Below are 139441 nucleotides of genomic sequence, written 5' to 3' on the forward strand. Positions count from 1 at the left end.
ATCAGATGCTGCATTGAATTGTATTCTGACGCATTCTAATTCTACTCAGCAATTAACAATTGCTCAATAATCACAAAACATTATAATTAATTAATAATAATTAATGAGTAAATAATGACCTTCGTCGGATGCTCATAATTAGTAATTATGACCATCTGACTTGCTAAGTGGTTAATCGTGAAAAAGGAAACAAATTGGGTGTATTACACCAGGTACCGTCAAGAACACTGAAAAATTAGAACATTGAAGGTGGCAAAGAACGGGCTAGAGGGTGTGAAGCTTGTGTGTTCCTCCGAGGATGCGTCGGGCAAAAACACAGCGTAAGGTAAGATCTAAGTATTTATTAAAGTAATAAAACAGGCTAGGAACAAAAACACCGGTGGTAACAGAAAAGGAAACAAAAAGCGCTAGCATTGAAAGCTAGGAAAAACGAACGGAAACACAAACACTTGGTAAAAGGCACAAAAAGGAAAAACAACACAATTAGCATGAGAGTTAGGAATCAACAAAACACAGCACGAGAGCTAGCGAGTAATAATATGGAAAACAAGTCATCAACAGTTGCATGAAAGCAAACTAAAGTCCTTCAATGACTGAACAGAAAGGGGTCCATTATATAAGGATGGTGATTACGAGAAACAGGTGTGCGGGAACGGAGAGTAGCAGGTGGAAATAATATGTTGCTATGGAAACAGACTAAAACAGGAACTAAGGAGTCAAACTACAAAATGTGATACAGAAAAGAATCAAAACTACAAAATGGGACGATCCGAGCAGCGGATCCCAACAGAGGGGCCCACTACAACACTCTTTCAGGGGGCCCATAATTCCTAGCAGCTGCCCTGGTTACGGTTTGAACATGATTCTAAAGTAGATAATGGGGCGGCGTAGCTCGATTGATAGAGCTGCCGTGCCAGCAAGTCGAGGGTTCCAGGTTTGATCCCTGCTTCTGCCATCCTAGTCACTGCTGTTGGGTTCTTGGGCAAGACACTACCTACCTCTTCCCAGTGTCACCCAATGTAGCTTAAATATGTAGATAATGGGTTTCACTCTGTAAAGCGCTTTGAGTCTCAAGCGCTATTGAAATATAATTCTATTCAATACTTTGTGTGGCTCAACCTCACCTACTTCCAGCACCCCCAGGTAAACTGAGTTTGAGACCCCTGTTCAAGATAATATATACTCCTCATCTAGTAATTATTTGACTTTTCATATTCTTTTAGGAATTAATATGTTAAATGATAATAAGACTTTATGCACACAACGCGCTATTCCATAAATGTAAACATTATGGTGTAATGAAATAGTTGACACTGCCCTCTAGTGGTCAGTCAGTACACAACGCCCTACTGCACTAATACAGTGGTTCTCAACCTTTTTTCAGTGACGTACCCCCTGTGAACATTTTTTTAATTCAAGTACCCTTAATCAGAGCAAAGCATTTTTGGTTGAAAAAAATAGATAAACAAGTAAAATACAGCACTGTGTCATCAGTTTCTGATTTATTAAATTGTATAACAGTGCAAAATATTGCTCATTTGTAGTGGTCTTTCTTGAACTATTTGGAAATAAATATATAAAAATAACTAAAAACTTTTTGAAAACTAAACAAGTGATTCAATTATAAATTAGGATTTCTGCACACAGAAGTAATCATCAACTTAAAGTGCCCTCTTTGGGAATTGTAATAGCGATCCACCTGGATTCATGAACTTAATTCTAAACATTTCTTCCCCAAAAAAGAAATCTTTAACATCAATATTTATGGAACATGTCCACAAAAAAATCTAGCGAAAAATACATCCGTCAACACTGAATATTGCATTGTTGCACTTCTTTTTCACAGTTTATGAACTTACATTCATATTTTGTTGAAGTATTATTCAATAAATATATTTATAAAGGATTTTTGAATTGTTGCTATTTTTAGAATATTTTTTAAAAATCTCACGTACCTCTTGGCATACTTTCAAGTACCCCCAGGGATACGCGTACCCCCATTTGAGAACCACTGCACTAGTATACTGGATTCTTGTAGGCCATGGGATTCAACACAATTGTTCTAAAAGCCACGTTTCCAGAAAGCAAAGGACCACCGGTCCATACTTCTCTCTTCCCTATTATTTTTAATTTGAGAAGCATCATTCTTTGTAGTCGATTTGTTTTGGGTCCATTACTTTTGTCAGTTACAAATGTCAGAAAGAAAGCTCTGTACTGCAAAATACAGGTTGTCCAGCTGCCCTTGAGAAGGTTAAAATGTCAACGCAAGAGTCTGTTACGATAGACTCTTAGTAGTAGGAGTAGGATCCCAACACAGACCAAAAAGAATACGAATAATAATAAAAAGCGCACTCAAAAAGGAGCGAGGAAAAATGACTAAGGTTGCACATTGGCGCCAAGTGAATGGACTAGAGAGTTTAAGTAGGAAGAAATGAGTATCAGGTGTGCACGCAGGTGGCTTTGTCCTGTGGCTCAGAAACAAGGCTTTGCAACAAAATGAAGATAGGTGGAAGATCATGACACTTTACCACTGATCCAAGTTCCTCTATACAACACAAGGGCTATTGTGTTTGTATTATGTCTAATAAGGGTGTAACGAATGATCAATTTATATTCCTAAATTTCAAGTATAAAGATGCAGGGGCAGTTAAATAATCCTGCTGTAGAGGACTTCACTATTAATTATTTAAGAAAAAAAAGAAAGCACTAATATTTTTTTAAAGTATTACTTTGATAGTTATAACATGTTTCAAGGACTACATCATGTTATGTTGTCCCTTAAATATTGTTTTCCTTTAACCGCCAAACTGTCTTCTTTTCCCCATCTCCATGCCTTTTTTACGCTTCCATCGTTCTTCCTTAACATGACACTTAATCCTCACGTTTAGAGTTACTGCACACACAAAAGGTGTGAGAGAAGGATCATGGGAGCTTGGCTTCACCTGAAGCTAACAGGTGCGCGGCGAGAGAACAGTGCAGGTTATTGTGTTTGTACAGTGCAAGGAGGTGTTTACGAGAGTCATCGCTGGTTAACAACCACTGCACCTGCTGTCATCAGGTAAAACTATTGTATATGGATTGGCTTGTATCACTTTTATGTATAGATTATACTGTCTGCTATAGGACATTAATATTGTAATGTTTGACAAACATTTGTAGTGTTAAAGGCATTTTGTGGAGTTTACAAGCAGTTTAGTGACTAATTTGCTGTTACTTTTTAAACAAAGTACTTGATTTAGGTTAGGTTTTATGACTACTGATTGACTCTAATGTATGGGAAATCAAATTAAGTCCGGAAGTATTTGAGCAATTACTTTGTGTTATCATTTTGCCTTCATAAGCCACCACAAAGTTTTTTTTTAGAATAAAACAACTACAATGTGAATAATGTGTTGATTTCCAGCTGTAATTTAAAGGTTTTTGCAAAAATATAGCATGTAAAATTTAGGAAATAGAGCATTTTTTGTTATATATGGCGGGGGAAGGAGATGACACCACAGCAGAAATCAGTTCAAAAGGTTTATTAAACTTGATGAATAGGTGGGATGTGTATGCTACTCTTGATGTCAGGTGCAAGACGATGTGTAGAATTAACCAAGTGAATGTTGCCAGAGGTTGTTGTATGTGCGTGTTGGATAAATTATTCGTCAGACCAAAGGGGTTAGGATAGAAAGCAGTCCGTGGGCAGGCAAGCGGGGGTCGAGGATTGAGGGAGGCATGTTATGGTTTAATTAAGGGGAGATGACGGCAGACTGACACCAGGGTTGAGTAATGTACAAAGTTTTATTATATATATATATATATATATATATATATATATATATATATATATATATATATATATATATATATATATACATATATATATATGTATATATATATATACATATATACATATATATATATATATATATATATATATAATAAAACTTTGTATATATATATATATATATATATATATATATATATATATATATATATATATATATATATATATATATATATATATATATAATAATAAACTATAAATTTGGTGTGTGACAAAATCCAACAGTGTATGTGTGTGGCTATGTGTGTAGATTAGCTGTTAAGTGTTACCGTAAATGTTAAATGAAGATGCAGACAAAAACCAAAGAGGGCAAAGCAAAAGGAGTCCAAAATCCACGAGGGGTCCGTGGGGCAGAGAGAGACGTCAGAGTCCGGGGGCAAACGAGGAGTCGGGAAACGAGGGAGGCAGTCCAAATCCAGGGCAACGGAAGGGAAACGGGTATCCGATTTGAGAACTAAGTTCCCGCGCCGATCCTTGGGTCCACTGGTCCTTTATCGAGCTTGCCCTCATCAGTACCAGGTGAGCAGATTGTTAATTGAGTGCAGGCTTGTCGCTGCATGGGCGTGCTGCGCTAAGCATGAGCGGGGGCGTGTCCGAGCGCGCTGTCAGCTGATCCTCCGGGTGGATCAGCAGAAGAGGTAAACGCAGACTGCGCGTGCGCCGCAACAAGGCAGTCCGGAATCCAGTGGGAAGTCGAAGCAAACAGGTCAATCCCGGGAGACAGGGGGAAGCGCTGCAGGAAACACAAAGAACATAAGACAAGGGAACAGGGAAGGCCCAGCGAGAGATCAAGTACGCGGGTGGGAAGTCAGAGACGGGATGCTTACTACGGGAGTGAACTACGTTCCGGCAGTGGATCTTTGGGTCCGCTGGTCTTTATGCCGTTTGTCTTCATTAATTCACAGGTGCGCTGATAGAGCATTGCCTGCAGCCTTGCAGGCGCGTGGCCGCGATGCGTGCAGAGCGAGCAAGGGTGTGTCCCGGAACGTCTTTAGCGGAGGTGCCGGCAAAGCTTGCTGCAGATGACATGCAGGATTGCGCATGCGCCTTGACATTTTTAAGGAGTAAAAGTACCTCTGTTTTCAGAGGGTCAAAAGTATTTAAATTGACTTGGAGTTTGACTGTGATTATTTTGCATTCCCTTTATTTTCATGCTAGATCCTACAAAATATTACTGAGAAAGGCCCTTTTCCTGCTAGCAGGCATCTCTAGGCACCAGCATGTCTCAGCAGCATCAGTGCATCATCAATCTCAGGCTGTGGTTCATTCTGTTTGCCGCCACATTTACTGCCTTTTAAACAAAGATTCTTTTGAACATAGCTGCGTGATAAGACGCCTGTTCCTCCAGAGATGTCTGAACACGGGAAAGCATGGCCGATGTTTGGCTGTCCAGATGGCAGTGTCGGGGTAATTCCCCTCAGGAGAACTCTAACCACTACTAATCCCCTCACGCCTCCCCTTAAGAGAATCTGTGCTGCCGTGATCTGCCGCCAGCATGACTTGAGTGCACTTCCCGGCCTTGAAGGAAGGACAGTTTGGTGTGGCACTCGCTGCACAAAACTGTGGGTTTACAGCTGAAAGTGTGGTTAGTGTTGACACCTATGGGTGTTGTTGTACAAGGAGGGGGGCCGAAAAGGGGCAGAGGGAGTGGAGATCCTTCCAGATCAGGGCAGGCTTATTAGTTGTATCTACTGTGCTAATCTCTGTGTGGGAACTATTCCTGCAATGAAGGACCTCTGACAAGCAGGTACTCTTGTATCTAACATTGTTTGTGTCTGTAGTAGACAAGTAGATATGCCCCAGAGATTATTTGCAGAGCTCTGTATGCCTTAGTTTTTAACGTCAGTGCATGTGTAAGTACTACAACTGTCACTTTTGTACTTCATTGTGCATTATCTGCCTGGCAATGTCACAATAAATGAAAAAGTAATGTGAATAAATAGGCCTATGTTAAATACAGTGGTTTTAAACAGACTTAAAGGCTACAAAGATGACAAGGGGGAAGTATTTTGTTTTCTCCTTTTGTATGCTCTTGAGTGTCTATAAGTAAACTTTAGTTACGTTTTCACACACCTTGAGATTGAGGTGGTTTGCTGTCACGCTAAGGAAAATGTGTTAGTCATGAATAAACTAGGTATTAGTCATGTATATCACCAAGAATAAGCCAAATTGCATGAAAACATAACAAAAATTGACTTTTGCCTTACTTTTACCCTATTGTTTTGCATGTAACAGTTTTTGCAATTTCAGCCAATGAAGCATATGAAATACTAATGTTTCTGATTGTCTCTCCTTGTCTGTACTTTTGTTTATGCCTGAACGCCTGTGCTCATCTGCCGAATGTACAATGCTCAACAAATGGTGAGTCCACTGCAAAAACAAAACAAAACAAAACATGCATTTAAGATAATTATATAATGCTTATCCTCAGACATTTGTTTTCTTATAATATTAAATGTAATTTGGGATTTTTACTTGATTACGTCTTGTCTTACAACGTGGATGTAAACACCAATTGGCCTTCCATTATAAACCAATTAAACTCCTGTAATCTGGATGTAAGTGACAGACAGCGAGTGGTGAAGTGGCAAGAAAAATCACTTTCCATATATCTTCATAACCATTGCTATTCTGTTTGAGGATTCTGTGGAAAATGTATTGTTTTATTATTAGCTCAATTCTGCCGTGTTTAATATCAAGTGGTACTCCGGCTTCCTCCCACTTCCAAAGACATGCACCTGGGGATAGGTTGATTGGCAACACTAAAATTGGCCCTAGTGTGTGAATGTGAGTATGAATGTTGTCTGTCTATCTGTGTTGGCCCTGCGATTAGGTGGCGACTTGTCCAGGGTGTACCCCCCGATTGTAGCTGAGATAGGCGCCAGCGCCCCCTGCGACCCCAAAAGGGAATAAGCGGTAGGAAATGGATGGATGGATCATCAAACAGGCTGCAGTGACTATCAGTGTTCCTTAGGAGGTGCCAGAGCGCCACACTAAGCAAAGCCACATCCGCATGGAACAACCCCCTCTCAGTTGACTGACCAATCATGTCACACCTTTTAATACAGTAATACCTGTCAGCCAATGGGAGAGTGATACAAGACATTTTTTTACTGTATGGGGCGGGTCATGGCGATGATTGACACGTCTTGCATTGCGCCTGAACCAGATTTTGGTTGAGGACGATTCTAGACTAGTGGGGATTTCCTTTTTTAAAGGAGACAACTGTAGAGGAATTATACATTTGGGAGCAAACCGAGAGGCAACGCTTGCAAGGCGCATGTGTGCCTGTGTGTATATATATACATATATATATATATATGTGCTTGAAAGTCTCCCATAAGGTAAGGACTCTTCCTTTTTGAATCATCTTTCTTTAGATCACGTGATGGTGGTCACCGTCGTGCTTTGCTCAATGAAATTAATGTTTTCGCTAAAGGTTAAGATACCTGTGTAACATTAGTCCAATTCCGATTCCATAAACTGATACTCTTAAGGTGATTGTGAGCCCTTATTTTCGTATGGCTTATATGCTTTCGCCCTGTGTGTGCGTTCTTTCGCGTCGACGGCTCCCCTGTGTAACGTTGCCCTCATATCGCCATTTTAACCATCACAATGACTGAAGATGCGGTATTTTAGTACTCGTTCTTTATTAAATAAATCCCTGCGGTGATTGTGGTTGTGTTTCCTGGTGTCGGTTTAACGTCTTCAAACATCCGCCTCCTCTCGGCTGGCAATCATTCATCCGTCCCGCTTCTTCCCTCCCCGAGCGAGCTGCAAATGAGATGTCGTCGTAGTCGCGACTTTAAAATAATTTTTTGTTTCGCCATGTTGTCACCAGTGAGCCGTCTAGCATGTTTACCTGCTCGAAGATATTTCCTATTATTGTTAGTTTACAAGTATTTGTCTTGCCTTATGTTTGTTTACAAGGAACTCTGGGAAATTCCGTCTCTTTTCCTCCAGTCACGTGACATGCCCTGCTATCAAACCATTTAAACTGTACTGTTGCCCAAATGCAGCTGGGATAGGCTCCAGCACCCCCGCCACCCTGAGAGGGACAAGCGGTGGAAAGACCCTGGGAGTGACAAGCGGTAGAATAAATGGATGGATGTTACAGTTCCTCCAGAAATTGCTTGTAAGTTATGGCCAAACTAAAACGTTGCACACACCCAGCAGGCACAAGACATTGATACAACATTGATTATACATTTATGTTTTTTAAAACTGACTTGTAAACAACATTGCAAAAATGTTTCATTCGTAGATTGAGACAACGTTGATGTCTAATATTGGGTCAACATTGTTGGTTGGGAAATTACCAAATTTGTTTCGCTACGTTGTCACCAGTGAGCTATCTGGCATGCTTACCTGCTCGAACATATTTCGTATTATTGTTAGCTGACTTGTTTTACAAGAAGTTGTCTTGCCTTATGTTTGTTTACAAGGAACTCTGGGAAATTCCGTCTTTTTTCCTTCAGTCACGTGACATGCCCTGCCTGCTATCAAACCATTTAAGCTGTACTGTTACCCAAATGTTGATTGGCAGCACTAAAGTGGCCCTAGTGCAGTGGTTCTTAACCTTGTTGGAGGTACCAAACCCCATTAGTTTCATATGCGCATTCACCGAACCCTTCTAAGTGAAAAAAAAAAAATAAAATTAAATAAATAAATAAATAAATAATATATATATATATATATATATATATATATATATATATATATATATATATATATATAATTTTTTTTTTCAATTCAAGACAAAGTTATGTGTTTTTGGTAACACTTTAGTATGCAGATAATATTCTTAGTACCACAGACTTAATTTAGAGGTTTTAGGACACTAGTGGAACATATTCTAAGTAACAAAGACTTAATTTAGAGTTATTTGGTTAGGGTTCGGGTTAGGGTTAGGGTTAGAGGGTTAGGGTTATAATGAGGCCATGCTGAATAAGGCATTATTAAGTACTTAATAATGTCTAAATAAGAGCCAATATGTTACTAATGTGCATTTTAATAAGCAACTAATTAATGGTGAATACTGTATGTTCCCCATACTAAAATGTTACCATGTTTTATTACTAGTGCACAAAATTAACCATGCATGAACACCACCTTGTTCAAAGAACAAAACCAACACAGTGCATAAACACGATGAGTCGGGTGTGTATTGACCTCCACCGAACCCCTGAGGCTGACTCATCGAACCCCTAGGGTTCGATAGAACCCAGGTTAAGAACCAGTGCCCTAGTGTGTGGCGACTTGTGCAGGGTGTACACCCCCTTCCGCCCATGTGCAGCTGAGATAGGCTGCAGCACACCCCCCGTGGCCCTAAAATGGCCTAGCGGTAGAGAATGAACGGATGAATGTTACCAGAATGCAGCTGGGATAGGCTCCAGCACCCCCTGCCACCCTAAGTGGGACAAGCGGTAGAAAGACCCTGAGAGGGACAAGCGGTAGAAAACAAATTGATGGATGAATGGATGTTACAGTTCCTCCAGAACGTTGCACACATTCAGTAGGCACAAGACATTGATACAATGTTGATTATACATATATGTTGTTTTTTTTAAACTGACTTCTAAACAACATTGGAAAACAATTGAATTTGTAAACTAATACAACGTTGATGTCTAACATTGGATCCACATTGTTGGTTGGGAAATGACCACATTTCAATGGTCAAAACAATGTCACAACATGACATTGATTGAATGTCATCAAAAGCATGTTGTTTCAACGTTGTATTTGTGTCGTAAAATATTGTCTAACGTTAGATGCACATTGTTGGTTGGGAAATGACCGAAATTCAACGGTCACATTAACGTCAGAACCCAACATTGATTAAACATTGTGAAAATGCAATTTGTTCCAACATTATGATTGCGTTGTTCGACGTCAGGACCTAGTTCAACGAGTTCTCAACCTTGTTTTAATGTCTTGTGCCTGCTGGGATAGAAATGACTATTAATTGTGAAAACATATCATATCTAACTAATCAAATAGGCTTAGAGAAGCAACGAATAAGCCATTTTGTTGCTAACGATAGTTAATATAGTAGCTAAACTTTGCTATATTCTATCATTATCTGACAATAAACATAACTGTGTTATGTGGGGAGTAGGTTACATGCTAAAAGCCGGACGTGGGCGGCATATAATGCTTATAACCCTTTCGAAAGTTAGCTCCCTCCAGGCAGTCGTTCAAAATTGCAAACAGTCACTTTAAAGTTGTCCTCCCCCTTCAAACCCTTATGGTGCGTATTATACACCCAAAAAAGGTTTAACCTTTTGTGGCAGCAACTTGGTCCGTTTAGTGGAATGTTTAGTCGGCTTTTGTACACCATTTTCTGTGTTTATGATTCAACACTTGCATAGTGTTTGTCTGACGATTGCGTATGTTGTTACGTGTTCACGCAACTGTAGTCCTTCAAGCCAATAACATGGAATGGGAGTCTCACATTATTAACTGTATTCACTCGGCATCTATTTAACTGGTCACGGTCACCCATGGGGTGATTCCCACATCTGCGGTCCTTTCCAAGGTTTCTTTTTGTTCCCATTGGATTGAGTTGTTTCTTGGCCTAATGTGGGATCTCAGTCGAGGATGTTGTTGTGGCTTGTGTAGCCCTTAGAGACATTTGTGTTTCCATTTTCTACCGCTTATTCCCTTTTGGGGTCACGGGGGGCGCTGGCGCCTATCTCAGCTACAATCGGGCGGAAGGCGGGGTACACCCTGGACAAGTCACCACCTCATCGCAGGGCCAACACAGATAGACAAACAACATTCACACTCACATTCACGCACTAGGGCCAATTTAGTGTTGCCAATCAACCTATCCCCAGGTGCATGTCTTTGGAAGTGGGAGGAAGCCGGAGTACCCGGAGGGAACCCACGCATTCACGGGGAGAACATGCAAACTCCACACAGAAAGATTCCGAGCCTGGATTTGAACCCAGGATTGCAGGACCTTCGTATTGTGAGGCAGACGCACTAACCCCTCTGCCACCTAAAAGTAAACTTAGATTGATTGATTGATCATTGCTTTTCTGGATATAAACTTATCTTTGATGTCCATGCGTAGAATTTAGCGCCCTGCAAAAATAGTAGGGGTGTGACGGTACCCAAAAATTTCGGTTCGGTACGTACCTCGGTCTCCTCTCTGAGCTGCAACCTTATCGTGGTAGAGGAGTTTGCGTGTCCCAATGATCCTAGGAGCTATGTTGTCCGGGGGCATAAAGCCCCCTGGTAGGGTCTCCCAAGGCAAACAGGTTCTAGGTGAGGGATCAGACAAAGAGCAGCTCGAAGACCTTTATGAAGAAGAAACATCATGGACCCAGATTTCCCTCGCCCGGACGCGGGTCACCAGGGCCCCCCTCTGGAGCCAGGCCCGGAGGTGGGGCACGATGGCGAGCGCCTGGTGGCCGGGCCTGTTCCCATGGGGCCCGGCTGGGCACAGCCCGAAGAGGCAACGTGGGTCACCCCTCCAATGGGCTCACCACCCATAGCAGGGGCCATAGAGGTCGGGTGCATTGTGAGCTGGGCGACAGCCGAAGGCAGGGCACTTGGCGGTCCGATCCTCGGCTACAGAAGCTAGCTCTTAGGACGTGGAACGTCACGTCACTGGGGGGGAAAGAGCCTGAGCTAGTGCGCGAAGTCGAGAAATTCCGGCTGGATATAGTCGGACTCACTTCGACGCACAGCAAGGGCTCTGGAACCACTTCTCTCGAGAGGGATTGGACCCTCTTCCACTCTGGCGTTGCCGGCAGTGAGAGGCGACGGGCTGGGGTGGCAATTCTTGTTTCCCCCCGGCTCAAAGCCTGTACGTTGGAGTTCAACCCGGTGGACGAAAGGGTAGCCTCCCTCCGCCTTCGGGTGGGGGGACGGGTCCTGACTGTTGTTTGTGCTTATGCACCAAACAGCAGTTCAGAGTACCCACCCTTTTTGGGAACGCTCGAGGGAGTACTGGAAAGTGCTCCCCCGGGTGATTCCCTTGTCCTACTGGGGGACTTCAACGCTCACGTTGGCAACGACAGTGAAACCTGGAGAGGCGTGATTGGGAAGAATGGCCGCCCGGATCTGAACCCGAGTGGTGTTTTGTTATTGGACTTTTGTGCTCGTCACAGTTTGTCCATAACAAACACCATGTTCAAACATAAGGGTGTCCATATGTGCACTTGGCACCAGGACACCCTAGGCCGCAGTTCCATGATCGACTTTGTAGTTGTGTCATCGGATTTGCGGCCTCATGTTATGGACACTCGGGTGAAGAGAGGGGCGGAGCTTTCCACCGATCACCACCTGGTGGTGAGTTGGCTGCGATGGTAGGGGAGGATGTCGGACAGACCTGGGAGGCCCAAACGCATTGTGAGGGTCTGCTGGGAACGTCTGGCAGAGTCTCCTGTCAGACAAAGTTTCAATTCCCACCTCCGGAAGAACTTTGAACATGTCACGAGGGAGGTGCTGGACATTGAGTCCGAGTGGACCATGTTCCGCACCTCTATTGTCGAGGCGGCAGATCGGAGCTGTGGCCGCAAGGTAGTTGGTGCCTGTCGGGGCGGCAATCCTAAAACCCCTTGGTGGACACCAGCGGTGAGGGATGCCGTCAAGCTGAAGAAGGAGTCCTATCGGGTCCTTTTGGCTCATAGGACTCCGGAGGCAGTGGACGGGTACCGACAGGCCAAGCGGTGTGCAGCTTCAGCGGTCGCGGAGGCAAAAACTCGGACATGGGAAGAGTTCGGGGAAGCCATGGAAAACGACTTCCGGACGGCTTCGAAGCGATTTTGGACCACCGTCCGCCGCCTCAGGAAGGGGAAGCAGTGCACTATCAACACCGTGTATGGTGCGGATGGTGTTCTGCTGACCTCGACTGCGGATGTTGTGGATAGGTGGAAGGAATACTTCGAAGACCTCCTCAATCCCACCAACACGTCTTCCTATGAGGAAGCAGTGCCTGGGGAATCTGTGGTGGACTCTCCTATTTCTGGGGCTGAGGTCGCTGAGGTAGTTAAAAAGCTCCTCGGTGGCAAGGCCCCAGGGGTGGACGAGATCCGCCCGGAGTTCCTTAAGGCTCTGGATGCTGTGGGGCTGTCTTGGTTGACAAGACTTTGCAGCATCGCATGGACATCGGGGGCGGTACCTCTGGATTGGCAGACCGGGGTGGTGGTTCCTCTCTTTAAGAAGGGGGACCGGAGGGTGTGTTCCAACTATCGTGGGATCACACTCCTCAGCCTTCCCGGTAAGGTTTATTCAGGTGTAGTGGAGAGGAGGCTACGTCGGATAGTCGAACCTCAGATTCAGGAGGAACAGTGTGGTTTTCGTCCTGGTCGTGGAACTGTGGACCAGCTCTATACTCTCGGCAGGGTTCTTGAGGGTGCATGGGAGTTTGCCCAACCAGTCTACATGTGCTTTGTGGACTTGGAGAAGGCATTCGACCGTGTCCCTCGGGAAGTCCTGTGGGGAGTGCTCAGAGAGTATGGGGTATCGGACTGTCTTATTGTGGCGGTCCGTTCCCTGTACGATCAGTGCCAGAGCTTGGTCCGCATTGCCGGCAGTAAGTCGAACACATTTCCAGTGAGGGTTGGACTCCGCCAAGGCTGTCCTTTGTCACCCATTCTGTTCATAACTTTTATGGACAGAATTTCTAGGCGCAGTCAAGGCGTTGAGGGGTTCCGGTTTGGTAACCGCAGGATTAGGTCTCTGCTTTTTGCAGATGATGTGGTCCTGATGGCTTCATCTGACCGGGATCTTCAGCTCTCGCTGGATCGGTTCGCAGCCGAGTGTGAAGCGACCGGAATGAGAATCAGCACCTCCAAGTCCGAGTCCATGGTTCTCGCCCGGAAAAGGGTGGAGTGCCATCTCCGGGTTGGGGAGGAGACTCTGCCCCAAGTGGAGGAGTTCAAGTACCTAGGAGTCTTGTTCACGAGTGAGGGAAGAGTGGATCGTGAGATCGACAGGCGGATCGGTGCGGCGTCTTCAGTAATGCGGACGTTGTACCGGTCCGTTGTGGTGAAGAAGGAGCTGAGCTCACCTATGGTCATGAGCTTTGGGTCATGACCGAAAGGATAAGATCACGGGTACAAGCGGCCGAAATGAGTTTCCTCCGCCGTATGGCGGGGCTCTCCCTTAGAGATAGGGTGAGAAGCTCTGCCATCCGGGAGGAACTCAAAGTAAAGCCGCTGCTCCTTCACATCGAGAGGAGCCAGATGAGGTGGTTCGGGCATCTGGTCAGGATGCCACCCGAACGCCTCCCTAGGGAGGTGTTTAGGGCACGTCCAACCGGTAGGAGGCCACGGGGAAGACCCAGGACACGTTGGGAAGACTATGTCTCCCGGCTGGCCTGGGAACGCCTCGGGATCCCCCGGGAAGAGCTAGACGAAGTGGCTTGGGAGAGGGAAGTCTGGGTTTCCCTGCTTAGGCTGTTGCCCCCGCGACCCGACCTCGGATAAGCGGAAGATGATGGATGGATGATGGACGTACCTCGGTTTAGAGGTCACGGTTCGGTTCATTTTCGGTACAGTAAGAAAACAACAAAATAAAAATGTTTTGGTTATTTATTTACCAAATTTGTAAACAATGGCTTTATCCTTTTAACACTGGGAACACTATAATAATTCTACCCACGTTAATCCACATTAAACTGCCTCAAGTTGTTGCATGTTCTCCCCGTGAATGCGTGAGTTCCCTCCGGGTACTCCGGCTTCCTCCCACATCCAAAGACATGCACCTGGGGATAGGTTGATTGGCAACACTAAATTGGCCCTAGTGTGTGAATGTGAGTGTGAATGTTGTCTGTCTATCTGTGTTGGCCCTGCGATGAGGTGGCGACTTGTCCAGTGTGTACCCTGCCTTCCGCCCGATTGTAGCTGAGATAGGCGCCAGCGCCCCCCGCGACCCCGAAAGGGAATAAGCGGTAGAAAATGGATGGATGGAAGTTGTTGCTTTGATTAAATAAAATGACAAAACCTTTCTTCTACATATAAAAAGTGCAACATTAAACAGTTTCAAGTCAACTCATCATGCTTAATTTATTACAGCATTTGGGAAGCCTGTAGTTGACTTTTATTATACACACACACATGCACACTCACACACACACACACACACACACACACACACACACACACACACACACACACACACACACACACACACACACACACACACACACACACACACACACACACACACACACACACACTCACGCACACACACACACAGCAAAATGAGCTAACGTAACGCTAAAAGCTAATTAGCCTTCACCTCAACTATGAGCGAGCTGAGCTGCAGTTTAAGTTTCTAGAAGGTCAACGGGCTCATAGTGATGTTTGTAATAGTTGTGACTGGGAAGTGTTTTTTATAATTTGGGGAGTGTACGATGTCAGCTGCACACCTGCTAAACACATTACTGCTCATCTCGACGCCGGAGCACTGACAACATGCGCTCTGAATACCCACTGCTGATTGGCTGTTACATCGCTCTGATTACGCACTGCTGATTGGCTTTGTATGTAATCAATCAGATGGTTGTGTGGGCGGGACAATGCCGGGTGCTCACTGCTCAGAGGCAGCTGCAGAGCAGCTTGTAAAGACTTAAGTTTACAAACTCGTTCGATACACCCTCGTACCGAACCGAAACGGTTCAATACAAATACACGTACCGTTACACCCCTAAAAAATAGTTTTTGTTGTTGGACTGACATCCAAGTTCAGCGACCGGGCACTCTAAGCATTCACATGCTTATGCTAGTCGAGTACTTGCAGACAGCGTTCCCTCTACGGCAGGTGCCGGATTCGTATCGGGCCGCACAAAAAAAAAAATAAAAATAAAAAAATTATATATATATATATATATATATATATATATATATATATATATATATATATATGTTTTTTTAAATGATCAAATCAACATAAAAAACACAATATATAAATTTTATATCAATATAGATCAATACAGTTTGCAGGGATACAGTCTGTAAGCACACATGATTGTATTTCTTTATGAAGAAAAAAACAAAAAACAACAACCCCCTCATCAGTCCGTGGGACACATTTTTAAGCGTTGACCGGTCCGCAGCTACAAAAAGGTTGGGGACCACTGCCCTAAGGTACGTGCCTGTGCAACTGCTCTCTGCACAAGCGTCCTCTGTGCACGGCAAATCTAGGCCGTGCACAAAATCGAATAAAAAAATAAGCGCATAAAAGTGTGCACGTCTGCTATCGCTCACATGTGTGCCACTGAATGCTCAAGGAGTTTTGGCGTTTACTCACACATATGAAAAATTGGAGGGAAAATTGCTTGCAGATACGTAGCGACATAACGTACCATGACAACATTATAACACAAGACCTCGTAATATAATATAGTAAGGACAGTACAATGCAAAACCAACAAACGTGTTTTCCATTACTCAATGTTATAATGTAATATGGCATTAGTCATGCTACCACCCGTGTATCAAAAGGCAATACGCAGGCTATTAACATGCTTTTTATAAGCTTTCATCTATTATTCTCATTAATATTGCCTGAGTCTGTTTGTTTCCTCATAAATTAAACATCATCACAGAAAATAGATGGTATTCATTAGATGCTGCGTTATTGTATACGCCTTGGTTTGTTAGTGTACTGTAGAGTAAGTAGTAGGAAGTATATAGAAACAGGAAAGACTGTAAATGCATGTCCTCTGTGTGTATAGTTCATCTATAACCGTCCATTCTTAGCCTCTCAGCATGCACACACGCAAACACACACACACACACACACACTGTCTGTTCCAACCCGCTAATGAGAAGACTTAATTGGTTTGCTCTGTCGAGTGATTCCTCTGTTCATTAAATGTAGCAGTCAGAATAAGTAGTGAATGTTGTTTTGATTTATAGAGTTGTTTTACAATGTTATGTACGACTAAATGTTCTCAATTCCTACTGTGATGGCTGTTAAACTGCCCTTGCACGATGTTACGTTGTTCTTCTTTTAATGTCAAACCAGTTAAAACTGACTCAACAGCGCCTTGTATTTTGACTAACTTGCTGCACCACAATGTTAATCACTATATCTACCAGAAACAAACAAATGTGTCCACATTAAGTCTATAGCAACGTGTTTTTGCATCAGCATCCGCGGTTCTCACTTTGTGACCAGCAGGATGAGGAGGGCTCGCTGGGAGACAAAAATAGGAAGCCGAGGATATGGATAGAGGGAACTTACAGGCAGGAAGTGAAAAAGAGGCTGAGCGAGAGTGACGGAGAGAGTGAGCGATATTGCTTAACCATTCGGAAAGGCTATGGGAACATCACTAATGTGTGTGTGTGGGAGTGTGTGTGAATGTGCGTGTCTGTGCGCGCTTGCGCGTTTGGGTTCATCCTGATCCCGTCGGTTCAACAGGAACACAACACATCAACTCATGCTGGCAGCCCCCACTGTCACTTTGATTCCATCCCATTAAAATGAATGCTTGTACTGCTTTGCCAAGTCTGCTACATATGCACACATACACATACACATACACACGCACATATATACACACACACACCTTGGTCATGTTTTTTTAAATGATTTAGTGTGTTTCCATGCACTAAATTAGTCTGATTTCTCAAATAATTAGGTTCAAAATCTTAAAAACATGAAAACACCAATTTTCTCCAGTCCTGATGTGTATGTCCAGTTTGGTGAGTTTTGAAGCATTTTAAGGGGGTCAAATTACAGCTCAAAGAGGCAAAAATGAAAATTTTTTGGAAACTCTTGTTTTGAAGGTGTGTTTGCCAACTTCCTGTTGATTTTTGCCGAAGGATGTTAGTTTATGAAATGTAGGTCTAAGTAACACCTACATAGAGGTTTTTGTTTCATGTCTCTACGACATTCCTAACGGAAGTTACAAGCAGTTTTGTCTCTGTTTTTTCTTAGGGGGCGCTAGAGCGCAATTTTGAGTTTAGATTTTCTTATTAGATGGCAATTTTCGCCAGTCCTGATGTGTGTGTAAAATTTGGTGAGTTTTGAAACATGTTAAGGGGGTCAAATTGCAGCTCAAAGAGTCGTCGGTATAATAATAATAAAACCTTAGAAATACAATAGAGTCCTCTGTCCCGTGAGTTTTGAACCATGTTAAGGGGGTCAAATTGCAGCTCAAAGAGGCGGTGGTATAATAATAATACAACTTTAGAAATACAACAGGGTCCTCTGTCCCAAATGGACATTCGGCCCCTAATAAAACGCTCGCTTACTGTACAATGTCTGGTCTCACTGCAAAGACGACTGATAGCATGTCCATATCTTCTCATTTAGAATATTACTTAATTTCATTCCACATGACAAAGGGTTAAAAAAGTTGCTGCTGGCACTGGCTTCTGTTGTCTGTTATCTCAGGGTATGACTTGAAAGTCATAAAGGAACAACTTCTAGATTCATGGCTAAATCATCTTATCATCCAGATGAGAGGCATGATTTATAATCTGTAATAATTTTAATGAGCCGAGACACGATGCAGCAGTAGCAGAAACGGCAGCAAAGAACACATGCTGCATAAGCTTCTTCTTCTACAGTTTTACGGCAGTTTGCTTCCATATTTGTTGCATGATTGCCATCTTCAGTTTCATTTTATAACTACATTAAAGTCTCCCATTCAGTCCATGGCAACATAAACTATGGTCGACTCTCGTTTATCAATGTGTTACAGTTTATAATAACAACATTACTACTCTTTGGTTAATATTCAGGTAACAAGATGTAAATACAATATTGTTGGCGGGTTTTGGATAATTACTTTGAGAGTTTTGTGAGCAAAATAGAGAGACCCCATTGACTCCATTGTTATGTTAGGAGACTTTTTATTTATTTATTTACGACTTAAAATGGGTAAAAAAATAAAAATGTATGTGATAATGTTTTATATAGGGATTGTGAATCGTAGACATCAAACCTCTTTCTACATGTCTTTGTAATGTTTGCGTATTTACGGTATGACTAATATGATAATATGGTCAGAGTGCAGAAGAGTTCCTCCCGTGACGTCAATCAAGATTTTCTGAGCGGAATATTCAAAATGACTGATTGAATCTGTGGCATTTTGTTTATGTTTAGACGGTATTTTCACATAATTTTCGGATTGTAAATTGGATATGGTTTAATTGATTCAATAAAACACAATTAAGCATATAAAGTCAACTTGTTTTTCTACTCCACTGGTACTTTAAAACCCAATAAGTCCCTGAAATGAAATATAAATAAATGACTGTAAATGACTGAAAGCCTATTGTCTATCATTGTTGCAACATTTATTCTTAGTAAGTATAATGTTTTGGATAATAATGTTTTATAATTTTTTTGTTTCTCGGTTTTGAATGAGCTTGCCCCTCCACCATTACAGGTTTTTGTACAGCAAAAAAACAACAACAATCGAGTCAATACTAGAGCGCTAACCAGGAGCAATATTAACATCCGGCGACATAGGTCAAGATTTTGTCAAATGGTTGTTTCTATTAAACACACACAGGCTTGGAACACAATTCAACCTTCAAAAAACAGTAACACAGTGATTAAAGACAGACCAGTCAGTCCTGTGCCCTGTATAATGTGCACACTTAGTTGATCACCTTATGTTTATTTGTTTTTATTGCCAATATTTATTCGAAGTTATCTTGTAATGTATGTAAAATGTTGTTTGTAAATGTATGTATATTTTTATGATGCCTGCCTTAGGACGACTATTGTAGCTAATTCTGGCATATTGACTGTGATGCTGTTGCTCGTATGTTGATCAATATGCATTGTCCTAATCAAATAGTTTATTATACTCAATTTGATATCTTAAAAAAACTTGACTATCATTTGTAAACAAGGTACCCCTGTTTTAGGCATATATTTATTTTACACACTTGTGTATATGTTGTGTAAATACTATAACAAATTTTCTAGTTGCTACAATACTGATAACTTGCAAATTTAAGTGTAGTTTGTGCACATCTGATGGGAAGAAAGAATCACAAAAAAGTGGATTCGACAAAGTGTACCTGTAGAGTTGTCCCGACAAAATACAGTATTTTTAGTGATTGTAAAGGGCTGGTTGTCCAGTGCCTTTATTTCTATGATGAAATCACAGTTCGGGCAAACTTTTTGCACTTTTTAAAATTTTGCGGCAATAAGAGCAAGGCCTAGACCTTTCGTTGCAGCTGGCTTTGAGGCAGTTTCTTTAGCAGCAGGCATATTTGTAGGCTTTTAATACACAGCTGTAGGGATGCTGGTGTTTCAGGTGACTGATAAGGTTTGATGTGTTGAAGCGAGGGATGTGCCTTTCAAAGCCGATCACCTCTTTAATTTATTTTTGGTCATTTGACTGACAGAGGTAGTGACCAGCTTAGTTAATATAATCACAATAAACTACATTTATTGATATTTTATTGTTATCATGTACCACGATCATTTGAGGATTCGGCTAAACATGTTACACCAGAGCAAACCAGGAATACACAGGCTAATAGATAGCTAGAAAACCCACACAAATAAGTGCTTCAAGAAGTCTAGATTTAAATTTCAATGTTACCAAATTTAGGAAATAATTTCCTGGAAACAGGACGAATTTGAGGACAAAAACCAAATTATTTAAATAGTAGTTTTTTTTAAACATTTGTTTAGGTATTGTGTACTATTGACTGTATTGTAATCAAACAATTGTAAGTAATACAATACAATGAGGAAGTACTTTAAATATTGTTACACTGTTAATGGCACTCACCATAAACACATTAAAACATTTACAGGTAATACATGCGATCGGTATTGGTATTAGCTGATTTCACTCATGGAAAATCGGTATTGGGATAGGCTGCATAAAAACCCTGATTGAAACATCTCCAATTGAAGCTCTGTTTTTTCCCTCCTTGCGGAATTTTTGCAGAATATTTGGCATGAGAAATCGACGCCATTTTTGTTTAAAATGAGCTCAGGTGAGGTTTATGACGAGCTTAAAGCAAGACACGTAGGAGAAAAGGAGCGCTTGACTTGGTCACCCGAACCTACCCACAGAACAGAGCATTTTTTTGTTATGGGATTTATTAGTGGGACTTCACAATACCTCAATGGTTATTAGTTTGACTATGCTGATGATCTATCGAGCAGCTGGCACAGAGCCACATTTACCAATTTCATACATCATGTCCACCTCTATTTACAGTTCTATGGCCATCATCATATTTTTATTATGCTGGCATCATTTTCCTTTAGGTGAAGTCTCACAAGAGTTGCTGCAATCTTGCATGATATTATCCATGATGGCGTGTCTAACTCACATTTTGATAATTTCTGATCAAAACTGCGACTCGGGTAAGTGGGAAAATTCCTTAAAACGTTCCTGCGATGGCAAAGGGCCTATTATAGGCGGTGTTAGTTAGTAACTGTTGTATTTTCACCAGATGACTACTGCTGGGATGAGATTGCCGGGGTTCAAAAACACAACGTTCATTTAGAGTTAATGCATGCTGTGTTCAAATGTTACAGCATTTATGTCCTCCTCTTGATTAAATAGCAACCTTGCAATTATTACAAGTAGTGCTGTTCCAATATGTTCTTGTAAAATGAGTGTTTCTTCCACTTGGGTGCCATTTTGCTCTCTGACATCACTGTGCACGTTGCCTAATGATAACATTCCCGCCTGCAGGAATCTTTCAGAGAATCGTTTAAAAAAATTGGCAAGCAAATCCAAGGAATTGACACACTGGAAAGCGGATCTAACAAGAACCGGTTCTCGATTCCCATCCATAGCTGGGATGACAAGTTGTCCACCTAATAGCGTTGTCCCGTGTGGTGATAAGCAAAATGTTGTTTTTAAATTGGAGTCCTAGTCCTTTTGAATCTGGAATTATAAGTAAACACAGGTATTGTAGAAATGTGGGGCTCAGAGTAATCACCAAGGTGGACACATTTTGGCAGTTTAGTCCTCAACCGTGACCACTCGCCATGGCTCTTAAAACGTCACAGTTCGACGGGCACAGCGGGAATCATCTAGGGGAAAATCAGAGAGCGGCGGAATGAAAGGACACTGTAATGCAATGTTCAGCTCATTGCCACATGGGGGACAAAAGTGGGGAACAAGGAAAAGGATGAAGGAGAGTGATGGAGATGTACGAAACACGTGGGATGGACAGTGCAAAGACGAAAGGCGACTCAGGCTGGATGAGAAAAGTTGAGTGTATAAAAGAGTTATTATGTGGTGTATTTATTCAAATATGGGGATTTAGCTGGGTGGAGTTGTTTGTTCAATAAAATAGCTTCATTAACACTAACAGCAAATATCTTAAGGAGAAAATGACTCTCAATCATTTCTCCAACTTAAAGGAAGGATGGGATAAAAAAAACAACAAAATTTGCTTTGGTACAGGTCCAAAAGTAGTTAAAAACAAATTAACCAGCATCGGTGCACAATCTCACAGAGAGGAACCGAACACTTGCCATTTAAAAAAATAAATATTGTTATTATTGTTTTTTTAACATTTGTCAATTGAATTTTTGTCATATACAGTCCAGAAATACAATTAAACATATATCAAATGGTTTTTTCCCCAAAAAAAGTAACCCACATAAATTAAATATAAAATGCAAAAATAAAGAATTAAATATTTGAATACAATAATAAACTCACAAAAAAAACATATATCAGTCAAATTACTACAGGCAAATATTGACATGAAGGTACAGAGAACCGCATTCCTGAGGGTCCCCAATACTGCAGCAATAAACAAAAGCAGACAAAAGGCTCATCAATTATCTCCCTTTCAATTACTTTTCAATCGGGGTTAAATTTAAGATCAGTCTCTTTTACATATTTTAGGAAACCACCTTATACTTTGTGAAACTTCACAGAACAACCGTTCAATGTCAGCCTAATTTAAGGAAATAGAGACTATCTACCAGCGGATGTGGCAGGGAGGCGCTGCAGCCTTCCAGTTTAGTACAATGAGCCTTCCAGCCAAGAGAGTAGTAAATGCTACAGTTATTTTTGCATTTGCTAAAAGAAGATGACAGAAGGGCCACCCCAAAAAATCTGCCTAGAGGTTTCGATTCAGTATTTTCGCCAATTATCAAAGACAAAGTATGAAACATTTCAGTCAAATAATTGCACAGGAATGGACAAAGCCAAAACATATGTGGTAAGTTAGCTAGAGACTGTTGACACTGATCACATAATACCGATATTCCGTCATACAATTTAGCCAGCTGGACCTTGGTATAATAAGTATGATGCTTGAGCTTGCATTGAATAAGGCTATGTTTCGCACAAATACAAGACTTATGAGGTCTACTTAAAATCTCTGTCCAGCTCTCCTTAGATAGGGTCACTCCTAAGTGACCCTCCCAAAGTGACTTAATTGATATCAGAGACTTAGTGCATCAATTAAAAATGTGATTGTAACTATGTGTAAGTTATCATTTTAAAGTCGGAAGTGGTGTAAAAAAGCATTCTGTGACTTCAATAGTAACCAAGTATTAGTGACATACCATGAACACAAGCTTGTGTGCTAATGTTGACATAATCCACTTAAACCTGGTGTATACTCTTGCGTCGCGTAGCTTGCGTAGGCGACACCGTCGTCCCCCTTCCCCTGCGTAGTCTCCCGCATGCAGCTCCCAAAAATCCTAGGTTTGCGTTGCCGGCGACGCAGAATGCAGAGCTGTGATTGGTCGTTTTTTGCCGAGGAGGGTTCATGAACACAGGCGAGCAGACTTTGTGCTTGAAATGCACAAATTATTGTATGAAATAAAGCAACAGTGATTAAACGATTGCATGACAACTGATATTGTGTACTTAATTTCTCCATGCGCTCTAAAATAATTACTGTATTTGTCGTTTTTCAGCGTATTGTGTTGTTGCACCCAGAAGAAGTCACAAAGTACGACACTGTTTTCAACTTTTATTGTCAATTTTGTGCTAGTTTAAGGTTTGATTCCGACACATATTCTTTCTCGTGCGCACACGTCTTTTTCTCTCACACACAACACTTCTCATTCTTCGTCAATAATCTTTTACGCACGGTATACTTAGAAGCCTTTGTGAACTTTGAACATGGCCATACGTATTAACACCAGCATGTGATTAATTTACGGTAGTTATTTAACAGTTTTGTTTATTTACAATTGCATGTTAGCTCTTTCTTGTCCCATGTCCCGAATGGCCAAATAGCGGGGGAAAAAAGCCAACGTCGTGATGCGTTTTTTAAAATGTGCCGCGTATGCTTAAAAGGATCCAAATACGTCAATATCATATGTTACTATGAATGTGCCTGTTATTACATGACATATATACTTACATCATGTATATAAAATTTTAATGGAGGTGTTTGAATATTTTTAAGGGCTTTATCAGCAGAATGGTGCGGCTCCCGTAGGCCCCATTGTAAGCGACTTTTGATGACATTTATTTACTATCTCGGATGCATTAAAACAAATTACATCTGTCCTCTTGTCTTTCCTAATGATTGTGGACGATCGCAACATTCCAAAAAAAAGTGCAGTTCCCCTTAAAAATATTGGTGAAATTGTCCACAAATGTATTGCCCCAATAAATGTGAGGATTTTTGCATTTTATTACATTTTAGCAATGTCACAAAATGCACACACTCTATGGTGGCAAAATAAGTAAACAAAAATAAGGTAAAAACTGAATTTAAAAGAATGAAAACAGAAAGATGTGTTACTAATTCATACCCGTTCTTTTAAATTCTATTTAAAGTTGAGTTTTGGTGGTACAATAAATACATCTGTTTTCAAATTATTTAATAATCGTGTTATTAATTGTGACTTCAATATCAATCAAAAATAATTGTGATTGTTATGCCATTATCGTCCAGCACTAACTTTGAGACAGACATCGTGTACATTCATCTTGACATCTGTATCTTGTTTCCTCACCCTCATTAAGCCAAGTCATTATGTGTGATACCTGTTGTCCTCACCCTCTACGGGATGGAGGTTTAGATAGCAACACCACACCCTTCGCTCCTGGCAAGAGAGACTTGAAAGTGGGTCGGCTGTAGTCACAAGTTTTGCTGTCTCTCTTCCACCACGTGGCTAATATTTGTTAATTTTCAATACCTCTCTGTAAAGTCTGTCTCCTTCTGGGACCCGCCCATCATCCTCACTCACAGTCGCTGGCACATTTTCACAATTTAAGAGACAACAATAGCAGATATGAGCTGAGCATTATTCTCAGTCACACAGCGAGAGAGAGCCTTCTAAAATAAGCGACGCAGGACTCTATAGAGCAGGGGTCTCAAACTCAATTTGCCTTGGGGTCACTGGATGCAGACACTGGGTGAGGTTGGGCCGCAAGAAAAGCTTACTTAAAAATTCTAACATGCACGTTTAATGGTTTCACCTTCTTCGAACGGCGTACCCACCCAATCAATATACTAGTCAAATCTCCCCATTTTTCCAGGAGACACTCCAATTTAAGTGCATCTCCCGACAATTTCCCGGGGTAAGCATTGTCAAATTATTAGTCCTGATTTACATCAGTTAACAATACCATAAGAGTTCCGTGCTAGCGCTGCCTTTACCGCATTTTCTACATGTCATCGCTATCGACTTAACATCATATTAACAGCGTGCCGGCCTGGTTATATACAGTAAAACACTTTGGTTGACACACGTGAGTGACTGCAAGACATACTCGATCCACAGCCATACAGGTCACACTGAGGGTGGCCGTATAACAAGTTTATCACTGTTACAAATATGCGCCACACTGTGAACACACACCAAACAAGAATGACAAACACATTTTGGGAGAACATCCGCAATGTACCACAACATAAACACAACAGAACAAATACCCAGAACACCTTAGAGCCCTAACTCTCCACCTCCACGGACGCAGGGGGGATGGTGGAGGGGAGCAGAGTTGAGAAGCGGGGTTTGGTGGTAGCCCGGAAGAGTCAAGGCTACATGGGATTCTGGGTATTTCTTCTGTTGTGTTTATGTTGTGTTGCAGTGCGGATGTTTTCCCGAAATGTGTTTGTCATTCTTGTTTGGTGTGGGTTCACAGTGTGGCGCATATTTGTAACAGTGATATACTTTTTTATACAGCCACCGTCAGTGTGACCTGTAAGTATGCTTGTAGTCACTGACACGTGTTTGCAGAAACCTTACAGAACATGTGGCTGAGACTTTATGCTGTATGTTTGATGAAAAGGTGGATGCTATGACTTGTGTTCATAAAAGCCAAATATAGAAATGTTTGAAATAGTACACTGTTAGTACAAGATGTACTAACTAAGGCAGTGTCAACACGGCACTCATTGAACATTGTTGTTCGGGTGAAAACTGACAGATGTTCACGGGAATGATTACCCTTGAATGATTGCCTTGAAATTCCGGAGTCTCCCGGAAAATTTGGGAGGGTTGGTAATTATAGCAAATAAGACGCTGTCAAGCGCCATTCATATAAAACTCGCAGGCCACGCTAACACTAAATTTACATACCAAGGTGCGGGCCGCAAAATAACATTTCGCGGGTCGCAATTGGCCCGCGGGCCGCGTGTCTGAGACCCCTGCTATAGAGTATCATTCCAGAGGAACACACAAGCGTTGAAGGATGCATTTTTATAGTGCATGTCTGTTCCTTTTTTGTGCTTTCGTTAAAAAACTAAATAGCCTCAATTATCTTATTTACAGTATGGCATGTAACTTCTGTTAATAAGCGCTTTACAATTCTCTTCTGTACGTATCGTCCATGGTGGGAGGAGCGATTGCAGTGATTAGATGACATGTCTTTTATTTAAGCGGGTTTGACTTTCTTGGTTTGTTCAGGAGTCTTTCTATGGATTTCCTTTGTTTCCTAAATGTGACATTATCATATGTTAATTACAAGGAGTGATCAGGGATGTAACGATAAACAATATCAAATGTAAAACTTCCTAAGGTTGGTATGAGGCACCACATATGCAGAAAATGATTAGGGTTTGTGCAGAGTTTTATTCTGCTGGTGACAAACAGATGGGTATGCAAGCAGCATTTTATGCCATATGCAGTAATACCACAACAAGTGAAGTAATGACTCAACACAAAAAAACAAAGGAAATGTCTGGCAAGAGATGTGGCACACAGTAAGGTTAAAGACAATCAGACACGCAGACAGACCGAAACACAGACACACACACACAGATTATCCTTTATGTAATCCTATAGTTTGCGGATCAGTGTGTAGTGTGACAGAACATGAGACATGTTTTCACACCATAAATGTGTGATAAGTTCAAATTCAACACAATAACACAAGATTTTATTTAAAACACATTAAACAGTTGATTAATTTGTTTCATTTTGTACGTTGTACACAAACATTTCTTTTTACATCAAAACTATTGTTTGGCAAGTGGGATGTAAAAGAGGGGGAAAGGAGCACCTCTTGCACATCCAGTCCAGTTTCAAATCTGCCGTGGTCCAAAACCATTTAGGCATGGCCGTAATCTCTTTTGTCACTTCTACGCTGACTCAATAATCTTTATTTTTGCGGCGGTAATCTCTTGTCTCCATGGGGATTTATTGTTGGTGTCCGTGAATGCTGTTGCCATGGAAGCATGACCGCCCCAGCCCACTCTTCTTTGCCCCAAACACTGTCCCTCCATATACTGAATAGGAGCGTGTGGATGGGTTAGTATACACGTGTCTTTAATAATATTAGGATTTGTCATTGTCAGAGGATGAACAAAACACCAATTAATATAATCCATGAACTGTCTTTATTATCTTGTTCAATAGCTGTCACGCTCACTAATGTCTCTCATAACAAAATATATATACGTGCAGGAAGTTTTTGCCATGATGACTCCTTAAACTGAGACAGGCGGCCATAAAGTAATACATATGTGAGTTGTAGTGTTTCACTTTCTTGTGATTTGTAATTTGGTGGAACTTTGGTGAAGATCATAAAACTGTTCAATCTAGCACTTTCAAGATCAAATGATATACAATGTTAATATATCCAAGTCAGTGTATATGGCAGGTTGTGTAACTGTGTGAGAGGGAGAATGTTATTTGTTGGCAAGACAGTTTTATTTGGGTTTAGTGCAAAATTACGGTGTCATGACGTCAACGTGAGCCAAAAACATGCTGCCTTATGTAATGCTCTCAAGTTTTTCTCTTATGTCCAATGCCAATCAAATGATACAGTTTAATTTGTGCGTAATTTGGTGAACACCTTTTAACAGTTCACTTTACTGGTGTCCCAATACAATTTTTTAACATTGATGCCGACATTCGCGCCTTGATAATGATAATGATTATCTACAATATCAGCAGGAATCACACGCACTTTTATCATTTTGTAATGTGGAATGTAAGAAAAGGTTTGATCAAGTAAAATTAGTTTAATAGAGAATGATGGTAGGTATAAAAAAAAAAAATCGAACCTATTTATTATTAACCGTCTGGAATTTATGCTGTCTTTAAAATTAAGTGGAGTGGTAACCTTTTTTTATGGGGACACCTAGTGATCACAATAATTCATGACGCAGTAAATTTTATAATAAGCACCAATAATCCAAGAAGTTAAGCTCATAAAGTACATTAAAGGACGCAGACTCGTTTGTTTGCAGATACTTTCTTCTAATATGTTTCTGCCTTGAATACTTTGTATGTGTAAGTAATATGCAACTATAAATATTTGATACTTGATTATATTCAAAAATGTGCTGTTTTAGACTGCAATATTTTTCAATCAAAGACACCTATTGCGTGTATGGCAAGCTTGTGTGCTAGTGTGTGCTTAGCTGTTGTGCAGCTGCTACCTACCATGTTTAACTTTTGTAAATGGCTTGACTAAAATACAGGAAAGACCAATCTTGTGTGCTTATTGCAGGACATTAAGATGTTAACTAGCTGTCCAACTTTGCACAAGTAAACACACTGCAGGACCGCTTGAATTGGGGGGTATGATAACACATTTTACATGGAGGCTGCTACAATTCCATACTTCATTTTGTGTTGATATTGGATTTAGGACACTCCTGCTTCACAGATTAATGTGGTACATTGTGCTCGTAAATGATCACGTCAAAATAAACTACTCTAAATGTTCTATTCATTTAATTAGTCCGATGTAGTTGTCGGGTGTGTGTTGTCAACAAAAGCCATGAGTCACTGTCATGATCTGTAATTAGCAGCATTGGCAATAACAGCTGTAGCTGTAGCCAACCGCCGCCATTTATCAACTCCACAAGATGGCAGCATTTAAAGTATGATGAGTCCACAGAACTGAACAGCTTCGTAGGCGCTTTATTATGTTTTATTAAAGTAAAAACAATTATTTATGACATTTTTAACCATACAAAATGATAGAGACTCAGCTCTTACATTTGCATACATTATTGACAGAGAAATTTGCTTTGTGCAAAACGCCATTCTTGACAAAAAAGTGGGGAAACATTCTAGATTTGCAACTTTTTTTAATATAGTTTGAAAATAACAAGCAAAACAGTAGTGTTGTTGCGCTCACCGTGCGCTCCTTTGCTCTCTCTCCCCCTCGAAGCCTCTCTCCAGGCTCCCCTCTCTATATCTGTCATTTTCCGCCCTCGTTTCCAAGGGTGAAAGTCCCATGGGAGTAGGGTGCACAGCTCGGAGGAACAGAGCCGATCGGATGGAGAAAAGGAAAATGGCAATGACATCTTTTAGGGCGCAGGGTTTTTTGGTTGGAAAGTAAAGGAAGGAAAGGAGAATAGGGCAAGAGGAAATACGTTAGAAAGACCAGAGTAGACAACGAAGGAAGCAACAGTAGGTAAGAACTGGTGATAACGGATGCAAGTATGGATTTAGCTCCTCTTTTGATCTTTTCATGTCCTGTTAGCAGCTTTGTTATTGTTAAAATCTTGTCACAAGTTATAAGCTCACCACTTTAAAACAACCTTAAGGACTTACTCTTTCTTCTGTAGACGTAACGATGAGAAGTCTTTTATAATCATCTTGGATATGTCAGAGACACAACGGAACCTATTAAGGGCCATCGCATTCTCACAATCCATACAGGAAATGAAGGAAATGGAAATATAAAACTTTCACCATTGTAAAACTGTTTATAAACATTAAATACAATGATTCAAAGTTAAACCTTTTTACAAGTTCAAAATTATGTTAACTACTTTATATTGAATATATAGAACACTGAAGTCTTAAAGAGGTCCTATAACCAAGTTTTCTTACCCGTTGCCTGTTGCCAACATAGATCCCACAAATGTCATATCAAACCATGGGGGCATGGAAGAGATATTTATAAAACAATTTTGTCTTCCTTCATACTTGCTCAAAACGAACCGTTAGGCATTTGAGTAGGTAGTGACGTATTTGTTGCTAGAGTCGTCAGCAGATATCTTCATATGTGGTAAATAGGGATGTAACTGTAATGATCCGCTGCTCGGATCATTCCATATTTGTGTTTTGTTCCATTTTTGTATTATAGTCTGCCAATGTTTGCCTTAGTTCCTTGTGTGCTACTGAGGTAACACAGCTGCGCCCAGCCAAGCCGCAACCTCCAAGTAGGCCACCTTTACCTGTTTTTTGGCCCGTTAAACCACAACCTCCTCCTCGACCTCCTCCACCGGTTTTCCGGCCTATCAAGCCGAAACCACCCGCTAGACCTCCTCCACCGGTTTTCCGGCCCGCTAAGTCACAACCTCCTGCGCGTCCTCCTCCACAGGTGCTCCGGCCAGCCGCGGCCACCTCCACCTGCACCACAGCTAGCTGCACCACGGCTAGCTGCACCACGGCTAGCACCTGTAGCTAGTCCGATTCCTAGCCCTAGTCCAAACCTGGTTTTCACACCAGCACCTGACTCAAGCCTGTTTCTCACACCATTTTCTACCGCTTGTTCCCTTTGGGGTCGCGGGGGGCGCTGGTGCCTATCTCAGCTACAATCGGGTGGAAGGCGGTGTACACCCTGGACAAGTTGCCGCCTCATCGCAGGGCCAACACAGATAGACAGACAACATTCACAGTCACATTCACACAATAGGGCCAATTTAGTTTTGCCAATCAACCTATCCCCAGGTGCATGTCTTTGGAAGTGGGAGGAAGCCGGAGTACCCGGAGGGAACCCACGCATTCACGGGGAGGACATGCAAACTCCACACAGAAAGATACCGAGCCCGGGCTTGAGCCCCAGACTACTCAGGACCTTCGTATTGTGAGGCAGACTCACTAACTCCTATTCCACTGTGAAGCCCAAGTATCATATAGTTCTAACTTATATATCTGTCAGTAAACTCCATATGGAAGCGCTAAAGGCTACAACATGGCTGAAGGGATGGAGACATGTAAACACGACCAGCCACAAAATGGTGCATCCTGGAAAGATGCACATATCAGCCTGATAATTATTATGCACCCCTTGTTCTGGTAATATTATATATGTTAAATGTTATAAATAATACTGCAGGTGAATAAAACTGTGCGAGTCAGCCTGCTCTGTGGTAACTTAAACATATTAGGATTGGGTAAAATAAACAATTTTATATATTTTCAATTCTAGCAATATCGATTCACAAGCAATAATATAAATTATTCTTTATATTTGTCCAATTATTATTCAACCAAATCTTGAGTTGTCATTGCAAGCTAAAACAGTTCAAACTGATCTATGCAACATTTACTCATTAACATTAGCAGTGCTAATTGGCTGTGAAATGTTTGGATCGTTTGCACTGCACCACAAGCAGATGCTGCGTTATGCAACCTTAAACGCTTGACATCCATGGTGTCGTATGCCATTGGACGGTGGTCGGTCAACAATCCCCCCCCCCCAGCTCCCCCAGCCCCCAAAAAAACCACACACATACACATGCATGCACACCCACTGTATCAGTTGTGGCTAATCCTGCACAAGAATAGAATTTACAGTAATTCAACAATTGCACTGCTATAAAACTTTCACCGTGCGTCTGTACACATACCGTAATAGTGTCACCACCATTGTTTATATGGACTGTGGGAAGACGAGTGAACAGGGGAAGTATGGGGTGAGATAATGCGAGTGGCCGATTGGAGGGGAATTGGAAAGAGGCCCCCGGAAGAGCGGGATTGTGTGAAGAGAGATGAGTGTAGCAGAGATTTAGTAGAACCGGGAAAGAAAAGAGAAACTATGCTGTAGAAGAGGAAAGAGAGTGTTGTTGTGTTAGAAAGTTATGAGGGAGCAAGAACAAGGTCCTTGTATTTTCAAGTGGGAGCAAGTGTGTGTACTTTCTGTATCGAGGCAGATCCATTAAAGTACCAGTGGAGTGGAAAAACAAGTTGACTTTTTATACTTATTTATGTTTCATTGTATCCATTAAACCATATCTAAATGTATTTACAATCTGCAAATGATGTGAAAACACAGTTTAGACATAATAAAAGGCCACAAATTCAGTCAGCCATTTTGAATATTCCGCTCCGAATACCTTAGGATTGACATCACGGCAGTCACGCTGCTGCACTCTGACCTTGTTTTCAGATCAGTCATTCTGGAACTACGCAAAAATTGGGAAGGGATGCGGTGTTTTTCATTCACAATCCTTATGTAACACAGGAACACATACTAGTTTTTTTTTTATGCATTCAAAATCGTAAATAATTAGCTAACAATTAAGTCAACAGATTGAGGGTCCTCAGTTGCGCTCATTATACTCTCTAAAAACATCCAGAAAGCACTAACTATGCTCTATTTAAATGTCATGACCTGAAAATTAACCAAAAATGAATGTTATTGCTATATTAAGCGCCATCGCAGACAGAATATTTTGGCCACGCAACGATAGCAGTGAGCTGTGACAATCATTGGCACTTTAACTTCAAATGCTTGCTCACGTTGCTATTGTTCACACACTGAGTAGATGGCTGCTTTTGTTTTGTCTCAAACTCGCTAAAATTACTTTTTAAATAACATGCATGCATTTCTCACCTGGTAGTAGACAAATGTGGCCATGGACAGGCAGGCTGGTAGATTTTTCACGTTTTCGAAATGGCAAAATAGACCCCTAAAACGCTTTCTGCAGGACCTTTATTTTAACACTTTTAGGATTGTGATTGATTCTTCATTTAAATGGAATTATGTGAGCGTCCCATCGGTCTGCATCCCAACGAGAGTGGAAATATTATAGTAAGGTTTTGTTTTATTTTGGTTTGTTATGGTTAGTTTGTTTGTTTAGCACCCAGCAATCCTGCGGATGCTATAGTATCACAATGAAACTGCATCCATCACTCGACTTCTAAAATTTAGTGCTCATTCTTTTTGTGTTCTGGTTCAAAAATATAAAGCCCGGATCATCATTTTTCCAAAAGTAATAGTTATTGGCTCTCACAAAGTATGCTTGATTAGCATTGTTGTTGATGTGGAAGAGCTGTGTGGTTCCGAGCGCGATGCCATTAGATCACCTGACTGGATTCCTCATTATTTCTCAAAATGCCTTGGGAATCTTTGTGAGGTTGATACTATTTTGATCATATCCATTTGTTTGCAAACTTTGGAAGTATTTTAGTGTTATAAATCAGAAACAGTACATATTGTCCCAGTCTGTAGGTGACGGACCCCAAGATGCAGAGAAGGCAAGCTTTGTGCGGGAAAACATAATTTAATGTTTAAAATACATGTAAAACACAAACCAGGAACTAGGAATAGCCAAACTGAAAACAGGAACCAGCAAACATAAAAACTGGAAACAGCTAATGGCTAACAAGATCTAGCTAACAGAAAAACACGAAACAAAAGAGCTAGGAGACAGCAAACTGTAAATAGCTATTAGGAACTATCAGGAACAGCTTACCGTAAACAACGACAAGTAGTAGACAATGACATCGACAAGTATTAGCATGACAGGTAGTGATGACAGATAGTAGCAACAATACTCCAGCACTGACTGGAGGACAAAGCAGGTTTAAATAGCAGCCGGCTGATTGACACCAGGTGTGGCCAGGTGCCAATCAGCCGCAGCTGAGGGGAAACAGCGCTCTGGGACAGAAGCAGGAAATGACCAAAATAAGAGCGCTGACAGGAAATAAAAACAGAGGAAAAAACAAAAAATAACTAAACTGTCAGTGACAAACCTGACACATATGATAATAGCTTCAATATAGAGGCAACTTGTGTTTACACTTTACTGATACTTAAAGAGTTTCAGCAGAAATTTGTCATACAGGAATTAACTATACACCATAAAATATTAACACAATGATATGTCACATGAATAGTTTTTAAAGTAATAACTTCGTGAAATGAAAAAAACTCCACGAGTAATGTAAAAAAATCATGGTGTTTCCGTTTTTGATATCAATATAAAACACAAAGCAATTTGGCTAATGAAGATAAAGTCAAATACACAAGCTTTAATCTTTTTCAACTGCACCTTGTGGTTCAGTGCAACAGTTTGGCCAACAAAAATAAACAGGAGTGATACAGGAGTGATATAAACACCGGTCACCCAAGGGGCAGTCCCACATTTGCGATCCCTTCCAAGGTTTCTCAATTGTTCCCATTGCGTTGAGTTTTGCTTGCCCTGATATGAGCTCTGAGCTCAGGCTGTCATTGTGGCTTGTGCAGCCCTTTGAGACGTTTGTGATTAAGGGCTATATAAGTAAACTTTGATTGATGATACCTCTCACATCTACAGTAATACACCGTCTTTGTGCCTCACTGACAGCCTTTGTTCAATTGATGAGATAACAAAACCTTTTAGCTTGTATTGCTTGTATTTTAATGAGGTCATGTCGGGCTCATGTCCCACTCATTAGATATTCGTGGTGTTCAAGCTAGCTCTGTTCTCAATGAGTAGTTGGACCCATTTAGCCTTTCTCAAAGAAAAACATTTATTGTTTTTGGCTGCATGTATCGTTCAAACTTTAAAAAGGATAAACGTTTATTTCGAGTTCCTCAAGAGGTAATCAAAAAGGGTGCAAGAATGCACGATTTTACGAAACGACGACTAGAAAAGCATGCAGCTCACACTCCAGTCCAAGGGAGCAGAGTCGAAGAATGCATGAGTTTGCAGTGATCACTTTGTTAAAGGTTTGTTTGATATACTGTTAACGGTTATTGTTTCACATTTAAGTATTACCTTGATATTGTTTGTATTTCTTAAACAGATGTTTGCTACGAGTGTTTCAAAAAGCACCAATTCGGCGAATCTAAATAAAATAAAGTAAATGTCAGCAAAACCTAAAATAGTTAAGCTTTTACCAAAGGCAACAATTATGAATAAATCTTTTACCACATACACAATGTTGACATCTATATTTATATTTTGGGTTATACTTGTATAGCGCTTTTCTACCATTTGAAGGAACTCAAAGCGCTCTGACACTATTTCCACATTCACCCATTCACACACACATTCACACACTGATGGTGGGAGCTGCCATGCAAGGCGCTAACCAGGGCCCATCAAGAGCAATAGTGAAGTATCTTTCTCAAGGACACAACGGAAGGTGGGGATTGAACCAGGAATCCTCAGGTTGCTGGCACAGCCACTCTCCCAACAGCACCACGCCTTCCCCTTGATAGACACGGGGAAAAACACGCTACTCGTTCATGGCACGTGCAACAACAACAAACGTGGCAGTAGACGCAAAGTTAAATCATGAAATGCAACGTTGACGGCGTGGTTCGTCAACCTGAGGGTTCCTGGTTCGATCCCCGTTTCCTTCCATTCCAGTCACGTCCATGTGTCCTTGAGCAAGAAACTTCACTCTTACTCCTGATGGGTCGTGGTTAGGGCTTTGCATGGCAACAGAACAACTAAAAATATTACACTGTAACTTTAAGGGTAATAAATTACCTGTACTGTGTGTAATTAGAATTACGGTGGACTAACAAAAGATGTGGGACTGAAATAACATTAAAAACAGATGAATCCGCCTGTGTTTGTGTTGGCAGGCAAACACTTAAAACACGCAAGTGTAAAAAAAATATTGTAACTAAAATGACTTCTGTTTAGTGAACAACCACGGACATCTGGAACATAGCTGTTAATCATTGGTCATCATCAGTCAAAAAAGAATGTCCACCACCACCACCTTGATATTTGCGCTCCGATTAAGATTGCCCGCCAATATGTGCAGGCACTGCGCGCCAGACAAGATTGGTCGCCACTCAAAAATATGCATGCGGAATCCACCGATTAATATTGCCCGCTAATATATGCGCGCCAGATGAGATTGCCTGGCACTACAATAAGTAGTAAATCGATAAATCATTGATTATTAAGTGTATGTGAACCATTCCCACCTTGTTTACTCTCCTGACAAGCTCCTTAAAGTTTTGCAATTCATCTGAAATATCCATCTATCCATCCATTTTTTTATTGATATCCCTCCTCACGCAACTAAAATGATTCAAACATGTCGAACTTAGTGTGGGTAGTGTTTTGCATATTACCCATATAGCTTAAAATGGGTTAAATGGGTGTCTTTTGGTACTCTTAGACATTTTTTATAATGTCCACATATTTCAGTGGGCAAGTTGTGTATCTTTGTATCACATGTTTTAACGTTCCGTGTTGGTTTTTGATTAATTGGACCATGAGTTGGAAAAGTTGTCCAAATGATTACTTATATATTGTGTATGTGCAGAATTTTTTTTCCATACTGTTCTTGGTCAACAATAATTGCTGTGGCACGCACCAGTTGTTCCTGCATTCTAAAGATTAAAATGTATCAATTCATGTTTTAAAAAATAAACTTGGGGCAATCTATGGCTATAATTCCTGAATTAAGCAATTGTCTGGTGTACCACTAGATGAAGCCGAAGCGGTACACGTATCCATCCACCCATCCATTTTCTACCGCTTGTCCCTTTTTGGGTCGCGGTGGGTGCTGGAGCCTATCTCAGCTGCATTCGGGTGGAAGGCGGGGTACACCCTGTATCACAGTTCGAAAAACATTGCTTCAAATTGTTCTACCTCTAAGTGGTGTGGCACCTGGATTGAGATTCTAGGGGTGGTGTGCCACCCCCTAGGCCCGCCATTGCATGGTAACTCTTAGTCCCAGCCGCGGAGGGAAGGACGTTACGTTGCACTTTCAAAATTAAACCACAACATCAAATATTTTTCCCCTCCAAGTAGGACAAATGCGTCTGTCTCCATTGTCTCTATTGTCCACACCTGTCTAATAACAGCAGTGTACTCTTAAACGCACGCCAAGATTTCACGGAAGTAGAAGCGAGTGAAATGAAATGAAACGAAGCAATCGGCTTGGTTTACTCGAAGGGAATATTTCAAGGCCAAGTCTGTGTAGTTGCCGTCATGTTTTCTCAAACTTAATTGCGCTGGTACGCATGCGCCTGCGCTGCCGCGCTTCTGTTTTCAGGAAGTAAGCAGTGTTACCTAAAATGCATTGATAAATGCCGGTTTTGGGGTAATTAAGAATTTAAACGGTATTACAAACCGTCTGGAATTTCACAGAGTTTTATCATTATACCGTTTACTGTTACATTCCAAGGCAAGGCTAAAGTGGTATTAATCTACTGTACAACTTGCAAAAAGATGTCGATCAAAAGCGTTATTACTAAAAGAAACAGTATAACTAGAAAGTAACAGTATACGTAACTAGAAAGTATCTAGCATTTTCCAAAGTGCTGCCATTAATTTGTGGCGGGGGGAGTTTAAACGACTCATCCCTCCAGCCACGACTTCTTTTTTCATGGCAGACCAGGTGTTTATCAGCTGTGTTAAGAAGAGTTCCAATGACATCTGTTATATAAAGTTGTAACGACAAGCTACATCTATTGGCAGACCTACTCAGTGGCCTAATGGTTAGAGTTTCTGTCCTGAAATCGGTAATTTGTGAGTTCAAACCTTGGCTGAAAAATGGGACCCATTACTTCTCTGCTTGGCACACAGCATCAAGGGTTGGAATTGGGGGTTAAATCACCAAAAATGATTCCCGGATGTAGCCACTACTGCTCCCCTCACCTCCCAGGGGTTGGAACAAGGGGATGGGTCAAATGCAGAGGACAAATTTCACCACACCAAGTGTAACATACTTTAACTTACATTTCCATCATAATGTGTTAGTGAGCGAGGACGAGCACCTAGCGCCAAATCTTCTTTTGGCAATCCATATTTATTTGTGGCAGGCTGCCATGATTAAATACATGTAGAAAAAAGAAAATATGGAAACACTTATATTGTGCATTTTATATAATCTTAAATGGTGACAAGTGCTCTTATTTGGATCTCGTTACAGTATATTTGACAGGTGTATAAACTGTAATGTTGTGGTTGGTGAGGGTCGTTCCCGTAATACAGGGGTAGGGAATCTATGGCTCTAGAGCCAGATGTGGCTCTTTTGATGACTGCACCTGGCTCTCAGAAAAATCTTAGCTGACATTGCTTAACACGATAAGTAATGAATAATTCCCCTGGTAATCACAGTGTCAAAAATAACGTTCAAAATATAAAACATTCTCATGCATTTTCATCCATCCATCCGGTTTCTACCGCACCTGTTCAAAAAGTCGCATTAATGGTAAGAAGTATTTTATTAATTTTTGGTTACCCTGAAAATAACAATGTTATTAAAAAGAATAAGAGACTTATTATACTCTAAAAATGTTGTTCTTTCTTAAAAATGCATGCATATAGTTGTATTCAGTGTAAAAAAAAAAAAAAAATGATATCGCTCTCACGGAAATACTTTTAAGAATATTTGGCTTGTATGGCTCCCTCAGCCAAAAAGGTTCCAGACCCCTGCCATAATAGCTCAATTCAAGGCTGATAATAATACAATCTGCAGCCTGACAGACACTTACTGTGAAACCATAAGTGCCTCTGCCTCAGTAAAAGCATACTTCCATTATTTAATTAGCTTCACTTCTATGAGTAAATTGTTCTGTGCATTCTGTAAAATAGATGTTTAGGGGGTCAGGTGTAACATTTTATTAGCAAAAAGGAGTGTCCCTTTTATGCACACGCACTGTTAATTGCATGTTGTTTTATTTTATTACTCTAAAATAATATTTGTCTTGTGGTTGTTTTTATCGACGCAACTGCACACGTCATGCTTACACAAACACACAGATGCACCTCTCCCTCCATTAATTCCTTCATTCAATCCATCCTTGCCTCATTAGCAAATCATGCATGAGGAGCCATTTTTATTCGTTTTTTTTATGCCTGTACTAATCCTACTGGTGTGGCTTTTCATAGTAATGGTGGACTTGCCGAATAAGAGTAAGAATGGAAACAAGAAGTATACAGTACATATGGTGTAAATAGAGTGCCAGCGATTGGTAAGGCAGGGTTAGGCTGAGAACACTTGAACAGACAGTGGACGATGATGATGATTATAATAATGGCCTAATATGAAGTGAGTCATGCTTTAATCCACGGCCTTGAAGCTGTTTGTTTCCACACACACACACACACACACACACACACACACACACACACACACACACACACACACACACACACACACGATATAATAAAGACAAAACATGCAGAGTTTCAGGTAGATGCCCCCGGTCCTCTACGCCCTTTAAAGACGTCATGGTCTTTACCATGAATTGATTAACGTGGACCCCGACTTAAACAAGTTGAAAAACTTATTCGGGTGTTACCATTTAGTGGTCAATTGTACGGAGTATGTACTGAACTGTGCAATCTACTAATAAAAGTATCAATCAATCAATTAATCAATCAATCAAAGTCAGCTTGTGTGCAGACTGTCCAAATGTGTCTGTTTCACAGCACATAGTACTGCCAAAGATATTTAGGTTGATGTGTGTGTGCATGCACGCGCGCTTGTCTGTGTGTTAGCCACAGCTGCGGGGTAAAACCAATGAAGGTGTGTTACCCTTTTCGCTGTTGAGCCGTGCCCTGAGTGGTTGGTTTCTTCCTGCCTTGTGCTCTGTCAAAACCATTTGCATGCCAGAAAATTAGGTTTCTCATTTGAAATAAAAAAAAACTGAGGTAGAGTGCTGTAATAAAATCATCTTGATGTCAGTACTCTTTGTGATAACCAAGCAAATATGACAGCAGACTAATCTGATCGCTGTTTTTATCGATAATGCATTGAAATTAAATAAAAATCAGAACTATTTTCCCCTTGATTACAAAAAAGTAGAACATTTTTTTCGTATGGTATAGTAACAATTTACAGTATTAAATATGTTATAAAAACATTCTAAATGTGTGTATTGTGTTTTATATATATATATTTGTATTTTTTTTTTTTTACAAAACCTTACTCTTCATTAACCACTCGCCTGTTCCTCCTCAGGTTTAACGTGTCGCCATGACAACAGAGGCAGGCTCCGAGACGGAGGTGAAGGAGAACGCGGAGGAAAAGTCAGCTGCCCGGCTCGACCAATCAAAGAAGGCCACAGAGGACACCAAGGAAGTGGTAGAGGAGGGTGAAACGGAGAAGGAGAAAGAGGGCAAAGGAATTACTCGCTATTTGCCAACATGGTTTAAGAAGCAGAAGTCTCAAAGCCAGGTGCACACCCATGTCTATTTTGTGTTCTCTAAACAAGACACTTATGTATTGTTGTCACCTTGGCTCCAATCTCTAAATGGTGTGTTGTTTAGACCTCCCCAACCAAGGAGGACCAACCTGTCAGTAAGGGGACTCAAGAGGAGGCGCAAGTCCCTGAAGTCAACGGTCACGCAGAGGAGGTGGAAGAGAAGGAGCAAGTGAAGAAAAAAGAATCCGAGTCCCATTCCAACGCCAGCGCTGACACAGAGGTAAAGATCCTCGATACACATAAAATAGTAATACTGTGTAATATAAAAATATTCTTTACCATTTGGTCTTTAAAATCGTAATTTAACATTTTCAAGTTACAATTTTTATTCAGTGTTTGAAAAAAAAATTAAAACATTTTTTTTTAGCACATGATCATTTAAAAACACTAATGGAAATATTTTTCTGATATTGCTCCTATCTATTAAAAAACAAAATATTTAGTGTGTCTGTGTAGCTGAACTTTTTTTTCCTCACACAAATTGGAGACTAATAAATCTGTGCGATTTTAAAGGGGTCATATTATGATGTTTTTTTTCTAATTTTAAAACACTTCCTTTTGTTCTACATAACATATAATGGTGGTACTTTGGTATAAATTTTGCATAGATTATGTTTCACAGACCGTTTTCAAGCTGCTTATGGACCGTATCTTAACAATGTGCAGTTTTGTGGATGGTCTTATTTACGTGGCTTCAATGAGGATTCACAACCTTATCTTTTTGAAGCTGAATGAACGAAGGATAAACTGCTGCTTCTAGAAGCCAGTACAAAGTAGAGGGTGAAACATCGGCGCAGATGGAAGCCCATAGAGTGAGGTGAAATCGACTCGAAACTGCAAATGCTGAATTTGAAGATACGCTATTTCAATCAATCAATCAAAATGTATTTATATAGCCCTTAATCACACGTGTCTCAAAGGGCTGCACAAGCCACAACGACATCCTCGGCTCAGATCCCACATGAGGGCAATAAAAAAAATCAACCTTTTGGGTTAAGTGAGAAACCTTCGACATAAATGGCGTGCTTACCCCAAATAAACCCGAACAAATGTCCCCAGCCATCTGGACCAAAGAGACAACTGTCCATCGAGTGAGTCACACTTTATATTGAACATGCTACACACAGCATGACATGTGTATCATGACACACAGCATATGTACAAACAAAACAATAAATGTGGGCTAATAATTTACAAATACTGCAATATGATTGTTGATGTTTTTCAGTTAGTACAAATTGGTGTACTATTACATTATGTTGTGCATTGCGAACTCAAACGCGTTTTGTGCTGACGTAGAAGCCAGCTTATCTCCTGCCGTAGTTAGCTTTTACGGCTAATATCAAAGCACGCCAATGTGTTACCACGCTAGAAAGATAGTTCCTCAGTCACTACGTTTCCAGGCACTGAACTAGTCTGAATTCTCAGTTGTTTTGATTTGTTGTTGATTTTCACACCTATGTGTGAAGTCCAAGTGTCCAAGCACTCTCTCTATTGCGATTATTGGTCATAGACCAGGTGCCTTCCATACACGGAGTTAAGGGGTGGGGGGGGGGCACTATTTCCTTTGAGCTCGGTTAAATGAATTCCTTTTCCCGTTGACCTATGATGTCACACTAGCCATTTGCCGATGCTTACAACTTATTTTAACTGATGTCCGTTGTAATATCGGGACATATTACAAATAATATGTTTCTAATGGCTATTCTAATGTTAAAAAGCAAACAGCATCAAGAAATGATCTTGGATTGCGCTACGAACATGATGCTACTACCAAGAATGTATCTAGGCGGATGCAGGGTGGATGCAATGAAAGATCGACGGAATAGTTTTTTTGTAGGAAATTTTGAACCAAAATCATGGAAACAAAACTTTTGAATATCTTAAAGTTCATCTAAAAGGCTTTGATTGATGTAAGGAGTTTTAGATTAGAAGGAAACGACCATACGTGCCCTGACTGATTTCCAGAGGAAGGTTGCTATTGTTCTGGACTATCTTGCCCAATGTGCGGAAAATGAATCAGTTGGTATGCACAAATGCAGCGTGAAGAGGTCTGTGTACGGTTTTAATATACCTGCTTCATTCTATTTCATCTCATCCGTATTTTGTTCGGGAGTCTGAATTAAGCCAGAATTCTACACTTACTTCAAAAACGTTGTTTCTTTTTTTCTACTATGGATGCATTTCAAAATTTTTGTTCTTTTAATTTATGATGCAAATGAACAGTCTCCCTGTATAATACTAAGGGTCCTCTCCTGCCACACATTCTACCTCCTCGAGAGATCTGATTTCCAATCGTATAGTCCAGGTGTATTAGTCTGACTTTTCAAAAACTGGACAATATCGGATTAAGGTGTTTCCATGGGCTGTAGGAGGCTTATATAGAGCCGAACTATTTGAGAAGTCAGACTAATTTAGTGCATGGGCACATACCATGAATTGATATATGTGGACCCCGACTTAAACAAGTTGAAACACTTATTCGTGTGTTACTATTTAGGATAGGATAGATCAATCAATCAATCAATGTTTACTTATATAGCCCTAAATCACTAGTGTCTCAAAGGGCTGCACAGACCACCACGACATCCTCGGTAGGCCCACATAAGGGCAAGGAAAACTCACACCCAGTGGGACATCGGTGACAATAATGACCCAGTGGGACGTCGGTGACAATGATGACTATGAGAACCTTAGAGAGGAGGAAAGCAATGGATGTCGAGCGGGTCTAACATGATACTGTGAAAGTTCAATCCACAATGGATCCAACACAGTCGCGAGAGTCCAGTCCAAAGCGGATCCAACACAGCAGCGAGAGTCCCGTTCACAGCGGAGCCAGCAGGAAACCATCCCAAGCGGAGGCATATCTTTATTGTCATTGCACAAGTACAACAAAATTTAATTTTCGGCACAGTCCCGCTAAGAACAGACATACGTTACAGTGAGGGACAAGACAAGACCGCCAACGGATCAGCCACTTACGGCGCTCCTTAAAAAGTGGTCAATTGTAGTGGTCAATTGTACGGAATATACTGTACTGTGCAATCTACTTAAAAAAATTTTCAATCAATTAATCAAATACTGAGTGTTTGCTCTTACAATAACAATGTCGCTACAGTTTGGTTATTATACCATCCATCCATCCATCCATCTTATTCCGCTTATTCGAGGTCGGGTCGTGGGGGCAGCAGCCTAAGCAGGGAAGCCCAGACTTTCCTCTCCCCAGCCACTTCGTCCAGATCTTCCTGGGGGATCCCGAAGCGTTCCCAGGCCAGCCGGGAGACTTAGTCTTCCCGTCGTGTCATGGGTCTTCCCTGTGGCCTCCTATCGGTTGGACGTGCCCTAAACAACTCCCTAGGGAGGCATTTGGGTGGCATCCTGACCAGATGCCCGAACCACCTCATCCGGCTCCTCTCGGTGTGGAGAAGCAGCGGCTTTACTTTGAGCTCCTCCCAGATGGCAGATCTTCTCATCCTATCTCTAAGGGAGAGCCCCGCCACCCGGCGGAGGAAACTCATTTAGGCCGCTTGTACCCGTGATCTTGTCCTTTCGATCACAACCTAAAGCTCATGACCATAAGTGAGGATGGGAACGTAGATCGACCGGTGAATTGAGAGCTTTGCCTTCCGGCTCAGCTCCTTCACCACAACAGATCGATACAACGTCCGCATTACTGAAGACGCTGCACCGATCCGCCTGTTGATCTCATGATCCACTCTTCCCTCACTCGTGAACAAGACTCCGAGGTACTTAAACTCCTCCACTTGGGGCAGAGTCTCCTCCCCAACCCGGTTGGTTATTATACAGGTTACGGAACTTAAAAGAAGCATTGGTGACGGGTTTTGAATGCATTTTTGATGTGATTTAGCGGTATAATTGATTTCTCCCTTTAGCTGCATTGCTAACTACCTAGAACGAGACTATTTTTACAAGTTAGAATGCAAAAAAACACTTGTCTTCTCTCTCATAGTGATTGTGAACGATAGGAAAAATTCCCCCAAAAAAGAGCAGTTAAAGTACATGAACAATATTGTTCTTGATATTCTTTCAGGAGTGGTAACATGATGTCACCATGTCATTTGTTATTAAATAAACTAATAAAAAGGCTAAAACGTATATTTATAAACTTTAGTATTAATTTATAAATATGTTTTGCATTTACCTACTCCTTTCTGGACACGTTGAGCTTTGTTAAGCATGTTGGAAACAAATAAATTACCTTTGCTATTACTTTTTACATTAAATAACATTTTCACCTTGAACATTCTGAAAATTCACAAGCACACATTTACATTTTTGCTCAAATGATTAATTGTCCAAAAGGAGTTGGAAGAAACTGAGGTTGTCTGGTCCGACCCCTGTTCCATTTTAAAGTGATTCTACTGGAAGTCACATGAGCAAGCACTTGACAGGGCTTAATAAACGCACTAAAGATAAGAAAAGAAAAGAAAGTCATGTAATTGTTTAAGTATGCATTTGTGTAAATACCAATGCCTGAATGTGAACCCAGCACTTCACTTTGGTGCTGAATGATGGATAAAGCTCTTCTGCTAACTAAATAGACTGGGGTTTATTAGCTGCATTGCAAGATTTGATATCTGCCAAGGAACATCCTACAACCCTTTTAGGTTAACAGGATTTTCTTATTTCATGTGCCCTGTACTGTATTCAAGCGTAAAAACAATACTTTTTGTGGCTTTGAGTACCTCCGATTATTACTTTATGGTGTGCATTTTGCAACAGGTTCAGTGAAAAATCACAAGTGAAACCAGCGTATAAGGGAAAGGTATGAATACAGATTGGTCTTTGTGCAGATGAAAAGTTATAAACAGCATATTTTGCTGGACGAGACACCCACTCAGACTCTTGTGTTTTATCCAGTGGTCACAATAAGCCACCCAGGCCCACCCTAGTATGACATCAACTTCTCAGCCAGCGAACCGAAAACAAACACCCGCACCATTCTAGAAGCCAACACAGACACAGTGCTGAGAAGACTCTCATCCAACTGTTTTCTTTGTGCTACAACAGCCCGCCGGGGAAGAAAAAGTGGAGGAAAGCGCCCAAAAAAGTCTCGAGAGCACAGAGGAGACTCAAGAAGTAGCTGAGAAGGAGGAAGACAAGAAGGAGGTAGAAAAGGACAGAGGCCAAAGCCAAACTTCCATTTTCCAGTCACCGCTCCGTTTGGTGAGGAAGAACAAGATGAAACTGGTGGTGTGCCACGTGACCCTGCTGGATGGGTCGGACTTCACCTGCGAGGTTGAAGTAAGACGAGCACAACACATTACATCGTTATACTGCTTTGATTATACTCAATGAGTAATTCCACAAGTGTTTGATTGTTCATCAATAACTTGTGCTGCTCGATTCATGATCATGTGATCAAAGGCTACACAGTGAAGAACATATTCATAAAGTAAGGCCTGGTTTGGGCTGCTTTTGTGACATATTCCATGATCTAACTTAAATATAAATGGTGTCTGCTGGGTTTAATATGGATTTTATTTTCCCATTTCATTTCAGTTACTTGCTTAGGTTTTGCCAAAAGCTTTTAAAGTATACTTTTAAAGGGAACTATGATGGTTGTAATCTACATTTGAGACACTTTCTTGTGGTCTAGATTATATGTATTAGATATATTGTAGTGTAAGTCTTGTGTAAATTTTGTTCCACGCTCACATTTATAACTCGCTTTCTGAGTACGTCTGTAAACCGTTCATATGTGGAGGCATTTCCTTTAGATTGCAAATGAAATCCTCCATGCCCCACACTCTCCAAAAGTATCATAAATTATCATTTGATAATTTACACTTTCAATTACACAAAGACAAACATCACCAATATCTTTTTTTTAGACATGGTTGAAAATAAACTTTGTAAACAATATATACATTTACTGTCCAGAGCATTAGGTACACCTTTTACAATGCTGCTTTAGAAAAGCTGCATTTACCAGCATTTATCTCAATGCACACTGGTGTTCTTAGATGATATTGACAATAATACTTAATCTTGCCTTTTTGTTTGTATTTTTCTTCAGACAAAGTAGTAATGTTGCAAAAATGTTGTCTTTTTTGTCTAAGTTTCACAACTAATCCAATTTCTTACTGACCCATTCTGACCCAGTCCTGTTTAAAAAAAAAATTCAAAGTAAACACGGACGCATTTATTTTATAGGCATCAGAGCAGGTGGATTAGCATGAAATAACATGAAGGAATGACGCACAAAGGTTCAGCTAATAGTCTCGGCACAGCAGAGGGGGAGGAGGTTGGCAGACAGCATATACTACGATGGCTACATGATGTGATTTCAGAGTGTGTCCACCGAGGCTGAGGGGCGTGGCTTACTGGCTGTTCTGTTTGTCAGCACCAATATCATGTTTGCATGTAAGTTTGACATCTTGCTAATCAGACTATTAAGAGAAAAATCATGCCAAGAAGCGCTGTAGTACTCAGTGTGAGTCAACATTGGGGGGCAAATGTGAGCAGCAGTTGCACGTGGACCATCTCTTTTCTGAAAAGAAGGCTGCGGTTTTTGTTTTTTTAGCAACAAGTAAGATGCAAGAAAAAAAAAAATGCTCGAATGAATGAATGAATGAATGAATGTGGCTGTCAATATGGAAGATTATAAGAGCAAGTTTCAAACTGGGCTTTCAGGCAAAACAGAAGGTAATCATAATTTTGCAACAAAGTACATTTTCCTGCTGAAGGATAGGTGCATGTACTTCACATACAAATACAATGTAAGACCCCAAATTATTTTTTATTTTCATAGAAGTAAATAAATAGGATAGGCCTATTAGTACTATTTATTGACAACATTAATATGGGAGTGAATTATTCAATTTACGTTAATAAGCAACCTGTAATAACAGAGATTACAGCATATACATTTAAAGTTTAAATGGGTTATTTTATGTACATTTAAAACAGTTAATTATTGTTTACATAACATGAAATGTTGGTTCTTTGTCCACATCCCACTCCCTCACGCTGACGAAAACGTTGTCTCTGCCATTTTTGTAGATAAGTACTGGAACATATCTTTCATTAAAATTATATTAACTGTAAAGGGCAACAGTGATGAATTTTAGTATACATCCATATATGTATTAGCCAGTCAGACCCTCAGCAGAAAGGAACCGAAGTAGAAACTTCAGAACAAAGGCTTGAAATGATCGCATCTCAATAGTCTGTCTGTAGTCCCGTTTTTCTAATCCTCAGAGAATATTGCATATCATAGCTTGTTTATCTCTGTTGATAAACATGCATTTCGGTCTCTAGTACCCTACTATATATTTGCAGTTTTGTAATGCAGTACAGTTGTAATCTTTGTCAAAGTTGGGTCAAATCTTTGCAAAAAAACTCCAAATGCTTCAATGTCTTAGCTGGCATAAAGGACATCGCAGGTCACTGTTTTACAAAAGAATGACATACAGTACCGTAGTTGTAATATCTGCATTCTGTCTTTTTAACACTTGTGCGGGTAGAGTTTACGTTTGAGTTTAAGTGAACCAAACTGCACCAGAGTTTTTTGGCAAGCATTCCGAGGTTCATCTCTTGAGTGTTCTTGGCCCGCTTTTTTGGTCAACACCACGGTCCAGATGATTGCGTTCACACTTGATCAAACAAACCGTACTAGTAGAGTGTTGAAAGTAATAGAAGTGTTATAAAATATAATGAGCTTTTTGATTGTTGTGTTTGTGCGAGTATCTTCATCAAAAATGTCATCACTAATTGGATCTGTATGTGTGTATGTGGGCGCTTGTTTTAGTACCTATTCAAACTTCCTAAATTGTTGGAATAGCCCCTTACATTGTTTGGGTGGGTCTGAAGGGATAAATGTAAAGCATGGTGTGGGGTAGGGGGGTTTGTCTGGAGAACACACATTTAGAAGATTATGTGGGAGGGAAGTCCCCACAAGATTAGTTTTTACATCTGCTATTCACCACTAAGCACAGGTGTTAGATTCTTTTAGACTATTACATTGATATTGACTTTTTACGTGATTTATTATACTGACAATTTTAAACTAAGTGCGTTTGATAAGCCATACTGTTTAATAATGTTTTTAATTGTAAGCCTCTGTTTTATGCGTCTGTAGCTTTAATACCAATAATGTAACGTTGCGGTGGGACAAGAAGACGGCAGAGGAACGATGACGTCGTAAACAGTCAGCGTACTTATTGACAGCTTAGTTTGTAAGTGAGATGTGTATTTAACCAAAGAGATGTAGTGTGACAAGTTTCTGGGAGGCAATCGGGAGGTGGAGGTCCAAAGCCCTTGGCCCGAAGCAGCACCTGCTGTCCGGGCTGGTAGTCGGGAGCCGGGATGCGCCGCCGGTTGGCATTGCGACACATCCTAACAGACGCCTTCAATAGGGCAGCACGGGCGGACCTCCACACTCTGCGGCATCGTCTCAGGTGGGCCCGGGTGGAAGGAGTTGCCACCTCAATCTCCTGGAAGAGAAACAAGGGAGGTTGAAATCCCAGCCAGCACTCATATGGAGACATACCAGTAGCTGCGCAGGTCAAGGAGCTGAACGAGTACTCCACCCATGGAATAAACTTACTTCAGGAGTTAGGCTGTTGTGCAGCCATACAGCGCAGCATGGTCTCCACACCCTGGTTCTCCCTCTCTGCTTGACCATTGCTTTGGGGGTGGTAGCCGGAAGTCAGACTGACCTAGGCCCCAATGCCCTTGCAGAGAGCCAGCCAGAACCGAGAAATGAATTGAGGTCCACGATCAGAGACAATGTCGGAGGGGATACCGTGGATCCTGACCACGTGCTGGACCAGCAGGTCAGCGGTTTCAGCACCGGATGGAAGCTTGGGCAAAGGAATAAAGTGTGCTGCCTTGGAAAACCTGTCGATTATAGTGAGGTTGGTAGTCCACGAGGCACTGGTCGAATGGCGACATTGGCTGGAGGGGGCCAAGCATCCGTTCCTAGTCCTGACCGACCATCGCAACCTCATCCACATTCGAGTGGATAGTGGTGTTACCTCTAGAGGTGGGAAGTCCTGTGATGAAATCAACAGTAATGTGGGACCAAAGTCGACTGGGGATGGGAAGAGGGTGTAAGAGGCCGGCAGGAGGGCTGTGGCTTGGGCGCAGACGCTGCAGGCGGCGACAAACTCCCAGGTATCCGCCTCCATGGTAGGCCACCAAAAACGGCGTCGGATAAAGCCTAGTGACCTATGGACTCCGGATGACAGGTAAACACACTTGAATGAGCCCAATCAAGTACTTTGGCCTTTAAAGGTTCTGGGACGAACAGCCTATTAGGGGGTCCGTTTCCGGGACCAGGGTCGGAACGTAGGGCCGTCTTGATCAGGCCCTCGATCTCCCAAGTTACCATCCCGATGATGCGGTTAGGGGGAAGGATGGTCTCGGAGGTAGACTTAACGGTTGGTTCCTCAGAGAAGATTCAAGAAAGAGCGTCCGCCTTGCCGTTACGTGAACCAGGTCTGTATGTGAGAATGTAGTTGAATCGACAGAAAAATTGTGCCCAGCGAGCTTGCCTGTCATTCAGTCTATTAGCGGATCGAATGTGGATGAGGTTGCGATGGTTGGTCAGGACTAGGAACGGATGCTTGGCCCCCTCCAGCCAATGTCGCCATTCGACCAGCGCCTCGTGGACTACCAACCTCACTATAATCGACAGGTTTTCCAAGGCAGCACACTTTATTCCTTTGCCCAAGCTTCCATCCGGTGCTGAAACCGCTGACCTGCTGGTCCAGCACGTGGTCAGGATCCACGGTATCCCCTCCGACATTGTCTCTGATCGTGGCCCTCAATTCATTTCTCGGTTCCCTGCATCGTAGTTTCTCTCGGCTGGAAAGAGACGTCTAGAAAAGTATGCACATGGGTGCAACACATTATTCCCACTGGAACGTTGGGACAAGACTGCCCCAATCCCGGAGTCAGAAGTGCCCACTTCAACCGTGAACGGCACCTCCGGGTCAGGGTGTACGAGAAGGGGGGCGGAACTGAAAGTCCTCTTGAGGTTCTGGAACGCCAAGTCTGCCTCCTTGTTCCACATAAATGCAGTGATCGTAGATGTTAGTGCATGGAGAGGTGCAGCTACCTTACTGAAGTTGAGGATGAATCGATGGTAAAATCCCGCATAGCCTAGGAATCGCCTCAGTTCAGTACGGGTGTTTGGTTTAGGCCACTTCCTCACTGCCTTGACCTTCTTGGGGTCGGCTCGGATGTTACCCCTCTCTATGATGTGGCCAAGGAAGTTAACAGAAGATGAATGGAACTCACATTTCTCTGCCATGACGAACAAGCGGTTCTCAAGGAGGCGCTGTAGAACCTGTCGGACATGCTGCTGATGCTCCTGCATGTTGTGACAGAAGACCAAAATATCATCCAGGTAAACAACCACAAATTTCTCAAGAATGTCTCTTAAGACGTCATTAACAAGAGCTTGAAAGACAGCTGGGGCCTTGGTCAGGCCGAAGGGCATGACCCGGTACTCGAAGTGGCCAACGTGTGTGTTGAAGGCTGTCTTCCACTCATCCCCATTCCTAATCCGGACAAGATGGTAAGCATTGCGGAGGTCCAGTTTGGTGAATACTGTTGCAGGAGCAAGAGGTTCGAAGGAGGAGCTCATGAGTGGAAGGGAATACCGGTTCTTGACTGTGATGGCGTTGAGTCTTCGGTAGTCGATGAAAGGGCGTAGGGAGCCATGTTTCTTGCGGACATAGAAAAATCTAGCGGCTACCGGTGACTTGGTGGGAGTGATGATCCCTGAAGAGAGTGATTCCGTGATATAGTCAGACATAGCCTTCTTCTCGGGTATGGACAGGTTGTACAGGCAGCTAGAAGGAAGTACCTTATCAGGTACGAGATCAATGGCACAGTCGTACGGTCTGTGCGGGGATAGGGATAGTGCCCGGGCTTTACTGAATACGGCTGCTAGGTCATGGTAAACACCGGTGACCCCAGACAGGTCAGATGGGGGTGACTTGAGCTTGGGGTTCTCCGAGACGGGGGATGCTGCCTTGAGACAGTTAGCATGGCATGGCGTGCTCCAGGATAGGATTCTCCCAGAGATCCAGGAAATATGGGGGTCATGCTGGCGAAGCCAAGAACGGCCGAGGACATGAGAAGCGACAGGGGCATTGAGGATCAACAGGCTAATCTGCTCTGTGTGGTTGCCGGACAGGGTTAGTGTAAGCAGTGCTGTACGGTGAGTGATGGGTCCCAGGGGATGTCCGTCCAAGGCCTGAGCTGGTAGAGACTTGTCCAGAGGCAGAAGCTCAATCCCGGCTTGACGGGCGAAATCACGGTCCAGGAAATTCTCATCTGCTGAATCTCCCGAATCCAAATATGCTCCCACCTTCAGTCCTCTTGATTTCCAAGACAGCATTGCGGGGAAAATGATGGCAGGGTCACTGCGGCTCTGGGTAAATGTGGCGTGGCTCACAAGTACTCCCCTTACTTGTGAGACTGGTCTTTTGGTCGTGTGGGGCAGGTCAGGATCATGTGACCCGCACAACCACAGTAGAGGCAGAGGCGTTGACGGAACCTCCTCTCCCGTTCCTCCGTGGCCAGTCGTGTTCTGCCCAACTGCATGGGTTCCACCCAGTTGGTTGGTGCGGGGAGAAACCCAGACTGGTCCACCAAGTGGGCGCCTTCATCCCGACCTCCAGCCACGGTAGGGGAGTAAGAAGCGGTTCGGGTCTCCCACACCGGCCGTCTGGTCCTCTCACGGACTGCAAGTCTTCGTTCGGCTGCTTGTTCCTTGAGTCTCTGGTCCATAAGTAGGGCCAGCTGAATGAGGTCATGGTAGGAGGCAGGTCGGTCCCGCAACAATCCGTCCTTTAAACTGCCCTAAACTCAGCGCGAAAAGCCGCATAGTTCATGCTAAGATCAAGGTTGTGGTCCACAGCTGCTGTGGCCCACTAGAGAGCCTTTCCGGTCAACAAAGAAAAAATAAAGGCAATCTTGGCCCCGTCAGAAGTGTAATGGGAGGGCTGATGACGAAATACCATGTCACACTGGACAAGGAAACCACGACATAGCTCAAAAATCCACTTCGAAAGCCTTAGGGCTAGCGATCTTCGGCTCGCAGGATGACGGGGGCTGCATGGGGGCTGCCGCGGCAGGGGCGTCTTGTACGAGTTCCGGGGGAGCGGCAGAGCTCGGGGAGATCAAGTCCAGTCGAGCCAACATGTTAACAAAAGCAGCATCCAGCTTATTCTCCAGAACACAAAAGCGCTCTTGGTGCTGCTGGAGTGCCGTGTGCATGGCTGCAACATTTGGTACAGGGGAGCCTCGGGAGGGGAGCGGGGTACGTGCCGCGTCTTTGCCATCTGGTTCTGACATGGCAAGAACGTACTGTGACGTTGCAGCGGGAGAAGAAGACGGCAGAGGAACGATGACGTCGTTAACTGTCAGCGTATTTATTGACAGCTCAGTGTGTAAGTGAGATGTGTATTTAACCAAAGAGATGTAGTGTGACAAAGTGTGAGACTTATCTGGGTACTGTTGCCAGAGGGTGTTGAGGATCCGTGTTGGGATCCAGGCGGAAGTCCAGCAAGGAGCAAGGCAGAATCGAGCATTGGGAGGCAGTCGAAAGATCAAGAGCAGGAGCTTGATTTCGTGGTCGTTAGGCAGGCGTGAGGTCGATGTCCAGGAAGGCAAGGGAAAATCCACGGGAGGTCCAAGGTGACGAGACGCACAACTCGACGACAAGGAAGGATGGCGGGAGGCTGGAAGATGACACAACACAGGAGACAATGAGCACGACAGGAAAGGAGCACAGGGAAAGAGAATGCACATGTAGAAAAGCTAGATACGTGTGGGCTTACTGTACTGGGTACGTGAAGCTACGTTCTCGCGTCGGATTTCAGGCTGCGTTTGCTCTTGAAGGCAGATCGCTCGTCATGGTCAGGTGTGTAGTTTGGTGAGTGTCTGCAGGTGCGAGGAGGCGCACCCGCAGCGGAGAGAGAGCGCATGTGGGCGTGGTCCGTGGTGTGCTTGTCCGGACGCCCAGCAGGAGGAGACACAGCAGGAAGAGAGGCAGCAGGAGTGTGACCCATAACAAATAAGCTGTGTTTGTCCAAGACAAGTGTATGTCTCCAAGAAGCGATATTGTGTACCTAATCCACTTTTGACAGTACCTCAGAATACAAGTTTAATTGGTTCTGAAAATGGATCCAGCCATCCATTTTCTATTGCGTGTCCCTCTGTGATACGCTGGATCCTATCACTGCTGGGCAGAAAGTACTGTTCGTGCCTTAAAAAACATGTACTGAAACACAGTTTGGATAAATTCAAATAAATTTAATTGGTGGTTGGCCGCCCAAAACATCACAATTTTAACATATAACTTGCATTTTAAATAAAAAACAACTTTTGGATAACAACTATTGCATTAATACCCATACAATAGAATGTAGTCAGCAAACAACTACAGAAGTTTTCTAAGTTTTAATATACAGTATTTACTTTGGAGAGTGGACTTCTACGGTATTTCCTTCCAACTGCTATTCCGTCAAACACACCATCAGCTGCTTCTACATATTTTTTCGGATAAATGACCGCCTTTTAAGTATTATTTTAATTAAAAAAAAATATATATATATATATATATATACAATATATTGTGGCGTTATCGATTTATTCGGCTTCAATATGGTGCAAAAGAGCAGTGCTACACTCAAACTGCTTCACCAAGTTAGCTAGCTCACGCTTTCATGTTTTTGATGATTTCTATCTTTAATTCATTAATTATCATTCTATTTTTTCTTCCCAGCACTGTCCTTCACACTCACGTTCTTCCTTCACGTACTTGGAAAAACAAAGTTATGTCCATCTCTAGCTACAAGCTAATGCTAACAAATAAGACCAGATGTTTTGGTCGTGTTTTTACAGGGTTTACTGTGACATTCTCTATTAAAAACATGATTCAAATACTATCCTTAGTTCCCCCAATGACTGAATAAAAACAAAATAAATAAATATAAAACCAATATAAAAACAATATCAAAATAAATATGATTAAAAACTATTTTAAAGGGTAAAACCAATTCAAACAATAAATAGAAATAAACATTTAAAAACAGAGGACCACACAACTCACATAGTCTTAAAAGCCAGAGTTTAGTTTAGTTTATTTAGTTTAGTTTATTAAGTATCCTCACTTGTCTACACCGCAGTAGAGACTTTGGAATAAAAGTGGGTCTTAAGGCGAGACCTAAAACACTCCTCTGTGAGAGCAGTTCGAACATGGAGGTGCAGAGTGTTCCAGGGCTGACCACAGAAAAGGCCCTGTCTCTTCTGGTTTTAAGTCTCGTCTTGGGCACCACGAGCTGGAGCTGGCTCTCGGACATCAGGGCGCACGCATGAGTGTAAATTTGGATGAGGTCCGAGATATGATGAGGTGCCAGTCCATGCAAAACTTAAAACCCAACAGCAAAATTTTAGAATCATATCTAAAATGAACAGAGAGCCAGTGCAAAGTCTCAAGAATTGGGGTTATATGCTCGCGTTTCCTGGCCACTGTTATAAGTCGTGCTGCCGCGTTCTGGACTAAATGCAACGGGCAGAGAGCTTTTTGGCTAATGCCAGCACAAAGTGCATTGTAGTAGTCCGGGCGACTTGAAATAAAAGCATGCACCACTTTTTCAAAAAGGTGATAAAAGATAGAAACGGTTTTACTTTTGCTAAAAGACGAAGATGATAAAAACACGATTTTAAAACACCATTGACTTGTTTGTCACGTTTAAAATCACTGTTTATAGTGATTAACAATAACAATTAGCTGAGAGACAGCTCTTATACTGAGAAACTTGTAAGCTGACACTTTCATCCTGACGTTCCACTCTATACACTTTGTAACAACTTCAATGTAATAGATGCCATATATAACATACATGTGACATACATGATCAAACCTACATGCCCACGTCTGCAAGTGGCCGACATAGAGTTGGCAGAGCTGTATATAAAGCCTGAGATAGGAGGTCTTTCAATCACAATGCATCGGCATGCTGCTTCTCTCAAAAGTTGAGCGATTGGACTTTTCTCGTGTTTGGTATTCATAAACAGGTTGAATGGACATGCATTCCTGTTACATTATCATCAAACAGTCAGTTGTCCATAATGGAGGACATTTAAAATAATGGAAATGATAGAGCTCAAAGAACTAACAGCCTCCTCCACACAAGAGTGATTATATTTTAGAGTATAATAATATTTAATTTTAATTTAAGGCACTCGTAGCCATTTTCCAAAATGTACGGTGTGTCAACGCCTGTGCCTACCGTTGTTTGGACAGAAGCAGCTTTGTCCTCCCAACAGGGAACGCTGAAACTGCAACAACTGCTATTGTCCTATACACACACACAATCTCACACGCGCACATGCACACACGCTTGGATACACAAGCATCCATCCATCCATCCACACAGTGGCATAGTGGGGCTAGCAGAGGGAGAGATGCACAATGCATTCCAGAGATTAAACTTTTACATTATGAGACCGCCAACAAACAATCATTCATGTTCTATGCTTATTACCTACTGATCACAAACATTTTCTTGAGTAATTGCTCAATAAAATATAGTGGCCTCCACCCTAATACACACAAATAAATCTAATACACATAAATTAATTTAATACACACTAATTGCTGGGTGTGTCCTACAATTGAATAACCACTGCACCTCAAAAAGAAGACTCCATTTTCCCAATTCCTCAAAACATTGCAACTTTTCAGGGAATTCCAGCAATTCTGCATCAATCACAGAAAAAACCCACAAAAGCCAGAGAGACTCTCTAATTAACAACTACTCCCAATGGATGACTGGTACTCTCTGCAGTGTTTTATGATTATTTCTGATATGATGAAACTACTTTATTGATAACGGTTTTCTTTCTGCATCCTCACATTCAGCAGCAAGTGATGCCTGGCTTTAAGGCACGTCAGCACAAACTCAGTCTCACCCAAAGGTTGCGCTGTCTTAGTTGAATTCAAGTGTATAGCACGTTTGCATACAAAAAGGCGCTTGTGTGCTCCACTGAGTAGAAGAACATACTGCAGATATTTTCTACTGGAAAAAAAGTAGAAGCAGTCTTTTATTCCCATTCCCTTCAATTTCAGCACGCTGCACCAGACGGTCTGTGGTATGCGTCTCTGTCATGCTGCGTGCGTGTGTGCGTGCTTGAGTGTGTGTGTGTGTGTGTGTGCGCGCGTGTGTGAGCAGCATGAATGTGTGCTAAATGTCATTGCTCAGTGTGGAGGATTTTATGGTCACTATTGTTGGAATGTGTCCCCTCTGAAAGCCAGTCCTCAAGGAACTGCGGTGGAGACAGAGATGCATTGATAGATAGATGCTTGGACAGGAAGTAAGCCGCACATAAGAGTAGAACATATGTTCTCTTGTACAAAGCCCGTTTCCATATGAGTCGGGAAATTGTGTAAAATTAAATATAAACGAAATACTATGATTTGCAAATCTCTTTCAACCCATATTCAATTGAATGCACTACAAAGACAAGATATTTGATCTTCAAACTCATAAACTTTTTTTTTAATTGCAAATAAAAATTTAATTAAAATTTCATGGCTGCAGCACGTGCCAAAGTAGTTGGGAAAGGGCATGTTCACCACCGTGTTACATCACCTTTTCTTTTAACAACATTCGATAAACGTTTGGTAACTGAGGAAACTAATTGTTGAAGCTTTGAAAGTGGAATTCTTTCCCATTCTTGTTTTATGTAGAGGTTTAGTCGTTCAACAGTTACGGGGTCTCTGCTGTCGTATTTTACGCTTCATAATGCGCCACACATTTTCGATGGGAGACAGGTCTGGACTGCAGGCGGGCCAGGAAATTACCAGCATTTTTTTTTTTACGAAGCCACTCTGTTGTAACCTTGTGCTCAATGTGGCTTGGCATTGTCTTTCTGAAATAAGCATCCATGAAAAAGACGGGGCTTGGATGGCAGCATATGTTGTTCCAAAACCTGTATGTACCTTTCAGCATTAATGGTGCCTTCACAGATGTGTAAGTTACCCATGTCTTGGGCACTAATGCACCCCCATACCATCACAGATGCTGGCTTTTGAACTTTGGATGGTTCGCTTACCATTTGGTCCGGATGACACGATTTTGAATATTTCCAAAACCATTTCAAATGTGGACTCCTCAGACCACAGAACACTTTTCCACTTTGCATCAGTCCATCTTAGATGATCTCGGGCCCAGAGAAGCCGGCGGCGTTTCTGGATGTTGTTGATAAATGGCTTTCGCTTTGCATAGTAGAGCTTTAACTTGCACTTACAGATGTAGTGACAAACTGTATTAAGTGACAGTGGTTTTCTGAAGTGTTCCTGAGCCCATGTGGTGATATCCTTTGGAGATTGATGTCGGTTTTCGATACAGTGCCGTCTGAGGGATCGAAGGTCACGGTCATTCAATGTTGGTTTCCGGCCATGCGTGGAGTGATTTCTCCGGATTCTCTGAACATTTTGATGATATTATGGACCGTAGATGTTGAAATCCCTAAATTTCTTGCAATTTCAGTTTGAGAAGCGTTGTTCTTAAACTGTTTGACTTTTTGCTCACTCAGTTGTGGACAAAGGGGTGTACCTCGCCCCATCCTTTCTTGTGAAAGACTGAGCATTTTTTGGGAAGCTGTTTTTTTACCCAATCATGGCCCCCACCTGTTCCCAATTAGCCTGCACACCTGTTGGATGTTCCAAATAAGTGTTTGATGAGCATTCCTCAACTTTGTCAGTATTTATTGCCACCTTTCCCAACTTCTTTGTCACGTGTTGCTGGCATCAAATTCTAAAGTTAATGATTATTTGCAAAAAAAAAATGTTTATCAGTTGGAACATCAAATATGTTGTCTTTGAAGTTGCGATCCGTGACTCAGATCTTCACATGTTTATTTTTCCATCTTTGTTTCATTTTCTTTCTGAACCACTTACTTCCTGTTTAGTCCATCACCATGGTACTCAGCAGTCCACCTGCTACTCCTGGTCCACACACACCTGTTTGTCTAATCACCCTCCTATTTAAGCCAGCCTCTTGGTTAATTTCTTTCTGGGTTCATAGTTTGCTCTCACGCAACTGTACGTCTGGTTTTGATCGTTTGCTTTCAAGCAATTCGTATGTATATTCCCGCTAGCTCTTACACTAGCCATTTGTCTATTCCAGCTCACATGCTGAGGAATTGTTTTTCTGTTTTTTGTGTGCTTTTGTGCCAGCTTAGTTGTTCACTTTTACTTCCTAGTTCTCATACTAGCGTTTTTGGTTTGCCTTTTCTTAAGCTCCAGTGTTTCTGTTCAGAGCTCTCTTTTTGTTAAATAAATCTTTTAAGATCTTACCTTTTTTGTGTTCACGTCAACGCATCCTCGAGGGAATCGAACCCGGCACCTCGATGCCCACCAGTCCTTACAGTATGAACCCAGCAAAAAATTCCTTCGCGTTTGACAGCTGGAAAAAGAATGCCTTTGATATAGGCACTTGGAGAAAGCTTAGAGAACGGGAGGCGGAGATTCGCCATTACGGTGATGTGCCTTCCAAATCCGCTCGCGCTGCCCGCAGCAGTGACGCTTCCACTCCACGACATTTTTTCAGCGAACACAGCAAACTTCAACCCTCCCAGGATTCTCCTCACAAGCCTGGTAATCCTTTTTGTTATAAGTCCAAACATTCTTCCGACTGACATTTCTCCCTCACAGACGGCAGCTGTGACGTCATGTCGATAACGCCTTCCGGTGACGTCACCGAGAATAATTTTTTGGACTATAATTCCCAACCTTTTTCGAAAGGTATTGACTTTAATTTTCTGGACAATATTGATTCACTAAGTCCTCAAGCCCAGCCCAAATCTTTGGGTTTTTCTCCTTTTTCTGAGGGTTCTTCTGGTGATTCTAGTGGGGAGGAGTCTGCCCTCCTCCTAACCTCCCGCCGCCCACCCTTAAAGACCTCTTCACCCGTTAAGGAATGCGTCTGGCATCCGCTGTTTGAAGGGAGGGCTCAGGTTGGCAGCTGTGCTACAGAGGTAGCACAGTTGCAACCTGCTTAGCCACAAATATTACCAGCATCCATCTCAAACCTGGTTCCCACACCAGCTTCTGTCTCTCGCCTGGTTCACACACTAGCACCGAATCCTTGTCTGGTTCTCACGCCAGCAATTGACTCTTGCCTGGTCCTCGCACCAGCACCTGTTCCTATGCTGGAGCCCACTCCAGCACCAGCCCTAAAGCTGGAGCCCACTCCAGCACCAGCTCCAGCTCCAGAGCTGGAGCCCACACCAGCTCCAAAGCTGGAACCCACTCCAGCACCTGCTACTAGGCTGGAGCCTACTCCAGCGCCCGCTCCGGGGCTGGAGCCCATACCTACGACGATTACGCCTGCCTCCACGACGGCGACGACTACGCCTGCCTCCACGACAGCGATGACTACGCCTGCCTCCACGACAGCGATGACTACGCCTGCCTCCACGACGGCGACGACTACGCCTGCTCCCACGACGACAACGAGGACGCCTGCGGCTTCCACGCCTCCGAGGACGCCTGCGGCTTCCACGCCTCCGAGGACGCCTGCGGCTTCCACGCCGCCGAGGACACCTGCGGCTTCCACGCCGCCGAGGACGCCTGCGGCTTCCTTGCCGCCTATGACGCTTTCTTCGCCTGCTGCACTCGGGCCTGCTTTGGCTGCAGTCCCCGCACCCTCGTCTACTACGTCCAAGCCTGCTATGACAATGGTACTGAAGCGTCGTCCACCACGTTGGCCACGGATGTGGCATCTGCAAGGTCGTCCTCCTCGCAGGACACTGCCTCCTCCATGGCGGCCACCAGGGTGGCCTTTTCGAGGTCGCCCGCCAAGATTTTCGCAGCAGCGGCGTTCCATCCGCCGCTTTCACATGACTTGTCCCGGTGGATTCGGGGACACACGACTTGGCGACCCTCCACCGTGGCCTCCCTCCGCCATCCCTTCGTTTGTGGACTTTCTGTTTTTGGGGAGAGGGTTCAAGTTGTTGTTTTTTTGAGACATCTGGAATGTTTTTTTTGGGGGGGGAATACTGTTGCGATCCGTGACTCGGATCTTCACATGTTTATTTTTCCATCTTTGTTTCATTCTCTTTCTGAACCACTTACTTCCTGTTTAGTCCGTCACCACGGTACTCATCAGTCCACCTGCTATTCCCGGTCCACACACACCTGTTTGTCTAATCACCCTCCTATTTAAGCCAGCCTCTTGGTTCATTTCTTTCTGGGTTCATAGTTTGCTCTCACGCAACTGTACGTCTGGTTTTGATCGTTTGCTTTCACGCAATTCGTATGTATATTCCCGCTAGCTTTTACGCTAGCCATTTGTTTATTCCAGCTCACATGCTGAGGAATTGTTTTTCTGTTTTTTGTGTGCTTTCGTGCCAGCTTAGTTGTTTACTTTTACTTCCTAGTTCTCATACTAGTGTTTTTGGTTTGCCTTTTCTTAAGCTCCAGTGTTTCTGTTCAGAGCTCTCTTTTTGTTAAATAAATCTTTTAAGATCTTACCTTTGTTGTGTTCAAGTCAATGCATCCTCGAGGGAATCGAACCCGGCACCTCGATGCCCACCAGTCCTTACATTTGTAGCATATTCAACTGAATATGGGTTAAAAAAGATTTGCAAATCATTTTATTCCGTTTATATTTACATCTAACACAATTTCCCAACTCATATGGAAACAGGGTTTGTATTTATAATCATGATAAAGTGTTACATTTATTTATTTAGAACAATTCCCTTAGAAATGGAAATGCAAAAATAATGTACAAACATACTGTAGACTATTAAGGTTGATACGGTACTTAACAGTATTTAACAGTATACACCAACTGGATGCCTGGTCATCTCGGCAGTTGAGTAAATAAATGCCAGTAGTCTTTTTTTATTTTACTTGTTGCATTTTGGAAATACAAAACCCAAAACCAGTGAAGTTGGCATGTTGTGTACATCGTAAATAAAAACTGAATACAGAGATTTGCAAATCCTTTTCAACCTATATTCAATTGAATACATTGCAAAGACAAGACACTTTACGTTCGAACTGGTTAACGTTATTTTCTTAAAATATTAGCTCATATTGAATTTAATGCCTGCAACATGTTTTAAAAAAGCTGGCACAAGTGGCAAAAAAGACTGAGAAAGTTGAGGAACGCTCATAAAACACTTATTTGGAACATTTCACAGGTGCACATGCTAATTGGGAACAGGTGGGTGCCATGACTGGGTATAAAAGCAGTTTCCATGAAACGCTCAGTCATTCACAAACAAGGATGGGGTGAGGGTCACAACTCTGTGAACAAATGCCTGAGTAAATTGTCGAACAGTTTAAGAACAAAATTTTTTTCAACGTGTTATTGCAAGGAATTCAGAGATTTCAACATCTACAGTTCGTAATATCATCAAAAGGTTCAGAGTATCTGGAGAAATCACTGCACGTAAGCGGAATTGCCCGTGACCTTGGATCCCTCTGGCGGTACTGCATCAATAACTGACATCAGTGTGTAAAGGATATCACCACATGGGCTCAGGAATATTTCAGAAAACCACTGTCAGTAATTACAGTTTGTCGCTACATCAGTAACTGCAAGTTAAAACTCTACTATGCAAAGTGAAAGCCCTTTATCAACAACACCTAGATATGCCGCAGGCTTCGCTGGGCCTGAGCTTATCTAAGATGGACTGATGCAAAGTGGAAAAGTGTTCTGTGGTCCGACGAGCCTATCCATCCATCCATCAATTTTCTACCGGGTGTCCCTTTTTGAGGTTGCGGGTGGTACTGGAGCCGATCTAAATTGTTTTTGAAAACTGTGGACGTCGTGTCCTCCGGACCAGAGAGGAAAATAACCACCTAAACTGTTATAGGCACAAACTTCAAACGCCAGCATCTGTAATGGTATGGGTGTGTATTAGTGCCCAAAGCATGGGTAACTTACTCATCTGTGAAGGCACCATTAATGCTGAAAGGTACATACAGGTTTTAGACGTCTTTTACATGGACACCCCTGCTTATTTCAACAAGACAATGCCAAGCCACATTCTGCATGGGTTACAACAGCGTGGCTTCGTCGTAAAATATGCCCTTGTGCCAACTTTTTTGCACGGCGTTGCTGCCATTAAATTCTAAGTTATTGATTATTTGCAAAAAAAAATAAGTTTCTCAGTTCCAACATTAAATATCTTGTCTTTGCAGTGTATTCAATTGAATATAAGTTTAAAAGGATTTGCAAACCATTTTATTTTGTTTTAATTTACAATTTACACAACGTGCCAACCTCACTGATTTTGGGTTTTGTATTACATTCTGCCTTTTATAACAGTTCCTTTCATAAAAGGTTGAAGAAATGAACTATAACATTTAGTAATACCGTATTTCCTTGAATTGCCGCCGGGGCGCTAATTAATTTAAAACCTCTTGTCACTCCTGCTCTTACCAAAGGCATGCGGTAAAGGTAAGCATGCGTTACTTATTTTAAAACCTCTTCTCACTCCGGCACTTACCAAAGGCGTGCAGTAAAAATTTGAGTGTGATGTAAGGATACCATCATGAAAAGCACATTTAATTAAAAAAAAACTTTATTTTGGTCTTACCTTCACTTATAAATGAAGTCCATGCCAGCTCCTTCTGATCAAAAGCATCAATAACTTGTCAATTGAAGTCTTCCTTATCTTTCTTCAGTTTTAAAAGTCTCTGTCTCGATGGAGATTTTCCTTTATTACCTCCTGCTTCAATTGAAAGTCCAGTTTAGAAAACTGCTATCAGACCGCTGCTATCAGTTAGCTCGGCTCCTCAAGTGCGGCCGATGACAGATTTACCCTCGGCCAACTCCCCCTCCCATTCTGCTCCGTGGGTGATCTCTTTATCCCACCGCTGCCAACATGAAGTGTACAAATAATACACTGGGTATTTAGGACTGGTACATGCTTTATTTCAGCCGGGTTGTTTACATAGCCAGCATAGGAGTGTTACATCCTAAAAGGTCCGTCGTGCACCCCCCGAGTCATATCCGTCCCAGCACATATCACGTCACTCATTGTCACTTCTTCTGCAGCCGAGTAGATCACTAGCGCCCTCTACCACCAGGAGGCGGGAGTCATTTAATAACTCATATTTTACAGACGCAGCTAAGTATACTAATAAATCATAGCTGCTTACTGTTCTTTTTAGCATACCGGTATTCAATAGCTTGGACCTTAAGTCCTACTGAATAGCTCTTAATCTTCTTCCCTTTATGCGATTTCAAATTACCGGTATTGAAATCAGCCTCCTCTATTTTGAAAATGATGACAGGGGAAGTGTCACTCGTGACGTCATGAGTCTGACCCGGCGGTAATACTAAGCATGCACTAATTATTTTGCGAAGCAAGTTTGACCCGGCAGTAATTCAAGGCAGGCGCACACTATATGCCCTGCGGCAATTCAAGGAAATATAATACATCAAACTGCACGTAATATGCCCTTAAGAAGCTGTGGGCATCATTAAAATGTCCTGTTAGAACTGTGATTGGATGATTTGCTCTTTAATCCATTAAGCCATTACGCCAGGGGTGTCAAACATATGGCCTGTGGGCCGGATCAGGCCCGCAAACAGGTTTTATCCGGCCCACGGGATGAGTTTGCTAAGTATAAAAATGAGCCTAAATTTTTGAATGGAATAAACTGCTATTCTAAATGTGTCCACTAGATATCACAATAACAACTCTTTGTAGAATATGTTACATATGCAAAAAAAAGTAATAAACCACATGAGGTTCGCGCACCAGTCGAGGAAAATGATCAAACTAAATAAATAACATCCTGTAATTTGATTTTGGTATAATTTTTTATCTTCATTGAAAATTAACACCAATGACTTAACATATGACCATTATCACATAATTTATTCAGAAAATATAAATAACGACAAATAAAGATAGAATACTATTATCCGCAACATGTAAGTGTAACAAACCAACAACATTATAATTTTTACAATTGCATATTGTGCTTGTTCTATTTTTAAACAAAGAAGACAATCTGAAGTTGTCTTTATTTTCAAGTTATCGTGACAGTCCGGCCCATCTGGGATTAGATTTTCTCAATCTGGCCCCCGATCTAAAATGAGTTTGACACATTCCTGCATTACACCAAAGGTGGACTGATCATCGGGAGTCGAGAGAGTTTTCCAGATAGGCCAACCGATAACGGGCCAATCAATGCACGACTTTTTATTCATGTACTGTATTTATTTGTTGCTCTACGATGAGTCCTTAAGTCCGGCCTGGGGACATATTCTGCTGCAGACATGTGAGATACACTTGACAATCAAAATGAGTTTGTAAAATATGAAATATAACAAATGACAGGGCGCTTTACAGGAAATGTTACAGCAAACTTATTCCTAACGTTTTCCTGTTCAGACGCTATTAGTACGATACAAAGTAGAAGCAGAGTAGTATTATAAGTTTTTGCTTTTTGCTTTTTCCCTGGCATGATTGTGGAAAAAATTAAAATTAGTGGGGTAAAGCCCGTAGTCATAGGATATTTGTAATTATTAAATTGTTATTAATTAAATATTTTTACCGGGCTGAATATAATGATGGGTGTTTACAACGGTCACTCACCCTGTCTCGTCAACATGTGCATGTATGTGCAGGAAGCGCATGCACACATACAAAAACAGTCCAAAAGAATATGAACACTTTGCAGTCATGTTGTTGTAATGATATAATAAACATTCAAATTGCTATACCCAAAGCTTATGAGCATGCACATGTCACATATGGACATAGTTACGTCATTATGTTCTACTAGCCATGAAGGGGCGGAATATGCTGTGTAAAATACACTGGAAATTTAGCGCTCTCTAGGCATCTGTGTAAATGTTGCAAACGGCCCATTTAATTGTATGTTTACAATTTTTTATTTTATATAACATGTATTTAATATGAATAATTATATTTGCAGGTAACATATATCTGCCACGTCATATTTAGTCATAATCTATTCCAGTGCGTTTTTATTTTTTTAATTGTTAAAAATTGTATTTAATATGTTTTTTTTGTTTTTTTAATAATTATTTCTCCCATCTTCTTTCTTGCCATCAGAAACGTGCCAAGGGCCTGTTCTTATTCTTCAAGGTGTGCGAGCATCTTAATCTCCTGGAGAAAGACTACTTTGGTCTAACTTACAAGGACCACCATGAGCAGAAGGTATTGTGTGACTTTTACTAATAATAAGTAACACATTTTATTTTAAATATGTTACTCTTTGCCTCCAGTGTTGGTTGGATCCCACAAAGGAAATCAAAAGACAAATTCGCAGTAAGTTAGCTTTTTGCAAATAATATGATGTATACTCTACACACTGTTTCAAGTGGACAGGGCTGTGAAAATATTCTATTTTAGAGGAAAAAAGTGTATTTTTGAAACACGTATATAGTATGTGGTTCTGTGTGGGTGTGTCCATGTGTGAACGGTGCACATTTGGGTTTTATGTACACCACAATAATGGCAGGTTTGATACCACTTAATTACAATCCGCTGACACCTAACACCATCATGACTTTTATATGCCCTTGTAATATTTTGGAAACTATCAGAAGTTGTGATTTGGATGCCTTCGCACAAACACAAGGCCAATTTACAGCATGATGACTAAACGCAGGTAACTAAATTAATTGCAGCACAAAAGACCTAAAATAGAACCTTTTAGACCAACACAATTCTTGTCACAGCTGAGGCAAGCACTTTTGGTTTGAAGTCAATACTTGAATGATTGTATTCGCAAAACCTCGACATTTGAGTAATGCACACAAAACTTTGTTCTAAAGCTGTCATGCAATACAAAAAGACCTGAGGTTACATCACAAGTAGGTAGTTGTATTGCATTGAGTCATGTGAAATAAAACGATACAAAATTTTGATAGCGTGGTTGCACATGACGTCATTTCCGGTTGCATGGCTCAAGCACTTGGCGGGCTAACAGGCGTTTGTTGGTGGCATATTGCTTCAAAGTTATTTTCAATGCCTGAAAGAAAACTCCCAAATATAAAGGCTCCACTTTTCGAAATACGCTAGCTTTATGATATGTATATGCCACATACCAGCGGTTCTCAAGCTTTTTTCAACAAAAAACACAAATATACAAACATTTGGCTCCCCAAGTACCACCATAATGACCAACATTAAAATACAGTAGCGTAGTTTGCTTATGTATTCATTAAAAACAAGGCACATTTTTTAAAGTATATTTAATATTTTTGACCTTTGTAACATTATACAGAGTTTGAACAGTAACACTGTGTGTTTGAGTATAGGAAAATAAAACCGTGTACCTAAATAATGACTTAAATACAATTAATTGCACATAATTAAGTGATTTTTTTTTTTTTTGCCGTACCACTAGATGGAGCCTGCATACCACGGATTGAGAATCACTGCCATAGACGTATAATCGTTTAACATTAGTGATATTACATGGTGATTTCAGCCCCTCCAAATTTGGTAATGAAAACTACAACTGAGATACACGTTACAATCCAACAGTTAGTGTGTAATAAAGTTAAAGTTAAAGTTAAAGTACCACCGACAGTCACATACACACTAGGTGCGGTGAAATTACCCCCTGCATTTGACACATCCCCTTGTTCCACCCCCTGGGAGGTGAGGGGAGCAGTGAGCAGCAGCTCGGGAATTATTTTGGTGATTTAATCCCCAATTCCAACCCTTGATGCTGAGTGCCAGCAGGGAGGCAATGGGTCCCATTTTTATAGTCTTTGGTATAACTCACGACCTACCGATCTCAGGGCGGACACTCTAGCGGGTAAAATACTACACATTCATCTAATGACAAAGACTACTTACTGACCACAGCAACACCTTTTCTAACCCCATGAACACAAATAAATGTACCAAAAATTGGGACAGCTTAGTTCCGGTATAGATTTGGTCAAATGTGAACATACCCAGTCCTATTTAAAAAAGTTTAGTTTTTCTGTGACTGTTTTGCAAAACCCACAACAAGGGAAGTATTAAATAGGTGCTATTGTGCGAATCAAACTTTTTTTTTTTACCTGGTAGTACCTATTTTTTTGAATTCGGGATCCCCATAAGTCCTGAAAATGTCAAATCAAACCACGCCGGCATGGCGGAGATATTTATAAAATAATATTGCTGACTTATTCCTACTCTAGTACGGGGTTAACATTTCAAGGAAGGTTTGTCCCTACAACAGACTTTTTTTCTGCTTCCATTGTTTCCTATGGGAACATTTGTAGAGCAGCACCTTCAGGTCAGTTTGTTCTTGACCACATTGAAGATTATTATACTTTGCTTTTCGATGAAGCCAAAATAAAAAATAACGTTACGCAATACCGGACTCGCCAAGTATTTATTTGTGTGTGTTGATGCTTGCGTGCGAGACACATTGGGCTTAGCAGCATCCAAAAGCTGCTCTTTGCCCTCGCTCCAACCCGCCGAAAAGCACACACCCACACACACACACACACACACCCACACACACACACACACACACACACACACACACACACACACACACACACACACACACACACACACACACGCACACGCACACGCACACGCACACACACATAGACAGACAGACACACTGCAATGGGAGGAGGCAGGATGGATGGAATGAGGCCAGATGGATGGAAGCGACACCGATCACACACAAAATCTCAGAGATTTCCCGTGAATGATTCCCTATTTTTTTTCTCCTCTATCTTGGTCATGTGGTTTAACTTCTGTCACTTCCTGCACTGTAGGTAACAACTGGCAGTTTGCATTCAACGTCAAGTTTTACCCCCCCGATCCCTCACTGTTGTCTGAAGATATCACCAGGTAAACACACTACATCACACCCACATAACGTAAGATCAACTATTGAATTGAATTTACATCTCTGTGCCATTATCAGAGCATTAGCCAATAGATTTTGTGGCTAATGTTCAATTAGGTATTGATGAATGATAATTAAAGACTTTCCATCCACCCATCCATTTCCTACCGCTTATTCCCTTTGGAATAAGCGGTAGGACTTAAAACTTGTTAATGCAAATGCAACGATATGTTACATGTTAATGCAAATGCAACGATATGTTACCATTGACCAGTTTCTTGCAAATAAAGATGGTGTGTTTTATTCGGAACATTCTTAATAAAGTGACATAATTTCACATGGAACAGAGAGAGTACAGTCTACCAAGTCAAAATCCTTGTGTGTCAATCATACTTGGCCAATACATCTAAACACTAAAGCTCATGCACAGAAGATTGTGTCTCTTAAATGAGCAAAACAGTGCAAACCATTTAGCGTGTTTGTCCTCATGTATATGCAGAATTTATGCTGATTATAAATACACACCATACTAGGAGGAGATGAAAATATAATCATTTCGCCCTCACATTGGGATTTATCAACACTAAAACTGCTGTGTTGCGTCTATATTTAGCACGTCTAGAAAGTACATGCAAACTGGCATAGTAAAGCACAAATGGTGTGAGAAAGGAGGCGATCGTGCTGCAAAGATATACGTTCAAGAGAGCACACTTTATTTGTGTTCCAGACGCACCATCACAACAGTAGCGCCTCCCAGAACACACCTTTGGCATGCTAAGAACAGGTTCTGTTGTCTATATTGCCCAAAATAGGTGGTTCACGTTGTATTTGTCTGCTGCATATTTCACAACATATCAAAACAGGGGCAGCACGGTGGGGGAGGGGTTAGTGCGTCTGCCTCAAAATACGAAGGTCCTGGGTTCGATCCTGCGCTCAGGATCTTTCTGTGTGGAGTTTGCATGTTCTCCCCGTAACTGCGTGGGTTCCCTCCGGTTACCCAGGTTTCCTCCCACTTCCAAAGACATGCACCTGGGGATAGGTTGATTGGCAACACTAAATTGGCCCTGGTGTGTGAATGTGAGTGTGAATGTTGTCTGTCTATCTGTGTTGGCCCTGTGATGAGGTGGCGACTTGTCCAGGGTGTACCCCGCCTTCCGCCCAAATGCAGCTGAGATAAGCTCCAGGACCCCCCGCGACCCCGAACGGGACAAGCGGTAGGAAATGGATGGATGGATGGATGGATGGATGGATATCAAAACAGCCCAGGGTGGACATTTGGAGCATATGATGTCATGAATGTGGAGTGTCCCCGTTGTGTAGATCATGTAAAAACTCATTTAAATAGGGCAGTCTGCACCACTTTTGCACTTGTTATTAACTGCACAAGCAGTCTTAGTAGATGACCAGCAACAAGCTCACTAACAGTACTCGCCATTTTTTTTTTTACTTTGTACATCCTATTTAGTGCTTGTTATTTGGATCTTAGTTGACCGGGCCTAAAGAGTAAGTAAGTGTAAGTTCTCTTCATAATTTTGGATAAATAATCTCTCCAGGTAACTTTTCTACACCCCCTTTTTAAAGCTGAAAAGCCCATAAGTCTTTCATTGTGTTTGCCCAGTGACGAGATCCCATGTTAGAGGATGGCCAACCCTTTTAAGCCTCCTTGTCAGCAAGTGTCCTTTCCTCTGCTTTTTTTTCAAAGACTTTCCTCTTGTGTAACCAGGATCCAGAACCAGCACCACAGGCAAACGCATGCAAATGACTTCCCCTTGGGGTTGTCTGAATCCCGTCAGTCACTTTAAGATAATGAATTCCAACAAATTTAGATGTTACATAACTGACTTTGGGCTTGCCATATGGAAGATTAGTTCAAAGGTTATCCAGACCCCCCACTCAACTAACAAAGAAGCACTATAAATGTTTAATCCTCCGCCAGATGATGGTGGGCTTCAGGCCTCCTGAGAGGAGGAGGAAATGTGGATGTTGTCATTGGTTACAACGATGGAAAAAGACTAAAAAAAACTCAAATTGATTTTTGTTGGGAGATTTCATTTCTAACTGCAAATATGTGTGGTTGCACTTTGATGCAATATAAACATACAGTAAACCTTGCCTTTTTGAACACTTTTTATGCTGTGTGTACTGGAGTTGCTGGAAAAAAATTGACGCACATCAAATCGTGATCCTTAATAATTCCAATTCTGAATCGGTTAAAAAGATTCAAGAATCATTTTTACAAATACACTGTTTTGGGTTTTTAAGCACATATTCCTGGTTCAATCCCCACCTAGTACCAACCTCGTCACGTCCGTTGTGTCCTGAGCAAGACACTTCACCCTTGCTCCTGATGGGTGCTGGTTAGCGCCTTGCATGGCAGCTCCCTCCATCAGTGTGCGAATGTGTAAATGTGGAAGTAGTGTCAAAGCGCTTTGAGTACCTTGAAGATAGAAAAGCGCTATACAAGTACAACCCATTTATCATTTATTTTTATTATATTTGCTGCGCATATACAGGATGTCATACATCGGCAGACAAAGGGAGCTTTTGTAACCTCTATCTTGTATGGAAAAGGTTTTAGTTCAATTTATACCAAATAGCATATAATCGAGAATTATGTTGAATCATGAATCGATTCTCAATAAAGTAGTCAAATTGAATAGTGAGTTGTTGGAAAATTATCATTCCTACTGTATACTGTACCACACATGCTAATTGTAGCATCACAGGAGCATCAGAGGAGCAGGTCAGCATATTCTACATATTTTTGGCCTAAATTAGGCATTTTTTAGTCATAAAAATGGCTAAATATACAAAATTCTAAAAATATCAATACTATAATATGGCCCTAAGATGAGATCAAACCAATCTGAGCCCTCTGTTCAGTATCATGGCCACTTATTGGTTCAGCGTCAGGCAGCTTTAGTATATTGACATTAGTGTAGTTGAATATCTGGGTGTTATTTCATGTGTAGAGGGGTCTCATAAGGTTAAACACTGTATTTAGAAGATTGTTTTATGGAGGTTCTATGCAGTAGCTGAAAATACAAAATTTCTAATTAATAATACCTACTTTGTGGAATTAATCAGGCCCACAACCAATTAACGTGGGTTTACTGTATGTCATTTGGAATATGTTTGTTTTGAATTTTAACTTCAATAATGATTTAGATTGCATGAGAAAGTGGAAAGAGACATGTAGCTCATTTGTACAACAGTGCAGCGACACCAACAATGATGTTATAGTGCTACGCAACAGACTACTGCAAAAATATCACATTGACAAAAAGTTGATTGTAAACAACAGTATGACAAGTGTATCATGCTAGCAACAGCGGATTAATGCGACCAAACATTTTAAAGTGCATGCTGAGCTTTATATAGCTGGATGTGGGCCACTTATGATGCTTCAAATCCTTAAAAACGATACCAATAATTGACAAATTACAGACCCTGACAGTGATTGTTTTTTATAGACCACAACACCCCAGTGAAATAGGCAACACGCTGGGTCAGTAAGTAAAGGTGTTAATTGGAGCTTTTACGGTTTGCACCATCATACACAATTAGAGGTATGTTGTGGTTGTCTAGAAGAAAGCATTTGCAGTTTCAGCTTTGATGTTCTTGCAGAAACGATACTGCCATTAAAGGCACAAATAATAACATTTGCACTAAATAACTGGCAAACGTCTCCTTGTCAAGGTACCTGTTGTGTCTGCAGCTACGTGAAGATGTGGCATCAGGTCGACTACCCTGCTCGTTTGTCACTCATGCTCTGCTGGGCTCCTACACGCTGCAGGTACAGTGCACGTGCACTTAAAATGAGCGTACATGCATATTGTGTGACCCCTCCCTTTTCTGGGTCTGCAGGCAGAAATTGGTGACTACGAATCCGACCAACCTCGTCCTCTGGACTACATCAGCCAGCTGACTTTTGCCGCCAATCAGAGCAAAGAGATGGAGGAGAAGATTCTGGAGCTCCACAAATCCCACAAGTGAGGCCCTGCTATAAAAACACTTGAAATACAAATGAAGACATGTAAAACGAAATGTACTTGCAGGGGAATGACACCAGCACAGGCCGACTGCCAATTCCTAGAAAATGCCAAGAAGCTGTCCATGTACGGGGTGGACCTGCACCACGCTAAGGTACGGTTGCATCCACCCCTGCTACTCTGCTTTGACATTAGCACAGCCTCTTAACTAATGTGTGTGTCAGCTGTGCAAACATTGACCAGAGGCCATGGGAATAGTACTCATCTCCCCGCTGGGATGGCAGCCCATCAGCAGGCGCGTTCCCACGCGTAATGTCCACGGCATGGGAGTCCTTTAAATAGAAAATGGAGTACAGTCACTCACGTGATGAGGACAGTTTCTTGATAAATGGAAGCGATGGGTGCATTTATAACCTTTCTCAACTAAACAAAGTACTGGAAAGCAGAGATCAATGAGCTGCTAACAGCACAGAAAGGCCATGTGTGTATGTTTGTTTGTGATGTGTGTGTCTTTTATCCCACTTATTGCCACCCCCCTTCATTAGTTCTTCTCATGTGTTAACTTAGGCCTGGTCCTCAATACCCCACTGACCATTACCAGATGGCCTTGGACTTAAAAGCCTTGCTAGCCGTTAGCCTGTCTGCTAACCGCGTTATGTTGGATAGTACATGTTTCTGCAGGAATCAATAGTTGGTACTTTACGCTCAATCATTTTAATGCATCAATTTTGTCATTGCAGGACTGTGAGGGGGTGGACATCATGCTGGGAGTGTGTGCTAATGGACTCCTGGTCTACAAGGACAGGTTGCGGATAAATCGCTTTGCCTGGCCCAAAATACTCAAGATCTCCTACAAAAGGAACAACTTTTACATCAAGATCAGACCTGGAGAGGTGTGTACTCTGTGTGCTGTAACCTCTAATGGACAACGCGAAACACTGCTTGAGCTCCAATTGGATCTAAATCCCCAGAGGAAATAATGGCAATGAGAATGCTCTGTTCCATGGTCAAACCAAAGCAATATTTTTCGAGGAATCCAAATTCCAATCCACTTTATTTATACAGCACTATTAACAATCAACTTGTTTCGAGAGTGCGGCACATAAAAAACTACAAAAAGTAATGTAAAATAAAAATAACAATATAAGAAATAATCAAATCAATTAAAAAGAAAACTATAATAATATAATAATGATAATAATAACACTAAAGATAAGTAAAAAGTCAATCAATAAAATGGGATAAAACAATAAAAGACATAGAGGACCTCATAATTGAAAGAAACAAAAGTGGGTTTTAAGACGAGACTTTACACATTAAACAGTAAAGGCCATTCTGACATGAGCGGGCAGAACATTCCATAGTTTAGGGCCCACACCAGAGAATGCCCTGTCTCCCCTCGTCTTAAGTCTCGTCTCATGCGCCACAAGTTTGAACTGGCCCTTGGACCTCAAAGCACAAACTGGAGCATACATTTGAATAAGGTTCGTGATGTACTTTGAGGCCAGTCCATTCAAATCTTTAAAAAAACAGTAGCATTTTTAAGCCAATTCTAAAACAATCAAGGAACCGATGCAAGGAATTGCCACAGAGTTCTGGACCAAAAGTGATTTATAGTTGTCAAGAAGTGATGAGATAAAAGTTTGCGTGACCTGTTCAAATTGTTGAAAAGACAAAAAGATTTGATCTTTGGAGAAGATGATAAAAACATAATTTTTAACAACGCCTTTGATTTGTTTGTCTAACTTAAAACTAAAAGGCTGGAAGTTGTTGGATGTACAGAGCTACTAAAAAAAATCCTAGTCTAGCAGAGGGTCACTGTTACCGAGCAGCACAACTTCAGTGTTTCCCTTGTTTAAAACTTAAAAAAATCTGAGGTCATACAGAGATCGGATTGGACTGCCACAATCTGGCAGTCCGATACCCTATACTCTCTTAAGTCAGGGGTTGGCAAACCTTTTGGCTCAGGGGCCACATTGGCTTTTGAAATTTCACAGACGGGCCAGGTGAGCACATGATGCATTTCAAAGCATATCATATCTGTTGGAACTAAGAGTAGGCATCTCAAACATGGACAATTTAATCATAATTCAGCTTTTTTCAACAATATCATATCAGAAAATCAAAGAACCATAAAAATGGTATTGAAGGGTTAACACTTACATTCTCTTTTAGACGAGCAGTGTTGTTGATCACCCTTTGTTGCCAGTGCGCCCAAGTCTAGTATCAGTTTTATTGTGGCAATTGTCAAAACAGATCTTTGCTCAATTCTTTTTTAATGTTTGGTGGGCCGGATTAAAGGCACCAATGGGCCGAATGTGGCACCCCTGCTCTAAGCACTCCCCACGGGACTTTCTGAGGCACACGGTCAAATGCCTTTTCCAAATCCACAAAACACATGCGGACTGGTTGGGCAAACTCACATGCACCCATAAGGATCCTGCCGAGAGCAGAGAACTTATCTACAGTTCCACGACCAGGACACAAACCACGCTGCTCCTCCTGATTCCGAGCTTCAGCCATCCGGCGTAGCGTCCTCTCCAGTCTACCTGAATAGACTTTACCGGAAAGGCTAAGGAGTGTGATCCCGCAATAGTTGGAAAACACAATGTCTGGTTCCCCTCTTTAAATAGAGGAACCACCAGCCCTGTCTGCCAATGCAGAGGCCCCACCCAATCAGGCTTTGATGTCTTTTAAGCACTCGAGTAGATGTTGAAGGGGGGTACGGTTGTTATTAGAGATTAGAAAATATTAGGCAGTCGTCTGCATAAAAATTATAATAGATTCCACGCTTTTTAAATATTTCACCAAGTGGGAGGATGTAAGGGGCAAACAGGATGGGCCAAATAACTGATCCTTGGGGGACCCCACTGAACGAAGTAGAGTCTCCCAATCTTGTACAGAGTGTTTTAAGTAACACTGTGATGTCTTAACTATCATATAAATGTAAAAATAAGTTAACCGCCGTTATTATTAAAACAGAAAAAACTGATCCACAGTGTGGAGGTTCCATTCCGCTGTGCACTACTTGTCCCATGCATTCATTGTGCATTGTTATTGAAGCTAACTAGTTTTTTTTTCTTATTCCTGTAAAGACGGAGCAGTTTGAGAGCACAGTGGGATTCAAACTCCAGAATCATCGCTCAGCCAAAAGGCTGTGGAAGGTCTGCGTGGAGAATCACAGTTTCTTCAGGTAAAAAAAAAACATTCAGAACTACTCTGAGAAACATAATTGTGATGTACCACTATCACGTCTGTCCATTTCATTTCTTAGACTTAACGCTCCAGAACAACCTCCCAAGGCCCGCTTCCTGACTCTGGGCTCTAAGTTCCGTTACAGCGGACGCACGCAGAACCAAACGCGCATGGCCAGCACCCTCATAGACCGCCCGGCGCCCGCTTTTGAACGCACCTCATCGAAACGCATCAGCCGTAGTTTAGACGGAGGTAAAACACACAGAAAAATGCACTATGTTTCACTGTCTGACCAGATACAGGAAATAGCTGTAGCTTTGTTCCGGAAATAGTTGTAGTTGTTTCCTGTGCCACAGAGGAGAGAAAAGAGTGTAAAGAAAGAAAATAATTGTGTGTGTTGTTAATACAACACACGCAACTTAAATATTTTATAGCAAATAGACAGACATATTTGTGTTTAATCTTATTTAATCGTGTATTGTGAAACAGCACACACCTGATAAATGCTGTTTCTAGCTCTGACTATCCCTGTGTGACACTCCCCCCTGCTGGCTTCCATTATCCACTACAGTATTCTTTATGTTTTTAATGTCTGTGTTTATTGTGTGTTTTGCTTCTTTCTCAGCTCCAATGATCAGCATAACAGATACCAGCAGGGAGGCTGAGAACGGACACGAGCCTCACCTGGAGCTCCACTCTGACTCCAAGGTGTGTTTACCTTCCATGATATGCAGCGCACTCTTCGTCACGAAATTCACTGAAAAATAGTGTTGGAGTCATCTTGTTAGAAAGTCTATTTGTAACATTTTTGTGTGTGTTGAAGAGATCTGTACGAGTCGGCCGGTTTCTCCCCATTTGTAGGTGGATTGCAACATGAGACCAGAACTACACACTTGCCTCTAAAAGTGTGTTGTCATGTTTTCAATGTCAATTTCTGCTGCTGCAGCCTTTACCAGTTCAGCCTGGCGAGTTGGCGCCACATTTCTTAGCACAGGCACAGGTTGACTGCATATACATTATACATATTGTTTATGCATGCCTCTTGTCTAAGCCCCCGTTCCCTCTCCTTTCTCATTTTTAACACTTTTTCCCCTTCAACACACACACACACAGCCCAGCATTCTTTCCACACTTCTGTTATAGGTTGTGACAGTAGTCAGGTTTCCATCCATGTATGATGATACACTTTATTCTATTTTAGATTCCTTTTAATTATTTTTCTGAGGTGCACTATGTAATATTGTATTGGAAGGGTGTTTGCCTTGATGCTTCAATTCAGACAGTAAAAAGTAATTTTATGAAGCCCTACACCACATTCTAAACTATAAAATTGCATGTACTATTAGATGGTGTGTTGCGAGTGATCTACTAAGACTGTGTTTACAACTGATAACAAATGCAAACATTGGCCCAGACCGCCCTATATAAATGAGGTTTTTGCGTTTACTCACGGCTTTCACCTTGGAGACACTCATTAACTGCACAATCATGTTGTCGTGCTCCTTCCTACCTGTGGCATTTTGTTGTTTTCTGAGCATTTAAGAGGCAGTCCTGCAGTGCATCTTCAATTGAACCTCACTTTTTTAGTGCGAGTGTGCGTTGGAAATGCAGTGCTTATTACACAAGTGTTGTTAATATATAAAAAAAACGAACGTCATTAAAAAACACCAGCAGACACCAAAACACATAAATTAAATTAATTTTATTCAGAAAGATTACATAGGACTGAACTGTAAAGCGATCACCTCCTTTCTCACAGCCATTTCTGCGCAACTCCCCCGTTTGCACATTCTTTCAAGGTGTACTAAATATCGACACAAAACAGCTGCGGCAGAGCTGTTTTAGTCTTGATAGATTACACTGCATGTGCTAATTAATGATCCATTCATCCAACTATCCGTTTTCTCTTGCTTATCCGAAGTCGAGTCGCAAGCCTATTCAGAGAAGCCCAGACTTCCCTCTCTCCGGCTACTTTGTCCAGCTCTTCCCGGGGGATCGTCAGGTGTTCTCAGATCAACTGGTAGACATAGTCTCTCCGCTGTTTCCTGGGTCTTACCTGTAGTCTCCTATCGGTTGGACGTATTCTAAATACTGCCCCAGGGAGACATCCGGGGGGTGTAATGCCAGAGCCACCTTATCTGGCTTCTCTTGATGTGGAGGAGCAGCGGCTTTGCTCTAAACTCCTCCCGGATGAGAGAGCTTCACACCATCTGTAAGGGAGAGCCCCGCCCCCTGATGGGGGAAACTTATTTTGGCAGCTTGTACCCGTCATCTTGTCCTTTTGGTCATAACCCAAAGCTCATAACCATGGGTGAGAATAGGAAATGTAGATCGACCGGTATATTTAGTGGTGTGCTTTCCGGCTAAGCTCCTTTGTCACCATGACGGACGGATGCAGGGTCCACATTACTGCAGACGCTGCACCGATCTGCTTGTTGATCTCACGATCCACTCTTCACTCACTCATGAAAAAGAAACCAGAGCTACTTGTACTATTCAATTTGGAGCAAGATGCTGTCCCCAACCCGGAGATGGCACTTTACCCTTTGCCAGACGAGAACCATGGACTTGGACTTAGAAGTGCTGGTTTTCATCCTAGTCGCTTCACACTCTGCTGGTGAAACAAACAAGTGAGAGCTGAAGATCCTGGCCAGATGAAGCTATCAAGGACACATCATCTGCAAAAAGCAGAGACATAATCGTGCCACCACCAAACAAGAACCCATCAATACCCTGACTGTGCCTAGAAATTCAGTCCATGAAGGTTATAAACAGACAAACACAGTAGTCCTGGCGGAGTCCATCCCTCACTGAAAACGGGTCCAACTTACTGTCGGCAATGCGGACCAAGCTCTGACACTGATCATACAGAAATCGTACCGCTAAAATCAGGCAGTCCGATACTTCATACTCTCTGAGCACTCCCCACAAGACTTTCCGAGGGACACGGTCGAATGCCTTCTCCAAGTCCGCAAAACACATATAGGCTGGTTTGGCAAACTCCCATGCACCGTCAAGGATCTTACCAAGATTACAGCGTTAGTCCACAGTTCCAAGACCAGGACGAAAAACCACACTGCTTCTCCTGAATCCACGGTTCAACTAACACCTAAATAAACCTTATCGGAAAGGCTGAGGAATGGGATTGCACGATAGTTGGAATACGCCCTCTGGTTCCTATCTTTTAATAGAAGAATCATCATCTCAGTTCGCCAATCCGGAGGCACCACCCCGGATGTCCACGCAATGCTGCAGTGTCTATTTAACCACGACTATCCCACCGCATCCATAGCCATAAAGAACTCTGGGTGGATCTCATCCACCCGGGCCCTTGCCACCAAGGAGCTTTTTCATTACCTCAGCAACCTCAGCCCCTGAAATAGGAGAGCCCACCACAGAGTCCAAAGGCACTGCTTCCTCATTTAAAGACATGTAGGTGGGATTAAGGAGGTCTTCGAAGTATTCCTTCCCCCAGTCTACAACATCCACATTTCCCAGAGGTCAGCAGCACATTGTCCCCACTATACACAGTGTTGACAGTCTCTTCCGAACAGCTACAAATCTTTTCTCCATGGCTTCGCCCAACTCCTCTAATTTCCAAGTTTTTGCCTTTACGACCGCCAAAGCCGCACACTCTTTGGCCTGTCGTTACCTGTCCGCTGTGTCCTGTGTCCATTAGCCAAAATGACACGTTAAGAATTGGTGGTAATCCCAGAACATGCTGGTGCACACCATGACAAGCACCGACAATCTTGCGGCCATCTTGGCTGCCTCGACAACAGAGGCAAGGAACATGGTTCACTCTGACTAAGTTTTCAGCACCTGACTCTTAACATGTCAAAGTTCTTCTGGAGATGGGAATTGAAACTCTCTCCGATATCTGTTTGGCATCCTTCAATGGTGATCGTTTGAAAGCTCCACCCGTTCTTCACCCAAGTCTCCAAAACATGAAACTGCAAATCTGATGACCCAACCATAAAGTCAATCATTAAACTTTGACCTATGGTGTCCTGGTGCCAAGTGAACAAAATGGTAAATGGGTTATACCGGTACTTGTATAGCGCTTTTCTACCTTCAAGGTACTCAAAGCGCTTAGACACTATTTCCACCTTCACCCATTCCCACACACATTCACACACTGATGTTGGGATCTGCCATGCAAGGCCCTAACCACGACCCATCAGGAGCAAGGGTGAAGTGTCTCGCTCAAGGACACGACGGTTGGTAGAAGGTGGGGATCGAACCAGGAACCCTCAGGTTGCTGGAACGGCCCCTCTTCCAATTGCACCACGCCGTCCCCAAAAGACACCCTTTTGAACATGGTGTTTATTATGGACAATCTGTGACGATCACATAAGTCTAATAACAAAACATCACTCTTGTTTAGATCCAGGCAGCCATTTCTCCCTATCACACCTCTCCAGGTACCACATTAGAACAGGGGAATCACCAAAGAGAACTCTCTACAGTATTCACTCTAGGTACTCCAAAAAGGGCGGGTACTCTCAGCATGAATAATTATATTTTAATTTTGTCGTCCCAGTATCATGGCCGTTCTGACAACCATTCTACATTCTGCATATTCATGAAGACAGACACGCTAAATAGATTATGTTCCTTATTTTGTGCACTTAAGACACACAAACCTCTAGTAGATCAGTTTGCACATGTTTTATTACACACAAACCTGTAGTGGATCAGACCCGTAGGGTGCCTCCAAAAAATAATAAATGATGCCTCAGTGTGTGCCGCACTCACTTGCTGTATTGACAATGCACTGATGTGTGTGTTTCATAATTTTGCCATCTGCTGGGATAAAAAAAGTTGCCACTTTGAATAATTAGCATTTAAACTTTTTGTTATTTTTAAACAAATAACTGTGCTGTGGGAATATGAAATGTAGGACTCTGGTCACTGAGTCAAGTAGTAAAGAGGAAAATAACATTTATCTTATTTGGTTCTGCAAGATCAAAATGATCCAAACGCGGCACGCCACACCTCCGGCTTCTTTCAGTATGAGCAGTCACTTGTGAGCCGAAATAAGTTGATGATAAGTTTAGTGCGTCACAGTCAAATGAGACTACAGTTGTATCGGTCACATATTTTTTTCTTTAAGTGACACAAACAACGAAGTATCGAGGGACACAGCATCATCCTTGAGTTTCATATTGCATCGTTGCTTTAATATCAACCTGTCACTACCAAAAAGCGGTACTGAAAAACTTGATCCACTTCCGACAAATACACTGTAACTCGTCTGCACATGTCCACTGTAATATATGCCATATATCACATACAACAATGCAACATTAGCAACACTAGCATGGCTATGTGAGATAAAGGGCTAAGATTACATGTGTCCAGCCACATCATGCTACTGTAGATTAGCATGTTTTCTGAAGAAAACATGATCCGTCTTACAATTCACTTGTATGTACAGTTGAAGGAGTAATAAATGGCAAAGCTATAGGTTTTGTTTTAAAATGTGCAGCAAAGCCTGGGGAAGGAGAATTTTTGTTCATGGAATCCCGTAACCTGAAAGTCAGTATGTGAGTGCGTGTTCTTTCAAAAGTAGAGCAAATAAGCAAGTGAGATGATACAAATTCTCTACGTTAGGTGCTCATAAAGCAGCGCTTAAAAATCACTTCAGCAGAAGTCAAAACCTTTAACACAAAACCATCATAGAGTGCAGGGTTTCTACTTAATATAACTGAATGTGGCGCACCGCAACGGCAATAGCATAGCCGCTACACCTTGAAAATAAAGTTTTTTTAACGTGAAAACAAATTAGAGTAATATAATGTATTGTAGCCTCCAGAAGAAGTCACACGGAGTCAGACACTGTTTTTAATTTTTATTGCAAATATCATGCTAACAAATGTTATACACAATTCCAACAGGTTTTGCCTTCCCGCATCCGCCATCCTAGTCACTGCCGTTGTGTCCTTGGGCAAGACACTTTACTCACCTGCTCCCAGTGCCACCCACACTGGTTTAAATGTAACTTAGATATTGGGTTTCACTATGTAAAGCGCTTTGAGTCACTAGAGAAAATCGCTATATAAATATAATTCACTTCACTTCACTTCCTGTGCAAACACTTAAATCTCCTTGCTTCCCAGACACACAACAACATTACCTTATTCTCCCCCAATCTGCTGTCAGGCACGGATGTTGTGTTTCTAAAATTACCATCAAATCAAAACCACACATATGTAATACATTACCACCAACAGCTCGTTACAGTATTAATGGACATATGTATAGCCTATTATGTGTGCACTATTGACCAATAAACTCGATAAAAGACTTTATTCACCAAAAACAGCGCTGCCGAAACCGCATGTAAACAAAACGCACACGATGGTCTGGAGCATTGTCAGCATGTCTGCGATGTGGACGTAGTTTTAATATATATCCCAGATTTACCCACGCACAGTTATTTACAAAATATCAAATATTAAGAGGACGGTAGCGGCTTTTAAGGAGAGAAAGTTCAACTGGAGCAGCAGCGCAAAGCAAGTGTGACATAATGCTTGCTGCAGCTTGCTTTTCGGCAGGGACATCGAGCGACAGAAGTAGCGTCTCTAAACACAAGTACTATCCATAACGACACCAAAGAAAGATGCTAGATTTGTTGTAAGTCGTTTTTATTGACAAAGTCATTAAATGTCCCTAGACACAATTCTCAACAAAGTACATCGTACAATTTGCAGCAACAATTGAAAATATGGATAAACGATACACAAATATATGTTAATTAATAAGAATAGGTTTGTTTTTAAATGTATGTATATAAGTTTTTTAGCCTTTTTAAAGAAAACCATATGATTTTAGCGGATTATGCAAATTATGTGATGACATCATGGTGAACACACCTTCACCGCCACAGGCATTTTGGCAATCTAGGTAAAACTCTGCAGTGTAATCCTTACCTTCCAGAAAAGGTTAATCCGGTGCATACTTTTGCTGCCAATGTGTGGAAACCTGATTGCTAGCTGCACTGAGCTCTACCCTGCTGTGCTCACATTTAACCTTATTTGTGTTGTTGTTGTTGTTTCACTAACTAATGTTGTGTCTCTTTCCCTTCTCTCTTTTTTCCCTTCACACACATTTTATTATCGCCATGTCACACTCGCATGCTAATTTTTGACACAAATGTACCGTTTTTTAAATTTATTTTAAATCTTCTTTAAACTTGTTTTACCTTTTCCATCTTGGCTCTTTCATTTGGTTTGCTCGCTCGACCAGTCAATGTTCATGTTTCCTTTCTCCTTCTCCTCTTCATCCTCGCTCTCCTCCATCCCCCCGTCACTCGACTCCATTTCCGAGCTCGACCACGGCTTGTCCGACATCTCCGAGGACGGCGATCTCGCAGACGATGCGGCTGCCTTAAGCGACTGCTTAGAGCCGCCATTAGTGGGCATCGAGCACCTTGCAAACAAACAAAGCCCTCCTTCCTTGTCGCCGGTCACTCATCGCCCCTTGACACATGCCTCAGAGCTTTTGGTTACAGAGGATTGTAATGAAATCAGAGCGTCCAGATCACTGATCTGGCTGAGAGGTGTGGTCAAGTACGTCTTTGTAGTGCTCGGGTTTTGCTCGGTGTTGGGACGCACTAAGCTCACCAAGAAGCGATTTCTAGATCTGACACAGAGGTTGCGTTTGTTTCCCCTCACTGTGTCGCAGTCAGCCAGCAAAGTAAAGGTTTTTATAATCACCAAAGCTAAAAGTATGGCTGCCAGCGCCGCTGTGGCAAGACTGCGCCAACTTGTAAGCAACCTGGGGTCAAAGTGGATTCGGTTACGTGAGATGTTCTCCTGCAGTCTGCAAGCCAGGTTGGGCAGACAACCATGTTTGCCTCTCATCACTCGCCATCCTCCCCCTTTTTCGGCCCTTTGTGACCGCCCCGCTGTGCCGTCGACTCTCTGGTACGGCTCCCTAGGCGAATCTGTGCACCGCCGCCTCTCCAAGCCCTCCCCTTTCCTCCTACCCTGCCTCCTAGTTGTCTTCTTGCTGGCCGTCATGTTGACAGCGAGCCGCTCTCTGCTCCTGGCCTTAATTTTGGCCACGCCCCTTGGCCTGACTCTCTGCTATCTGGAGAAGATGGTCTCCGGCCGACGAAGGGCTGTGACAGAAAAGGATGGGTTCAAGCGGGACACCTTCCTCCTCACGAACACACAAACCTCCCCGCGCGTCAGGCGTCACACGAGGACGCAAGAGATGTGCGACCCTGCGGCGTGAAGCATCCACACACCCACCAGTTTTATTGTTTTGACCCCTCTGTATGTCACCCACCTCCCCTAATGCTGCCATCTCTTGATCCTCGTTGGTCCCTTTTCCTTTTCCAGCCCACGCAGATATTTAGATATTTACAGAACATAGGAACATAAATGTTATATTAATGAGATTATATGTATTATAATTGAATAGACAGATTATGTACAGAAAAGATTTACAGTAAATACAATTATAAATGTAGTGAGAGAGCACATGCATTACAGTATTTTCTCTCATAGTAGCCTCTACTCTAATGGATGCCGTGCCCCAGATAATTGCTGCCTGCATGGTCTAAAAGTTGTAAAAAGACACATAGCCGTCACCATTTTTAGTGATGACATTTTGACTTTTACAGTGCAGCTATAGATATATTCGAGTAGAAGCTGCACTTGGCAACAAATCATAGCTAAGCGATCACGTTTTTGGCACTTAAAAGCATACCGTCACCCTGTTAAGATCATCGCCTAACTAATTTTTTCAAGTTTTTCAGGAAACATAAAAAACTTCACCAAAACTTAACATACTTGACATAGACCATTATCTTAACGGGGTAAAAAAAAAAAAAAGTCACATAATTTGATTAATTGAGGACGTATGCGACTTTACCATAGGTGGCCAGCGTCATGAGGATTTAGGCGAATTTTGACAAAAAAATTACTTAGGCGATTATTTTAACAATGTGACCATACCCTGCTTACACACGCTTACACACAAACTGATTCATGTTTGTGTATTTATCATCCCTGGCGAACTACATTGTTGCCGTCCCACATACTTTTTATTTTGCACATTTACATGCTGTTTTTCTGGAGTGGACCTCAGATAAATCGATGCCTTATTTGAATCTTTTAATTGCATCATGAATTTGCAGACAAGCCCATTAAAGCCTTCAAACATAACACAGCGTACGTTTATACAGTCAGGACATTATTTGCTCCCTAGGGCCAACACTGATATTAACTTGAGACAACGGTTTTCCCCCTTATCCATTTCACTCATCATTCACTTTTTTGGTGCCGCTTCATTATCTTATTTATCACCATTGCTACGGCGAACGCTACCAAAGGTTAAGGAGGCGGACTTGAGCCCTGGCAGTGTGGAAGCCACGCCCGCCCAGGTCTGTAGTGGGTTGTCTTTACCTTTACCCAGCATGCTTTGCTTGCTGAGTTTTGAAAACATGCAACATGAAGTTCATGTTGGTGGTCCAGTGGATTTGGCTGTATGGCGCTAGCCTAATGACACAGAATCACATTTCCATCAGATCAAATCTGCAATCTACAGGGATTTTAATTACACCATTAAAATTGACTCATTTGTCCTCATTAGGGTTGTCCCGATTTGTACCGATATCAGAAAAAAAAAAGTATTAGATTATATCGGCTCACTTCTAAATTCTCCAATATAAGCTATGGTACAAGTAGTTCTACTTATGTAAAGCTGGATAACTAAAATCTAAGGTGGGGTTTTTCTTGTATTTTAGTCAAGTCATTTACAAAAGGTAAACATGGTAAACTATAGGCTACTAGGAGGTAGCAGCTACACAACAGCTGAGCACACAATAGCACAAGCTAGACAGTCATAGGTAATATGTGTCCTTATTTAAACAATATTGCAGACTAAAACAGCACAATTTTCAATACAAACAAAATATCAAATAATTATAATAGCATATTAATTACACATACAAAGTCTGGAAAGCAAGCGCAAACAGAAAGTATCTACTACCTAACATGTCTGCCTCCTACAATTTACTTCATGAGTTTAACTTAATTATTTATTGTGGCAAATAGGTGTCGCAAAAAACAATTACTACTAAAACTTCAACTTAAAGTACCTAGCTTTACTTGATCAATCTTTTTTGTAACATTTCAGACTACAAAATAAAAGTATGTAAGATATTTGCTGATATTGTTTCGGGTCAAAATTAGTATTGGCTAATACTCGAGGCTCCAGCATCGGTATGGTATTGGAAGTAAAACAGTTGTATTGGGACAACCTTAGTCCTCATATTTAAAGTATGCATTTGAATAATTGCTTCACATTTGAATTGCAGAATGGACCTGATGGTAAAAATCACTCCTAAAAGTGCACTTTGACCTTGAATCTTCTGTTTGAAGCGCTGCTCTGCGTTTGCATACTAGTGTGCTTTATGTGGGTGTAAGCTGTGTGGTCTGTTTGTAAATTGCTGTCCTTTGTGGTGATTTTAATGTATTTTTATTTTCTTTCTCAATCATGTTTGTTTTGTCATTAATTTTATTTTATTGTAGTACTTATATTTTTATATCATTATTATTATTAATAGTTAATTTAATTAACATTTTTAAGCACATTAACTTATTTTTCCCTCCCCCATTTCTACTTTTGCTGTATGTCCGTCCTCTAGAGTCCAGGGAGAGTGCGGGGGGATAATATTTATGTGAGGCACAGTAAATTGATGTTAGAGGTTTGTACTGGCGTCGTGTTTGATTGCTCAATCTGAATCAGATCAATCTATCGCATATTTCTGTGTGCCACCGACGCCATCGGACCTTGTCACTTCTTTCCTTGCAGCACTCTCAGGCTCTTGTTTGCATGCCCACCATCTTTATCCGCATCCGTTTTGGTTTTTGCTGCTGCAGCTGCTGATGTTGTTGTTGTTGTTGTTGTAGTTGTGGCATACAATGGTACAAAATTCACACAGCAGCCCTTCTGACAAGCTAAATTATATACCCACAATTGTCAATACACCCACATTCAAAGTATTTTTATGATCTTGTATACCCTCTTTGGGGACAACACCAGTAAACATATACATACTCTAGAGTAGTCAGTGTCCAGCTTGTATGGCAGTATACATTTACTATCTACAAACTCCGTTTCCATATGAGTTGGGAAATTGTGTTAGATGTAAATATAAACGGAATACAATGATTTGCAAATCATTTTCAAGCCATATTGAGTTGAATATGCTACAAAGGTAACATATTTGATGTTCAAACTGATAAACATTTTTCTTTCTGCAAATAATCATTAACTTTTGAATTTGATGCTAGCAACACGTGACAAAGAAGTTGGGAAAGGTGGCATTAAATACTGATAAAGTTGAGGAATGCTCATCAAACACTTATATGGAACATCCCACAGGTGTGCAGGCTAATTGGGAACAGGGGGGAGCCATGATTGGGTATAAAAGCAGGTTCCATGAAATGTTAATTAATTCACAAACATGGATGGGGCGAGGGTCACCAATTTGTAAGCAAATTGTCGAACAGTTTTAGAACAACATTTCTCAACGAGCTATTGCAAGGAATTTAGGGATTTTACCATCTACGGTCCATAAAATCATCAAAATGTTCAGATAATCTGGAGAAATCACTGCATGTAAGCGATGATATTACGGACCTTTGATCCCTCAGGCGGTACTGCATAAAAAACCGACATCAGTGTGTAAAGGATATCCCTACATAGGCTCATGAACACTTCATAAAACCAATGTCAGTAACTACAGTTGGTCACTACATCTGTAAGTGCAAGTTAAAACTCTGCTATGCAAAGCAAAACCCTTTTACCCATTTGGGCCCAAGCTCATCTAAGATGGACTGCTGCAAAGTGGACAAGTGTTCTGTGGTCTGACGAGTCCACATTTCAAATTATATTTGGAAACTGTGGATGTGGTGTCCTCCGGATCAAAGAGGAAAATAACCATCCGGATTGTTATAGGCGCAAAGTTCAAAAGCCAGCATCTGTGATGGTATGGGGGTGTATTAGTGCCCAAGGCATGGGTAACTTACGAATCTGTGAAGGCACCATTAATGCTGAGTGGTCCATACAGGTTTTTTAGCAACATATGTTGTCATCCAAGCAAAGTTATCATGGACGCCCCTGCTTATTTCAGCAAGACAATGCCAAGCCACGTATTACAACAGCGTGGCTTTGTAAAAAAAGAGTGCGGGTACTTTCCTGGCCCGCCTGCTGTCCAGACCTGTCTCCCATCAAAAATGTGTGGCGCATTATGAAGCGTAAAATACGACAGCGGAGACTCAGGACTGTTGAACAACTGAAGCTCTACATAAAACAAGAATGAGAAAGAATTCCACTTTCAAAGCTTCAACAATTAGTTTCCTCAGTTCCTAAACATATTTTGAGTGTGGTTAAAAGAAAAGGTGATGTAACACAGTGGAGAACATGCCCTTTCCCAACTACTTTGGCACGTGTTGCAGCCATGAAATTTTAAGTTAATTATTATTAACGTCAGTCTACCCCAGGGCAGCTGTGGCTACAGATGTAGCTTACCACCACCAGGTGTGAATGAATGATGGGTTCCCACTTCTCTGTGAGCGCTTTGAGTATCTAATAATAGAAAAGCAGGATAGAAATCTAATCCATTACTATTATTATTATTATTAAATAGCCGACAACACAACTATTGGCAAGGAACAATTACTCCAATTACAATACTTACCTTAACGTGATGAATAGTTTGATATAAAGCTAGATATAGAGGTAGATAGGTAGATATACATCATATTTGAATAGATGAATAAATATATATTTTATTGATCCTATGGGCCTCCACAAGTGCTACGGGCACCATGGAGCTGTGGTTCATTGTGGGTAAACAACAAGGAGAGTAACATAAGAAGCACAGACACCAACATGACACGTGTCTTAATGAGGAGGATGAAGGCGATGTGGTGTCTTTTTTACACTTGAACACATGTAATTAGGAAGAAGGAAGGAAGGTAAAAAAGTGTGTAACATCTAGTTGTTACATCAGTGATGTCCTTACAGAGAAGTAGGAGATGATTCCAGTAACATGTTCTAATCAATTTTCTTTAGTGTTTAGCCAGTGTTAGATAAAAATAATCATGTAAGATGCTCACACTATTTGGACATGTTGACTGGATAGAACATATATACAAGCTGTACACTGTGTACTGTATTCTAAAGTATATCCAAGTTTGCTTTCTTGTCCCTTGAGAGGATCTCATAATACAATAGTTTCTAAAAAGTGACTCGTGGTGACTTTAGTTAGATACTGTACACATGAAGATAATTCAAATGTACCATCAAGGTTCTTCTACTATTGCACAATTGAACAGAAGATGAATGGCTGCTTTGTGGCCAGACACGTGCATGAACTGTGCATGTGGAATGCCGTTTTAGGCCTCAGTGTTGATTATGCCTTTGAAAGGTTTTGCCTTGCCTAACCCTGACTAACCCCGCCTCCACAACGTCCACACGGAAGGTTCCTTCTTCCTGTTTTAAGATGATTGTTTGACCCGTGTGTTTTGGTAACATACTAAAACCAACCTATGCAACATTGGGGTGATAAGAGTGTGGAGACATGATCCTGGACATGTAGGTCAAGTGTCAACACAGTCTTTGTCTCACTGAATCAGAAGTAAGTTCATGTGATCATATGACTCAACACCTCCATGTTGTTGAATAGTTATGCTGGTAAGACCAAGTAAGGAGGAAATGGAGTTGCCTTGTTTCACTGTAGCCACACACACACAGACCTACGCACATTGCATCAAGACTCAGTGTATGGCTGCAGTGAATCATGGAGTCCTTCTTGACATTGTAATTAACAGCCTAAAAGGGGTGTCCAAAGTGTAGCCCGGGGGCAGCTTGATCTTTTTTCTATTGGCCCACAGAATATTAAAAACCAAACAATTAAGCAATGATAAAATGCCTGTTAAAAATATATACTAAAGCGCATAAAAGCATAATGTAATGAAAAATGGTTCAATGTTAAAACATATAATTAAGGGCGTCCTGATCCGATATTGATTCAGAAAAAACAAATACGTGATTATGTGTGCTAGAAAGTAAAATATGTGATATAATATCCGATGCAAGCAATCCTGCAGCGTGTTTACTTGTGGAAAGCTGAACAGCCAGTTAACATCTAATTGTCTTCCAATAAGCCCACAGGGTTGGTCTTTTCTTGTATTTTAGACAAGTATTTTACAAAATGTAAACCTAGTAGGCTACAGGCTACTACGAGCCAGCAGCTAGCACACAAGATAGACATACAGTATACGTGTCCCTAACTGAACAAAATTTTAGTCTAAAATATCACATTCGTCAATATAAACAAGTATCAAATAATTATCGTTACATATTACTTACACATACACAGTCTCCAAGGAAGAAACATATTGGAAAGTATCCAGTAACAAATGTGTCTGCATCATTCAACTTAAAGCATTATGAGCTAAACTTAATTTGTTATGGTAGCCATTATGTGTCGTCAAAAAAAACAAAAAACAATTACCACTTCACATTAATTTAAAGACAGCATAAGTACATTCTAGAAACGTAATAATAAAGTAGGTTACTGTTTTTCTTACCTATCATTGTCCTCTGTTTGACAAATTTCACTCGATCAAACGTTTTGTAACATTTGACGCTACAAAATAAAAGTATGTATGATTCCTGCTGATATTGGGGTTGTGTGACTTGGTTGGTTGAGCGGCCGGACCAGCCACCTAAGGGTTTCAAGTTTCACTGCCATTGTGTCCTTGGGCAAGATACCTTACCCACCTGCTCGCAGTGCCTCTCGCCCTGGTTTAAATGTAACTTAGATAATGGGTTTCACTATGTAAAGCGCTTTGAGTCACTACAGAAAAGCGCTATATAAATATAAAGCACTTCACTTCATAAATTGTTTCGGATCGATATCGGTATTGGCCAATACTCGAGGCTCCAATATCGGTATCAACTCAGAAATTAAAAAGTTGTATCGGACAGTCCTATTAATCATAATAATAATAATGTTATTACATTTTGCCACCTACTGTACAACACAAGGCTGACATGCAGGCTGCTTTTTCTGTAATTAATTTTAATGTTATGTAAATGTATGTAACATCTTATCAGATCAACATTGATTGCTTTTAACCTGCTAACAAAATAAAACATTTCAAAATGGCAACAAATCCTCCGATTTTTAATTCAGCCCTCGGTGGAAAAAGTTTGGACACCCCTGACATGACAGTTCCGATGACCAAACGTTCTCACCCGTCCCTCTCTTTGACCCCTCCCCCTCCCACCTGTCCTCCCTTACCTCCCTCATACATTTAAACCTAACCTCCTCCTCCTCCTTCCTCCACTCACCTTTCATCAGGACCACGATAAGACCCAAGATGAGGTACTGAAACACCAGGCTAGCGTTAGCGAGCTAAAGCGCTCCTTTATGGAGGCGCCGCCCCCCGCCCCTCCTCAGCTCAACCTGTGGGAGAAGCATCTCACCTCGTCTCCGGCCACGGCGACGCGTGTCCAACAGCAGACAGTGGTACGTCTTGCCTGGGGACTCCTCCTTACCTTTCCATTCTCTAGCTCCGGTCACATACTGTGTAGACGAAGGGATGCTTTGTGGTCGATGAACAAAGATAGATTCCTCGTCATTTTTTTTTTTTTTTTTACATGTTACTGTATCTTTGTTTGCGACGTCTCTCTTCTGCACCGTCCTGATGCTGCGGCATAAGCGTGGATGAAATGTTGTTGGTGATGATGTGTTGGTGAATTGACATGTGCGACGGCTGCTTGTGTGTGACACAGGTCCTTGAGGAGGAGGCCGCCGGCGCGGCTGATAACTGCGACGCCAAAGAACCTGCCAAGGTGCTCTAACGTCACTTGCTCTCTCCGCCCATTCAGCTTCACGGTGTCCTCCATCCCTCTTTCATGTTGTCTTTTACTTCCACAGTGGAACATTTCTTCATATTCCCTAGCTTTTTTTTTCCATATTTTAATGTTCATTGATCACATTTTACTTTTGTTTTTGTCTCCCATGCTGTGTGTGTGTGTGCGCACGTGTGTGTGACTGCGCACCTCATTTTGTGTGCATGCGATTGTGCACGTGTGTGTGTTTAGACGACGGAAGTTGAAATTGAGGAAACAGTTGTCGTCCAAGAGATTTCCAAAGCGGCCAAACCGGCAGAGGAGCTTCAGACTTGGGAAGGGCAAGTCCAAGGAGGCGCGGGGCTTGGGAAGAAGCATGAAAGCATTTCGTCGGAGAGCGAGAGCGATGAGGAAGCGGAGTATCATCCGAATGTGTCCCTGTCTATTCGCCACGCTCAAATACCTGAGGAGAAAGAGGAGGAGGAAGAAGAGCAGGAGCGGAAGGAACTCGCCGTTTCTTCCTCTCCTGTTGAGGTCAATCAGGCTGCAGCAGCTGTAGAAGATGAAGGCAAGGAATGTGCGGAGGAGGAAAAGAAGGAAGTTGGCTCAGAAGAACCAATGAAGACGCCTGACAAAGCTACTAATGGAATGACGCCGCATGAAGAGGTGATGTGTGTTACCACTGAGGAAGAAGAGCTGCCCAAAGTGAACGGGGAAGACTCAGTGGTGGAGGCGCGGTCGCAGGTTATTTGTTGCTCTGAGGTAAAGTCTGGGCCACCTGCGGAGTTTTTCTGGGTCATCCACCCTTCCCTACTGCCCAACACACTACCTTTTTCCCTTCATGCTTCTCACTGTGTCCATGTCCCTCCGGCTTCTGCGTAATTATGTAGAATTCCCATGCGCACCTACCTCCACTGTGGAAAATTCACAAACAAAATCACTATGAAGGCACCTAAAAAGGACAAAAGACTACTCTTAATATCCTATTGTAATATTTATAGTATTTTTACGTATTTTATCCAATCCAATCATTATTATTCATATTCCACTCATAACAACGAAACTTTTCCTGAGTGCTGCACATAAAAATAAACAATAAAAAGTAATTAAATTACAAGCATTTTATGTAAGTCAAATATTGGAAGTGTTTTAGTAAATCCTACTGGGGACACAACATTTTGTATGTGTGCAGCTTTAATGCTTATGAGATGTGTTTTTGCGTCTCTAAGAAGCTCTATTGGGTACCTGATCCACTTTTGACATAAACACAATAATTTCTTATCCAACGTAATAGATGTCATTATATTGCGTACAACAACATAACATTAAGGATTAAAACAGATGCACACAAATATTAGCAACACTGACTTAGCCTTGTAAACTACATGCTAACATTACATTTTAACATTGTGCTAAGCTAGTATTTTCACTAAAGAAAGACTAAATGATCAGACCCACTGCGTCCAAGTATGTAATTGCCTGACGTATAGTTGGTAAGAGTTCCAAGCTGCAATTTAAGAGGTGTTGCAAAGCCTGGGGAATGAGACATTTTTTTCATGAACTTGAAAAGCGAATGTTGAAACACCCTTGAAAGTGGAGCAAACAAGTAAGAGAGATCATCGATTACGTTTGGTGCCCATAACCCATTTATTTATGGTCACATTATTTAAATGTACATTATGCTTAATAGTGCCCTCTATGCTCATGAAATTATTTTGAAAAATAATAGTTTTATGATTTCACATTGTGTTTATACGCTTCACACCATCAATTTACACTGTGTATGCGTGCGTGTGTGTGTGTGTGTGTGTGTATGTGCATATGTGTTTACATGTCCTGCTTGCTGCTGTGTTTGTGTTTAAAAAGAGGGCATGTTAAGTGCATGATGCTACATACAAATATTCACATGCGCGTGTGTGTGTTTGGTGTGTGTATTCTTCCTATGTGTAATGCTCACTGGTTGGTGGATTGGCTTGTTACTGTAGGTCAGTGGTGAAAAAGCTCTTAGCATGTTTTGTGTGCTTGCCCCTGACAGTTCTTCATGCTGGTGTGTAGAGGTGTCCCGATCTATTATTAAAATCTCAGAAAAAGTATTGGATGGCTTTTATGTAACCTGTCCAATATAATATCGATACAAGCAGTCCTGCAGTGAGTTTACTTGTGCAAAACTTGACTGACAGTTAACGTCTACATGTCCTCCAATAAGCATGCAAGGTTGGTCTTTTCTTGTATTTTAGTCAAGTCATTTACCAAAGGTAAACATGGTTGGCTACAGGCTACTAGGAACTACGGTAGCAGCTACACAACAGCTAAGCACACAATAACACACAAGCTAGACACACGTAATAAGTCTCCTTAATTGAACAATATTGAAGTCTAAAACGGCACATTTGTCGATATAAACAGGTATCAAATAATTATAGTTACACATACGAAGTCTCCAACGCAGATGTGTATTAGAAAGTATCAATTACCGATCCACTTCAACTTAAAGACAGCATACATCCATTACAGATGGTTAATAATGAATATGTTAAGTGTTTTCATACCTGACTAATTTCACTTATAATATTACACACTACAAAATAAATAAATTTGTATGAGTCCTGCTGATATCGTATTAGATTAGTATCGGTATTGGCCAATGTGCAATGTTCCAATATCGGTATTGTATCGGAAGTGAAAAGGTTGTATCAGGACACCCCTACTGTTGTGTGTTGTTTTTGTGCACGCTGCATGTTGACAACAAAAATGCTTCACAGTCATGCCGTTTGTGAAGCGTCTCAGTGTTGTTTCGTGACGTTGCTTTGCACAAGTTTTCCTGGGTGCATGTATGCACATGGAAATGGTCGGTCGCTTCTCTTTCAATATGATCAATGCTACGATTGATAGTGATGGAATTTGCCCTTAAGCTAACACAACTAATACTAATACTAATATATTTGACTGGAAGTGCATTTGCCCTCTCTGTGGCCCTGTTTGTTTTTCCTAACAAGTCCAGTTTTAATGCATTAACCCTTTCTCCTCCCCTCTCTCTGTCGCCCCCTACCAGCCACCTGTGGTAAAGACAGAAATGGTGACAATATCAGACACGTTTGCGGCGCAGAAAAGCGAGATAGCCACCAAGGAAGTGCCCATCGTACATACGGAAACCAAGACCATCACATACGAAGCCGCACAGGTGCAGCAGTTGTCGTGTGTGTGTGTTGGAGTGTGTCAATAATGTGATGTCACTCAAGATTCATTCTTTCTCCTGCAGGGAAAAAAGTGTTAAGGACAACCTAGATGAGGGAAGTTTGGTTTATTTAATTACATATTCATCTCTCTCCCTCTTCTGTTTTGTTTCAGCTGGATGGAAGTGGTGACGGCGAGCCCGGAGTGTTGATGACAGCTCAGACAATCACCTCAGAGTCTCTGTGCACCACCACCACCACGCACATTACCAAGGTATACACACACACGCATACAAACCAGTAAGGGTGTTGGAAAAAATCGATTCGAATACGAATCGAATCGAATACGTTGTGCGATTCAGAATCGATTCTCATTTTTTAAAAATCGATAAAAAAAAAAAAAAAAAAAAAAATATATATATATATATATATATATATATATATATATATATATATATATATATATATATTTTTTTTTTTCATTCAATCCAACAAAATAATACACAGCAATACCATAACAATGCAATCCAATTCCAAAACCAAACCTGACCCAGCAACACTCAGAACTGCAATAAAGACACAAACACGACACAGAACAAGCCAAAAGTAGTGAAACAAAAATGAATATTATCAACAACAGTATCAATCAATCAATGTTTACTTATATAGCCCTAAATCACTAGTGTCTCAAAGGGCTGCACAAACCACAACACAAACCACTACGACATCCTCGGTAGGCCCACATAAGGGCAAGGAAAACTCACACCCAGTGGGATGTCAGTGACAATGATGACTATGAGAACCTTGGAGAGGAGGAAAGCAATGGATGTCGAGCGGGTCTAACATGATACTGTGAAAGTTCAATCCATAATGGATGCAACACAGTCGCAAGAGTCCAGTCCAAAGTATCATGTATCAATATTAGCTATAATTTCAGCATAGCAGTGATTAAAAATCCTTCATTGACATTATCATTAGACATTTATATAAAATTATAAAAAAGAACAATAGTGTCACAGTGGCTTACACTTGCATCGCATCTCATAAGCTTGACAACACACTGTGTCCAATGTTTTCACAAAGATAAAATAAGTCATATTTTTGGTTCGTTTAATAGTTAAAACAAATTTACATCATTGCAATCAGTTGATAAAACATTGTCCTTTACCATTATAAAATAAAATAAAATAAAAAAATCTACTACTCTGCTAGCATGTCAGCAGACTGGGGTAGATCCTGCTGAAATCCTATGTACTGAATGAATACAGAATCGTTTTGAATCGGAAAAATATCGTTTTTGAATCAAGAATCGTGAATCGAATCGAAAAAATCGATATATTATCGAATCGTGACCCCAAGAATCGATATTGAATCGAATCGTGGGACACCCAAAGATTCACAGCCCTACAAACCAGCATATTCATTTATACAAATGAATATGCATAAAATCACACAATGCATACTCATTTTCCTTTTTTCCTATATGAGCTTAACAAAATAAAAGTATTTACTCTATAGAGGATTATTGAACTCATATTCTAACCTTCCTGACTGTTGGACTTGTGTAAAAATGATTTAAATACAATTAAAATACAGTACAACTCATCATTTGATCACTAAATACAGCTTTTAAAAACTAGATCTCATTAAAGATAGATTATTTCAACTGAAAAAAGTTTTTGGGGATACATGCTCTGCAGGGTAATGCAATATTGAATTATACAGACATACTTTATATGATAAAAGGTCGATCATTTATTGATGTTCTTAGTCGTGAGTTTAATTCCCTCACCATGTGATCACACTTTTAATTATAATTTTCTTGAACACGTTAGTTACTTCATAAGAAATTATGTAATGGGTTATTTTCTCAAAGACTAATCTCTATTAGAGGTGACGTAATTCGACGCTAATGATTTTCTTAGGTTGGCCGAGGAACGTCGTGTGTAGAAAAACAAAGTGGATGTGTACAAAGAGTCCACAAAGTACTTTTTACAGGCGTTGTGGCTCAGATGGCAGAGAACCTTGCATGGCAGCGTCTGCCATCAATGTGTGAATGGGAGAATGTGATTTATAATATAAAGGCAAAGCGCTACATGAATACAGATCTTTTACCATTTACCATTTTATGCACACCAATTTTAGCACTGTTTTGACTCTGTATTTAAGGCTCTGCAAAATGTTAAACGTTTATATCTAAAGAGCTTTTCAAATTCCTTTGAACATTTGAATGAACTTGTTGCAGACATTAAAGGGCGGCCTGTCAGAGACGAGGATTGAGAAGCGCATCGTCATCACCGGCGACTGTGACATCGACCACGACCAGGTCAGTGCCTCACCGTCACTCTTATCAAAGAGTTAGTCTGGACTTAGCAAAGGTTGGAGGAACTTAAAAACAAACATGTTGCTGATGTTAGCATGATAAAGCTTGCAGCATTTTAGCTTCTTCATAAAAGCTTAGCTAAAGTTACAGATGCTTAAGTCAGCATGGATCTCCCTCCACTACTTTGTTACTTTGTCCTCATGTTGCATTCATAACAAATAAACAACAAATGTAAGAACTGACATGTGGCTTACATTTGAACATATTTTAGTTTGGAATGTGCTTGGTTTTTAATTTCCTGCTACTTCTTTCTTGTGAATGTGAAACATGTCGCTGTGATCATCCAGCTTCCTTCTCCATTTTTTATGTTCTTCTGTTGCATTTTTCGTTTTGTCACAACCTCCCTCCCTCTCTCGCACACCAACCTGCCTGCTTGTGCTTGCTGCTGCCTCCCACCCCTGGTGGCTACTGGCACTGCAGGCTCTGGCCCAGGCCATTAAGGAGGCCAAAGAGCAACATCCTGACATGTCTGTCACCAGAGTGGTGGTTCATAAAGAAACTGAACTGGCCGAGGAGGACGATTGACACAACTCAGGTATTAATAATGATAGTCCCTTTTGCCATTATTACTGTTGCATCATATAGAAAATTGATTATATTGCAAGTAAGTTTTGTTAATATTAGAGTCCATCCATCAATCCTCCACTGCTTTTCCCTCACTGGGTCTCGGGGGTTGCTGGAGCCTATCCCAGATGCACTCGGGCGGAATGTGGCGTACACCCTGGACAAGTCACCACCTCATCGCAGGGCCAATATAGACGGACAACATTCACACACTAGGGCCAATTTAGTGTCATTAACATCAATAATAATAATAAGACTTTACTAATACTAGCGTTATTATTATCAACAATAATAATAGTAAGTCTTTGCTAATATTAGCATCATTAATATCAACCATAAATAGTAAGTCTTTGCTAATATTAGCTACATCATCATTAATATTACTAGTAAGTCTTTGCTAATATTATCATCAACATCAATTATAATACAAGTCGGTCTTTGCAAATTTAATATAAATTCTAATAGGGACGGCGTGGCGCAGTGAAAGAGTGGATGTGCGCAACCCTAGGGTCCCTGGTTCAATCCCTCCTAGTAACAACCTCGTCACGTCCGTTGTGTCCTGAGCAAGACACTTCACCCTTGCTCCTGATGGGTGCTGGTTAGCGCCTTGCATGGCAGCTCCCTCCATCAGTGTGTGAATGTGTGTGGAAGTAAATGTGGAAGTAGTGTCAAAGCGCTTTGAGTACCTTGATGGTAGAAAAGCGCTATACAAGTACAACCCATTTATCATTTATTTATCATTTAATACTAGTGTTTGCTAATATTACAGTCGGATCAACATCGATAATACTAGTAAATCTTTTCTAATATTAGCATCATCAATAATAATACCAGTAAGTTTTTGCTAATATTAGCATCAATATCAATAGTAACACTAGTAAATATTTGCTAATTTTAACACGAACATCAAAAATGATACTCGTAAGTGTTAGTTAATGTTAGGATCAACATCAATGATAATGCTAGTAAGTATTTTAACATCAATTACATAGTAAGCCTTGGCAAATATTATCATCATTAACATCAATAATGATACTAGCAATTATTTGCTAATATTAGCTTAACAAACAACAGTAGTAATACAGTACTGGTATTTGGTAATATTAGCATCATTAATGTGAATTAAAGTAATAGTACGTTTTTGCTAATGTTAGCATCATTAAAGGAGCCACATGTAATAATTTCATGTCAAGTCATCATTAAATGACCCTGATATGTCAAAATGCAATAATAAAAAATGTTAGTTTCTAATATTTCTTAAACTGATAACAGTAGTTCAGCCGGAATATGCTAATTTCAAAATTAGATTTACAGCCCCGAAATCTTGTTATTGTTTTCATTTCGATGTCCCGCCATCCACCGTTTGACCAATTAGAAAGTCCGTGAGTGTCACACATCCAGGTTGCCAGTTATGCACCGCCATCTTCGTCTGGGTACTGCCACTGGTAAAGATACTAAACATGTCAGATCTTAGTAAATCGAAAAGGCGTCGTTTGATTCCCAATTTATTCATGTCAAAACCAGAAACAAAGTTAGGATTTGTATCGAAGATGCCTTCAAAAGATGGAGACAATTGAAGGAGGATAAGATTTTTTCATCTGACGCCAAACTTAGTAATTTCCTCCTTGAAAGGCAAGTCAGGCATTTATGTTTTCTTATTACTTGTAATACATGGAAATGGACATTTTGTATGTAAACTATATTGTCCAATACAGTCTATGATCTTTTCTAACAAGGTTAGTAAGTTTGTGTGATGGTGCTTCGCTCCTAGTACAATGTTTAGCATGTTAACATCAACATTTAGGCTAACGGGGGAAATATATGCCCGTTAGTCTGTATGTCAATGTGTATTTGAACTGACAGGGCAAATATATATTTTCAACAAATAAAACCTATGTGGATATGGGTAGTGTCAGTGCCTATTTCGTTCTCAATATGCTGATACGCTGAGGAAATGGGTTCCAACATTAGCACGGCTGTCATCATGGCAATGTGAAACGTATAGAGACAGCCAAATCACATGATTAGGTAATTCTTCATTTGTATAGCCTATAGGCATACCTTGGTAAAATGTCTCTTTAGTTTAGGCCGTACATTAGGCTGCTAAGCATGCTCTACTTTTTTCCCCATTATAACCATTGCTAGCGTTGGTTGTAGTTTTAGTCTTTGTTTTCTGATGGTACTAACAATAACCATATGATTGCCATTTGTTGTGATATTGTACGCAGGCATGACATACTTCTTCCTGAAAATAACCTAAATTCTATGTAAAATGTGTAGGTTAGAGATTTGTTATTGACAAAACGCTTGTCTGGTCAGCTATTATGGTGCCTGCACCTCAACCCCGAGTAAGAGAAGGTGAAAGTTTGAAGTTCCTTGCCCAGTCTATTGAGCTGGAAACGGCTGCATATCTGGCAACATCAGTCAGAGAGAGAGAGAGGATTACACAATTCTGACCGTGATTGCAGTTATTACATATGGCACCTTTAACCTCAACACTAATAATCTTTGCTAATGTTAACATAAACAATAATAAACTAGTAAGTTTTTTACCTATACTACAAACCCCGTTTCCATATGAGTTGGGAAATTGTGTTACATGTAAATATAAACGGAATAGAATGATTTGCAAATAATTTTCAATCCATATTCAGTTGAATATTCTACAAAGACAACATATTTAATATTAATCATTAACTTTACAATTTGATGCCAGCAACACGTTACAAAGAAGTTGGGAAAGGTGGCAATAAATACTGATAATTTTGAGGAATGCTAATCAAACACTTATTTGGAACATCCCACAGGTCTGCAGGCTAATTGGGAACAGGTGGGTGCCATGATTGGGTATAAAAGCAGCTTCCATGAAATGCTAAGTAATTCACAAACAAGGATAGGGCAAGGTTCACCACTTTGGAAGCAAATTGTTGAACGGTTTTAGAACAACATTTCTCAATGAGCAATTACAAGGAATTCAGGGATTTTACCATCTACGGCCCGTAAAATCATCAAAAGGTTCAGAGAATTTGGAGAAATCACTGCACGTAAGCGATGATATTACGGACCTTTGATCTCTCAGGCGGTATTGCATCAAAAACCGACATCAGTGTGCAAAGGATATCACCGCAAGGGCTCAGGAACACTTCATAAAACCACTGTCAGTAACTACAGTTGGTTGCTACATCTGTAAGTGCACGTTAAAACTCTGCTATGCAAAGCAAAACCCATTTATCAACAACACCAAGGAACGCCGCTGGCTTCTCTGGGCCCGAGCTCATCTAAGATGGACTGATGCAAAGTGGAAAAGTGTTCTGTGGTCTGACGATTCCACATTTCAAATTATATTTGGAAACTGTGGATGTGGTGTCCTCCGGAACAAAGAGGAAAATAACCATCCGGATTGTTATAGGCGCAAAGTTCAAAAGCCAGCATCTGTGATGGTATGGGTGAGCATTAGTGCCCAAGGCATGGGTAACTTACACATCTGTGAAGGCACCATTAATGCTGAATGGTCCATAAAGGTTTTGGAGCAACATATGTTGTCATCCAAGCAACGTTATCATGGACGTCCCTGTTTATTTGAGCAAGACAATGCCAAGCCACGTGTTACAACAGCGTGGTTTCGTTTCCTGGCCCGCCTGCAGTCCAGACCTGTCCCCCATCGAAAATGTGTGGCGTATTATGAAGCGTAAAATACGACAGCGGAGACCACGTACTGTTGAACGACTAAAGCTCTATACATAAAACAAGAACGAGAAAGAATTCCACTTTCAAAGCTTCAACAATTAGTTTCTTCAGTTCCCAAACGTTTATTGAGTGTTGTTAAAAGAAAAAGTGATGTAACACAGTGGTGAACATGCCCTTTCCCAACTACTTTGGCACATGTTGCAGCCATGAAATTCTAAGGTAATTATTATTTGCAAAAAAAAAAAGGGTTTTGAGTTTGAACATCAAATATCTTGTCTTTGTAGTGCATTCAACTCAATATGGGTTGAAAAGGATTTGCAAATCATTGTATTCCGTTTATATTTACATCTAAGACAATTTCCCAACTCATATGGAAACGGGGTTTGTAGTATTTGGCAATATTAGCAGCATAAAAAAACATTAATAATAATACTAACAATAATTTGCATCATTAACATCAATAATAATATTAGAAAATCTAATACACCATTACAATGGAACCTCTAAGTATTTTCAAAGGTTTTAATTGTAACTGTATTTTTTTTCTGTTTTTCACTCTGCATGCTGTGCTGCTATCATTTGTAATTCATTAATTTTGATCGATGAAGTCATTCTTTGATTTGGATAATTTTCCCAAAAACACACGCCCATGGATCCATATAATTATATTCATATATAATTCTATCGTAGCTAATATAATATTAAAGCTTAAAGGCCCTTGGGTGTTACAACTTTTGTGTTTTTGGGGGGGAAAATTAGGCTTCCAAAGTAGGGAAATTGTCACACATGACTTGACGAGTTCAGAAATAACGCAGTGTCTGCGTTTTTACTTTTCTTCAGCTTTTTTTTTAAGCAGACATTCATGTGTTAAGAGAAGAAAATAGTGTTTGAATTGTATCAAAGTTTGACTGGTATCTGTGGTTCACTTCTCTTTACACTTGTGTGACTTTACAGTGATGGATACTCCTTATTTTACATGGGTATTACCATTTCAGTTGTGAAAATAAGACTTAAGAGGTTGCCTGAATTGTAAATAAAGGTTACCATGGCCACAGTTTGACCCTGTAACACATTATTTCCATTTCCATTATGTAGGGATGGGAAACGGTTTCCACGCCCAAATAATTGTCTTAGAAATATTGTAGCGTTGAGGTTGCACTGTGTTGTTGATGGTTTGAGGCTTATTCCAATGATAAGGGGGCGTGGTCAATATGTATGCACAGGCAAGGTTATCTATTCACGGATGCTAATTGCAGCTCTTTCCCTCTCCTTTCTCCTGACATGCAGAGCTGAAGAGCCCATCCTGAAGGACGACCATCATCATCATCATCATCATGACAAAAGCGAGAGAGAGAGAGAGAGAGAGCGCGCCTCCTCCAAGACGTCGGTGTCTCTAAAAAAAAATCAAATAATGACAACACGCAGAGGGAGCGGGAAAAACACTTGTTAGCTAACATTTATAGTGTTTTTAAAGTGTTTACCAAAAGAGACAATACTCATGTACAAGCTGAATAAGCAAGATAAATGATTACCATCATTGTTCCCACACGCTGTCATGTAGCGCCATCTTCAGACGTGTTGCTTTGCTCTTAGCATCCTTCCTCCTTGTGACGATACTGCAGTCAAATGTACAGTACAGTACAGTACCAGCCAAACAACCATTATCACTCACTAACGGTACCAACCACTCATTCCTCAAGCTTCTCTTTTCGTTCTTCTGCTCTTCTTCTACATTCCTCGTGTGTTCACAGCATTTCAAACTAGGTTTTTGTACTAAATGGGCATGATTTGACGCTACAAATGGTATGTGTAGTTCCTGTTCCTATAAAGACAGGCAAGGGAGCACATTTTTATTTAGGAGAGTTAATTGTTTGCGAGGTGGCTTTTTCTCACTGTTTGAACCCTACCGGTGTTTTTACACAGACACAAAATGCTGAAGTTGATATGAAAAGACAACATGGAGGTGAGGTGAATGTGACAGGATGTGTAGAGAACACAATGGCTCATTTTGTTTTCTTATTGAGTAAATTTTTAATTTCTTAAATATTTCACACCACTAAAGTACAGCTGATAAGTGACATGTCACGGTGCTAAGGTGACACTTATGACAGACACTACCTTTTAACTTTTTCTATGGCAGTTTTGTCCTCTTCTTTCTCTCCCGTCTTTTCTCTCATTTACAAATGGTAATATTGGCAAGTACTTTACAGTGGACAGTCGTTCATATTTGCATTTCAACATTGATCGGGGGAAAATCTGGTCTTTCTGGTGGAAATTATTGGAAGGTGGAAACATTTTCTAGGGGTGTCCCGATCCATCCATCCATCCATTTCTACCGCTTATTCCCTTTTTTGGGGGAGCTGGTGCTTATCCATTATTGAAATTGAATATCGCTGAGGTACCAGCAAAAAACAAGTATAGGAGTATATGGGCTTGCATAACTGCGTGGTACAATCTTTGATACAAGCAGTCCTGCAGCGTGTTTACTTGTTTACAGTTTACATCTAAATGTCTTACAATAAGCACACAAGGTTGTTCTTTTCTTGTATTTTAGTCAAGTCATTTACAAAAGGTAAACATGGTAGGCTACAGGCTGCTAGGACCTAGCAGCTACACAACAGCTAAGCACACAATACCACACAAGCTAGACATATGTAATAAGTGTCCTTAATTGAACAATATTACAGTCTAAAAGAGCACATTTGTCAATATAAACAAGTATCAAATAATTGTACTTACATATTACTCACACAAAAGTGTATTAGAAAGTATCTAGTAACAAATGTGTCTGCATCATTCAATTTACTGCATCAGGACCTTCATTTAATGAATTACTGTGACCACTGGGTGTCAAAATATCACTACACTTCAACCTAGAGAAAGCATACGTCCATTTCAGATGATCAATATTAAATAAATGAGTTTTTCATACCTACCTTTCATTGTTGTTTGACTAATGTCACTATAGCAAACATTTTTTTTAACATTTCACAGTATTAAATAATCAAAGTATTTAGGATTCCTGTTGATATCGTATCGAATCAATCTGACAATACTCAATGCTCCAATTTCACCCTTAGAATTGTCCCTTCCTTTCCAGAAAATCTCTCTTTGAAATGCAAATATTGTCTGGTATGAGAAGACACCAGTTGACATTTGAAACATGTCAAGGTAAAGCTATTTAATATACTGAACGTAAAAAGGAAAACAATAATTTAAACATGTATCGATCACATCATCACCACTGGTACCGTTTGTCTAGACTAAAGTCATATTTCGTGCTTGGCTAAATTAAAGTTTTGTAATTGTGATGTCATTTAAAAAAAAAATTGCCTGTTTTAGGTTTGACGGTGCTCCTTTTTACAGACAGCAAGGGGCTGTGAACGCAGCATTGAAAGGGTGAAAGATGCACATAATCGTGATTAACACTAAGATAAATATGAAAATTAAAAAAAAAAAAACGACATAACATTCCGTGTCTATAGATTGAGCCACACTGTCCTGTCTTGACTGGAGTAAAAACATTTGAATTGGATTTGTTTGAGTACACTTTTAAATATAATTTTTTGAACCCCAAGTGTGTTCTTATTGTTTCTGTATTCAACATTGGCATTGCAATGACATTCCACTTTGATCTTCTGGCAAAGAATATTTTTCAAATAAATAAGAAAACATGTTGTATAATACGTCACATGCTGTAGAGATATTTTGCCCAGTCTATTCTTCTGTAAAACTAAGATTTTCTCTTTGATGTTTGTTTTCTAATGAACACCATTCACAAGCTTGTAGCTGTCTTTTAGAAATTAGGAGTAGTGGGGCTGCCTATCCAAAGCTTTCCTGGTGGTCCTGGTAAATGTACGTGTGAATTTACCAGAATGTTTCAAATCAAGGCAGCTCTGCAGTCACAAATGCTGCCTTTAAAAAAAAAATCATCTGTAAACTGCAATTTGTTGTCAACAATCAAAACCAGCTTGCAGCATTGTTTTGTATTTTCACACTTGCAAGAAAACATGAGAATGTTCTGAAAGTCCACCAGCTGCCCCACTGCTCCACAGTAGGCCACTTGTGTCCACACTCGGTTTCTTTCTAGACATTTAATTGTCCTGTATTACAAAAAGCAACTCTTTCCCTGTGTAACACTTTCAATAAAGGGTTGTACTACTCTTGTCGTGTCATTTCTTTTCATCTTATGATGAAACAGTCAAACGTGTCCGAATATTCGGCACTAAAGTGTCAATTTGCAAAATGATGCCAAACTTGATGTTAGCCAACGCTCCTCCTTCTCGGGTGTGCACTTTGCTGGATCGGCCTGAAGATGGCGCTGTGGTTATGTGACAACGCAGTTAAGTCAGCCTCCACTGTGGACACAGCAAAAAGAGTCAATATATATTTAGGACAAAAGCAAACCAACAATGTGTGTATAAACTGTCCTAAACTTACACCAGGGTCACTTATATTGTGTGTCAGTTCTTTAAAACATTTAACGTCGAGTTAATTAGGCGGGAGTTACATTTCTGCGCATGCGCGAGTCCTAATACAAGAAGTATAACAGTTTTTACAAAATGCAAATAATGGATGGTTTATCAAATTTGGCGGTCGCATATCAATCGACGCCCACCTGAGCTACAAACAGAATGTAAGTTAATTTTGACACACTATATCACTTTAAAGTTGCTATATATCCCTTACATATTGTCCACCTTTTACTGCATTAAAGTATTGTTTTGTGTCAGAGCCAACCAACCTTTGTTAGCCTGTATTGGCTAGCTGACGATAGCACTTTACAATTTATTACTAATAACACATACATAATTGTACTTATAGAGAAACTTGGTTTATCCTCATAAGAGGTTCTGGGGTTTTATACACGCTTTTTTCGATAGCTGTTAATTGATTTTTTTCCCCTCACTATTTAGATGGCGGAAAGCAACATTTTTCACTTCCGGGAGTACAATTTATTAGTATAAAACACAATAAATAAAAAACTTGGTTCACATAATTGTACTCATATAGGAACTTGGTTTAGCCTCAAAAAAGTTGCCAGGTTTTATATTAGCTGTTTTTCGATAGCTTTTTATTGATTTCTTCCTCCCTTCAATATTTAGATGGAGGAAATCAACACTTTTCACTTCCGGTTGATGTCCTAAATCTTTGGTAAGTAAGATTTTCTTTCTAAAGAATTTTCCACTAATGTAAGTCACAAAGTGCTTCACACAAAATAATAACAATGGAATACAATAACAAAATGTAAACAGCACACAAAAAGGTGCGGTAGGTGATCAACTCAACTCAACATTAAAACATGGTATAATAAGTTAAAGTCATCAATCACCATAAGCAATCGCTGTCAATCAATCTGTGTAAGGCTAGTATGTATTTAAATGTTTTTTTGATTTTTAAAAAACATTCATGTATTGGTGGCTGTTTTCAGAGAAGAGTGTTTCATATACTGCCGGGACACCCTTTTTGCTCAATATCCTGTATAATAATCCCGTGTTCTGGGTACATTTTATGCAAATAATAAATTTATTTCTTGTGGCGTATTAATGGCTCTGGATGGAGAGAGCCCTCTCTTTCCTACTGTACCTATATAGGTTTTGCAAACATATGGCATGGCAAGTATGGAAAATAATTAATAAATAAAAGTTAATTGCATGCTTGCATACCCTGGCCCAACTTCCAGTGAAGGTAGACCGTCAGTTGTAACAGCAGAACAAAGACTGACAGGAACAGGAGCAGACCTGGCAGCCAAAATGGCAGACAGCTGTCTGTCTCTGCTTCAGACTTTGTCATTGTCTGTCTTAGCAGCAGAGTCAGACCGGCCCACGGACCGCTCAGAATTTCCATACCGCCCCTGCAGAATGTGAAACGATAAAGATTAAAACTATAACCCAGTGCTTCTCAGTTACAGTATTTTCCGCTCCACACTCCACCGCGACTATAAATACTATAATTTGTGTATAGTTATTATAAGTAGTCAGCACAGTGGTACAGTTGTTAGCGCGTGTGCTTCACAGTACGAATGTCCTGGGTTAAATCCTCGGGCTCTGGGTCTTTCTATGTGGAGTTTGCATGTTGTCCCTGTGACTGTGTGGGTTCCCTCAAGGTACTCCGGCTTCCTCCCAGCTCCAAAAACATGCACCTAAATATAGATTGATTGGCAACACTAACTAAGTGGGTGAATGTGATTGTGAATGTTGTCTGTGTTAGCCCTGCGATGAGGTGGCGACTTCTCCAGGGTGTAGCCTGCCTTCCTCCAAAATGCAGCTCCGGCGCCCCTGCCACACCAAGCGGTAGGAAATGGATAGACGGATGGATTTTCATAAGTACATCAAGCATAGCGATGTAAGGGGTGCCGTGGCTCAGATGGTAGAGTGGCTGTGCCAGCAACTTGAGGGTTCCAGCTTCATAATCGTATCCAGCCATGGTTGTATCCTTGAGCAAGACACTTCACCCGCCTCGCTCTCCAGTGCCAAACATTTTTGGTGTTTAAATATTGCAAAAGAGATTCTGAGTCTCAATGGCACTTTCCTGGCTATTAACATTATTAAAGAAAACAACACACTGGTTCACCCCACTCCCCCCCATCTCCTCGGGAACCTCTTTTCTTCATTGGTTTTAGGTTAAGCAGGGAGTGAAAAATGTTATGAGATGGGGAAAATAATAAAGTATTTTTTTTCTAAATAAAATCTGACCATTTAAGCAAAATTTAAACAAATATTAATAAATTGTGTTTTCCATTGTCATTTGTTAAGATTACGCAGCTGTATCACAGTACTATGACTTGTATCTCCAGAAAAATGCAATTTGATTTATGACCATTCACTCTTTCCTCAAAATTATGATTTATTTTCATAGAAGTGTTGGGGCCTGACTTACTCAAGGTTAGCTGATCTCCTCAACGTGTGCAAAGCGGATCGCGTTAAAGCTGGGATACTTGAATCTTTCGTCACCAGGCAGAATTCAAACGGTAAATCTCGCTCCCCACTCTGCACAGCTCGCTAGGATAGTCCCTCGCATTCTCCTCCCTCTCTGGAAGTGCATACAATCGTGCACGGCTGTACGTGCACACGCATAGGTTGTTGACAGTCTAAAGTCCCATCGAAGGATCCCCTAGTTCATATTTTGTTGGAGACTATCGGTAACACACGTTGCCACACAAAAATGATACACAAAATATAGGAAATTTGAACATTAGATTACCTGGTTAGAAGGAAAACAACCACTTGCGCGTCCAAAGTTAGTCCAAGACTGGCCGGCACTGCCCTCCATTTTGAATACACCGGACCAATATTTATTAGAGTTTTGGCTCTTTGGTTTTTTAGACATACAGCATTGTTCTTTTCTTCCTCTGATTTCCTCTGTTGCTTTTTTTTGACAGTATATGCTCTAACAGCAAGCGCAAGTATTGCAATCTTTCCAGGTGGGTGTTCGGCAGCTGTACTTTACTGAAAACAAGCTGAGATAAGCACCAACGCCCCCTGCGACCCCAAAGGGAATAAGCGGTAGAAAATGAATGGATGGAAGTTTACTTCACTATATAACGCGTCAACCAATGAAAAGACTCCTTCTTGAGCTCGGCTCAACTCTCCTTTCTTTAAATCCTGTTATCGGACCTGAAATGGTTGAACGCCATGAAAACAAAGGATTTTGTCTTCCGGGGTTTTATTTACTCAAATATTTCCAAGAATTTATATCATTAAAATATTTCTTACATGAAAAAACCTTTAAGTGTGCTTGTTTTTGTATCCTTTAATTTCAGCCTGTCACCAATGAGCGCACCTTCGTTAATTACAGAAAAAAGTAGTTTTATTATACATGCAATGCAGGACTGCTTCTAAAATGTCCATAAAACGTAGTACATGTCTTTTGTATGTTTAAAACCAAAGAAATGCCACATATAGGAGCATGATAACTTATAAGTAGTCTGCAACACTTTAAAATTGCACACACAGCGTTGGTAAATTGCACACAACACCCCCACTAATCGTACATGCTATTTTGTAGATTGCACACGCTATTTAGTGTGGTGTTTGGATCATAGTAAATCAGATCAGACCCTTAGTGTAACACGTCACCCTTACAATATTCCAAATTTTGCTTCACTTGTTTCTTGTTGAATTGTTGTTTAAAAAGACATACTCACAAGAAGTGCTGGAAACTGGCGTCACAATGTTGCTTTAGTCTATGTTCAAATTTTGCTGTATTTGGTGCTTCAGTTGTTGCTCGTATTCTTTCTTGAGTTGTTTAAATCATTGATTGAGTCTTTTCTTGAGTTGTTGCTTGATTCTTTGCTTGCGTCTTTGTTTAAGTCGTTGCTGGAGTCCTTCGCCGATTCGTTGCTCAAGTAGTGCTTGATTTGTTACGTGAGTCCATTATTGATTTGTTGCTGGAATTGTTGCTGGATTTGTCATTAAAAGTCAAGAGTGGATGAGCTACTGAGTTCTGTTAACTCTCCAACCCAGCATTAGAGTGAATGTGTCACTCCGATTTGTCTAATTTAATCCTTTTCCTCTCAGTCTCTCCCTGGTGTGTTGTTGTTGATGATGATGATGATGATGATGATGATGATGATGATGTGGACTTTGTTCTTGTGTAGGTACTTTGAACCCTCTCTCTGCTCTTGTCATAAAACAAACACACTTTTGTCATATTAACTTTTCTTGCTTATGGTAATGTTTACTTCCGATAACTGCACTGGGATACTCTGATTTACAAAAGCATAAGTAAAGTTGACTTTAAACAGAACAGCTTCAAAGTCATGTGGAAGCTACCAGGCCTTTGTGTTGGCCTAGCACAACGAGGTCACAACACAGTAGCAACACAACCAACTTCTGAGACAGCATTAGGGGCGTATTCTGCCATACGCTTTTTAGAGGGGGAAACATAACTTTAGTGGCAGTGTACACCACATGTAAAATAACATTATTAAATAAAATAAACTCTCAGAAAAGTATTAAAATAAATCTGATTGCTTCAATCCTGACACTTGCGAACATCCATTGAAATGAAGATAAAAGTACCACTCTGCTACTCTGTAATAGTTATCAAAAATCGAAATGCACATTGTTGTCATCTGCTCGAGTGAAAGAGAAAAAGATATGCGACCACAGCAGAAGGTATCTGCCGTGTTTGAACATCCTGGTAGGTACTAAAAGACGGTTATTGATCATTAAGCTATTTGTGACTGTTTAATATAAAATACGTTTATAATGTTACTGAGTGTTAACACAGTTAATATCAAACCGTCGGCTGTCATACTCCCCCTTTAAGCAAACAAAAACACAGAGAAACACAAAGCTGTCTAAGATACTCTGACACATCGCACCTTTGCAAACATTTGTACTGAATGCAACTCTTTGATATTAACATTGTTTTGATCAGAGATTTAAGCTGCCGATTGCTATACCGATCACATGTATCAACTGTACATTTTTCAGATTTATTTATGGTGAGTGCTATTGACAGTTTAACAATATCAACACAATATTTAAACATATTTCATTATGAGTTTTTATTACAGTACATACAATTGTTTGAGCAAAACCAAGTAAATAATACACAATAACTAAGCAAAATAAAAAACTACTATATATTACTCTTTTAAGTCATACCAAAGACTATTAAAATGGGACCCATTTCCTCCCTGCTTGACACTCAGCATTAAGGGTTGGAATTGGGGGTTGAATCACCAAAAATAATTCCCGGGCGCGGACACCCCTGCTGCTCACTGCTCCCCTCACTTCCCAGGGGGTGATCAAGGGTGATGGGTCAAAATGCAGAGGATAATTTCGCCTCACGTGTGTGTGTGACAATCATTGGTACTTTTTTAACTTGAAATAATTTTTGCCCTCAAAGTCCTCCTATCCTGTGTTCAAGGATTTATTCCCTACATTTGTTAAACATAAGCAAAAATTAAAAAATTGTTTTCAGGAAAATAAAAATATCTACCAACTCACTCTAGTTTCGATCATATACTGATAGGTGTGTCTACAACATCAAATTATGGATTCATCTACCCTTCTTACATGCCGTGTACTTGGGGTTGTGACAATGTTGACACATAAACAGTTTAGAGCTGTCTTTCTATACTCTTATTCATTTACTTGTTAGTTTCTGCTTATTTTCTACTGTAACGGGGTTCCAGCTACACTTCTTAATCTTTGCGATGCACGTTATTCTTGGTGTTGTTTCAAGCTGACTTAGCATCTAGCTAGCTTAGCTAGCATGCCTGCTCCTACTTGCTCTCGGTGTGTAACATGCTTAGTATTGTCCTAATATTTGATAATGATTCTTGATAATGATACTTAAGATACTAAGAAATGCAGTTTATTTGCTGTATTGGAGGTTATTATTATTAACTTAGGAGACTCTCTCCACACTGTGTATGTAGATATGGAGATACACAATTAGTTGCTAGCTAGTCACGATCACATTCTTCCATCCATCCATCCATCCACTTTTTACCGCTTGTCCCTTTCGGGGTCGCGGGGGGTGCTGGAGCCTATCTCAGCTGCATTCGGGCGGAAGGCGGCGTACACCCTGGACAAGGCGCCAGCTCACCACAGAGCCAACACAGATAGACAGACAACATTCACACTCAGATTCACACACTAGGGCCAATTTAGTGTTGCCAATCAACCTATCCCCAGGTGCATGTCTTTGGAGGTGGGAGGAAGCCGGAGTACCCAGAGGGAACCCACGCATTCAAGGGGAGAACATGCAAACTCCACACAGAAAGATCCCGAGCCTGGGATTAACCTCAGGACCTTCGTATTGTGAGGCACATGCATAAACCCGTGCTCTACCGTGCTGCCGATCACATATTTCCTTTTTTTTTTTTTTTTTAATCGGCTGATACCGATCGGTGGCCGATCGATCAGCACATCCCTACTTCATACAAAAACAAGTGAAATAAATGGATTGTTATTCACATACAGCCAGGAATGAATGAAGTAAAGCCACACACGGAGTTTGACTTGGTAGACTGTGCTCTCTTTGTTCAATGCAAGAAACAAAGAAAAACGCAACAACTACGAGAGTGCACAGCATTGTGGCGGCCATCAGCGGCACCATCGTGGTATGAAGTGTGCACACAAATTTTATTAGCGTGCACACGACATCACCGTGGTGACACTTGTACACGTGACAAAAACTGCCTGGATTGATATAACCTTTTTAAATTGAAAATGTTATCTTTTTCATGGATTTCAATGACATTTACGAGTATTAGTTCATATTCATGTTCCACAATTTTTTACGCAACTATGAAAAAAGGCATCAGGGCATACTCTGCCTCATTTTCAATGAGCCCGCCTTCATTCAAGACTTCAACACTTGTGCCTGACCTCTGCAGTGTGGACGTGTCCATAGGCTGGATGGGAGAATAAGAATAAGAGAAACGTGCGAGAATAAGGCCTTAATAGTGCTGAAAATTGATTGTAAACGACAGTACAAGTGTAACACACAAGGACTGGATTGCAACACTTTTAAGTGCACGCAAAGCCAATAAACAATGCTGCTGGATGCTGATCACTTATGATACTTTAAATGCAGATATTGCCACCTTGTGGACTTAGAGTAATAAAGAAACCATACAAGGATGTTGCCCACATCATTAGCTACGAACTAATGTTTTTTTATTTATTTTTTAACTAATTGCTGTTAATTGCTTTTGCAGATGCCATGCATGGTTTATTGAATAGTGATGGTAATTAGAGCATTTATAGATGGATAACTAGATAGATAGTACTTTATTGATTACTTCAGGAGAGTTCCCTCAGGAAAATTAAAAATATGGTACATTCATTAGCTTAGCATCTTTAGCTTCTGATCTTGTCAATGTGTGGCTATCTTTCTGTCTTATAAAGAGTATTTCAAGTTTACTTCATAGCACAAAACAAAAGCACAACTGATGAGCAAACCGGGGGTGCAACGATTTGTCAACAAATATCAACAATAACGTTTTTTTTGCCATTAAATCATTTTTTCGACAATAGTTTGGACTTCATCACTCATATTTTTCCGGAGGGTTGTGAATCAATGCTGCCACTCGCAATTGAAAACATGTAAAGGGTGGGAACATTTATGTTATTCTTTTCAAAACCATGAATACCTTGCCCATTTTATAAAGTACTGAATACGATCTCAACTCTGTAGGATGGTTAGCTTGAACCTTGCTTGGAAAAAATTGTGTGAAAAATAATCTTTCTAGCCAAAGTCCGCCAGCTTTGCCTAAATCAATTCAAGTACTTTTTATTTGTCAGGAACTTTACTGTTGGTGTAAACAGCATTAATTTTCAATGCATCGAAGAAATGCACAATAACTAACGTCAAACACAAACAGACACTTGCACACAAACATTAGACACCCATCCATCCGTCCATTTTCTACCGCTTGTCCCTTTCCGGGTTGCGGGGGAGTGTGCTGGAGCCTATCTCATCGCAGGGCACATTAAACACCAAAGTGCAGATATCATAAGAAATTAAAGATACGATTGATTACTTAGCTAAAACGTTAGGAATATATCAATGATACAATTATATACACTAAGTCTACTAGATTTAAGAAAAAAAAAAAAAAAGGCCAGGAGTTTATTGATAATATATACCAGTGTGCAACTCTTTAAACACATCATCACAAAATGCTTGTTTCTTTTTGAGGAACTCAGTTTTGGTATTTGTTTTTATTGCTGCTTTTTTAATTGTCCTTTTTCTTTACATAAAAATTGATACTTTGTGTGTTTAGCTCTTTGCTTGTCCTTACTTTCAGACTTTTGGATGGACCAAAGTTTATTAGATATTTTTTTATTTTTGTAATAGCCGGATGAGCTGGAAAAATACAATATAAATAAATATTTATTAATAAAGTAGTCATTTTTGTTGGTAGTAAGTATATACCTAAAAAAAAGCAATCTGAATTCTAAAGTTGATGGCTAGCCTAAATTAGAGACACTCAATATGTGTACGCTTTACAATCCGACTAATCCTTAAGATGGCTTGTCGACTATAAAAAAAAATAGTCATTTGTTGTAGCCATAGAGAAAAAATGGTGACAAGATATTTATCTGACATGGTATGAAATTATTGTAAAAGTATGTCATCTTGTTGTTGTTTATTTTCTATAAGGCCATTTATTGTATAAATGATCACCTCACACACTGTCTACAATTGAGTAATTTGGACCCCAGGCCGCTCAATAAGAAATTAGTGTTTGCTGTTGCTGATATATGGAAATTGTGCACCAAAATAGCTCATTAAGCCTGATATCACGCATCTTATTTCTTAGTGGAGAAACACTGAAATGGCCCTCCTCACCTCTCTGGGGAAGGATGCGGATACAATCAGGCTCAGGCTGGTGGGAAGAAGTGCCACTGATTGAATGATGCTCTATGGATTGACTTTGTCTGTTTGCTTTGATTGATTACCAGATAACGGCCTGATTACCTGTTGTAGGCCTTCCAATTAACAATGATCATGCAACTCACTAATTGATTAGAATTTTTTATTTGATTTGATGCATTTTTTTCACATTTAAATGACTATAGTTAAATATTGCTTGCTGTCTGTACCTCTTCTCTGTTTTAGGCTGCCTATACTCTGATCAATCAAGAATGTATGTGTGTGTGTGTTGTGCGCCCGCGGAGGTGGTCTACTTACTGTATCACCACTGTGAGAACAAACATTTTATTGATTTAACATTGATATGGAAGCTAATCAACTCTTTCACATGCTTTTTAGTGTGAAATATCAAATTGCTTACATACAATTGTTATTTTGTTATTTTTATTATAAAATAGCTGCTAGTAATAGTGTATACATGCAGGAAATAGCTTCCGATATTGTCATTCTTTCAATTCTTTGCTATTAGTTTGTGGCCCCACTCATATGCCCTGTTATTTATCAAAATATGCATTTTTAAACACAATATACACTGTAAAAATTGACCGTAGAAATTACAGAAAGTAATTAAATAAGTAAGTAAGTTAAATAGCAACAGTAAAACACGGTAAAATGAAAAATAGCTCATCACTGTAGTAGATGCAGTGGATTCCTGCAAATTAAGAAGCAGAACATAACATTGATTATTATGGTTATAATATGTAACAACACATAACTTTACTGTGAAAATGTTGAAACATTGCATATGCAAATACTGTATTGTCACAAGCATGCAAATACTCTACAATTACAGATTTTGCAGATTGTACATTTCAATTTACAGTTTAGGACCGTTAACCATTCAGCATAATCATACTTACATTTCTACAGAAATAATAAATTAAATATATGGTATCTTTATTGTATACAATTTTGTTTTCAAGGAAAAACATACTTCATTTAAGTGTAACTAAGGTCCCAAATAACTTTTTGCTGCTGACCTCTGCTGTATGTGGACATAAAATAACATTGTTGATTGACCCAGGTCCCAACGTTGTGGTAAAACGATACAGGGTAACTTAACTGCCCACCACGGGTTGAACTAGAGCTGGGCGATGTGGCAAAAAAAATGATCATGATTATTTATTTCATATCATCATCGTTTTTTTTGTTTAAATGAAGGCGGATTGTCTCATAAAGGATTATAGCGAGTACCGTTGCATCCCTACTGTTTGGAGGATGCAACTGTGAGACTAAGTCATTGTTTTTCAAGTCATAAGTAAGTCTCAAGTCTTTGCCCTCAAGTCCAGAGTCAAGTCCCAGGTCAAGACAGGCAAGTCCGAGTCAAGTCCAAAGTCAAGACTGGAAAGTCTTAAGTCAAGCCTCAAGTCCTGCATTTTGAGTTTCGAGTCCTTTCAATTCCTTTTAACCACAGACTAATATATTTACACAGATTGTGTATGCTTTTAAAATGCTGTATTTATTTATTAAAACAAGTGCATTTGAAATTGCAGGAAAAAAATAGTGCTAACATTGCACTTCATAATAGCACCAGTCATTTTAAACATTTAACTCATTCCTTTACAGAATGAACACATTTGAAAAAACAAGTGCAACTGTACTTATTTGTACAAAAGTGTTAACATTGTATTTCCATGGCATATTGCATTGTAACAAGTTCCATAGAAGTTTCTATCCTGTTCTTACCTTATCTTATTGATTTAATCTCAAACTGTGCGTGCGTTTTTGTGTGCGTACATTTGAAAAACATAACAAATACATGAATATAACAAAGAACAGAGTTGTAATTTTTAGATGTCAGGCCCCTTTGCAATACGTAGACATATTGTTAACATAGTATACATTTTAACTGACCTTTATTTGACTGTTTGTGTTTTTGTAGGTGGCTAAGATATGCGATGCTGCTAAACGTTACGTTAATGTGTGTGATACATTGACTATCGTAACGTTATGTATAGGTACCTCATCCAACCCTGCTTAAAAAATATCACTTGACAAAAATTATGAATAAGGTAGCGAACGGCATTGGAGGCAACAGATTGCCGTGTTTGCGATGACGTTATAACCATAGAAATCTTATAAGTAGACGCAGTATTGGCTGCTGTGACGTGCGAAATTCGTCCGCCATCTTGAAGTGGTGATGAGCAGCCGGCGAGCAGCCTAAACTGACAGTTGACAGGTAGAAAACAAAGGTGTTCAGCGTTTTCCTGCTTAAATGAGCGAACTGTTGAAAATAGAAATCGGAGGAATAATATTTTTCACAAGTAAAATTTAAAATTAACATACTATTGGTTGTATTGTGTGAAAAGGATATTACCACAGAGTTGAGAAAGAGTAAAGATCTTCAATATTTGTATGTGAAAATAACAAAGAAATCTTCTGGGGGAGGATGACCCCCCCTACAGGGGTTTGGTTTACAAACTTTCAGCCGCACCTAAAACAAAATTCACCAGCCACCACTGATTATGATGCATTCTCATTTTAGGCAAATTATAAGACAATACTTTTTTAACAGTATATTTGTAACCAGGAATAAGTCTTCAAGTAACAATATTCAAATACTAACATTGTTGGGTAAGACAGAATGTGGTTTTATTCTGAATCCAGTGAAACAGGTTTGTGGTTTTAGCTGATAAAAAGACTTTCAGGTGTTTATATATGTTTATGTTTAAGTATTTCGCAGACGCTTTTATCCAAAGCGACATACATAAAAAATACATGTAAAACAATCACTGTAAACATTATCATTTAAGGGACGAATGTAATAGAAAATATCAATACAAAGTGTCAAGACAGAATAAACTCTGCTGCTGTAGCAACAGAGATACAGTCTATAGGTCCCTAAGATACATAGATATCTAATGTATTCATTCATTGTTTATGTAGGGTATACGCATGTATGTATAACCTAATCATATTGTTTCTTCAACTTAAAAATACCTGACCGTTTTTTCCCCCCTTCTCTGGGATTATATTCCCAGTTTTGATCTCGGACATTTATAGCATATGAGAATATGTTATTACTGTTAAGCAAACTATGAATAATAAAACACGCCAAAACATGTCCTTTATCATAGCTACACGTATGACCAAAAAGCGTGTGAAAATCAGTGGTAATCAATGAGGTAAGATGAAATAAATGCGCTGACAGTTCATTGCTCCTGCCAAATAAATTGCACTGAGTGGAGCGTATCACCACTCCAAGATGGCGGCCCTGTGTCTCGTCAGCACCAGTAGGCAGTAGCGCTCGATGCTGCGTACCCTTATAAGATGTCTATGGTTATAACAGCAGTGAGTTTACAGCCTCACTGATTTAACTACACAGCAAATAAAAGTTACGTTACTTAGCCAATAAACGTTAGCTTGCATGCAAAAGTTACTGTTCTTTGTGGAACTTCAAATGTCGAACGAAGTTGGAAGTTGTTGCGTCTCCGTCTGTAATCTTCAAACCGCATGTTTTGCATACTGCAATTTGTTTTTTGTTGACCAACTTGTAGTTTTTATACCCTAACGGAACTATATTTGGCATAATTTTTTTCTCGCTGGCGCATTGTTTGACAACTCTTCTTCGTTGATTGTCCTGCAATGTTATTGGATGAATGCTGTGGGATGAAAACAACATGGATGTAATTTGATTGGAGGTTGTACTGACAGGCAGCACTCACGCAGACACGCGTACACAATGAAAGATACGGAGCGCTCCTGAATAACTTTTTAATCTTTGGGTTTTGGGGAAAGTAGCGAGTCTTGTCAAGTCAAAAGGCTTAAGTCCAAGTGAAGTCACAAGTTATTGATGTTAAAGTCCAAGTCAAGTTGCAAGTCTCTTTACATTTTGTCAAGTCGAGTCTAAAGTCATTAAATTCATGACTCAAGTTTGACTCGAGGCAGCACGGTGACAGACGGGTTAGCGCGTCTGCCTCACAATACGAAGGTCCTGAGTAGTCCTGGGTTCAATCCCGGGCTCGGAATCTTTCTGTGTAGAGTTTGCATGTTCTCCCCATGACTGCATGCATTCCCTCCGGGTACTCTGGCTTCCTCCCACTTTCAAAGACATGCACCTGGGGATAGGTTGATTGGCAACACTACATTGGCCCCAGTGTGTGAATGTGAGGTTGAATGTTCTATCTGTGTTGACCCTGCAATAAGGTGGCGACTTGTCCAGGGTGAACCCGATTGTAGCTGAGATAGGCACCAGCGTCCCCCGTGACCCCAAAGGGAATAAGCGGTAGAAAATGGATTGATGGAAGTTTGACTCGAGTCCAAGTCATGTGACTCGAGTCAACACCTCTGCTGTTTACTACTGCGGTATCTTGTTACAGTCATTTTTGCCATGTTTGATAGACAACTGACAACTGTCATCTTGTTTATACCTATAATTGTGTTTACTAGAGGTACAACAGTACAGGTAACCCAGGCTACGACCCGTACCACAGTTTCACTTCTTTTTCGGTACATTTTGTGAGGGTAAAAAGAACAACAATTATTCCTCTCAAAGTTATTTTGTTATTTCACTTGTCATTACAAACATTCTGCAGTAAACAAAATGTCATTGGTGTAGTGAATACTATCCATCCATCCATTTTCTACCCCTTGTCCCTTTTGGGGTGGCGGGGGGTGCTGGAGCCTATCTCAGCTGCACTCGGGGGGAAGGCGGGGTACTACCTGGACAAGTCACCACCTCATCGCAGGGCCAACACAGATAAACAATATTCACAATCACATTCACACACTAGGGCCAATTTAGTGTTGCCAATCAACTTATCCCCAGGTGTAAGGAAGCCGGAGTACCCATAGGGAACCCACGCAGTCACGGGGAGAACATGCAAAGTCCACACTGAAAGATATCGAGTTATATCGAATCAGAGCAAACACATAAATAAAAAGTCTGATTAAAAATATTTAAATTTGAAAATGATTTTTCTGATTTAATTAGTGGATGTTTTTATTTTCCCAGTCGGGACCAATACAATAGTTCAGTCACTGAGACATTTTTTCGAGTGCCTGCAAGTCCACATCGAGGCCAGGATTACTGGTGAGCTGCCGCAGATAGTGAAACTGAAGTCTGTCACTAAAGCCGCTGCTCCTTCTCAATGCTGTGTTTCAACTACTGTGCTAGTGTTAGTCATATTTCTTTATTTTGTTCTTCTGCAAGTCGTTACAGACATTGAGGGGTTATGTCAATGTGCATTATTGCACACTGCATTAAAATAACCCAAGCTATGTGGTTAGGTGGGTTGAAAGGGGTTGCAGGTAGCTATTTAACAGATACGGATCATTTAAGGCAAATTTATAATATCTCACTTGGAGGAACATGTTGCGGAAAGCCATGTTGTGAATTGTCCAGTGAAAGGTTTTACATTTAGTTTCAAGTTCAAATCCTCATTTACTGCTCATATGTCTCAGAAGCACGGGTATTTTGCAAATACTAGTATTAGTAAGCTATACAAAGAATCTGCCTAGTCATCATCATCTATTCAAATCAAATCATATGACTTGGGGTGTGACGATTAGGGATGATGTTCGAAACCGGTTCTCCCGATTGTTCGATAAGAAAAGAACCGATTCCATGGATTCAAATCCCTTTTTGAGAACCGGTTCCCGTTATCAAACCCACTATACCGTATTATATGCGAACATAGGGCACACCACATTCAAAGGCGCCGTGTCAGTTACAGGTGCTATTTCTATATTTAACACATAAATAAGTCGCAGCGTATTTTTGGGCGCAGGCATGGTTAAACATACGCTATTTTAAAACATACGCTAGCATGCGTGTACGCTGTTTTAAAAAGGCAGGAGGAGCAAAGCTGAGTTCGGTTGTACTTTGTTGAAGTATTTATCAATTTACTCACATTATTTTTTGGTCAATCCTCATCCACAAATCCATCAAAGTTCTCATCTTCTGTGTTCGAAATGAACAGCTTGGCAACTTAAGTTCTCCATCAAACAGGCCAGATTCCCTCCTGTCATTTTCATAGTCCATTAGCATAGCAAGCCAGCACAACAGTAAAAACTGACTTCTCTTACCCCGTTTTGTGTATCGATTTGCTTCCGTGCTGGTCCCCTTCTTCTCCAGTGTGCTTCACCGGGATGTCAAAAGTGAGCGGCACCTCGTCCATGTTGGTGATGTGTTTGTCGGCGATTTTTTTATTTACAACGCATATAGCAGCACTACATGCTCACTGGGGACGCGCCTTTAGTGTCCTCTCTCACCTGAAACCTTCACCCTATAACGGCCACATGCTGTCCTCAGTCATGTCCGCTTTTCCTCCATATAAACAGCATGCCGGCCCAGTCATATAACATCTATGGCTTTTGGAACTCCGTGCACACACTACAACCTATCTACGTTTGTAGATTCGATAAGAGATTCGATAAAGAATCGGTTCGATAAGAGGATTCGATAATGGGCTCGAACTCGATAATTTCTTAACGAACATCATCCCCTAGTGACGATCTGTCACTTTATTTCTGTTTGTTTCCTTGTTTTTGTATTTATTTCCCGTCAGTGCTCATATTTTGTTCCATTTCCTGTTTGTTCCACGGAGCACTGTTTTTTTCCTCACCTGCTGTTGAAGATCGCCTTATGTTTGGAACATTTACATGCAGCACTGCTTCTTTTCCCTCTCCGTTTTGAGTAATAAAACTCATCTTACCTTCTCATCGTCCGCTGCTTCCTGCATCTTGGGGTCTCAAAAACTGCAGCCATGCGAGTTCCTAACATGATCTTCAAGCCAGACTGGGACCTCGCAAGAACCCCTGCCGGCGACCCCAAACTGACGTTCTGGACCGCACAATTCGTGGAGGACTTAAAAGCTAGGTTTGTGCGGTCCCAGCCCACAGCAGGCTCTGACCTTCACTGTCCGCCTCGACCGCCGGTTCCGGCTCTCCAAACAGCTAGGCCAACGCCGCTTACGTCCCTCTCGGCTCAGCCGCCGGTTCCGCGGCCAATGCCACCATTTTCCCCGTCGCCTGCTGTGCAACCTCCTGTATCGGCTCCGCGGTGTGTAATGTTTACACAACGTGCGGTACGCTACTTAATATGTCCGTGTGGAAACTCGTTCGGTTGGAGGGTTTTCCAGCTCTGGCTTTTACATGTTGTCCGAGCCCGGTCGCTGCTAGCATGTGTACTTGTTCGGGACACCTCCAAAAACCGAGCCGAAACCCCTGTACCGAAATGGTTCAGTACAAATACACGTACCGTTACACTCCTACTATTCACATTATTTCACTACCGATTACAGAAGAAGATGCTGATTCTTGAGGTTCAAAATCATTGCATCATCTATGACCCATCATATTTTTTCTACAAAAACAACACTACAAAGGCATTCCATTTCCGGGGGAATGGTAGTGAATGTCAAGTTAGTAATTTGTTCAATTAATGTTTAAAATAAAATGTTCTCTTCATGTACATTTAAAGAGATGTACTATGGTTTATACATGAAGAAAACCCATGAAAAACATTGAAGGAACTATCCTTTGCAGGGTTGTTCGAAGTATATTTATAGTTTATTTCTCAACTATGATAATGGTTTAGAGAAGGGGTCAACTTTTTTGCACCAAGGACTGGTTTAATGTAGGCATTATTATCACGGACCGGCCTGTTTTGTGTGACAGATAAATATATCAAATAAGTGAATGAAAAATAAATACATAAAAAAACTCACCATTACGTTCAATTAATTAGAGCCCATGGCCTTTTCCTTTTGCAAAAAACTCTCCATAGATTTTAGTTTTTTACTAATTTATGCTAGTAGTAGGCTTTTTTGACTTTAGTACCTGATGGGTTATAAGGTGATACATCACATTCAAGGACAAGAGCATTGATATATGATAAAGCTAAAAATACTTGCTATTAGTTCTAATAGATATCTTTGGATTGTTATTTCCATTCTAAAAGTGATGTGTTAATATTTTGTGCAATATTTGTTACGTAGATACACTGTTGCTTTTTTGGTCCAATTTTTTTAAAGCGTAAATACATCTGTTATGGCTAACTACTTATGTGATAGGACGATGTGCAATAATACCAGAACTTTAACTTACTAGGCCAAAGGAGACAACAATTTAGCACTTCTCCATCTGCCTTATGGACTTTACTTACTATGGTCAATTTGTTCCTGATCTGCCCAGATATTAGGTCATCATCCTGCCGCGGACTGCAGATGGAACCTGTCATGATCCATTGTCAGGATCATGTTTTGTTTAGTTAAAGACTACCTTAGTGCTTTTTCAGAACCCCTGGGTTTGCGTTCTTGGTTGCCATGGGTGCTGATTATTTTCACCTGGCTCTGACTAGTGTTCGGGACGCTCACCTGCACTCGGGCACTAATCAAAGAGATATTTATTCATGCCTTTCGCCACACTGACTGTTTGCTCAATACGATAAGTTACGTGTGCTTACCATAGCTATTGGCATGCCTGACAGAGTTATGGACAATAAATCATTATCTTACCTGCACACTGCCTCGGGAGTTCGCTCAGCATCCTGGGAAAATGATCCGCGATTCAATGTGCGACCCCGCTGTGACAGAACCTAGTTTTTTTCTATGAATTGTCACCTTTACATTTATGTTTAATAATGTGCATTGTCCCATGTAACAGAGATGTAAAAAATATAGAAAATGACGTCTTCCTATCAGGAGTTTTACAACACATCTATGAACAAGCTTATTGGTGTGTCTGGTGGGACTGGCGAAAGTTAAGTAGTAGAAAATGCGGTCGGTTATAAATTATTTAATGTATATCTAATGTAAAGATTGTTGATCAGAGTCTTTACATTGGCACATCAATTTTCTAAAATGACATACATGTCATCATTTGAACATCATCTATTTCCTCAAAGAACCTCTGAGGCTGGTTATCAGCTCACTTTAATTAACTTTAGGTGATGCATAGCGCAATTCATTTGTAAACGCTTCACACTCACGTCTCACTGCTTAATATTATAATTAGCGCTAGGAGGTGTCCGTGATATGAGGCACAAACAAAGGCTCTCATTGTTGTCATATTTAAACAATACTTCAGTGGCCCTGTTTGTTCATACAAAAAATGAGCACTGGTGAGAGAAGAGAAATGTTTATGTTTTGTGTAGTGTGTGATGTAAAGGAATGTGCTGCTGTCTTTGAATCCTGGCAGCTTTTCTCCATCTTTCGCCCTTCCCTTTTTCTTCCAGTTGTCATAGCAACCCCCCTGGCCTTTTTAACATAAGTTACGCTGGGGTTCGCCCGTGATGCTTGTTGCCATAGTTACTGAGTCCCTTTTGTTATTGAGCCCTGGTGCTTCCTGCGTGATGTAGCAGGTGTGACATTTACCTGTGGTGCACGCACTTGCTTGAGCATGGGTGCACAGGAAAAGGCTGGGAAAATAAACACAGTATCATGTCGTTTTAGTTTTAAACTTTTTGCGGCGATTTTTTTTTTTTTTTAAGATTTTGTACAAAATTTGAGGCAAAAACTCACATTTTTGCTTTCTGGTACAAGCTGAATTTTTTATGACTTAACTTTTGCAAAATAAAGCACTTTTTTAGCAGTAGTTCTGTTCCATCATGTTATAAATCATTCATTCTTAAACTGTAGTACACATGCTAGTCAGTACACCACAAATTAAAAAGAAACATGAAATAATATTTGAGGAAGAAAAAAGTTATTATACATATACAATCTGATTTCCCAAACATTTGCTGATGTTGGATTAAAAAATGGCAGCACGGTGGTTTGTGCGTCTGCCTCACAATACGAAGGTCCTGAATAGTCCTGGGTTCAATCCCGGGCTCGGGATCTTTCTGTGTGGAGTTTGCATGTTCTCCCCGTGACTGTGTGGGTTTCTCCCGGGTACACCGGCTTCCTCCCACCTCCAAAAAACATGCACCTGGGGATAGGTTGATTGGCAACACTAAATTGGCCCTAGTGTGTGAATGTGAGTGTGAATATTGTCTGTCTATCTGTGTTGGCTCTGTGGTGAGGTGGCGACTTGTCTATGGTGTACGCCACCTTCCGCCACGACCCCGAAAGGGACAAGCGGTAAAAAATGGAAGGATGGATGGAAGGAAGTATGTGATCGTGACTAGCTACCCCGCCTTCCGCCCGATTGTTGCTGAGATAGGCACCAGCGCCCCCCGCGACCCAAAAGGGAATAAGCCGTAGAAAATGGATGGATGGGATGGATTTAAAAATCGATCTAGTCAGCGAAAAAGGCTACTCGGCGCTAGCAGTTATACAACAGCATAAGCACACATGCAAGACATACGTAATAAGTGTCCTAATTGAACAATAGTGCAGTCTAAAACAGCATAATTGTCAATATCAACAAGTATAAAATAATTATAGTCGCATATTACTTAAGGGGGAACATTATCACCAGACCTATGTAAACATCAATATATACCTTTGCAGAAAGTGAAGTGGAGTGAATTATATTTATATAGCGCTTTTCTCTAGTGACTCAAAGCGCTTTTACTAAGTGAAACCCAATATCTAAGTGACATTTAAACCAGTGTGGGTGGCACTGGTAGCAGGTGGGTAGAGTGTCTTGCCCAAGGACACAACAGCAGTGACCAGGATGGCGGAAGCGGGGATCGAACCTGGGACCCTCAAGTTGCTGGCACAGCCGCTCTACCAATCGAGCCATACCGCCCCAAAAAAAGACCATATATTTTTCTAAACGATTTCCAAACTCTAAATGGGTGAATTTTGGCGAATTAAACGCCTTTCTATTATTCGCTCTCGGAGCGATGACATCACATAAGTAATCAATCCGCCATTTTCTCAAAAACAATACAAACGAGTCAAATCAGCTGTGTTATTTTCCGTTTTTTCGACTGTTTTCCGTTCCTTGGAGACATCATGCCTCGTCAGTGTGTTGTCGGAGGGTGTAACAACACGATCAGGGACGTATTCAAGTTGATTTACGTGGAGTGTGCATCGATTAGCACTGCATGCTAATCGATGCTAACATGCTATTTAGGCTAGCGCTATGTACAAATTGCATTGTTATGCCTCATTTGTAGCTATATTTGCATCCAGCCTTTCCCTCCACCCACATTTAATGCCAAACAAACATACCAATCGACAGATTCAAGTTGCACCAGTGTCAAAAGATGCGAAAGTCCCTCGTTTGGTCTGTACATTTTACCGGCGATGCTACGACAGGCATGGCACAGAGAAACGTGTGACTATCCTGCGACACTCAAAGCAGATGCATTTCCAATGATAAAGTCAACGAAATCACAAAGGTGAGTTTTGTTGATGTTATTGACTTATGTGCTAATCAGACATATTTGGTCGCGGCATGACTGCCAGCTAATCGATGCTAACATGCTATTTAGGCTAGCTGTAGCTTCTACAATGGGAATGAAACTGAACTCACTGGTGACGGTGGCAGAGAAGAGGACTGTTGACAAACTAGTAAGCATCCTGGATGATGCCAGTCACCCTCTGCATAGCGTTATCAGTAGCTAGAGGAGCCTGTTCAGTGCTAGACTGCTTCATCCCAAGTGCAGGACTAATAGACTCAAAAACTCCTTTGTCCCACACGCCATTAGACTGTACAACTCCTCTCTGGGGCGAGGGGTACAAGGATGACAGGGGATGCAAAACAATAACAGTGCAATATGTTTTCATAACATGGTCACTACTGCCTGCTTTGTCTTGTTATATTCTTATTTTACTGTTATATTTTTATTCCCATTGTTGCTTTTTATTTTTTATTCTTATTGTAATATTTCTCTATTTTGTTTCCATTTAAACCCCCATTATTTACTTTTTACTTTAATTTAAATTGATCTCACCTCTGTACACTGCTGCTGGAATTTTAATTTTCCTGAAGGAACTCTCCTGAAGGAATCAATAAAGTACTATCTATCCATCGATCTATCTATCTATGTACATGTGTAGCTATATTTGCATCCAGCCCTTCCCTCCACCCACATTTAATGCCATACAAACACTTACCAATCGACGGATTTAAGTTGCTCCAGTGGTCAAAAGATGCAATCGTTGGTTGGAAGGCGATCGCCGAATAGCTTCAATACCCAATCGCTAAATAGCTTCAATTTCTTCTTCAATTTCGTTTTCCTTATCTGCCTCCACACTCCAACCATCCGTTTCAATACATGCGTAATCTGTTGAATCGCTTAAGCCGCTGAAATCCGAGTCTGAATCCGAGCTAATGTCGCTTTATCTTGCTGTGCTAACTGCCATGTTGTTTGTATTGGCATCACTAGATGACGTCACAGGAAAATGGATGGTGGATTTACAGATAGCGAAAATCAAGCACTTTAAAGCCTTTTTTCGTGATATTCCATGATGGGTAAAAATTTGAAAAAAACTTCGAAAAATAAAATAAGCCACTGGGAACTGATTTTTATTGGTTTTAACCCTTCTGAAAGTGTGATAATGTTCCCCTTTAAACATATAAAGTCTCCAAGGCAGAAGTGTTTTAGAAATAATCTAATAACAAACGTGTCTGCATAATTCAACTTACTTTCATGATCATAACTTAATTAATTATTGTGGCCATGAGGTGTCGCTAAAAAACACCCCCTTTATGGACCCCAGCCATAACAAGCCCAGTGCCAGACTCACATCCGTGCCTGACAGCACACCATTCAGATTAACCCAAGCAGATGTGAGGAAGGATCAACCCCTGCAAATCCGCAGGGCCAGACAACATCCCAGGGTGGGTACTGAAATACTGTGCCCACCAATGGATACTTTTAACACTTCTCTTTAACTATCCTCTTTCCAACCTGCTTGAAGATCGCATCCATCATTCCTGTACTAAAGAGCTCTACAGAAGATCAGGTGGATTGGTGCAAAAGCAACAGGCTGTGCATCAATTTTGAAAAAGACAAAGAGATGTTGGTAGACTTGAAGAAGGTCAGACACTGCCCTTCCTTCTGCACAACAGAGAAGATAGATAGATAGTACTTTATTGATTCCTTCAGGAGAGTTCCTTCAGGAAAATTAAAATTCCAGCAGCAGTGTACAGAGTTGAGATCAATTTAAATACAAGTAAAAAGTAAATAATGGGGGTTCAAATGGAAACAAAATAGAGAAATTTTACAATAAGAATAAAAACTAAAAAGCAACGATGGGAATAAAAATATAACAGTAAAATAAGAATATAACAAGACAAAGTAGGCAGTAGTGACCATGTTATGAAAAAGAAGCAGATGTGAAAGTGGTTTCCAGCTTCAAGAATAAAGGGGTTCATCTATCCAGAGACTTTTCCTGGAGCTACAACTCTTCCTGTCTGCTCAAGAAGGCACGTCAGTGTCTTCTTCCTCAGGAAGCTGAAGCGTACTGGACTAGGGAGCTCCATCCTTAGGAGCTTCTACAAATGTGTGGTAGAGAGCACCTTCAGCACCAGCATAACGGTTTGGCACAGCAGTTGCACGGTTGAAGAAAGGAACAGGGTAGTGGGGAAAGCTACTCAGAAGATCATGGGTAGCAGCCTTCCACCACCACAGATATCTTCTTTAGCAGGTGCAGAAAGAGAGCTTGTTCAAAAGCTCTTGGTGATGCAGAGCTTTTGAACCCACCCACCCCACACACGCCCTATTTGACCCCCCCCCCAAGGCTAGGCAGGAGGCAGTCGGACCACCAGACTGAGGAACAACTTCTTTCTGGAAGAAGCGAGACTGCTAACGCTGATGGTGCTGTCCAGCAACGGATACCAATCTTCCACCCCACAGCCCCCTCCCCATCCCTGCACCTGGAACACTTGACTTGCACACATGTCCCAAGTGTACTAAACTGGGCTTTATCTGGTTTGGTTTGCTGTCATTTTTTTTGTATTTTATTTGCACTGTAAGAACACAATCTAGTATATTTTTCCCTTAATTGTTTTATGTTTATAATCTATTTGTCATGATGGGCTTAGCTGGAGTAGGACTCCAACACAGAGCAAAAAAAGAAGAAGAAGAAGAAGAATAACACACTCAAAAAGGAGTGAGAAAAATGTGTGGAGAAATAACAGTTAACACTACACGGCAACGTCAGAGCTGAGCCACAGGAAACGAGAAGAGTGACTGAAGCCAAATCAGAAGAGATGTGAGCAACTGGAAGGGTGAACCTTCAGGAATCTACTGCCGCCGAGTGACGGGACTGGAGAGTCAGAAGGAAGTGAGTATCAGGTGTGCACGCAGGTGGCTTCGCCCCATGACACAGAAACCAGGCACTACAACAAAAAGAAGAAAAAGAGAGGCAAGATCATCCATCCATCCATTTTCTACCGCTTATTCCCTTTTGGGGTCGCGGGGGGCGCTGGCGCCTATCTCAGCTACAATCGGGCGGAAGGCGGGATACTCACTGTACAAGTCGTCACCTCATCACAGGGCCAACACAGATAGACAACGTTCACATTCACACACTAGGGCCAATTTAGTGTTGCCAATCAACCTATCCCCAGGTGCATGTCCTTGGAGGTGGGAGGAAAATATTTTTCATATATCCTATTTTCATAAATGATGATGTACAAACCCCGTTTCCATATGAGTTGGGAAATTGTGTTACATGTAAATATAAACGGAATACAATGATTTGAAAATCATTTTCAACCCATATTCAATTGAATATGCTACAAAGACAAAATATTTGATGTTCAAACTGATTAAAAAAAATTTTTTTGCAAATAATCATTAACTTTAGAATTTCTTGCCAGCAACACGTGACAAAGAAGTTGGGAAAGGTGGCAATAAATACTGATAAAGTTGAGGAATTCTCATCAAACACTTATTTTGAACATCCCACAGGTGTGCAGGCTAATTGGGAACAGGTGGGTGCTATAATTGGGTATAAAAACAACTTCCCAAAAAATACTCAGTATTTCACAAGAAAGGATGAGGCGAGGTACACCCTTTTGTCCACAACTGGGTGAGCAAATAGTCAAACAGTTTAAGAACAACGTTTCTCAAAGTGCAATTGCAAGAAATTTTGTGATTTCAACATCTACGGTCCATAATATCATCAAAGGTTCAGAGAATCTGGAGTAATCACTCCACGTAAGTGGCATAGCCGGAAACCAACATTGAATGACCGTGACCTTCGATCCCTCAGACGGCACTGTATCAAAAACCGACATCAATCTCTAAAGGATATCACCACATGGGCCCAGGAACACTTCAGAAAACCACTGTCACTAAATACAGTTTGTCGCTACATCTGTAAGTGCAAGTTAAAGCTCTACTATGCAAAGCCAAAGCCATTTATCAAAAACATCCAGAAACGCCGCCGGCTTCTCTGGGCCCGAGATCATCTAAGATGGACTGATGCAAAGTGAAAAAGTGTTCTGTGGTTTGACGAGTCCACATTTGAAATTGTTTTTGGAACTATTCGACATTGTGTCATCCAGACCAAAGGGGAAGCGAACCATACATACTGTTATCGACACAAAGTTCAAAAGCCAGCATCTGTGATGGTAGGGGGGTGCATTAGTGCCCAAGGCATGGGTAACTTACACATCTGTGAAGGTACCATTAATGCTGAAAGGTACATACAGGTTTTGGAACTACATATGCTTTCAAGGACGCCCCTGCTTATTTCAGCAAGACAATGCCAAGCCACATTCAGCACATGTTACAACAGCGTGGTTTCGTAGTAAAAGAGTGCGGGTACTTTCTTGGCCCGCCTGCAGTCTAGACCTGTCTCCCATCGAAAATGTGTGGCGCATTACGAAGCGTAAAATACGACAGTGGAGACCCCGGACTGTTGAACGACTGAAGCTCTACATAAAACCAGAATGGGAAAGAATTCCACTTTCAAAGCTTCAACAATTAGTTTCCTCAGTTCCCAAACGTTTATTGAGTGTTTTTAAAAGAAAAGGTGATGTAACACATTGGTGAACATGCCCTTTCCCAACTATTTTGGCACGTGTTGCAGTCATGAAATTCTAAGTTAATTATTATTTGCAAAAAAAAAACAAAGTTTATGAGTTTGAACATCAAATATCTTGTGTTTGTAGTGCATTCAATTGAATATGGGTTGAAAAATGTTTGTAAATCATTGTATTCTGTTTATATTTACATCTAACACAATTTCCCAACTCATATTGAAACGGGGTTAGTACATAATATTGTTCTAATCATTGTGCTAAATCCAGCACCTTGGGTACTAAATTTTGTTTCGTCTCATGTGTCTCATGTGTGCTGCTACGACAATACAATTCCTTGAGTCCTAACTGTAAATTGCTTTTGGTATCTAGAAATATGATACAGTATATACAATAAAACCCATGAATGTTTGACAATTTGACTGCAAAGTTGATAGTCAAATCAGACTCCTCCAAATCATATCGTCAAATAGTGGACTATTCCAACTCACCCCTTGTTATTTTCAGTGTGAAACAGTTCTCATAGTTTTAAGGATTTAGAAAATACTGTACAGCTATTAGAGGTTTAATTTCCATTACTTTGTGTGAGGACTGTTGTTTCAAAACTCTAACAAGCTGTGTTTTAGGACGGATCGTGTTAAATCCCAGAGGTTTCCCAGAACCAAAATATGTTTGATGTAATGAAAGAAGGAAGCTTGATCAAAGTATGGTTAGAAGAATCTTGGTCAATGTGTGTGTAAAAACAACATCAGAGTCAATCATGCCTTGGTTTATCTTTGTCTAAACAACTTTTGAGTTTCCTCCCAGCTGACACCTATTTACACTCCAGTCAGGAATTTTAAGCCTCACATAATCTTGAGCACACTGCCATGCATCTAGAGTTGGGCGAGAAGCAAGACAAATTCAAATGTTATCACAGTAAAATTGGTCACAGACCAGAGGAAAACATCAGTTTAAAGCGCAGAGAGAGTGTTCCCCTTCACATGCTCACTGCTTATGTTTACTTACCTGCTTTTCTTCTCTTCAGGGCACATCTGTAATGATGATGATGATGGAGGCTGTAGTGTCAATGGGACGTAGACGTGTGCTGAGGAGACTTGACGGTGAGTGAGTGAGGTGATGAAAGATAGTGGGAGGACGTGTGAGACATGGAGTGAAGAGGAAGAAAACCAACCGGGAAAAAATGCTGCAATGCCTCCCTGTAGTTAAATGTTGTGCTTCTGTCCGTTAGAAATGGACATGGCAGGAATCCACTTACAAAGCTGTGGATCTAGGTTGATTGGCAGCAGGAGACTGTGAGGAAAGCGTCTTCAAATCGGATTAAAACTCAAAGCGGGATGGATAACAGAGCAGGAAAATACAACAGCGGTTGAAGGCAGATTTTTCTTGCAGCTAATTCTGTTGCTACGGCAACAAATCAGCATCAGACCAGATATGGGGAGCTTAATAAGGTGGCCTCCATAGCACATCCTTTATTTATCAAGTGTCAGGTGATACCTCACCTTATTAAAAATAGAGCAGACATCAATCACAAATGCAACTAGAAGACAAAAACAACATAAACATAATAAAAGTGAAACCAGGTTGATGTTAGAAATAGTTTATGGAGAAATTAAGCGGGACACCACAGAATATGTTGGAGTCATTTGAAAACTACTTCCCCGGGTCTATATGTGAAAACAAACAAACAAAAAAACAGTAGAAATAGCTACATTTGCATTTGCAACTTACATTTGTAGCAGTTCCACACCAGTAATGGTAGTGGTAGTGTGACAAGCAACTCAAATAAAATATAATATAAAATCATCCAGCAGGTGATTGTATTGTCAGCGTATTGAATTGAGGGGGTGTCCTGACCCACTATTGATATCAAATATTGATCCGTTAACAACAACAAAAAGTATGAGATTATATATGCTAGCATTTTATTTACAAAAATGTAAACAGGGTAGGCTATAGGTTACTCAGAGATGGCAGCTACACAACAGCTTAGCACACAATGGCACATAAGCTAGACATACATAAGTGTCTCTAATTGAACTATATTGCAGTGTAAAACAACACATTTGTCAATATTAACACATATTAAGTAATTATAATTGCATAATACTTACATATACAAAGCCTCTAAGGCAGAGGTGAATTAGAAAGTATCCAGTAACAAACGTGTCCGCACCATTTGATTTATTGTATCATTAGCTGAACTTCATGAATTATTGTGGCAACTAGATGTCACCAAAAAAAATTACCACTCCACTTCAACTTAAAAACAGCATAAGTCCATTCCAGACCGTTAATAATAAATAGGCTAGTGTTTTTCAAAATTCTATTTTCTCTGTTCGACTAATTTTGCTTGATCACACCTATTCTAAATGTCCACACTTCAAAATTATAGAAGTTTGTATTATGATTTGTCATATACTTTCCAGACCTGCCACCTTAGTGTGGTAGAGGAGTTTGAGTGTCCCAATGACCATAGGAGCTCTGTTGTCTCGGGGCTTCTATGCCCCCTGGTAGGGTCTCTCACAACAAACAGGTCATAGGTGAGACACCAGAAAAAGAGCAATTCAAAGACATCTATGAACGACGCAATCAAGAACCCAGATTTCCTTCGCCCATACACGGGTCACTGGGGCCCCCCTCTGGAGCCAGGCATGGAGGTGTGGCAACATAGGTCCGCCCCTCAAAAGGGCTCACCACTCATAGGAGGGGGGATAGAGGTCAGGTGCAGTGTGACCTGGGCGGAAGCCGAAGGCAGGGCCCTTAGCAGTCCGCTCCTCGGCAACAGAAGCTAGCTTTTGGGACGTGGAATGTCACCTTGCTGGGGGGAAGAAGCCCGAGCTGGTGTACGAGGTAGAGCGGTTTTGGCTGGATCTTGTCAGACCGACTTTGACGCACAGCAAAGGCTCTGGAAGCAGTCCTCAAAAGGGGTTTGACTCTCTTTCACTCTGGCATTGCACGCATTGAGAGGTGACGGACGACGATGGCAATACTTGTTGCCCCACAGCTCAGAGGCTGTACATTGAAGTTTAACCCAGTAGATGAGAGGGTAGCTTCCGTCCGTCTACGTGTGGGGGGTCGGATCCTGACTGTTGTTTGTGCTTTTGCAACAAACGAGTACTGGAGAGTGCTCCCTTTTGTTGGTTCCCTTGTTCTGCTGGTGGACTCAGATAGGCAATGACAATGAAACCTAAAGAGGCGTGATTGGGAGACGACAAGCGCTGTGTGGCTTCTATGGTCAAAGAGAAAAAAATTCGGACACTGGAGAAGTTCGGGGAAGCCATGGAAAACAACCACAGGACGGCTTTCGAAAGGATTCTGGACCACCATCCTCCACCACAGGAGGGGAAAGCAGTGGACTATCAACACTGTTTATGGTGGGGATAGTGTGTTGCTGACTTCGTCTCAGGATGTTGTTGATCAGTCGAGGGAATATTTCGACAACCTCGTCAATCCCACCTACACGTCTTCTTATGAGGAAGCATAGTCTGGGGAATCTGTGGTGGACTCCTATTTCTGGGGCTAAGGTTGCCAAGGTAGTAAAAAAAAAAAACCTTGATACCCCATAGACTGTATGGGGTGTCGGATCAACTGATTGTGGTGGTTTTCTTTCTGAATGATCAGTGCCAGAGCTTGGTCCACATTGCCAACAGTAAGTGGGACCCGTTTCCAGTGAGGGATGGACTCCGCTAGGGCTGCCTTTTGTCAACAATTTTTATGGACAGAATTACTAGCTCCATGCCTGCTGGATTAGGTCTCTGTTTTGCAGATAATATGGTCCTGCTGGCTTCATCCGGCCAGGATCTTCAGCTCTCACTGGATCGCTTCGCAGCCGAGTATGAAGCAATTGGGATGAGAATCGGCACCTCCAAGTCAAAATCTATGGTTCTCGCGCGAAAAAGGGTAGAGTGCCATCTCGGGGTTGAGGATAAAATCTTTCGCCAAGTAGAGGAATTCAAGTACCTCAGAGTTTTGTTCACGAGTGAGGGAAGAGTGGACCGTGAGATCAAGAGGTGGATCGGAAAGTCATCTTGAAAGGATTTGCAGTTTGCCATAATCTTGCAAACAGGGTACAGTTACTAATAGATAATGTAGTAAACACACTCATAAACAATTTAACATAGTGCAACATTTACTCTTCTCTAGTTTAAACAGTTGTTGAAACAAGTTTGTTTACCTTTACCTCAGATGACAATGTTGATCTCTTTTTTTGGTACAATGCGACCCCAGCTCGTTGTGATTACTTACAGATGTCCAATGTTGTCCAGAGAGCAAATTAAATTCGCATTTTGTCTGTAGTTGCAAGTTGATGCACTTGTTTGTGTAATAGAGTTGATTTACCTTTGCTGTAATTGTGCCTCTTCAAGGTAATGTGTGCTGTGGAGATATGAATGTCATCTTCTTGCAGGACTTGGTCTTTACAGATGTTAAATGTCTTGCATGCTGTGGCTGTCCGTTTAGCAAAAGCATGTTTTAACTCAAGTGTGCTACTTTTGTTGACATTGACTCAGTAAACTTTGCCAGCATAGCATTTTTCTCTGCTTTTTGGCAATGTAGCTAGCATTAATGCTAACATGTAGCTATAGGCACAACAGCAGTAGCTGACTGGCATACAGTTCCCTTCACTGCTCACTGAGGACGGAGACAGCTGCTTGCTTTCACCTCAGAGTCTCCAAGACACAAAAAAGTCTCCAACATTCCCCTGAAAAAGTCATTGGATTTGTCGCTAGCATCTGTTTACAAAAGAAGTCGCAAAGAGGATTGACAACACTGTGCCCATCCTCGAGTACATGTTTAACTTTAAGACAGTATTTTGAACTTGATGTTGATGATAAAAAGGTTTGTCGCTGCAATACCAACAAACTACCTGAGTTTTATCCAAAGTTCAGTTTGAAGTTCAGTTTTATTTGAAGTTCCCTGGAGTAGGATTTGAATTCGGCTGCGTATCTTGCAACTTCAGTCAATTTCGACCCTGATTGCAGGACCATTTCTGGCCACATTATTACATATAGCACCTTTAACTTTTGCCCAAATTAATTTAATGACTTTTAATGCCCAATGGAAACCCTGTATGTGCATTGCTTTAAGATGGTATTTTAATCTTGCGCCGATAATAAGAAAATGTGTCACTGCAATGCAACAAATTGCTTCAGTTTTATCTAAAGTTCCCTCTGTGTTTGATCGTGTAACAATAGGCGCTGACTTTTGGATTTACGTGCAGTCATAATAAATGGTGTGATTAATTTTGATTCATTTATGATAACGCGATATTTTTTGATTAATCACATGCGTTAACGTTGATATATATTCATATTATGTATACATTCATACTTCTATATATCTGTATTTATATACATATATTATATAATAAAACATGTAAAATAATATTTTCAAATACAGGAAAAAGTTGTGCCCTCCTGCTAAATATAGGCGTCTTTGTCTCAGTTTCTGACTTTTTGCCTTTATTCGTGATTCAAGTTATCAATAACATTTCCACCAGCTTACTACACAACAATACCCTTTTCATTTAATGTGATATTCCTCCAAAAACATGCACCTGGGGATAGGTTGATTGGCAACACTAAATTGGCCCTAGTGTGTGAATGTGAGTGTAAATGTTGTCCGTATATAAATGGGTTGTACTTGTATAGCGCTTTTCTACCTTCAAGGTACTCAAAGCACTTTGACAATACTTCCACATTCACACACACATTCACACACTGATGGAGGGAGCTGCCATGCAAGGCGCCAACCAGCACCCATCAGGAGCAAGGGTGAAGTGTCTTGCTCAGGACACAACGGACGTGGCGAGGTTGGTACTAGGTGGGATTTGAACCAGGGACCCTCGGGTTGCGCACGGCCACTCTCCCACTGCGCCACGCCGTCCCATATCTGTGTTGTCCCTGTGATGAGGTGGCGACTTGTCCAGGGTGTACCCTGCCTACTGCCCAAATGCAGTTGAGATGGGCTCCAGCACCCCCCACGACCCCGAAAGCGACAAGCAGTAGAAAATGGATGGATAGATGTTTCTAATCCCTCCAAATATTGTTGACTTCCATTTTGAAATGCTGCCAGTGAATACAACTTCGAAAGTACTCTCACTAATGATCCCTTTTAGAATACATTTAGGATTAAACGGGTCACGGTGTCGCTAATGCTGCCATTCATTACACGTTCTGGAGAGGCTTTGTAGTGATGCCATGGAGGACAATGCAGCGGAAGTGTGGGTATACGGAGTCTTTGAAGTCATACCTTCAGGGCTTAAATGGGCAAAATGCAGACAGGCGTGTAATGGAGAGATGCCATGATGATGCATGCACAGACTAATAGGACGCATGAACTGAATGTTGGCGCAAAAGAAAGGATTATTGGAGATATACTATAAATATAACTACAACCAGCACTTCCATCAAGAACAAAAATATATTTTTTTCTGCCATCATGTCATATACTTGCACAATGTAGTGTAGGGTGTTCGATGTATAATTCATACGGCGTCAGATGAAATATGCATCATTTTGACCAGCGCAAAGGGAATGTTGCGTTTGTTTCACTCGTCAGACGACACGACTTGGCAGAGTCCGTGTTAAATGTAAACTCTGAAGTCTGTTTCCTTTTGTGTGCATGTGTGCCTGAACAGTCATCTAAAACTATTTTTCTGTGTAGGGTCGCAGAAGGGCGAAGCATATCCTAACTAACATAAGACAAATGAGGGTGCAGGGCCACATCACATCCGTTAGGTTTGTTTTTTCAGTCACTGAATGATTGTGTCTATTAATTTGTTAGTCATGAGTATGATAAAGATAGCACAAAGATTTTAGGCAAGCAAATCAACAAACAATGTAACAATATAGAAATATAATATCAAACACAACGTAATGTAACAATATCAACAAAAGATTTAACAATATTCAAATAGAATAATATAACGTAATGTAACAGTATCAACAACATATTACAGTTTGTCCCTTCTCACCGGTAAATATGATTTCACAAAATACAGTAAAACCTTGATTTTAATTAATAATTACAAAAACCGAAATGCACAAAAAGCGACACAATTTTTACCTTAAGAAATAATAACTAAATTAGCATTAAGCTAGCTGTAACTAAATCTAAATTCAAAACTGCTTTTACAATTAACACTGGTGGTGGGTTATTTAAAAGAGCTCAAAAACAGAGTATTACACAACGTTTCAGATGAACGTTTCGGGTGAAGGCGCTGGATGATGCTTCCAGTACTTAACGAGAAACAAACAGACTGAGTCACCAACAAGTGGGATTCTTTGTTTGGGGGGCTCAATTCCGCAAAATAACATGCGGAAAATAGACTACTTGCTATATACGCTATGCTTGGTCGCACGAAAACTCTAACGTGTAGGAAAACTGGGTTGAAATTTGTTTGAACATTTTTTTAAATGTATACGAAAAGTAGTTTGACAGTAAAGTTACTGTAAGAGTGAAACATTACTTAACATATAACCTTTTATTTGTAAACAATATTACAATGTAGAAATAAATAAAAACTGGTATTAAAAAGTGAACGGAAATATGGATCCCATTACTTTAGTATTGGTTGACATTTTTGCTACTTGTATCAATCTGCTCATGTGTTTAGATTAGGGCTGTCAAGTGATTTTTTTTTTAGTCAGATTAATCATTAATCATTAATCATCTCTTGAACTGTAATTAATCATTAATCACAGTTTATTATTTGCTTGCGTAAATAGAATTAGCTTAAAACACCCCAATATTTGGATACAAATGCAATTTGGTAGTCCGAATGTTGTACAGGAACATATTTTAAATGTTTTACTAAACTACAAGTCACTGATTTGTTTCAAACTTGGTGAGAGTAAGTATAGTAAGAATTAAGTGCACATTTTAAAAGTCTTTGCAACAATATTACAAAAAAGGTACAGTTACCAATTGATTATCTAATAAACACTTAAAAACAAATTTGCATAGTGCACCATTTAAATCTGCATTTACTCTTCTTTAGTTTAACCAATTGTTTAAACAAACAAGATTGTTTACCTTTTTGGATGTAATCTCTTTTTTTTTGTGCAATGTGACCTCAGCTCCTTGTAATTACTTACAGATGTCCAATGTTTTGTAGTAAGCAACATACATTCACATTCAGCCAGTGGTTGCGACTTGATGCTCTTGTTTATGTCACACAGTTGGATTATGTTTGTTGTTATTGTGCCTCTCCGAGTTATTGTTACTGTTACTGTTACTATGGTGATATGAATGGCATCTTCTTGCAGGACTTGGTCCGTTACTACAAACCCCGTTTCCATATGAGTTGGGCAATTGTGTTAAATGTAAATATAAACGGAATACAATGATTTGCAAATAATTTTCAACCCATATTTAGGTGAATATGCTACAAAGACAACATATTTGATGTTCAAACTGATAAACATTTTTTTTTTTGCAAATAATCATTAACTTTAGAGTTTCATGCCAGCAACACGTGACAAAAAAGTTGGGAAAGGTGGCAATAAATACGGATAAAGTTGAGGAATGCTTATCAAACACTTATTTGAACATCAAATATCTTGTCTTTGTAGTGCATTCAATTTAATATGGGTTTAAAAGGATTTGCAAATCATTGTATTCAGTTTATATTTACATCCCACACAATTTCCCAACTCATATGGAAACGGGTTTGTATATATATATATATATACATATATATATATATATACAAACCCGTTTCCATATATATATATTTATATATATATATATATATATATATATATATATACCGTATTTCCTTATATTTATATACAAACCCGTTTCCATATATATATATATATATATTTATATATATATATATATATACATATATATATATATATATATATATATATATATATATATATATATATATATATATATGTATGAATTAGCGCCGGGGCTTATCAAAGGCATGCGGTAAATTTAGGCATGCGCTAATTAATTTAAAACCTCTTCTCACGCCGGCGTTTCGATCAAATGATTGATTAATACTTTTATTAGTAGATTGCACAGTTCAGTACATATTCCGTACAATTGACCACTAAATGGTAACACCCGAATAAGTTTTTCAACTTGTTTAAGTCGGGGTCTACGTTAATCAAATCATGGTTTACCAAAGGCATGCGGTAAATTTAGGC

At 40.8% G+C, this 139441-nt stretch overlaps 1 protein-coding gene and 1 long non-coding RNA gene across 15 annotated transcripts; one reads left to right on the top strand and one right to left on the bottom strand.

The window, feature by feature from the left end:
* Positions 1-5873: 5873 nt before the first annotated feature.
* Positions 5874-105205, top strand: epb41l2 (erythrocyte membrane protein band 4.1 like 2). 14 transcript variants are annotated; one of them, XM_061901218.1, is made up of 24 exons: positions 5874-6190; positions 40058-40273; positions 40366-40521; positions 45333-45566; positions 65406-65510; positions 65579-65621; positions 68087-68162; positions 71860-71956; positions 72028-72152; positions 72219-72306; positions 72893-73045; positions 75248-75345; positions 75427-75599; positions 75973-76055; positions 84694-84744; positions 86011-86070; positions 90742-90909; positions 91176-91235; positions 91488-91997; positions 94288-94416; positions 94584-94682; positions 96654-96734; positions 97212-97326; positions 102330-105205. In XM_061901218.1, the coding sequence occupies exons 2-23, from the start codon at positions 40073-40075 to the stop codon at positions 97314-97316; spliced, it is 2895 nt and encodes a 964-aa protein (XP_061757202.1). In that variant the 5' UTR covers positions 5874-6190; positions 40058-40072; the 3' UTR covers positions 97317-97326; positions 102330-105205. The 14 variants fall into 14 exon arrangements, with proteins under 14 accessions (XP_061757202.1, XP_061757199.1, XP_061757205.1 ...); XM_061901215.1 differs by lacking the exon at positions 5874-6190 and adding an exon at positions 6979-7173; XM_061901216.1 differs by lacking the exon at positions 5874-6190 and adding an exon at positions 29392-29591.
* LOC133553248 (uncharacterized) lies at positions 102825-109581 on the bottom strand. Its single transcript, XR_009806882.1, has 3 exons — positions 109189-109581; positions 106709-106896; positions 102825-105400 (listed from the first exon to the last, which is right to left on the bottom strand). It is a non-coding gene; the product is annotated as an uncharacterized LOC133553248 (long non-coding RNA).
* Positions 109582-139441: the final 29860 nt, after the last annotated feature.

Source organism: Nerophis ophidion, linkage group LG05 (genome assembly GCF_033978795.1).
Source record: "Nerophis ophidion isolate RoL-2023_Sa linkage group LG05, RoL_Noph_v1.0, whole genome shotgun sequence".
Lineage (NCBI taxonomy): Eukaryota > Metazoa > Chordata > Actinopteri > Syngnathiformes > Syngnathidae > Nerophis > Nerophis ophidion.

Bases quoted from the DNA above. Each gene is read 5' to 3' on its own strand.
- epb41l2 (XM_061901218.1), top strand. From the start codon at position 40,073: ATGACAACAGAGGCAGGCTCCGAGACGGAGGTGAAGGAGAACGCGGAG. The intron at 40,522-45,332 runs GTAAAGATCCTC...GTGCTACAACAG, and splicing joins ACGCCAGCGCTGACACAGAG to CCCGCCGGGGAAGAAAAAGT. The intron at 75,600-75,972 runs GTAAAACACACA...CTTCTTTCTCAG, and splicing joins CAGCCGTAGTTTAGACGGAG to CTCCAATGATCAGCATAACA.